General features: G+C 41.8%; 2 protein-coding genes across 9 annotated transcripts in view; one reads left to right on the forward strand and one right to left on the reverse strand.

The window, feature by feature from the left end:
• Positions 1 to 22713: 22713 nt before the first annotated feature.
• Positions 22714 to 103157, reverse strand: rerg (RAS-like, estrogen-regulated, growth inhibitor). 5 transcript variants are annotated; one of them, XM_048554474.2, is made up of 5 exons: positions 103037 to 103157; positions 90679 to 90873; positions 45694 to 45750; positions 31821 to 31894; positions 22714 to 24829 (listed from the first exon to the last, which is right to left on the reverse strand). In XM_048554474.2, exons 2-5 carry the CDS (start codon positions 90737 to 90739, stop codon positions 24422 to 24424), a joined length of 600 nt encoding a protein of 199 aa, XP_048410431.1. In that variant the 5' UTR covers positions 90740 to 90873; positions 103037 to 103157; the 3' UTR covers positions 22714 to 24421. The 5 variants fall into 5 exon arrangements, with proteins under 5 accessions (XP_048410431.1, XP_048410432.1, XP_048410430.1 ...); XM_048554475.2 differs by lacking the exon at positions 103037 to 103157 and adding an exon at positions 101216 to 101273; XM_048554473.2 differs by lacking the exon at positions 103037 to 103157 and adding an exon at positions 101117 to 101217.
• Positions 103158 to 141455: 38298 nt separating this feature from the next.
• The window catches only part of ptpro (protein tyrosine phosphatase receptor type O), a 163716-nt gene continuing 160992 nt past the window's right edge, over positions 141456 to 144179 (forward strand). For all 4 annotated transcript variants that reach the window (XM_048554218.2, XM_059654670.1, XM_048554219.2 and 1 more), the window contains exon 1: positions 141456 to 141858. In XM_048554218.2, the coding sequence (XP_048410175.1) occupies positions 141784 to 141858 (75 nt within the window). In that variant the 5' untranslated portion in view covers positions 141456 to 141783. The remainder of the gene's footprint in view (positions 141859 to 144179) is intronic.

Below are 144179 nucleotides of genomic sequence, written 5' to 3' on the forward strand. Positions count from 1 at the left end.
GGCAGCTAATTTTTACCTGGCTAAAAGGTCTGTGTGAGTCACTTTGCCTTGGAGATGAGCTATGAGAGAGGCAGAGTTTCTAAGACATTCCTGAAACTCATAGACTGAAGTACTCTGCAAGGATTGGGAGAGAGGAAACCACCTGAGAGCAAAATTCTGTATCATTTACCGATGGGAGAGACCAAATGTAAGACTAATTCCATTAGGATTTGAAATGAGCCTGGAAGATTCATGCAGCTTATACTAAAGACAGAATTGACAAGCAAAATCCTCAACATGGAAGTCATTTCTAGCATTAAATATTACTTGGCTTGGAAAGTGAAGGAATGGAAGTAAACTCTTAGGAGCAAAGAATCAATTTGCACTGGGTCTGGGAAAATCAAATGACTAATCAAGGAACATTGTAAACTGTACATGTGAAATTTGTTTCTCAGCTATGTTAAAGGTCAAAGATGAAAGTTCTGTCCCATATTTTAAAGCATAAGTTGCCCACAAAAATAATGTTTAGTCAAGAGTACTTTTAGTCTATTTATTGCTTTAAAAGCCTTAAAACATAACACTTTTTTGTCATAATTTCGGACATTAATCGGAAACTTGAATTTATTTTTACAAAAGGTTCCTATAGAGATCATAACAAGTTATATATCACATGCATTAGATATGAAATAATATTCTGACAATATCTGATTATTTCACCCTTTTTGAAGTTCTGGTTACCACTTGGCTCAATGTTTATATCTTAAGTTTTGGTTGATTTCCCCATTATCCGTACACAAGTGAGAAGGGAGAAACGGGATGGCTAGCCAGATGTTTTATTAATATACCTAGAGCAACATTTAGTATTGAGCCTCAGTGCACCAATCTAGGTTCATCAATTGCAAGTATGGCTTGTCCGGCACCAGTAGAACTAAACAAATCACACCTTACAGGATTGGCATCAGGTTTTGTTTCCCTTGACAACCAAAAGCTCTTTTACTCTGGTCCCTGTGCCAAAACCACACCCATTGTTTCCCAATGCTTCAACAGAACCACAAAAGTGGTCACCTACATTAAAATGGAAGCTGTGTACCATAACTTACAGTCAAAGAAGGTCGCTACAATTGGAAAGGGCCATGTGCCCATTAAAACTATCAACGGTTAAAATTATGTTGACTAAATAATAGAAGGTAGGAAAGAGTTACAAGACAGCTATATGATCAAAGGCTCCTAATGACATTGTAAATATAATCTGAATGCAGACTGTGTAAATATCTGGTAATTCATGGCAGACAGCCATGCAGTGCATGTCCTGGCAAGAATAGGCTTCAGATGGAAGCATGAGTGGCCTTTTCAGATAAACTTCCAAGCACAGAAATATGTCACAACAGGGAGGTGTTAAGCATTAAAACTGTTCATAGTGTTAGCTCTTGACATGGAGGTGTGTGACACCAATTGTTTGGTCGACCTGTAATAGTAATTGTGGGTAATGTTGCAGGTGACAAGTCAGACAGACTGAGAAGTGCAGAGGCAGTGACAGTGAACAGGGCCTCCAGATGAGTCTATAGAGAAAAGAAAAAGTGCCCACGCCGACAGAAATTACAACCTCAGAAACAGAACTGGCAACTTTCCTACTGACAAAGAACACACCTTTACAATGAGAATTGGTCAGGAAAGACAGCAACACCTCTGTCTTTGCTCTGAAGAAGAAGTACAGAAGAAAGTATTGGAAGTGTATAGCCAGCTTCAAAAAAGAAAACAGCAGCCAATTTTAATTAAAAGGCACAGCCTGAAGAAAATCTATGCTGTGAGAGTTTGCATTTCTGTAACACCTTACGTAACCTCAAGATATCTCAAAGCCCTTTACATCCACTCTAGCACTTTTGCTATAGGAAAATGTGGTTGGCAAAAATAAATAGTCAAAAAGAAATAAAATCAGACAACGACAATAAGCATTGTAAATGATAATATGGCCAATAAGCAGAGTTCTCCTTATTAAACATTGGATACTTATATATGTCAACATTGGTATAATTATCTTACAGACTATTCAAGCAATAAACTAATATAATTATATTCACAGAATTATGCCTGTATTAATGGCCTAGGCACCACCATCACATTCCCAGTGTGTGCTGACCCACTAATCAGACAGACAACCAGAGGTGGTGACATGGTGGTATACATTTGGAATGGTGTTGTCTTGGAAGTCCTGAATATGAACTCCAACAAGTCTCACAGTGTCAGATCAAACATACAGAAGAAAACACCACATTGATTACCAGCTAGCAACTCCTCTCCACACCCCCTTGGTTGATGAATTAGTACTCCTCTATGTTGAGCACTACCTAGAGGAATGGCTGCGAGTGACAAGGGCACGGAGTGTAGTCTGAGTGGGTGACCCCAATGTCCATTCACCAAGAGTGGCTCGGTAGCACCAGTACTAACTGAGCTGGCCCAGTCCTGAATGATGTATCTATCAGACCAGGCACACGTCCAGAGCAAGAAACCTACTCGACTGAAAAATTATATTCAATCTATCGGACCCACATGCATCTATCCATAAGAGTAATTGGAAGATTGAACACTCCACAGTCCTCATGAAGACAAAGTCCCATCTTCATGCTAAGCTCACCCTCCATCATTTTGTGTGGTCCTATTACTGTGCCAAATTAATTAATTTCAGAACGTACCTAGAAGTTAAAATTGGGCATCCGTGAGACACTGGGGGCCATCAGCAGCAGCAAAGTTGTACTCAACCACAATCTGTAGCCTCATGGCCCACATATACCTAAATCTACCATTATTATAAAGACAGGGGATCAAGCCTGGCTCATTGACAGTTGCAGGAGCTCATGCCAGGAGAAGCTCCAGGCATATCTAACAAAACAGGATTCAATCTGGTGAAGATCCCACACAGGCCAGTGAAAACAGCAAGTGACAGACAGAATAAAGCAATCTCACAGGCAACAGATCAGATCAAAATTCTGCAGTTGTTGCTCATTCAGTTCTGAATGGTGGATGACTAAACAATTGACAGGAGAAGCATGTAAAATTATCCCCCATATCAACAATGGGAGAATCCAGTACATTTGCGCAAATGACAAAAAAAATTCTGAAGAAGGGTCCAGACCCGAAACGTTAGCTTTCCTGCTTCTCTGATGCTGCTGGCCTGCTGTGTTCATCCGGTTCTACACCTTGTTATCTCTGACAAGGTTGAAGCATTTGCAAACATCTTCTGCCAGAGTTGCTGATCCATCTCTGTCTCCTCCTGAAGTCCCTAAAAACATAGATACCAGTCTTCAGCTAATTCGATTCACTCCATGAGCCCACACAATATCAATAACAGCTCTTAGCACTGGATACTCCAAAAGCTACAGGCATTGATTACATTCTGGCAGTGATATTGAATACTCGTGTACAAAGGTGAGTGATTTAATTTGTGCTTGAAGCCCTAGTCAAGTTGTTTCTGCCCAACTACAACAGTAACATTTACTCATCAATATGGAAACTTGCCTAGAAATGTCCTACCAAAAAAAGCAGAACAAATTCAACCCACAAGATTAGCATCCCAATGATATACTCTTAAACTACAGCAAAATAATGGAAGGGTTTGGTGAAAGTGCAATCAAGTGACACTTATTCAGCAATGACCTAACTAATGCTCAGTTTGGGTAGACCAGGGCCACTCAGCTTTTGACCTCATTACAGCTTTGGTCAAAACATAGACAAAACAGTCAAACTCCATCCTTGACCTTAAGGTAACATTTGACCAAGTGTGGTATTGAAACGTCCTGGCAAAATTAAAGTCAATAAGCACAGAGAAAAGTTCTCCACTGATTGGAGTCATGCCTCACACAAAGCAAGTTGTTTATGGTTGTTGGAGGCCGGTTATCTTAATCCCAAGGCATCCCTGCATGACTTCATCAGGTCTTCAGCTGCCCCATCAATGATCCTTTCTTCATAACGTCAAAAGTAAGAATGTCACTGATAATTGCATAGTGTTCAGTACCACTCAACTTCCCAGACACCTGAGAAGTCTTCGTCCGTAGGTGGCATGGAGCTAAGAGGAGCCATACAGGTATCTGCCAGGGATTTGGTCATTCATTATTAGAGCTGAGCAGCTAATTGACTTAAAGGGGAGGGTTGTGGTCAGTCCTAGGGGTCTGTACACCGAATGTCAAGGAAAGGGGTTATCTGGAGAGTGGAGCAATGTGGCTAGAGGGGAGACAGTGAAACTGAATTCTGAGGAATCTGGAGATAGAATGCTGGGATGTGAAGGAGATGACAATAGTGAAAGGGGGAAGGGAAACTCAATATCTCAGGGGGCAAGATGATTGAGCATGGGAGAGAAAAATTTGATGCCATTGACAGTGAGCAGCCCCCTGGTTTCCAGAGGACACACTACCACACTTGTCTGGGGCTGGAGGAAAGGTGACCTGACGTAAACTTAGACAGCTGGGCTTGATGGAGACTTGGGAAAGTGCAAAATCTATAAAGCTGAAATGGATAGCAGGAAGGAATGTCTATTTCAGGGGGTATTGCACCCAAGTAAATAGGTGGAACCTGGAAATCGCTGTCCAAGGAATACCTCCCATTATCCTGTAAAGTTTTAAGAAAAAGATGGGTAGGAAGTTTTTGATCGTATGACAGAGAGTATGAAAAAATAATTTTCTTACTCATCAGTTGCTTTTAAATGCGTAGAATATGAGAAAAATGTCTTTCATTTTGTCAGTTTTGTACAAGAATAATTTGTTTGTCTTCAAAAGACTTTTTAAAGAGAGAAAGCTGTCAATATTGCTCATTGTTAAGAAAGCGATTGGGTTCATGGGTTAATTAGCGTGTTAGATGTAAACAGGCAAAAGGTGAAAGTGGTTTGAGGAAGAAATTGCATGTTGAAGTGATGATGTGCCCAAAATTGAACACTCTAAGTTGACCCACAGCTGGAAAATTCAGGCCTGGCAGAAAATTGGCCATGCTACCAGCTTTCTGCTACAGAGAGCAGTGGAAACCAAGATCAAAGAGGTTGCAAAGCATCAAGGGGAACCAGTTACAACCTGCCCAAGGTCGATCAGATTTTCCGACCTCGTGACTGCCTGAGTAGGTATGCCTTCCACCTTCCGGCATGGCACAGTGAATGGCAATGGCACGACCCTATTGGATAATTTGAACCCAGCTCATAACCCCATTGGCCAAGGACAACAAAGTATCTCCAGCATCTGCAGTTCCCATTATCTCTGAAAGTATTTTGCAAGGCTAGTGGGCAAAGGGGAATAAGAACACACATCTGGATGCCACCATCTCAGCAAAGACTTTGCAAAACTTGTGGCAGAAGACTGTGCGGCAACCCAAGAAATGCAGGAGAAGGCTCACCCTAACCTGCATGACCCACCTTTGTGAAGAGACCTAGCCTGACACTAATCGAAAGGAGGTTCCAATGGTGCAGCTCAAACATGTGGATCATTGCGAATAATATCCTTTCACAGATGGATAGGGCTAGATAGAAAATAAATATTTCAGAAATTTGGGAAATGCTCACAGTGTTTTAATAGGGAATATTTTATTCATAAAATCAAGTTGAACCTCAAACCAAATTCTGTGCCCCTTTGTCTGCCTTATCAACAAGAGCACTTGCAAAAAGAGTTTTGAATGCATAAACTGGGTGAGGTGTCCAAAGCATGGACAACAACTGTTAACTGAATAGTTAATAGATTCTACTTACAATGAACAGTATCTTGGTTTGTATCGCACCAGAAAGGTGCAGAACATCCAGACTGAAACAAGGTTCCCTTTCATGTTACCTGCCAGTCTCTTTTCATTCTTCCTCTTTGCTTCTGTTATTTGCTTATTTACTTCCTCTCTGAGCCTTTTACTTTCAGCCGAGTTATCAACTGTGTTTTCTGTTTGACAGCTGTCACAGGCCATCTTGTCCTTTTCAATGAAAGCTTTTCCATCTTTTGTCATACAGAGGGTCTAAATTTGTTTGTGCTATCTTTCACCTTTTGTTGAAACATAACTGTGCATCTCATTTTTGAAGGTAACACTTGCTTAGCTACTGTTTTTCCTGCTAATCATTGACTCCAATTTATTCAAAATAAATCCATTCTTACCCTATTAGTCAGTTGTCTCCCAATTGATTATTCTGTTATTTTACAATTAACATTGCTGAAAACAAATACTAATACACCTTAAGTAACAAGGTGTAGAGCTAGATGAACACTGCAGGCCAAGCAGCATCAGAGGAGCAGGAAAGCTGACATTTTAGGCCTAGACTCTTCTTCAGAAAGCTTTCCTGCTCCTCAGATGTTGCTTGGCCTGCTGCATTCATCCAGTTCTACACCTTGTTATCTCAGATTTTCCAGCATCTGCAGTTCCTACTATCATTAATACACCTACTGCAGTTACTCAAGTACTGATGAATATAATTAACTTAACACATTTTATTAGTTTCAATAAACCTTACTTTAAAAAGAATGAAACGCGCCAGCTAATTACTTGTTCTTTACTACCAATGCTTAATAATTTACTGTTTTAGTCAGCCCAACTGCAGAGATTCAGTGCTACACTTCCTATAATGGTGCACCTTTGATTCCATTCCAAGCACAGCTCAGATTCTCCTCAAGTGCTGGCACCAACAGCAACTAGCTCTGAATCCTCTGCCTCTCTCTGACACCATTTTGTTTTTGTGGTGCCACGGTTCTGACCTCTCATTCTCTTTTAAATCATTTGGTTTACTAGCTCCAAAGTGCTCTGACGTCTTGCTCTCCCTCAAACCTTTTTTTGTAGATGCAGAGTTCTTTGACCGCTCTCTCTGGGCGCTTCTTTCTCCTGCTCTTCCAACTGATGCTGACTGCCTCAGGGTCCTCCCTACACTTAAGCATGGCCATCAGGGAATTGAATGCTGGAAATCTGTGTGCCAGGAAGGGACACTAACTCCTATACTATTGAGGTATACCATGGCCTCTACTACCTGGAAAGACAAGGCCTGGAGATGCATGGAAAATCACCACTAGTAACCTCCAGCCATCCTAACTTGGAACTTCATTCCTCTACTGTCACTAGGTGAAAAGCCCTTCCCAAACAGCACGATGACTGCATTTACATTCCATGGGCTACAGCTGTTTAACAAAGTTGGTCACTACCATCTTCCCAAGGTCAAAAATTGTTCGATAATAAATGCTGGTTTAGTCAGCAATGCCCACATCCCATGAACAAATTTAAAAAGTCATATGTTTCTTCTTACGTTTGAATAAATATGATCCTTGTATTATTTCTTAATTTCCTATCTATCTAAAATATGCATATTTTATATATTGTATATATTTACGGTAATTTAGCATTAATGTTGCATCAATTCTGAATACCTAATCCCAACATATTTTCAAAGAAGGAAATGCAAACTACAGGTAAATATATGGATGCAAGCTATACAGATTTTATTTTAAAATCAAATTTTCCCTTGCAGCTTTCACTCCAATGATTCATCAAGTTCAATGATGAGAATTATATGGAAGAATTAATGACAGTCTTTCTCACTTGGTCAGCCTTTAAAACAGACAGTGATTTCACAAGGGAACTTACAGCAGTAAATCACAATACCTTTCTTGCAGGTCTCTAGAGGAAATTATATGACTGCAGGCAATTTTCAGAAATGAGTGAAAGCCCCTGCAACTGTGACCGGGCAGGGGACATACTAAAGAGCATGCTGTCATTCCATTTGAGGGCGTCCTTTCAGCCCTTGGTTCATGCAGCAGGTTTCTTAATGTGGCTTCATGCTGTGGTGCTAAATGCCACGCAGCAGGTCTAATTATCACCCAGTATTCCTTAAACTGCAACTTACAAAGAACCTGCAGGCTCAGTTGCTGCTTCTTAGTCAGTCTGAAAGTATATATCAACTCAGTGATTCGCACAATTTATTAACCTCTTCCTACCTGTTACAAAGACTTCCGTTCCTAAATCACACTTTGTTGTAGGGGAACAGAAATCACACACCTCATGGTCTAGGTAGGTCAATATTTAGTGTCCTTGAGCTGTCCTGCTTAAACTTTGTACACTTAAATGTTTGGAAAGGTTTTGGCGCTGCACTGTCACCCGATTGTCTGTCAATCCGAATAAGAACACCAAGATCAGAAAGTTTCAGTTCTAAAATGCAAGGGGCTAGCATGAGATACTCTCTTTCATGCCACAGTGCCAGTCACTTCAGTAAGTAGCCTGGGTGTTCTAATGAGTGCATCTGCACTGTCTGCAAACCAACCATACTCATTATACTTGAGCTGAATGGTGGATGGTTCAACAATTGACAGGAGAAGGATGCAAAATTATTCCTATCATCGACAATGGGAAAATCCAGCACTTCAATATTATGATACTGAACACTAGTGCACAAGAGCAAGTGATTTAATTTATGCTTGAAGGCCCAGGCAAGCCCTTCCCGTAATATTTACACATCAATGTGGAAATTTGCCTTGGTATGTTTGCTTCTTTGAGGGCTCTAACATTTTAAGTTCAATGCCTTTTGTTTTTAGGTTATTCATGCAGCATATCAGAAAGAAAGTAGGAAAGATAGAGAGTAGGAATAAATCAGTCTTTTTAAGTGTCATTATGGCCAACAGTTCAAAGTTGTCTGCAATGAATAATGCCACGAGAAGATCAATGGTTCAAATCCTGAAGGGATTGAGGAAAAGGATCTGTCTCTGTAGTTGATGGAAGTCTAATGTGAGGCATCCCTCCACACATCCTGACTCTTTCTGCCCCTTTGTGGGCTGCTTTGTATGAAAAGAGGAGAGAGGGAGTGATTGAGTGAGGTGGCAATAAGTGGCATAGCTCTGCCCAGGTGCCCTGGGCAAGTGAGACACAATGCAGAAGCCATGCAGGGTGAGTGGTGGGGGAGATTGGGGTGAGTCGTGAACGAGTGAGGGAAGATGCTGCAAGCAATAGTGAGAGTGGGAGATCATAGGCCTCCGTGAGAGATGGGAGCAGTAGAGAGAAGGAGTGTGACATTGTAGAAAGAAGAGTGCGATACTAACCCTGGTAGAGTGGAGAAAGCCATTGACCTTCTTATAGCATTACTGGCCATTCTGCCAGAACATAGAAAGAGCACTGACCCTGATGACAACTTCAGACCATGCTGCCAGGATCTGGGAGGATGGCCCTCTTTTGAAACACCTTATCCACCAGAAAAGGGAACTTATTGGGACTGGAGGGTTTGAGATATCGGAAAAGGCTGAATAAGTTGGGTTTATTTTCCCAGGAGGGTCACAGGCTTATAGCGATTTATAAAATCATAAGGGGCATGGATAGGGTGAGTAGCCAAGGTCTTTTCCTCGGGGTGGGGGAGTCCAAAACTAGAGGGCATAAGTTTAAGGTGAGAGGGGAAAGATTTGAAGGGGACCTAAGGAGTAATTTTTTCATGCAGATGGTGGTGTGTGCATGAAATAAGCTGGCAGAAGTGGTGGAGGCTGGTACTATTACAACATTTAAAAGGCATCTGGATGGGCAGATGAATAGGAAGGTTTTAGACAGACATAGGCCAAATGCTGGCACATGGGACTAGATTACTTTAGGATTTCTGGTTGACATGGATGACTTGGACTGAAGGATCTTTTTCTGTGCTGCAGCCCATAGATCTAGCTCTTGCATATTTTTACCTTGTGGAATTTCTGACTTCTAATTCTTTGAAATGAAGTTGCAAGTAAAATGGAAACATACTGCTTCCTTAACAGACTTTACTCACATAGTCACCTTTTTAAAATTAGAAATAGCTGAGTTGAAGGTTTGCTAGGGCCAGCTTTGAGAAATTTAACATTGTTCACTGCAACCCATTCCTTACCTGCCCTCAAGGGTCAAAGTTTGCTCCACTGCATATTTATAAATCAGCATGGGAGCCATTCATTGCCAACTGTTCTCTCTAATCTAGTCGACTCAAAAAAGGCACCCAGATGGGTAAAAGAAGAGGAAGGGTTTACAAAGATATGGGCCAAATGCTGGAAAATGGGGCTAGATTAGTTTAGGATATCTGGTCGGCATGGATGAGTTGGACTGAAGGGTCTTCTTCTGTGCTGTGCATCTCTAACTACAACTTATAAATTCTTCTTTGACACCTTCTTATGCTGTTGCTTTAAAGTTCTCAGTCTCTTATATAACATTGTAACATGATAGCATTATTATTTATCTCATTAGACACACGTGCCAAAAACTTCACACTAGCAACAGTAACAATGTTCGGCTTGATACAAATAACATTGATTTCACAAAATGTGTGGTGACCATTATTTCAGTTTTATTAAGTTATTATTTTGAATAGCTAATAAAACATATCCTGCTTACATTGTTAAATTTTGCTGCAAACTTTATTACTGTAGGGCTAGTCAGAACATATTAGTCACAGTATTACAATTCCTTGGGCTTGATTACTTACTTCTCGGAATAAAGAAGTAGGTTAAAATAATATATTTAGAACAAGTTTACTGCAAACTGACTCATCAGTCTGGATTCCCATTTGGTCCACATCAATTAGATCAATACTTGATTGCAATGGAGCTTATTACCACAGATTACGGTACCTTAAAACATTAAAGAAATGAGTCACAGAGGATCTACAAAAAACAAATCAGAAGTACCAAGCCTCAATTGCTGTTGTCAATACAACAATTTCTACTTCTAGTGGGTTTCAGGAATGAGTAGGGAACAGCATGTCCCCAGAAGACATCTCTCATGCAGGAACACTACCATTGGAAGATAACATTTCTACCACAGTTAGATTGTCACCGTTTTTACTTTGTCCCTGTATTCAGTCATAAAAACCAGCTGCATTTTACAATCACGACAAAATGAAATGGTCTTTGCAGATTAATGGGCCATTCCAAGAAAAAATTCCAAAGCAGATAATGGCATTCTGCGCAATAATCTAATCCGCCTGATCTCTACTCTCTTAAGATGTGCCCCGGTGATCAATATCAAGAGTAAATACACAATTTTGCTTTTCACTCAAATCTCAGTCAAAATCAAAATAACAGACTACAAATTGCTCATGTACAAAAAGCAAAGGGCTTGTTCTGAATACAAGGAAGTCACAATTCTACAATGCAGATGATTTCCAAAATGGAGGTCTGTTGTTGAGTCCCACAGTATGATATCATGTTCATTACCCGATCTTTATTTCCTACCCGCCCAACTTACAGCTATTTGCAATCTTCTGAATGCTGACTTTGGGTGGAGTCTATGAGAAGACATGTTGCTTTTGTACTCGTGCTTTTGATTGGCTGAAAAAGAAATTGAAGCTGTTGGTTTTCATCCAATGGCAGACCACTGTTTGACAGCAGCTGGGAGTTACAAAGAGTTTTAGTCTCTGATTTTCTCGGGAAACATGTTGAAAACTTTCATGGAGAAACAAATGAAATTCAACTTTTAAAACAGACCAAAATGGGACTAGGAAAGAGCAGAAAGAGAAAACAGAACAAGAAGAATTAATTCCCCGATACATGTAGGGCTAGAAAAGGAGAAGGAGAAGGCTATGCAGCTCCCCCTGGACCTGCTCTGCTATTCAATATGATCACAGCCGATCCTCAGCTTCAACTACATCATGTCTCTCCCTATCCCTTGATGCCCCAAAAAAAATCATCTGTCTCAGCCTCACGTATGAAGGAGCAGGGAGCAAGCTCAAATCCCTTTGGAACAGAGAATGCCAAAGATTCACAACCCATCGGGTCAAGAAGTTTCTATTCATCTCCGTGCTAAATGATTAGCCCCTTACCTTGAGACTGTTACCTATGTTCTTGATTCCCTATTCAGGTGAATTCTCAGCATCTACTCTGTCAAACTCATTCATAATTTTGTATGTTTTAATGATACCACCTCTTATTCTTCTAAACTCCAAAGAATCCAGGCCCATTTTGCTGGAGCTCCCATAATAGCACAGGATTCTTAATGCAGAGTGCAAACTAGTGAGCAGCCTCCAGTGCAAGTATTGTTCCTTAAAAATGAAAAACTGCACTTGGTATTCCAAGTAGAGATTCACCAAAGCCGTATATAATCATAGCAAGACTTCTTTATTGTAATCCAAGATAACAAAGTGTGAAGCTGGATCAACACAGCAGGCCAAGCAGCATCTCAGGAGCACAAAAGCTGACGTTTCGGGCCTAGAGCTTTCATCAGAGACGGCGATGGGGAGAGGGTTCTGAAATAAATAGGGATAGAGGGGGAGGCGGACTGAAGATGGATAGAGCAGAAGATAGGTGGAGAGGAGAGTATAGGTGGGGAAGTGGGGAGGAGACCGGTCAGTCCGGGGAGGACGGACAGGTCAAGAAGGTGGGATGAGGATGGTAGGTGGGAAATGGAGTTGCGGCTTGAGGTGGGAGGAGGGGATAGGTGAGAGGAAGAACAGGTTAGGGAGGCGGGGGCGAGCTGGACTGGTTTTGTGATGCAGTGGGGGGAGGGGACGAGCTGGGCTGGTTTTGTGATGCAGTGGGGGAGGGGGAGATTTTGAAGCTTGTGAAGTCCACATTGATACCATTGGGCTGCAGGGTTCCCAAGCGGAATATGAGTTGCTGTTCCTGCAACCTTTGGGTGGCATCATTGTGGCACTGCAGGAGGCCCATGATGGACATGTCGTCTAAGGAATGGAAGGGGGAGTTAAAATGGTTTGTGACTGGGAGGTGCAACCAGCCCAGCTCGTCCCCGCCTCCCTACCCTGTTCTTCTCTCACCCATCCCCTCCTCCCACCTCAAGCAGCAACTCCCTTTCCCACCTACCAACCTCATCCTGCCTCTTTGACCTCTCCGTCCTCCCCGGACTGACCTATCCCCTCTCTACCTCCCCACCTATACTCTCCTGTCCACCTATCTTCTCCTCTATCCATCTTCGGTCCGCCTCCCCCTCTCCCCATCCCCCTCTCTGATGAAGGGTCTACGCCCAAAACGTCAGCTTTTGTGCTCCTAAGATGCTGCTTGGCCTGCTGTGTTCATCCAGCTTCACACTTTGTTATCTTGGATTCTCCAGCATCTGCAGTTCCCATTATCTCTGACCACTATTTTATTGTAATCCGATTCCCTTCTCATAAAGGCCAGTATGCCTTCTTAATTGTTTTGTACACCTACCTTAACTTTTTTTTGCTTCTTGTATAAGTATACACAAGTTTGTCTGAACATCAACAGCCACAGGTTTTGTGCCTTTTAAATAATATCCTGCTTTTCAACTCTTACGACCAATATTGTTCCCTACTCACTTAACATGTTAATATCTCCTAATAACTCCTTGCATCCTCAAAACAGCCTGTATTCCTACTCTGACTATGGCTTCTCAGCATTAGGCATGAAATCTTAATGAATAATGAAGACATTTTCTTTTCTGTCCCTTGCCAGATTTCAGTTGCCCTCCATGTGAAATGAACTTGACAATGTTTCTGCTCAAACGTGTAACACAGCACTTACTTAGGTTAAGCAACATTTAGCAGAATTAGCTTCATTTCTCTAGTGCATTAAAGCCTGCATATGGAGATTCTTGTCTGACACTATCCAAAAATGTGCACACGCATTTTGGCAAAGTTGAAAACTGGCCCTTTAGCATCAATCACTAGGTTACTCGTCAAAATACTAAAAAGCTGGTGGTCAGATATCAAAATATTATTGCCTGTCAGTACTTATATTTACCTTCATTCTCCAATAAATATCACAAGAACAGATAATCTGGTCATTCTCACATTGTTATTTCTGGGAGTATACCATGCGAAAATTGGCTGCTGCAATTCTTACATTTTATCAGGGACTGTCCTTCAAAATTGCCTCAGTTGCTGAAAAGTACTTTGATACATCTCGTGGTTGTGAAAAGCCAGGTGTTTGGCCTATTTGACAGTCCATGAGCCTACAATCTTGAAGCTCATCCACAGGCAGCAATGACAAATTTCTGCCCCATGTAGTCAACTCCCCACCAATTCCACAATGTGAAACAACCTACTGGTTGGTACTTTATAAAAGGTTTTTTGGAAATTCCATTGGATAATATGTAAGGCACACGCTGCGCCTGACCTCCTTAGCTAAACTGCAACAATATGAAATGATTCAGATTTATCATTCATAACATGCAAAATTTGCATCTTTTCTATAACAAAGACACACTGGATGTTTCGACAATTTGTGATTAAAGATCTAAAATTTTGCACAAACAACAAGATTCTCTGTCCTAGCCAAAATGGCACTGGAATCTAAAGTCCCACCTCCAAACCTGATCCCTAGAACTTTCAGAAATCAGGTAACAGGCACACATTGTACCTAACAGAATCGTGATACATGAAAGGAACCACATATGTTAGACTGCAGCTATCACATCAAATCTTTCAGTAATAAAAGGTCCAAAACATGAATTGTACACTTTAGACCTGGGGCTCATTCGAGAGGTAGCATTCCACTTTAGATAAGTAATGCCTTTGAATGTCAACGGACAATGGTTAGATTATCAGTTGTTGGAAATGGTCATCGTCTGGCATTTATATGGCATGACTGTCACTTGCCATTTGTCAGTCCAAACCTGGATACTCTCCAGGTCTTGCTCCATTTGCATACGGACTGCTTCAGTATCTGAGGAGTCACAAATGGTGCTAAACATTGTGCAATTATCAGCGAACATCCCCACTTCTGACCTTATGATGGAGGGAAGGTTTTTGATGAAGCAACTGTAGATAGTTGGGACTAGGACACTACTCTGAGGAACTCCTACAGCGATGTCCTGGAGCTAAAATGACTGACCTCCAACAACAACAATCACCTTCCAATGTGCTAACTATGACTCGAACCAGCAAACAGTTTGTCCCAATGCTGATTGACTCTAGTTTAGTTAGAGCTCCTTGAAGCCGCATTTGGTCAAATGCAGCTTTAATGTCACTCTCACCTCACCCCTGCAGTTCAGCTCTTTTTCCCAAAGCTGTAATGATATTAGAAGCTAAGTAGCCCTGGTGGAACCCAAACTGGACGTCACTGAGCAGGTTTTCGCTAAGAAATGCTGTTTGATAGCACTGTTGATGGCACCTTCCATCGTTTTACTGATGTTCAAGAATAAACTGATAAACTAATTGCTAGGGCTGTCATGATTTTTTGTGTATATGGCACACCTGGGCAATTTTCTACATTGGTCGGTAGATGCCAGTTTTGTAACAATTTAGCTAGGGGTGAGACAAGTTCTGGAGCACTGTTGTAACTATATGTTTAATTTCTCTTTATTCATATGTGCTGCATTTTCATTGTGTTTCTAGTTTCTGCGATGATTGCGTGCATTTGGAAGTTTTGCACATTATTGCAGATTAGTTTTGGACGATGTGGGCTTATGAATACTCCACTTATTATGTCATCAGTATCATCAGTAGACGCATCTTTGAGAATACCGACACGTGCATTTGTAAAGTCAGGAGCTTAGAATGCAGCTGACAACCCAGTGGGTGGTGTTCACATGATTACCATCTCTCTAAGGCTGCTGTCTGAGCAGCGCCTGTAACTATGCCAACACAGGTATTGCTGATGTCCATATGACGGGGTAATTTGTAAGGCATTGCCTCGATTTGGAGAACGTGTTGGTGAGATGTCTGTGATTCCCTTCCAAGTTCCTAGTGCGTGTGATTCCAATCTCGTGTGCTTACTATGCCAAAGGCGTGTAGCATTTTCCCTTCCAGGTGCCTGAGGTTGCAGGAATGTACAGTGTTATGATTTTTTTTCATTCTTGGGTGGGGTGTGGGATGTGGGCATCTCTGGCATTAAGTGTTTCCAATCCCTAATTTCCCTTGAGTTAAGTGACTGGCTAGTTCAGAGGCCAGTTAAGTCAACCACATTGTGGTGGCTCTGGTGTCAGGTGGAGCCCAGACAAGGCAAGGATTTCAGTTTCCTTCGCCCAGGGACCTTAGTGGGTTTTTATGGTTACATGGTTGACATTTGGCTAGCTTTCAATTCCAAACTTTATTAAATTCAAATTTCACCATTTGCGACAGTGAGAAATGAATCCATGGCTCCAAAATATTAGCCTGGCATTTCAAGTTACCAGTCTACAGACATTCCCATTCTGCCACTGTCCCCTACCTAGGTAGCATTTGGTCCTCTTCACTCTGTCACTGGGATTTTACTTTTGCAGCACAAAGAACAAAAAACAAGATGATTAGAGCACAGAAACAGGCCCTTCGGTCGTCCAAACCTGCACTGGCATGCTGCCCATCACAACTAAAATCCCCAACCCTTCCAGGGACTGTATCCCTCTATTTCCATCCTATTCATATATTTGTCAAGTTGCCCTTTAAACGTCACTTTAGTATCTGCTTCCGACCCTGGCAGCAAGTTCCAGGCACCCACCACCCTCTCTGTAAAAAACCTGCCTCATACATCACCTGTAAACCTCGCCCCTCACACCTTAAACCTATCCCTAGTAATTGACTCTTCCAGCCTGGGAAAAAGCTTCTGGCTGTCTACTCTGTCCATGCCCTTCATAACCTTGTAGACCTCTATCAGGTTCCCACCAACCTCCATCATTTCAGTGAGAAAACCCAAATCTCCCCAACCCCTCCTCATAGCTAATGCCCTCCAAACCAGGCAACATCCTGATAAATCTCTTCTGTACCCTCTCCAAAGCCACCACATCCTTCTGGTAGCATGGTGACCAGAATGGAACTCAATATACCAAATGCAGCCTAACTAAGGTTCTATAAAGCAGCAACATTACCTGCCAATGTTTAAACTCAATGCCCCGGCCGATGAATTCAAGCATGCTATATGCCTTGTTGACTACCTTCTCCACCTGTGTTGCCACTTTCAGTGACCTGTGTACCTGTACACCCAGATCCCTCTGCCAATCAGTACTCTCAAGGGTTCTGCCATTTACTGCATATTTTCCATCTGGATTAGACCTCCCAAAATGCGTTACCTCACATTTTTCCAGATTAAACTCCACCTGCCTTCTCTCTGCCCTGTTATTAGCTGGATTATCCTTGCCACCCTTCTTAAACAAAGGAACAACATTGGCTATTCTCCAATCCTCTGGGACCTGCCCTGTAGCCAGCTAGGATACAAAGATTTCCCCCAAGGTCCCAGCAATTTCCTCTCTTGCCACTCTCAATATTCTGGGATATATCCCATCAGGCCCTGGGGACTTGTCTATCTTAATGTTTTCTAAAACCCCCAATACCTCCTCCCTTTAGATCACAACATGGCCCAAATTATCTACACACCCTTCCCCAGACTCATCATCCATCAAGTTCTTCTCTATGGTGAATACTGGTGCAAAGTGCTCATTTAATACCTCACCCATTTCCTCTGGCTCCACACATAAATTCCCTTCCCCATCCAACTCCATCAGGATGTGTTAATTCCAGATTGGCACGCACACCAGATCACAATGCCAGTAGTGTCAAGGTTAAAATGTCAACTTTAATGTGGCCATCAAACAAAAGCACAATGAAGCAAAACAAAGATACCTGTGACCCTGAGAAAACCCCAGGAGGCCGGATTGATAACCTGTAGTGGAGCAGAGATATTGTGGTGCTTCACCCAGGTGGCAATGAGGGTGTCTCAGGCCTGGCATTGTATTTTTCTATCGCTCTGCTAACAACTTGAGTCACACCATCCACTATTTTATTAGTGATAGAGTCCTCCCTTTCTCTTTCTCTACAGCCAAGGACGTGAGGGACCTCCTCTCCCCTCTCTGCTGAGCAAGGCTGTGTCAGGTCCCAGCAGACACTATATTCTTGGACAGTCTCTTTTGCAGGTTCTGCACTGGTGTCATGAGCATCCTCGGGATAGCCTGCTATGCCAATAAGCCTATTGATGAAGTGCAGCAAATGCTTGTGGGACTGGCAGGTTGGGGAGGGTGGATGATTCAGGAGAGTTCCCTAGATAGCATGCACATAACTCAAGTTTTTTTTCCAGCCATTATATCCCTCATTGACCCCAGGGGATGTTCACTCTTCTGTCAATTACCCCTCACATCTGACAAAATGCTGCAATGGACAGCTGGCCCTTAGGGTCTACTGTAACTTTAACAAATGCATTCACACTCCTAAACAAGGGATTTTTAGATGTCCCTGATACATTTGCAAGAAGCAGACTGTGATATTTCACACATGGAAGTGCTGCAAAGGCATAGAAATTCAGTGATGTGGTGATTTTCCACACGACTGAAACCGAATTGTTTTTAAGCCCATACAGGCACAGGTCCTCCTGGAAGAGCTGGCATTAGTATGTAACCCCAGGCCATGGTTTCCTCAGCATCCTCCAACAATGCACGTCTGACAATTGCAGGGAGCTGCAGCGTCTGTGAAATACCAATGGTTAATATTGCGCTGGATGTTGGCAACATCTAGCATCCAGCACTTGTTGACCCTCTGTCACTGCTCCCTGGCACTGTTCCGGACACTGGTCCGACTGGTCTTGGGCTATTGTTTGCTAGCTCCTCTCCAGCTACACCACAGTTAACGGAAGTACAGGGTTGATTTGACCTGTTGTCATGTCTGCTTACAGTGATCTGTGAACAAATTGCAGGGAACAAATCGGGTCAGCTAATTCTTAGGCCCTCGCTACAGTCCTGAGCATTTATGCACACTGGGAAGCCTTATACTTAACATTAGTCTCACTTCCACCCACAATCAATACTAACCTGGAGGATCACTGACCAAGATCACACGGTGTTGGTATAGCCACGTGCATGGACACTAAGTAGTAATAGAGGCCATGATGACGCACCTTCCCTCGGTTATTATTTAACCTTCCACCACACCCTCAAGCCTCAGTCAAACTTCCTTGTCTTCCCATCAGGTAATTTCTGTCTATCCCCTTGTCAGACATGACCAGTCCTTGATGACCCTTTAGCTTTCCCAGACCTTCAACGCTCCATCTGTCATCCTTGGTACTTCCTCTATTGTCATAGAGAGAGTCCCACAGTTATCCTCAAGTCTTGGGACTTCTGGACAGTCCATTCTGGTTATCACCTTTGTTCACATCACAACCAGTCTGAACGTATGTTCTTCCCTGCATGATCCAGTATTATCTGACTACCACGAGATGTTGGACCACCATCACCTCCCGCTTCCTTCAATCAGTGAGGGCATTCTCTCAGTAATTCCTTACCTTCTTCCAACCTTGCTTGCATTTCAGTTGAATCAGGATCTCAGTTGAATGGGACCTGTGGTTCAAGCAGCTCACTAGAGTTTAGACAGTGACTGTGGCTCCCATCTATGTAACCCATTTTTTCCTACTTCAAAGCTGCACACAAAGAGTGACTGCATTTCAAGCAAGACATTTTGTAAAATGGTATGCAATATATTTCTACAACCACTCCACCTCTTTGCACCAATATATCCTCCAAGTTGTGTGGGTCTGCACTTCCGATTGGTGAGCTGACACCATGCTGACAGATTCAGCTGCAGTTTTACCAGCTGCTGGAGGAACTAGAGGGAATATAGTCTTCCACCCTCCCCCAGTGATCCACCAATATCCCCATCACTCAGTATAGCCAGAACTCCCCTCGTCATTGTTACTGTCAAACCTCCCCAAATAGCTTTGACTCGATGGTCACTGTGCAGATGCTTTCTCATCCCTCTCGTCTCGAATTGTTACTATCCTCAAGCTTACCCTGACAATGCCTTTATCCAAGCCATTGGTTGTTAGATTCTATAACCAACACTACCCCCTCCATCCCCTTCAATGAGAACATTTAAGACCTGACCATAAGCCTAGAACTGTTACTTTAACACCTCCCTCTCCAACCTCTCACTGTGACTGCTTCATCTGCTGTGCAGTACCCTCAGCTCAAAACACCCAGGTCCCCCACCAGTGATAGCAGCAATACCACCCTTTAGGACCATCTCTCCAACCATTCCTCTGCTAATAGCAGAATCACCAGATTGTTCCTTCCTTCACATGTCCCTGCATCCTTGCCACCTCCCCGCTCCCCCCCCCCCCCCCCCCCGCCCATGTTGGGCAGCCTCCCTCTATTTCTCACCACTTGTGTCAGACAGCCCATCCCCCTGGCCCCCTAGATTGCAGCCACCCTTTTCCAAGGCGCCCCTCTCTACCTGCTTTGGACAGTCCTGCTCCATGCCCCTTAGATAGCAATAGCAGCCTGCCCACCTCGTCTGCACCTTTCACCTGTGCTGGCACACCACGATTGATATCTGCTGTTGATCAGCACGCCCCAAGATAAATGCTCTCCTTACTCCAGCAAAATGATTACCGCAACAGCAGTACAACATTTATATGGACAGGTGAACCTGACAACATAATTCTCATTTGCCAGTTGCTCAGAGATTACGTTTAATGGGTCTGCATGACACACAGGTACCGTGCAATTGTTACTATTGGGCAGTTTGACCCACTTTCAAACTGTAAAGAATTTAATGCCATAGTTTCTTGCTGCCATTTGGAAGCTACTTTGCCCTCTCACACAATTGAGCTTCTCCATGTGCCACTCTCCCACTCCTAGGAGCAACACAAGATTCACCCCACAACAAAAATCGGAACCTTCGGGTCACGTGGGAACTTTCTCCAAGGTCTGGTTTCCACATGGAGAATTGGCCCAGCTCGGAAAATCTCAACCAAGAAGCAAAATGTCAGGCCAAAGTGTCTCATCAAAAACTTTCCATGTTCACAATAGGCCTTTATATGATAAAAATGAAGCAGTCCAATGAAAGATTTAACATAGCGCAAACTTTAATTCTGTTGGCAGCTAAAATCATCTTCATTCTCAGAAAAACTTTGTATCTTGCATTTTGCAATTATCTTTTTAAAATTTTACAACTTTTCCCAATTAATTTGTAAAGGGGGGACAAACCTAGGTAATTAAAAGACAACTTTTTTTGCAATTTATTTAAATGTATTTTGGACTGGCATCTTTTTGAATTTCAGTTCTGCTTGATACCATTTTTCTTGACTATTTATCAACCTGTCTTTTTAAAGTCTGTCATCTTACCACGAGTCTAAAGAGAGGTCATCAGGCCACAAATCCTAAACTATGAGAAGATGGAAACCATTCTGTAGGGAGTCACACATTATAGTTTTACGGACGTGTAAAATAATATGAAATAATCCATTAATTGATATCGACTCAAAGAGCTACTAATACCTAATGACTGCTATAAAAATATATACAGATAGTGCACAGAAATTCAGCAGATTTGGCAGCATCTATGCAGAGAGAAACAGGGTTAAGGTTTTGAGTCTGGTATGACTTCTTCAGAATGTAACTATGCTTGTGGGGTTGTTTTTCCTTCTCATATACTCTGGACATGCTCAATTCTCATGCTTGGTCCTGAACAAAGATTCTGAAGAAGAGTCATACCGGACTCAAAATGTTAACTCTTTCTCTCTCCATTGATGCTGCCAGACCTGCTCAGAATCTCCAGTAATTTCTGTTTGTCTCAGATTTCCAGCATCCAGTGTTTTGTTTTGATTGCTATAAAAACATGTTGTCATGCTTCTACTTTTCTCAGTTTAGTTTAGTTTAGGAGTTGAGGTTTAAGTAACAGCCAAGTAGCATTATCCTACTTATTACCTTTTGAAAGCAAGCAGGAGACCATATGAGCATTCCAGTCCCTGAAATAAGCTGAAGAGGGATCTTTGAGTGTTGCCTGGGAATGCTACAAATTTGTTCAGAGATCAGGACAACTGGAAAAAGTGAGAACTAAAGATTACTTATAAAAAAGTATTCCGAAACATGAAAGCCAAGCATATTTGGAGGACAAGCAAAAAAATACAAACATAAATTACATCCACCAGGGAAAGATTTTCAAATCATTGTCTATGGGCAGATTTTGAGCTAAATTCTAAGGAACAACAGCAGACTACTAGCCTACTATAGCACTCAGTTCATAATATTGTGGTAGCTGGGACCCTTACTGTGGGGAGCTTACATCATGGTGATGCTGTATTAATGGTAATCCATTATCAATTTTGAGAGACTCTCTGATTATAGTAACAGGACATTTGACCAATCCTGCTCTTGATGATTCTTTGAAAGACTGTTCCAATATAGTACCATTGTAGTACATGTTCCCGATAACCCTGCAATGTTATCTCCTTCAGAGGTTTAAGGCAATTCCCTTTTGAAAAGTTTCAGTGAATCCATATTTACCATCTTTCCAGGCAATGCATTCCAGATCGCAATTATTTTCTCCGCAAAATAAAAATTTTCATCTCACCTCCTTCCTCAACCACATATCAATAACCTCAGTCGTAGAAAGTATTGAAACAATATTTTTGTAGACATTAGCAGCAATCTAGGCAGTCCTGCAGAATAAAAGGAAAGCTAAAAAGAATTTCTACAGGACGCTTGACTTTACGCAGAATGGAAAAATCCATTATACAAGTTACACCAAAATCAAAATTGCGAACCACCTTAATGTCTACCACTTCAGTGAAACCTCTATCAATTTTATAAGATGATAAGATTCAAATCAAAGATCTGTATTGTCTGTATTTGATGACATTATCTGGTGTACCATGGACAGAAATTAGCATCACTGGTGGCAGAAAGGAAACTGCAGCCCCTTGTGTACACGGACAGCATGAGGAAAAAAAGCATGGCTGTGACGTGTCACAGATAGGGATGTGAGAGACCATAAATAAATGCCCTCATCTTGCTTGGTATATCACAACCCTGCACAGTGCAGACACCTCCTCTCCTATCAATGCCAGTACATACCTGTCAAGTTAAGACATTTCAGGATGCAGAAATGTGTGCGCAATGATGTATACTGATGCAGTCAAACAATTCAAAGAATAACAAATATTTCAGGATTTATTTTGCATGGAAAAGCAAGTTACAACAGCAAGCAATTATGAGGAGATCTCTTCAGTACATTCACTTAGTTTTTCAACATACTCTGGAAATCATCGATTAATTGTATAGATGAAGGTTTTACTTACAGGAAGATGAATCAGTCCCATTACAAAAACATCTCAAATATTTCAGGGATTAACAAAAGTGTCTCTCAACTTTGAATGCATTCATTTTGCAATTCCTGGCATCTAATGAGTAAATTATTCTTGTATTATATAGAACTATGCTGGTCCTTTTAAAAACAAATTACAGGGTAAATTGAAAGATCATTAATTTAAAAAAGAGCAAGCACATTATTTACTTTTTGGAGGAAAACCTAAAATTGAAAACTTATATAGAACATAGAAACCTCTGTAAATTTCAAAAGGCTGTTTGATTCATTAGATTTATTAATCAGTTACTAAAGTATGTAATTAGTAGCCTGGCAAATCACAACATTAATTAACCATTTACAGTCCCCAAAAATGACAACCTGCTGTAAATTGTACAAAGTGTTGTGTAAACAATCAACAGGAGAAAGCCAACCTTGGGTTTAATATTAAAAAGACAACCTCAATGAAAGGGACCAACGGCTTTTCCAAGCACAGCATCGATTGTATCCTTCAACAATCTCAATGACAAATGGTTAACGGTACAATGGGTTCCAACTGCATAGTTTTCAAATAGATCCAATTTAACTTGGATATTTTAAAAGAGCATATTTATTTAGATATAGTTATTATATATATTTACAATTTAGATATCTATCGTATTTTCAAAACATATAGCGGTAACAACGCACGTTCAATTTTTTTTGTCACATCATACCCTGCTTTGACGATGTTAACTCTTTGCTGGGGGATTGAAGGTACTGATCCATGAGAGGTGGTGCCTCCCCATACTGTTACCCAACTGTTACTACTCATATCTGGAACAATGAGTTGGAGGCAGTTGGTTTGACAACAAACGGGTCTTCATAGGCAAATCCAAGCCTATCTTCTACCTGTGCAAACATGAGCACTTCCAGCATCAACTGCTGGATGGGAGTGGGAGCCAAGGTTTCCTCCACCCTAACCCAGGGGGTGCTGAGGTCAACTACACCGAGTCTACTTTGCGCCAAGCTGAGATCAGCTAACTCAGCCCAAGTGGTTCTGGGTCTGTTTACTACCTTAAGTATTCACTGTGGCAGGGCTCTGAAGATCCTAGCTGACAATTCAGGTTACTAGCTGCAGGCCAATATCCTGTTTGCTATAACCTGCTCAAATGCTGACTTCAAATGGAACTGATTCTTTTCTGAAGCTTAAAAATTAGCATACTGGTCCAAAGAATTAAAACCCCTGAGCCCTTACTCTTTCACACTTTAACTCATTTCAAACTAAAATTAGTTAAGTATTTGTTGGGCATACAAGGATTTAAAAGTTAGTCTTATTGACCTGTGCACAGTGACTTATCAGCCTGGTGCACACTCTTAAGTGTAGTACCTAATGCTATAGGACACCATTAGTATCTGTCAGGTAACTGCTGGAGTTTGTCCATTTGACAGATTGGAAGCTACATGGAGTTGGAAAGCTAACACCCTTAACTGATTATTTCCTATTTTGTGAGACATTATTCTACTTATTTTAAAATTTTTGTTTTCAGTTTCTAATTACTTTCTCCCCACAAATATTTAGCTACTGATCTTAGTCAGCATTTTGTTGATGGCTTGCTTGACGTGGGTGGTGGAACTTCTCCGTCTTGTCTTGCCTTGGATCATTTTACGCCGTCTCACCTCTCTGCACAGTTCGTAGAATGCTTCGTTGATGTTGCCCTCTCCAGTGCAGGCTGAACACTCATAAAAAGCACAGGCCATTTCAGTAGCCATTTTCTCCCCTTCCTCAGTGGTTACCTGCCTGGAGTGGTCCAGGTCAGCTTTGTTACCCACCAGGATCAGTGTCACGTTCTTTGGCTTTTTGATTTCATCCAGGAAGTTCTTCAGTGAAATCACTTCCTCGAAGCTAATTCTGTCAGTGATGTCGTAAACCAAGACAAAACCCTCTGCCCAGCGCATGTGACTTTCCCTCTGAATAGCATCCTCCTGAAAAACATTGCATTACATACTGTTTGAGGACATCTGCAAGGTTACTTATAGATGCACAAACTAATTAATAATCAAATCCAAATCCATAAAATGCCATCTCAGCCTTTTAGGGTGTCTGGTTAATCTGCACAAGTAACTAGATCAAAGCAAGAGTTACCCTTTCTTTTTGTTCCTTTAGTTCTATGCTTATCACCCTACTAGCTTCTTTAAGTTCCCTAAATTGAATGAACCATGCAATTGAGAAGATGGTAGCTATTGCAGTAAGCAGTGACATTTGTTTGTCAGCTATATATGAAATGTAACTTTGTACTACCATTGGAATTTCATCAAGAATTCCCTTTAACACAATAGTTGTGACTGCAATGGGGAGGTGATGGCACAATGGTAATACCACTGGACTAGAAATCCAAGGGTGCAGGCTAATCCTCAAGGGCATGGATTCAAATCCCACCATGGTAGCTGGCAGAATTTAAATTTAATTCTGGAATATAAAAGCTAGTCTGAGTAATGGGGTCATGAAACAGCCAATAATGATGGTAAAAAAAATCCATCTGACTCATGAATGTCCTTCACAGAAGGAAATCTACCAGCTTTACCTCGTCTTGCCTACATGTGATTCCAGATCCAATGATATAACTGACTCTTAATTGCCTGCTAAAATGGCCTAGCAAGGCAGGCCATTTAAAGTGAATTAGGGTTGGGCAACAAATGCTGTTTTACCTACACACCTTGAGAAAAGAAAGGAATGTACAGGTAGCTCTGCTATATTGCGTGTTTTGTTAAAGCAAAATTAGCTGTGATGTGATTGATGAATAGTAGGCACTGTTTGGATAACTCAAACTTTCTGCCATACAGGTATAATGATTTTCTATAGCAATTTCCTTTTTTTGCCAAGAATCTACCTATCACCGCCTCAAAGTCAGTCAATGACCTCTCCTCCAGGTGAGAGAGTATAGGCCAGTAAACACGGGTAACAGGTAAACAGGAGGGGCTTATGTGTGCAAGGATAAAGACAGCAGAGCTTTGGTTGATCTCAGTTTATGAAGGTTAGCATATGCCGGACACCTACCTTGAGTGCATTGGTCAAGTCTGAGATGATGATGATATGAAGAGGGGTATCAGCAAAAGACAAGTGGCAGCAGAGGTGAATTTGGACAATGGTGCAAAAATGGAAATTTGCAGCCTCAGCAAAGATGCAGACTTAAGGTCAGAAATGTATCCAAACACTGAGGTAGGGAACAGTCTAGCCCAGCATTCAATGTGTTTTGAAGCAGTGTGTTTTAAGACTTCCATCTGACATCAATCCCAAATGATCTAGCCCTAATTTTAAGATGTATGCTCCCTTTTTCACAATGCAGGCATTTACTCCAAAGGGAGCCAGACTATAGACCCAGCTCAAAATTGGGAATGAAAGGGGCACCTGTTTCCAATCATAACAAACACTTCTTCTAAATAGACTAAAAATCTATTTTGTGGATCTCACGAGTGCCATAAAGAAAACCACCTACAGGCCCACCTGAGAATGCCGGGTATTTTTATTGCTTTCTGGGCCAGGTTAGCTGAACAAAAGAATGTTACCATTACAGAGATTTGGAGATGAGTAGATTTCGCACTGAAAACAGGCAATCTCAGTCCTAATGTTCTGCAATTATAGCAATAAAAGTACTGTACATCTTCTCAGTTTCCTAACCAATATTAACTTTCAACCACATTAAATGAACAAGGTGTTAGGGCATTTTGAGATAAAAATGAAATGGTGTTGGATATCTTGTAGAGCATGAAAGTTGGTAAGTCCCTAGGGCCTAGTGGGATCTATCCCAGGTTATTGACTGCAGTTTTTAGATAGGCATACAAATAAGCAAGAAATTGAGGAACAAGAACTATGGGCAGGTAGAAGCGATTAATTTAATTTGACGTCATGCTCGGCATAACATCACGGGCCAAACAGCCTGTGCCTATGCTGTACTGGTGCACATTGTCTGGTCATTATCTCATTGCTATGTGAATACCAGCCACTGTTTTTAACTTTGGAAATGTTCACTTGTTAATCAGTCAACTGTTAAACCATTTCAAACATCCTCAAGCACTGACCTCCATTTTCTCCACTGTGATCCCCATCATTGAAGAATACTACAAACCCTCAGCAAGAACAGCAGTGGAGGGGAGGCTGAACTTTGAGCAGGGCAAGGGGAAACTGGAGAAGGGAGGAGCTTAGAAAGAACAGTGTAAAAGGGAGACCTGAGAAAGCTGGCCATTTTAGCTCTACTAGAGAGAGTCGTTTGTGCCAAGGAGCTAAAGACTGGCTGTCATTCCATTTGGGGCCCCTAAGCTGGATTTGGACAGTCCTATCCTAAAGGCTTTCATCAATACAACATAAATGCAAGCCTTTCATTCCTCTTCCAATGGGAAGCAACGCCCCCTTCTCCCCACTGAGCACACATAGCGACCGTGGAAGCTTGGAAAACCTTCTCATTACTTGGGGGAATCTATGAAACAAGTCACATTGGGAGAGGGCCCAAAGGTAGCAGAACAAAATACCAAAGAGGCATTAAAAACTGGATGTGTTCTTGTGGTGAGCGAGGCATTCCTGAAATAGTGAAGAATGTTCCTTATCCTGTCTAGTTCATTGTTTATACTTTTATAACAATCATTAAAATGATATTTATGACACAGTAAAACAGAATTTGTGCATTGTCCAAACTGAAAGTCTCTCAGGGCATCAGGGTTTGAAGGATGTGCAATTATTCTTTTTCAAACAGAAACACAAATTATAAGAGGTTGAGGTATTTTGTTCTATTTGGAAGTTGTGAATTTTCTGCTCCGCAATTTTTTTTGGTTTGGCATGGCAAACTAACTTTTGAAAACTGCAAACAAAATTCAATAACTGATAATATTCATTTTATACTTCTGATGATGCATTTTATTAATACTCAGGGCTACACAGATGACAAGTACATATACTTACGGGTCTGAATGTAAGCACTTTGACCAGTAAAATGTAATCACAGAATCCCTACAGTGTAGGAGCAGGCCATTCAGCCCATCGAGTACACACTGGCTATCTGATGCATCACACCCATTCCCACCCCATTACCCTATCCCTGATATACTACATCTCCCATGGTAAATGCACCTGCACATCCCTGGACAACAAGGGCAATTTAGCATGGCCAATCCACCTAAACTGCACATCTTTGGACAGCGGGAGGAAATCAGAGCACCTGGAAGAAACCTATGCTGGCACAGGGAGAATGTGCAAACTCCACACAGATCGTCTCCGAAGACTGGAATCAGTCCTGCGTCCTCAGTGCTGTGAGGCAGCAGTGCTACCCACTGAGCCACCGTGCTGCCCACAGCCGATTTTGAGATTATTTAAAAACTGCACAATTGTCTTAACGCCCAAAACTAATATTAGATTTTGCAATGCTGAAAATGTTTGAAGCGTATTCTGCACAGCAAGTGAATATGGTTAACAAGATTTCAAAGATCTCAGCACGGCTCAGTTTGGGCTCATTTCCCTCCTTGGTTTAAAAGGCATTCGTGCCAACCGCAGGATTTGAGCATTGACTGATACTACAATGCAGTACTTAGGCTATGCTAAGTTGTCATATGAGGCTCTTGTCTATCCCCTCGCAGTTCAGGTGGACACCAAAAATCCTAAGTCGCTCCTCAAAGAGCAGGGAATTCTTACCCCAGCCAACAATCCTCCCTTAACCAACCACTAAAGACTGGCAGCTTTATATCACTATTTGTCTTTGCTTGCTATGTGTAAACTGACTGCTGCATTTGTATACACACCAACCAATACTGGATAAACCCAGGAACGGGTTTGGTTGTGATGGTCTGACAATCCAATATTGTACTTAGAGGGTGATATTCTCACCGTGCCCCGTGGTAGTGAGGAACATTGTTTAAAATTTCTTGTCTTTGACATTCCTGTCATCAGCAAATAGCGGGAAATTGATTTCAAAAGAACCGCAAGCAACATATTATTATGGTGGAAGACAATATTACACAGCACAAAGTTGCTCAATCTGAGCTGCACTCTGTTGAATTTGGGGGTGAAAACTGATTTCTGGGGCAAAGTAGCAGAGCTAGCTGACGGCCACATTACCTTAGCCCGATGAAAGTTAGGATCTGTAGAAGTGAGGAAAGGTGGAAGATGATAAATCATTTTAACATGTTAATTTAAAAGAATGTTAACATTACATGTATCCAAATCTAAACATGAAAGCCCAAGAATACTTACAAAATTAAGTTCCATTGTAGTTACTATTAGTTGGCAGACCCGCGTACATTTCTCACACGCTAACATAAATAACTTCTTAACCGGTTTAAGATGAGATTCCGGATTTAATTGAAGTCACACGCACAAGAATTTAATACTTATGACATTAATTACTTTTATGTCCAATAAACCACTTGAGAAATGGTAATAACATGCAGTGATTCAACAGCATGAGACAGAGTATGTTCAAGTGAATGTCTACCTCGGGCCTACATTCCTCAGCTTTTGAAAGCACTTGTTTCAATTTTTAGTTGTCCACCCACACAAAGTGACACTCATTTGAGGACATGTTAAAAAGGATAATTTTCAGACTCTTAGCTGCGGGATCCATCGCTGCATGATTTAATATGGCCTTGAAGTTACCGAGTGCGCAAACGTACTCTTGCTCATGTGTGATTACTCTGTGCGTCAGGATTACAGTAAAGTGCGATAAATAAATAAATAATGTGAACTAGATATGGACTGATAAAGTTACCCATTCTTTGTAGGAAACTCATCATTCTTCACACAAGGCAGTAATGAAAATTGGTAATTTACGTGATGAGATAGAAAGATTACATAATTAAACAGAGTTATGCATTTGCTATTAACAAAATGTTGATGTGTTCTCATTAAAACTGAACAAAATACCATCTACAAAAGATTCTGTCAATTTTCCTGAGAGTCTGTGTACTTCTGAAAAGGAATCCTTTCTCTAAAAGGTACATGTGAATTAATCTCTACGCCAGCATGAAGCCACTTAACTTCCGTCTCCATCAGAGGAGCAGGAAAGCTGACATTTCAGGTCGAGATCCTTCTTCACCTTATTATCTCAGATTCTCCAACATTGGCAGTTCCTACTATCTCTGTAACTTCCATCTCCACTAGGTTCCCAATCCCGTCTCCTGCCTTAAGTCCATTATGTGCTGAAATTCACATTCATGTTTCTGTGGCCTCCATACTGAACGGGCTCGTGTGAGTGCCTTTTGAGTCAAGGAGGGGAATAAGCACAAACCGAGTCATGCTAAAATCTTTGAAGTCAAGTTAACCATGGCCACTTACCACACAGGAAACACTTCAGTCATTTTCAGCATGCAGTACTTGCCTGGTGATCCTCCCATCTTCACATTCCACAGACTTGAGCTCATCCAATGCTCTGTTCCCATATTTGTCCAAGTCCTGCTAACCCATTATTCCTGCACTTGTTATCTACTTTGGTTCCTGGTCATCAACGTTCTTCATGTAATATTTATATTTATATTTAATTAATTAATGCTCATACATAATATCTTTATCCTTGTGTTCATATCCCACCACAGCCTCTGCTCTTCTTATTTCTGTTACCTCCTTCTGTCCTACAACCCTCCAGGAATTCTGACTTCCTCCAACAGCACCTTCCAAACCAGAGGCCTCCCCCAGCTAGTGGGATAACAGCAGCAGATGCAAGGGGAATGCTACCATCTTGTCAGCTTCTCTCCAAGACACAAACCACCCTGACTTGGAACCATACCATCATTTCTTCGCTGTTGCTGAATTAAAATCCTAACAGTGCTGAGCATCTGCCAACATGACACAGGTTACAGGCGTTCAAAAAGACAGTTCACAACCACCTAAGGACAACGAAGGTAGAGCAACAAATGCCGGCTGAACCAGTGATTCTCATATCCTGTCAAAGTATAAATAAATGTCCTTCAAATCTGACCTCTTGCCCATTCTTTACTCTCTCTATCCCACCATCGGCGCCTTGAAAATCTTGAGCTCAGAAATTCCTTCCCTGGGCCATTCCCTCTCAAAGCTTTTACACCAAATTTCGAAAATGTCCTTTACTGTTATCAATCAGCGACTCGATAACAAACAAAAACAAGAACTGCGGATGCTGTAAATCAGACAGAAACAGAAATCGCTACAAAAGCTCAGCAGATCAGGCAACAGCTGAGGGGAGAAATCAGAGTTAGCATTTCAGGTTGAGTGGCTCTTCCTCAGATAAATACCAAAAGAACTGCAGATGCTGTAAATCAGGAACAAAAACAAAGTTTCTGGAAAGACTCAGCAGGTCTGGCAGCATCTGTGGAGGAAAAAACACAGAAAATGTTCTGAGGAAGGGTCACTGGACCCAAAATGTTAACTCTGTTTTTCTCTTCACTGACCTGCTGAGCATTTCCAGCAAATTTGTTTTTGACTCTTCCTTAGAACTGATTAATAAAATTCTCGAAGTGCCTTGGAATTTTCTCCTACAGAACAGGCACTGCACGAAAACTTCTTGTTGCAGCAGAATACACATCAGAAATTTGGCCACACACATTAACCTTCCACTTAACTGCGGACAAGCGTGAAATATAAACCTTCACCCTGAAGAAAATGAACCTTGTGATTTAAAACAGTCAGATCTGTGAAGCTGGGTGTGTACTTCAAGTATCTAATCCCCTTTCTAACTACACAGACTTATGTCTTACACAAGGGTGTGCTAACATGTATGCATACACAATCGAATGCTCCAGCGAACACAACCACCAGCTCTGCAAAGGAAAATATCAACTTGTGGGGCTGTTTTAAAAAAGCAATTGTCATATCTCAAAAGTTACACAATTCCCATATCTTTTCCTGGCACATTTTCAAGCACACATGTAAAGTAAATGCGAAAATCAACAAGGAAGTAAGTAAATGGTGTACAATGATAAGTCAAACAATGATCTAGGAGAGTGGTTTGCGCCACTAACTCACCTGGCCAGCTGTATCTAAGATTTCCATAGAAACTGCTTCATCATCAATGGTGGCTTGGTGCCGATAGGTTGACTCTGGCAATTTGTTTTAAAAAGAAAATCTTTCATTAATGTCGGATACTACATTACATCAGCCTGGGTGAGCATTAAGTCGAACAACAGTACTTACAAACTCATCTCAAACCCTCTAATCTCAAATACAGTCATTATTTCTCCTCAAATGTAAGAATAGAAATGTGGAACTCTTCATGATGCACTGTCCCAGTGTTAAGGAGCGCCAAGGTTGACCAAGTTCCCCAAACAATTTGAAATAAAAAATTCTAAGATTGTGTTTGGGACACAGAAAAACATAAATGCAAAAGAAATTAAGATGCAGAAACCATTGTTTAAATTGGCACCCAAAAGTGCTACTTAGGAGAGCAAAATCTTTTTATTATATAAATTAAGTAGCTACAGCAGTTGTAGTGTCTCACAAACAGCAACCTTGTTACTGTGCCTTTTTCAACAGTGCACTAAGCACTCACAGTTAAGATGTTAAGCCACAGATACACTTGATGTAATTATAGCCTGACTTGCCTTGTGGGACACTAGCAGGTGGAGACTTCATTGAGGAGTGAAGCTGGACAGAGCATAAAAACTGGGTTAACTGATTTCAGTTTTCCTGATGAATAATTTAAGTTAAAATTGTCCCCAGTAATAAATCACTGCTGACGCACTCCTTAAAAGCAGAAGTGTGTATGGGTTTGGTATCCTTCCTGAACTGATGCCACTTATTAAACAGAATAATATCAAGGTGTCATTACAAGAGATATTTGCTTCCTAATGTTTTATAAATCCAGTTGTTTCACTGTGTTTTGTCAACTTCAGAATCCTCTGTGTCTCTCGCACCTCACTTGACTTGCACAGCATTCCCAACAGTCTGTGTATAGTGAGCGACTGAAGGAGTCATTAGGCTGAAGGACAATGGCCACAATTTACGTCTCCTCACAACTACTTCTAATGATGGTACAACTCCACTTTTCCAATACACTTTCTCCTTTACACGCCCCGATTGATATTTGTTCTTTCTGCCTGTTGGCACAACTGGTTGCATTTTGTTAGATTGTGTGTCTTGGGATGGTGAATTCAGAAAGACTGTGTCCCAGCCCAAAAGCTCAACAGCATTAGCCATGGAGGTCAGTGTTTTTCTTCAGATTTCAATTACTAGAAAATCTTGAACACCCAAGTGACACTCACCTCTTTGCCCTCTCTTCAATCTGAATTTCTATCAAGTTGAGCTTGACACTGGGGAGAACTGTCTCAATTATCTTAGATAACAAGGTGCAGAGCTGGATGAACACAGCAGGCCAAGCAGCACCAGAGGAGCAGGAAGGCTCCTTCAGACATGGGGGAGGGGAAGGGTTTCTGAAATAAATAGGGAGACAGGGGGAGGTGGATAGTAAATGGATAAAGGAGAAGGTAGGTGGAGAGGAGACAGACAGGTCAAAGAGGCGGGGTTGGAGCCAGGAAAAGGTGAATGTAGGTGGGGAGTTAGGGAGGGGATAGGTCGGTCCAGGGAGGACGGACAAGTCAAGGAGGTGGGATGAGGTTAGTGGGTAGAAGGTGGGGGAGGGTCTTGAGGTGGGAGGACAGGTCAGGGAGGCAGGGACTAGGTTGACTGGTTTTGGGATGTGGTCAGGGGAGGGGAGATTTTGAAGCTTGTGAAGTCCACATTGATACCCTTGGGCTGCAGGGTTTCCAAGCGAAATACGAGATGCTGTTCCTGCAGCTTTCAGGTGGCATCATTGTGGCAATGCAGGTGGCCCAGGATGGGGATGTCATCCAAGGAGCAGGAGTGGGGGGGGGGGTGGGGGTGGGGGGTGGGATTTGAAATGGTTCATGACTGAGAGGTAATCTTATACTTGTGATCTTACAAGTTAGACTATAATACACCAGTGATAAACAGTAACTTTCAAAAGTTCCCAAGCATGCATTACATTGTTTCAGAATCTATTCTATGCACGAATGCAAACATTTAAATTCTCTGAGGCCATTTCCACAAACATTTCATGCTGCTCATGACAGTGGCTTTGTTAGAGATTTGTGTCAAGTCTTATCTAAGCTTTTTCCATTTCCACACACAATTTGTTTAACCATTTCCCAGTAACAAAGTCTTTCTTCCAAGGGCCTCCTCATTGATTATTGTTTTAAGGAATTTGAAGATTTATGTTAGTTCAAATTTTCCTTCACCTCCTTTCTCTGCAAAGTTAATTTCACTAGCAGAAGACTGGTGAATGCTGATAGATACTATAACACAAATGAATGAGATTGTATCTCCATGATCTGTCTATAAACATTTTACAATCCGAAAAGATACGTTTATTATCTTACGATACTTGAAGAAAATTTATGGCACAACTTTAACTAGCTTAAAGTTAGTAAAATGTAAGGTTCAAAGCCAACTCTAGGAAAAAGTCTCAATTATATGCCTCTCATAAACATTGTCTTAGAAATAGTAGTATGGTATTAGCATTTATAGCAATTCTGCTTTTTTTTCCTTTCCACTTTCAGAACTTACAATACTTTTAAAATGCAAATTAAATTCCAATTCACATCAGAAGTAATTTTCTGGACAATGAAAACCGAACCCTGAAGGACCATGAATAAGACGTGGCTGACCAGAAGTGATCAAAGATTTGTATCTCAAGGATATTTTTAAAGGGAAGGGTGGTGGAAAATTTATAGATGGCATTACAGAGACTAGGCTCCAAACGTAATTGTACAACTCCTAAGACTTCTCTGTCAAAATGAATGAATAACCTGTCAAAACTTTAAATGGAAACCACCATCAACTGTTAATTCTGCTAGTTATTGGGTGAGCCCTGTATTTGTCCTTTGATTTTCAAGCAGATTCATAAAACAGCAATAAAGTAATGTGAAAGGCCAGGCTGAGTTCAGTCTGTCTTCATTGCCAAATTGAGACAAGAAGAGGTAGATATAAAGGCAACATTATGACGTGCCAGGAACAGAGTAAAGAGCAGATTTAATAAATTGACAGTCCTGGCATGGAACTCTGTGCTGGGCACACATCAGAAAGTATGGAACAGAAGTCAACTCACTCCACAAGGATTCTTTTCTATTCATTTTAATTGACAGAAGGCATTTCAGAGGTCACTGACCTCGATGCCCAGTGCACAAAGCTTTTGCAAAGACCATAAACATCTATATTTATCTATACATGACAAAAACAGACAGAACAGCAGCTTGGGAGCTCAACAAGAATGTACCATTGACAGGGTTTCATCGCCAGCTATCTGTACGTTCCTTTAAGATAGTATAATGAAGTAAATTAAAAAGAGATAGCTATCTCATTCAGAGTACTTTTTAAATACTCACATTTTAATTCCAGCCATCTGCATTGGACTGCTGGTGAAAGTGGTTAGGAAAGTTAAATTATATAAAGAAAGAACCTTAATTTCAACAACAACTTTCAAGAAAGGAGTTGCAAAGAAATGAAAGAGCGATTTTAATGCAGACACGAAAATTAGTGACATTTAAAACAAAAGCCAGCAATTGTGGTGAGGAAGAAATACACTGCAAGCTGTGATTGGCCAAAGACTACAGGGCGGTTTGTGCTATTCCACTGGTGATAAGCTCCACCTCCCCTGGAGTTCAGAGAAATTGCTGCATTTGTGCTGCATCACAAATTGAACTGACTGCAGAAAGTTGGGGCTGACACTTCAAGGCATGAGGACCCTTGAAGTGTTCCTGCAATGCCACTCGACCTCAAAGGGAAAAACTTAAACATTCCTGCTGGTTGGAAATTCTGCTTTGATGTTTATGAGCTTTAAAGTATTAGATTCTTTTTTAACATTCATACTTTTTCCTTCTGTCTCTTTTCACTTTCACTCTAAACCATATTTCCCCTTTCTTTCTTTTCCCTTACTGCATCTCATTTGACTTCAATTTACCCTATTCCCATCTCTTTCATTTTAGTTCTTCAGCCTTGATGAAGTTGGTCCTGTCATTCAGGAAAAACTCCAGGTATCCACTGCCTCTACTACTGTTCCCAGCAAATTTTGGCAGGATATTTTTCATGCAGAAGTGAAAATTCAGGGCTGATGTCATAAGTGCCCTAATAATCTGCCTTAGCGATGGACAACTATTACTTGGGACATAGAGAGATTTCCCCTGCTCTTGTTGCAGTGCTCTAATGTCCTTTACACTGAGAACATAAGGGACTTGAACCCACAACTTTGAGACTCGGACATAATAACGCTACCACCGAACCAGGAATGGCATCTACAAGTAGCACATGCTCACAGTATTCATTCCTCAGACAATAGGTCCCATTACAAAAGTAGTTATCTTGCATCAAAATGATGGAAAAAAAACAAGGGGTAGGGAAGAAATGAGGTGATTAGACACTAATATTCAACTCCTGGGATCTGGATTCAAATCTAACCAAAGCTGATGGTATAAAAGCCTCTGTTGCTTGTTGCTGTTAGCATCCCGAGAGAAGAGTTTGTAGAACAATTCACTTCCTAATGGACCTCTGCCTATATTTCAGAACTGTCCTCAAATCCTCCACCTTAATTGGCCATTTCAATTGCATGGAATCTATGCGCTATGGAAGTTTAATAGAAGGAAGGATAGTGACACACTGATGAATTAGAGGAAAGATGATTTTCTACAGTCAAGGGATGAAGCACATCCTTAGGACAGAACAGAGAGAGCTGTACTCTTCATCATATTATACTATTCTTGACCTGTGGGACCTTGATGCCGACAGTGGTTGCTAAAAAAAACGGCAGCGTTCCCTTCCCCAACAGTGACATCCCTCCCTACTGGCAGCACTGAAAAAAGGTCGAAGAACGAACAGGAGGAAGTGTACTTCCATACACCATTCCTCTTTTGTCCCTCCAACAATACTCTTAAAATCATTTGTCCTGAAATCTAAAGAAACACTTGTTTAACTTGATTTCACTGACAGAATATAGTACAGAAGATGACACAATGTAAGCCCTGCCATGGTTTTGACCTGGCTTGGGACACTGGAAAGCTGTGGGGTTAACTATGACAAGAGTGTTTCATCTTGTCCTGGTCAATATTTTAAACTAGATTATTGTACTGTGCTTATTTTGTGTGCGAACCTGCTGTGCATGAATTAGTTCCCACATTTCTGGCATTGCTACAGTAATTACATTTCAAAAGTACTTCACAGAAATTTGTATTTTCATGGCCTATCATGCATATACACCATTAGTACTCTACTATTTCCATTAAACCACAGGATCAAGCCAGGCTGAATGAGTAGAGTTGAACAGCACATCAAGAACAGCCATTTGCTAGAATTTGGCACAGATCCTTCTAAACCGTTCCTATTCATATACCCATCCAGATGCCTTTTAAAAGTTGCAATTGTCCAAGCCTTTATTACTTCCTTTGGCAGCTCATTCAAACACACACCACCCTCTGCAAGGAAAAGTTTCCCCTTAGGTCCCTCTTATATCTTTTCCCTCTCAACTTAAACCTATGCCCTATAGCTTTGGACTTCCCCACTTGGGGAAAAAGACCTTGGCTATTCACCCTATCCACGTCCCTCACAATTTTATAAACCTCTGTAGGGTCTTCCCTCAATCTCTGATGCTCCAGAGAAAACAGCCGCAGCCAATCAGCATTTCCCAATAATTCAAACCCTCCAATCCTGGCAACATCCATGCAAATCTTCTTTGCACCCTTTCAAGTTTAACTCCTGTAAGCTGCAAAGCTTTGACTCACACAACTGTAATTTACTTCAGCTCTGAATAATTAATGCAGATTTTAAATCAAATGTCCCTAGTCTGGAAGCTTTCACAAACTGGAATCCTTACACCATAGGTGAATTATTCCCTTAACTGCTTTGAGCAAACTCATTTTGCGAGAAGGTATACTTGCATCAAACTTCGGTTAGGTATCTTTAGAACTCAATTCAAAACTTTTTAAACTTTCTCATCCAAGCTTCTGCTAAACTAATTGCTTAATGCTTTCTTTCTTCCTCTTGTCCTAAACCCCACAACTCAAACAAGTTTCCAACAACAGCCCAGGACCCACTGAGATGATGATTATGCTGTCATGATTCTGATCCCTTAACATTCTGATTCCAATCTGCTCTTCAGGTGCACAGGCTACAGGGCTTTGCATTCCCTCCAAGTTCCTCTCAACCACATTTTCCTTTGTTAAGATATGCCAAAAAACTCAGTCTTCGGAGGAAATTTTTGATCACTTAACCTTTATTTCGTTGCATGACCTGGTGACAACTTTTATAAAAAGCTAATGTGAAGCACTTTAGGATGCTCTGTACGTTAAAAGGGCTATATAACGGCAATAGGTTGCTATATTACCTTTGGGACGGTTACTATGACTGGTAAAACAGAATGCTGTCGTCAGTAACTCCACTTCTAAATAGCACAAACCTTTCCAGCATCCACAAAGCTAGAGTGTGATGAAATACATCCCTATTGTCTGGATGAGTACAGCTCTAACAATACTCAATTAGCTCAACACAATCTGGAACAAGCAGCCTACTTGATAGGCACCCTTTTAACCACTTTAAGCATTAATTTCCTCTCCGATTAAAGCAATGCAGCTTCAGTGTGTACCTTCTAAAGATCCATGGCAGCAAGTTTCATTAGCAACTTCCAAATCCACAAACTGTACCACCTAAAAGAACAAGCAGAGCAGGCATTCGGGAACATTATTACTTGCAAGTCATTCCTGACATGAAACAACACCATATTCCTCCATTGTAGCTTAGCCAAGACACATGCAAGCCTTTCTCAATGCACATAAGAAGTTCAAAAGTCTGTGTTGAGAATGTACATTTAGATCCATAAAATTAACCAAGTAGCTCTTTTAAAATGTATAAATGCATTTTCCCCACATTTTACAGTTCAAAATCTACTATAATTAAGTCCAGAGTCAAACTTCTCCCACTATGTACTTTAATAACACCGCTACATGATACACATCCACATCCATCAGAAACCACTAACGCGTCAGAAAAGTGATTTATGTATCAGCAAGACAAATCTGAGTACAAGCAGGCTTAATAAAGGAAGCTTTTCATGTCTTGCCTCAAATATTACAAGATTTCAATATAAAATTCACTTCAAGAATTCACAATTCACAAAAATGATCCCCACTGACAGACAATGATACTTTGTGTGTGACAAAACCTACACTGTATTTGTATAAATACTGGGTCAACCCTTTTCTATCTACCCCTAATAAGGGGATTTTCATTGACTGAAAGTCTTTTCATTTTTCAACTGACAGGGGAACATGTTAACTTAGAGATCTAGCAAGACAAGCATTCATTGTCCATCCCTATTTGCCTTCGAGAAGGTGGCTGGAGGTATGTGTGACCTGCCTCATAAATCCATGGATTCTACCTGGTGCAGGCAAAACCCAAAGTGCTAGAGATTTTATGCAACTGAGGGACTTGCTCAGACATTCTGGGAGGGCAGTCAAGAGACAACAACATTGCCAAGTGGCTGGAGTCACATGTATGCCAAACCAGGAAAGGTTTGCACATTTCCTTAAATGACATACATTAAAGGAAGAAATTAGTGAATGTCAGAGGAGTTTTTAAGAAACATTGATGAGAGTTTCATTCATTCCTTATTGAGATTAGCATTCAGTTCTTAATTTATTATTTAAGTGAAATTAAACTGCACCAGTTGTCATTATGGAATTTGAATGCAGGGCCTGGAGCTCTGGATTAATTGTGCTGTGACATTATTATCACTCCAACATCACCACCAGCACCAATCCACTAACAACAACACCACTCTGCTGCCATCACAACCACGCTATCACCATTACCCTGTCATCACTACTCCACCATCACCACTACCCTGTCAACACTGCTCCAACGTTACCACAAACCGACAAAAAACATTAACTCTGATCTGGCTCTCTCTGTGGAGACAGAAACACAATCCCTGCAGTGCAGAAAGAAGCAATTCAACCCATCTGGTCCAGCACTGACCCTCCAAAGAGCAGCCCAGCCCCCACCCTATACCCATAATTACCATGGCTAGCCCACCTAGCCTGCACATCCCTGGACACTACGGGCAATTTAGCATGGCCAATCTACCTAAGCTGCACATCTTTGGATTGTAGGATTAAACCTGAGCAGCCAGAGGAAACCCACTAGACACAGGGAGAATGTGCAAACTCCACATAGTCAATCAAGGCTGGAATCGAACCCGGGTCCCTGGTACTGGGCGGCAGCAGTGCTAACCACTGAGCCACTGTGCTGCCCATAATCTACCAATTTGGTAAATTTCTTCGGCACTTTCTGTATTTATTTCCAATTTACAGCCTCCTCAATATTATGCTTTGATTTCAGCACCTTCAGGTTGATACACATGTTGGGGCTGAAGTTGAACGAGTGATTGGAGGCATGGCTTGTGATCTTCTCGGGTAATGCGTATGGCTGGCCTACCTGCTCGGTACCACGAGAGGCGCAGCCACCAGTTGGTGGCAATGCCCCCCTACCTCTATTTGTTTAGGTGCCCAGTGATCTTCTGAAGATGGGGCAGGCACAGGGAGCGCTAGTCTTCCAGGAGGTATCCAGAGTGGTTCCAGGGGCAGCACATGGCAAGATGTGCCTGGAATTAGACTTGAGAGTTGGCATGGTGAGGGGTAGATATTTAGTGAGGCAGGTTGGCAAACAAATCTTACTAGATCTTTGGCGGGGGGGGGGGGGGGGGGGGGGGGAAAGAGAATGTCCTCTGAAAAGCCCAATGCAACTCACACTTAGGCAGGAAAATATAACAAGATTCAACCAACAGGTGAAAATAGTATCACAGATAATGGGAACTGCAGATACTGGAGAATCCAAGATGACAAAGTGTGGAGCTGGATGAACACAGCAGGCCAAGCAGCATCTCAGGGATGAAGGGTCTAGGACCGAAACATCAGCTTTTATGCTCCTGAGATGCTGCTTGGCCTGCTGTGTTCATCCAGCTACACACTGTTATCTAGGTGAAAATAGTATTCCCTATCTTAGAATGTAGAGCACCTCCAGTGGCACTCAATGTAGTACCAAAGAGTTACATAGGTACTGTCTTTTAGGTGAAGCAAGAAAACTTGTTCTGACATTCTATTTCAGGTTTAGATTGAATATGCAAGATATTAGGCAAGGGAAAGCCAAGAATTCTCCCTTTGACCCAGTCAAAACTCCCTCTCAAACAACCACAGGGCAAACTGGCTTTAGATTAATCTTTTTTACAACTACAAATACACAGTAATCTGACAGATCTGACAATGCACTATAATACACAGAATCGTAAAGAAATAGGGCACAGTTTAACCAGTCCATACCATTCATTCTTCTTTATCTAATTCTATCAGTGTAACCTTCTGAAGGAATGGGAATTCCTTCACATGTTTGTTTGTTATTACTGTCTCTATATCTTTTCATAATATGGCAAACAGACTGTGCACAGTTTTCCAAGTGCAGACTAAAAAAGGTGCAATATCAGATCAACATAACTTTTTCACTTTTCAAACCTATTTCTCCCAGAAATAAGTTCTGCAATATTGGTTAGCTTTTTGTTTGGCCTCATTTACATCCATCGCTACTTGCAGTGATTTGTGTATTTGTACTCTATGATTCCTCTACTCCATTTAGATTCATATCTTCCAAGTAATATATGACCTCCTTATTTTTCTTACCAAAATGCAATACCTTAAACTTAACTGTGTTGACATGGATCTTCTAATTACACACCAACTCTACAAGTTTATTTTGGCTGCCTTATTATCTGATACAGGCATCCTTTGTTTTGAGACCGCCCCTCTCCCAAACCCCACTATGCCCAAAAGTGGGTGGTACTTGTGATTTCTGATTGGAAACTTTGATTGTGATTTTGAAGTCAAAGTCATTAACAAACTGCAAGTCTTTGCTCCACCATCTGTTCTCTCCTTTATGTTCTGTCATCAACCACTTGCTCCCAAAGCTTTCCACAAGCTATCACTTAATCAGTGCAGCACCTTGCAGAAGGCTGTTTGGGAAAAGGGAAAATGGACTTAGCAGCAGAAGTAGGCCATTCAGCCCTTCAAGTCTTTGTGTCATTTAAAAAGATCTAGTTGTGGCCTCAAATAGACTTTTTGTTCAATTCCCAATAACACTTGACTCTCTTCCGTATGAAAAATCTGAATGAGTCTAGAACCAATTAAATAACCCCAGCTTTTATCAGAAGAATTCTACAGGCCAATCATCCTCATCTCTTATGTTTGCTCTAACTCCTAGCTCTAGTCTTTCCCACAAACAGAAAGAGTCATGCAGAATGCTCCAAAATGTATGATCAGGATTTTATATGCTTCAATAAGATCATCTCTCATTCTTCTCAACTCCAATGATTAAAGTACCAAACTGTTCAACTTTCTTCATCAGGTCAGACCTTCATCCCAGGAATGAGTCAAATGAACCTTCTCTGAACTGCTTCAAATCTAGATAAATACTATCTCATGCATTAAGCTTTGTCTATACTCTCTGCAACCGCTTCAAATAATTCAATTATTGGTAGTCATGTAAGAATTCCCTCTGGATACCAGGCTGACTACTTTTTTTCTTTATCAAGTTCCAAGCTTTTTTTTTAAAAAAACCTTCTCCTTTAGCAGGGATCCAATTACTTTTCATCCCAATGATCTTACTGGTCAAGTTCTGTCACCCTTATTTAGATAAAATGGTGGCTACACACCAGTCATCTAGCATTACACCTTTTCCTAACAAATTATTAAACATGTGTAGCAATTCCTTTGCCCTGCCCTTTCTGAATTCCTTGAAAATGTAGTGTTTATACACTACATTGGACAAACTGGCAGAAAGCTAGTCACCAGGATACATGAACACCAACTAGCCACAAAACAACATGACCCACTATCACTCGTATCCTTACATACAGATGAAGAAGTACACCACTTTGATTGGGACAACACATCCATCCTAGGACAAGCCAAACAGAGACACGCATGAGAATTCCTAGAAGCATGGCATTCCAACCAGAACTCCATCAACAAACGCATTGATTTGGAGCCAATCTACCATTCCCTGAGAAAAAGAACAGGAAATGACATCACCAACACAGGAAATGACATCACCAACCCAAGGAAACCTAACCAGATGAACAGAAAGCGGGACATAACACCAGCGCTTCGTCGGAGGCTCACTGATGATGTTACCTAGAATGGTGACAAAACGTCTGAAAAAAAAAACTAACCTTCCAGCTCAGCGAGCAAACTCACATCCATTTCCTTTCCTTTAATGTGTTATGTCTTTATGTAGATCCTGTGGTGTCTGTTAGTATTTAATTTGATTTCTTTAGTGCAAACTATTTTCCTAAATGGAATATATTTGATAACGTCTTTCATTGTTGTTTTATATCATTGTTTGCTAAAATCCTAATCTATTTTATTATTACAAGTTCCAATCCCAAATCCTCAAAATCATATTTTCACTAATCTATCACCTTTCATCTTCTCACATCCTTTTCAACTGATATTTTAAAGTGTATTATATTGTGGTTACTGTTGCCTAAATATTTCCCATTTTTACTTCCCTCATCCATCCGAATTCATTCTGCATTCTTAATCCTCTTTTGAAGGCTCCTTAAATGCTGGGTTAGAAGTAATCTTTTTACAGATTGTTAGAACTCTATTTCTTCAGCCTCCTATGTATTTTGGCTGACCAATTAACTCCAGGGTAACCGAAAATCCCCATGATTAATCTTCTGTTATTTTATATTAACTTCCTAAATTTATTTGGATATTTCTTCCTTCACCATTCAGTAAACCATCCCTGCCTGTGTGATTGATCCTTTATCTTTTATACACAAACTGTTCGCATTGCCATTGTCATCTTTAGTAAGTGCTGAGCAGTATTCAGCTACTGCACCTCCACTTTCTCTCTTCCTATTCTTTCTAAAACATGTTGTAGCCTGCAAAGTTTAATTCCTGATCCTATTTGTTTTCCTCTGGCAGCCATATGTCTGTAGTCCCTATTACAGCTATCTAATTTCTCACAATAAATGATTGCCTCCAGTTTCCCTGTTTTCACAGACAGTGTGTTCATTATTGTACAGACAAAGGCCAATTCATTTTTAACAACAGCTCCTCTCACTTCACTCGTGTTCTTTATTTCCTGGCCATTTATTTCTTCCCTCAGGTTATTCCATTCTGTGCTTACTTATCCTGCAAAAATGAATACCCTTTAATTCCTGGAAATGGATGTATGTGTATACCAAACATCTTATACACAGCAGAAAGACAACAACCTGCTCACCCTAGAAATTCTGGACAGCACAGTCCTCTACAATGGTGTGTTATTTATCTTAACAAAGAAATGACTCCTGCAAGCCTTGAAATGAACAAAAAAATGTTGAAAGCCTGTGACAAAAGATAACTTATTCTGTCTTGAACCATTTTAGGACTGGATTAATATGGCTCAAATCAATGTGCGTAGTTCTTTAAAACTCACGGAGAGAGGTCCAACCACAGTCTATCCATGTTATAGAGCTAGGCATCCAAATTCCGAAAACAAAAGGAGGATGCATCAGGTTGAATATTCGCAACAGTGTCAGTAGAATCCACCAAAGAATGACACTAGGATGATTTCATGTCAAGCAGAACCAAAACCTGCCAAAATTAAGAGGCCATCAGATGGTTAACTGGGCTTTCCCTGCAGATAGGATTGCAGAGCCAAAAATCCTTACCCAAGAGAGCTGCTGCCACTTGAGGCTGGCATCAATCCAATGTCCTTCAGTGCCACGGGGAATGGTGGCTTCTCCTAGTAAAGTATCCACTAAAGGCCTAAGATCAGCAATCAGCAGGTCACAGATGTGTGACGACAGGATTGAAGGGCAGGGTGCAAGTGGCTGGCTTGGACAAGACGGGCAAGTGTTGGTGGGCTCCCTTCCATGTTAGTTTCTTGACCAGGCACTGGGTTTGAAACATCTCCTGAAAGCAAACTCACACAGGGCTTGATTATTGCCCTCGTGCATAATGACATCCCCATTGCTGCTAGTAGTCAATCCACGGTGATGGATACATGTGTAAAAAGGCAAGCTCCCAACTGATTAAATGACTCCTCGACAAACTTGTTGTCAAGGTGACATTAAAGTCTGTCTGTTGAGAGAGTGAGGGGATTCACAAGATGTAGGAAAGTATTGTTTAAAAAGTTTGAAACGCAACCCGAAATCACATCCCAGAGCTATCCCTAGGTCTTAACAGAGGTTGGGTGACCAACCTGCATTCCTGAGGCAAATCTGCAATTCAGATTCACTAATAACATACCTACCTTAGAAATATGAACAGCCGTTCCTACTGAACAACCGAAGACCAGAATTCCCAATGTTCAAAACAGCTAGCTACTGAGGAGTGATGGTAAATGCCAATCGAGCCTCTCCAGCACTATTCGAGGGTCAGGAAGAACAAGAGTGCATCCCCACGGCTCTCCTTGGGGAACTCTGCCCTGACCTATGCTTCTAACTGTGCACATGCTTCCAAAGCAGTAGCCCCACCCCCCAACCAATCTCCAATCACTGCCTCCTCTCTTCTGACCTCAGGATCTTCCACTCCTGGCATTACCTAGCAAGCTGTCCGATGGCTGACTAGGAAACAGGGAATGAGCATTTCAAAAATGGTCCAGCTATTTATTATTTGGGGGAGGAGCTCTCTGACATTTTTTTTTCCTCTCAGATGTTTCAATGCCCTAGCCATCCACACATCAGGTACATCCTGTTCTGCACAGGACACTATGTCTACGCAAAATACCTCAGGAGCTCTTTTGCCATTATCTGTCTGTGAGAATAAATAGTGTTAATATTAATATCAACATCACTCACCCAGTGTGGGGTCATATTCCCAGATGAACCTCTTGGTCAGAAACCTGACCACGATAGCTGTAAATTATAAGAAAAGAATTAGTTCCTATTAAACATGATGATGTTGCAAATCAGAAACAGTGCGACCTTCCACACATTCACCAAATATGTATGCATGGTAAGGACCCAGGGCCTACAGTATTCATGAAACAGAATCCAACAGCCTTTTAAACAAATTGGTAGGGTTTGTGCTCCATTACATGAAATTAAAATCCACGTATTGCTTACTCTTTTCTATGAATAGTTCTCTAATATTTAGGGTAAGGCGCTTCTCAAATGCACTAGAGCGAGGCCATTTCAGATTTGATCTAGCACCTAAATTTGGCATGGCCCCTCAATAGGCAAGGAAATTGAAACACGCTACTTCAGCAGAAAACACCAACCCGCTGGGTCTTATTTCAGTTTCCAGGTTCTTGATGAGAGAATGTCAATGCACCTACTATGGGTCACTGAAAATAGAAGTCATCCTTTCAATGAATAATGAACAAGTGTCAACTTAAATGTTAACGAATAATTCTCTCAAAGTTTTGCAATGAAGTGCAGAATTAAAACAGGTGAATCCTGTGTTGTTGTTGCATTAGCAAATCGTTCTTTATTGAGAAATCTAGCCATTTTCCAGTCCACCGTTACCTATGGTCCAGCATAGCTCCCATGACCATGTCCAGGATATTTGTCAAAACAATGAATTCAATGGTTTATTTCCTAACGGCATCTTGCTATGAATTCTGGCTCATGAGTTTTAACAATTTTGTGGGAAGTTACTATTCTGCTTATGGCTAAATGGAACAAATTTGTTTGTAAAACAAAATAAAAATTACCAGCACCACATTCACAAAGAAGAATATGCTCTTGATTTAGATGTATTGCAATTACAGTTCATCATTGCTTTGACAGAAACATAGTAAGACATGAACAGGATAAAGGCTATTCATCTATCCTGTCCTTCCAAATCTCAAACGGTTGTTTGTTTTCAAAACCAATGGCAAAACCATTTGTCCTCCAATTCCTATTTATTGATAAGGTTTTACTGAATGCTTTACAGAAAACCAGTAGGACATTGAGCTTCCCAAAGCTCTTACATGTTTCCTTTATATCATGGGTGATTTGTGCCTTAGCTCCATTTACACATTTTTGCTGTGTATCCAGCGATACTCTTACCCAAGAAAAACCTGTTGACTGAAGTTGTGAAAATTTAAATTAGCTTAAAATCTCCCGAAATTTCTTTCTGGGGAATGAGTTCCAAAATTTTGTTACACTGTGTCTGAAACAGTGATACCTGATTTAAATATCTTCGATCTAATGTTAATATTATCCCTTTTCGTTCAGGGTTCCCCTCGCAGACGGAAAAACTGTGGATCAAATTTACCCGAATTCCTCCATTGTCCAAAATACCTCAGTTGCATCAGCTTTTGACATTTCTTCATAAATTTCAAACCAAGTCCTCAAAATGTAAGCCTTTAAACGCTGGTATTGTTTAGGAGTCTGTGGCTCATTCTTCCTATGTATACATTTCCTGAGGTTATGTCCATACTTGTAAATGTTACGTCTGTTATTCTCGACCAAGCCCTTGTACAACTAAAAGCACCTTTTCTTTTTTGAACTGTAATCCCTTCGCGATTAAATCTGATACATTGTTCTCCTTGTTCTTCAGTTCTCTATTTGAAGCCAGTTCTGAGCCAATGTATTTTCTTGACCGGCAAATCCTAGAGAGGGACTTGAACCTACAGCTTCAGACTCCGAGGCAGGGACGCTACCCACTCTGCCACAAGATCTCCAACATACCATTTGTTTTCTTAGGAACATTTTGTACATTTTCTACTTGGTGAAATTCTTGGTCCCAAAGAGCAGTGCAGGCTAGATAACAAAGTGTGGGGCTGGATGAACACAGCAGGCCAAGCAGCACCTTAGGAGCACAAAAGCTGACGTTATCGGCCTAGACCCTTCATCAGAAATAAAAGCAGTGCAGGCTGATTGTTGAATGTGCTGGAGGCTGAGTTAGGCAGATATTTGATCAACAAGGCAGTCAAAAGTTTACAAAAATCACCACTGACAGTGCCACCTTAGGAATAAATTAGAAAAAGAAAGAAATAAAAAGTTCAGCATTACTGTCCTTTACACCGTCTTTAGTACAAAGGTACCCAGGTACAGAATCTTAGGAACAAACTAGAAAAATAAAGAGACCAGAAGTTCAGCATTACGGTCCTTCAGAGAGACAGTGGCAGGCCTCACCTCCCAACCACACCAGGCCTCACTGCCAGACTGCAAGAGTTGGCTGTACTTGAAGACTGGAAGTAGCTAGCATACCTTTCATCATGCTCCACTCAGAGCTACAGAGAATAGGAGCCAAAGAACGTGAAGAAATTGCTGGATAGATGGTAAGATAAATGAATAAAGTGAATCCATTCAGCCCTACTGTCACTGCTGCACTGTTACATGGGAATGTATTTGCAGAGGTAAAAGTATTCGTAGTCACAGCTGCCCTTGATCCAAGTTACTAAATGCTGTCACCTCAGCAAAGATCCTTAAAAAACATCTACAAGTCATGTCCTGCCATTGCAGAAATTACCATAAGCTTGCTTCCAATTTAGCATGGCTCTTATTCATGCTGTTACAGTAATCTCTTGCGTAGGGCCTTCTCAAATGTCTTCAGGAAGTTCATAAAGACAATATAATTAACATTCCATTATACACCACAGGGTACGTTGAGATTACTTCAAAAATTTCAGTTAGATTAGTCAGATATTTACCCTTCATAAATCTATTTTAACTCATTTTGTTCAGCCTGTACCATCAGTCACTTTGGGTCTTGGACAATAGATACCAGTAATCTCCATACAACTCATGTTAAATTGATAGGTCTGTGAAAACTTAATTTCTTTTTCACTTCCTTCTTGAAAAACACAAGTAACACTTGCAATTTTCCAAGCCAAAGGCACAATTCCTAGATTTAGGGAGCTTTGAAAAATTCTGATTAATGCACCAGCTATTTCACCAAGTTTTAAAAAAAAACATCCTGATGTAGAAAAAAAATTAGTTCTGCTCAAAGCTTTGATATGCTTTTCTGATCTACCTTTTCTGCTACTAATCCATTCTACAATTCTTCTCACTTACTTAAAAAATTACCTTTGTTTCTTTTGAATACTTAATTTATCGCCGACTCCTTGAATCCCTTGCACGAAAGAAGAAATTTCCCTGGGCTAATATTTCCACATTTTTCTTTTCATGATAACAAAGTCCCAGGATAAACAATATATTTTTAATTAACCTTTGCTGCAATGAGGCCAAACTGAACACAGTGTTCCAGAGGCAGTTTGACAGTACAGCAGTTAGAGGCACCAGGTTATTAACCAAAGCTTTTAAGATTAAAATTTTCTTTGCCACTGACATTTTCTAAGCGATGTCATCTGTCTTCCATTTTTGGTGTTTTAACAACTCCTTCACAGAACCAATGTGATTTTCTGGAGTGACTTAACCATTATGTTGTCAATAAGGTCAGAATTTGCCAACAGATTTAGAAAAGGTTTGAAATATTTTTGACATAAATTACTGCATCAATCTACTTGGAATCAACGAGTTATGGAAATCAGCAAGTTACTGCACTAACGTTCCTTAAAGCAGACATTTGTTGATAAATTTTGTGTGTTTTAGTATAAACCAGATGTAAGCAAGTTTCATGAAACAAAGCCTACATGTAAACAAACAGTCTCAACTGAGTTTCAATCTTAATTTGGAATTAGATTTAACGTATCATTAAAGAAACAACTATTACTTGCTTTGAATAAAACATGAGCCATTGAGAAGGTGAATGAATTTTTAAAGTTTGTTGATTGTTCAATTCTTTAATTGTTTAAACTTCGGTAGCCTCCCTTCGAGAGCACAATAGGTCCATGTGACTTCCACTGGGCACTGTCGAGTAGATGATGTAGAGGCTCATATTTAACATTTCATAAACATTTTCCAGTAGTTGGTTCCTGCTGTTCCTACCAATTGGACATAAAACTCCATTGACCTTTGAGTAGTTTATGTCACCTTTGAGGAGTTATGAATTACTAAGATGGAGCACATCAGTAAAAAGGTATTGATGAACTAATATTTAACATCAGTGAGAGCACCTTCAGAAAAATGATGCATAGTTTTGCTTAAGCCTTAAAGAAAGGATACTAAAGCCATAAGGAATGCACAACATAGATTCACTAAGATACTTGTAAAGACTTGAGATGGTACAACTAAATCTGTTGGAGTAATGAAGGCCAATAGCAGATTTAATAGTGAAATATAAAGTTATTCTGTTTGGAGTGTCAGCATTAATAAATTATAACTTTAAAATGATGCCAAATGATTGACGATACAAGGTACCTTAGCAACCTAGGAACTTAATGAAGAAATTTATTTCAACACAGGACTATTGAAGCAGGGAAAGCTTTGTAACCAAAGGATGTTGATGCAGGGCAAATTTTATTTTAATTGAAAATTTGGTAAGTGCTTAAAGCACAGGAAGATACAAGACTACTACAAAAGAGTAACACAGTGGACTTAATGTCTATGACTCCAGCAAAGAGACAGTTTGGACATCATTGACAGCCAGATCTCTTTCAGTCTTCTAATCAGCAAAGGTGCAAGAATATTTGCTAAGAAAATTAAAAGTTTCCGGATTCTTGAATCAGTTTCAAGGTAAAGAGTATTATTTAGATTTGACCTGCATCCTAGGAGAAATAAATCAGGATTTAAAATTAGCAGTATTATGAAATTATGTCAAATGTTTATTGAAAATCACACCTTTGGAATTGCACTTATCTGCAATATCATAAAAGAACTGTTTAAAAGCACAGAGTCCTGCTAAATTGTACATTGTCCATTTTTTAAAAAAAAACTTCTCTCATGGGATATGGGCATTGCTGGTTGGGCCAGCGTTTATTGTCAATCCCCAGTTTCTGTTGAGAAGATGGTGCCTAAATCACTACAGTGGGTTGACCCACAAAATGTGTGTGTCTGGGTGGGTGGTGTGGGCGTGGGAGCGAGTGCGAGAAAAGAAAGCGAGGATTGTGACCTAGCAACAGTGAAGGAATGGTGAACTATCTCCAAATCATGATGGTGAGTGGCTTTGAGGGGAACTTGTAGGTGGTGATGTTCCCATGTTTGGCTGCCCTTGTCTTCCTAGATGGAAGTGGTCGTGGGTTTGGAAGGATCTTGGGTAAATATCTGCAGTGCATAGTACATGCTGCTGCTACTGAATGTCAGTGGTAGAGTACTGAATACATGTTGGTGTGCTGCCAGACTAGCAGGCTGTTTTGTCCTGGACGGTGTCAAACTTCTCAAGTGTTGTTTCAGGAGCACTCATCCAGGCAAATGGAGGGTCCATCACACTCCTGAGCTGTGCTTTGTAGATGACTGGCCTACTACAACTGACCATCTTCCTATGTGCCAGGTATGATTCCAAATAGCAGAAGTTTTGCCCCCAATACCCATTGATTTCAGTTTTGCCAGGGCTCCTTGATGCTACACCCAGTCGAATAGTGTCTTGATGTCAAGGGCTGTCACTCTCACCTCATCTCTGGAATTCCACTCTTTTGTCCATGTTTGAAGCAAGGCTGTAGCGAGGTCAGGTGAGTGACCCTGGCGGAACCCAAACTGGGCATCACTGAGCAAGTGTTACTCAATAGTAATGATGACGACACCTTCTATCACTTTACTGATGATCGAGAGTAGACTGATTGGGGCGGTTACTGGCCATGTTGGATTGGTACTGCTTTGTGTGTGCAGGACACACTTGGGTAACTTCCGCATTGTCAGGTAGGTGCCTGAGTTGTAACTGTACTGGAAGAGCTTGGCTAGGGGAGCAGTAAGTTTGGAGCACAAGTCTTCAGTACAATTGCAGGAATGTTGTCAAGGCCCATAGCCTTTGTAGTATCCGGTGCCTCTAACCATTTCTTGATATCACATGGAGTGAATTGAATTGACTGAAGACTGCTATCTATAATGCAGGAGACAACTGGAGGAGGTTCAGAGGGTCATCCACTCAGCACTTCTGGCTGAAGTTTGCTGCAAATGCTTCACCCTTATCCTTTGTACTAGGTGTGCTGGGCCCTTCCATCTTTGAGGATGGAGATGTTTGTAGGACCTACCCTTCCAGAGAGCAGTTTAATTGTTCACCACCATTCACAACTGTGTGTGGCAGGACTACGGAGATTAGATCCGATCCATTGTTTGTGAAATCGTTTAGCGCTGTATGTCTATCACTTGCTGCTTATCCTGTTTGGCATGCAAATAGTCCAATTTGGTAGCTTCACCAGGTTGACATTTCATTTTCAGGCATGTCTGGTGCTGCTCCTGGCATGACCTCCCGCACCCTCCATTGAACCAGGATTGATCCCCTGGCTTGATGGTAATGGTTGAGAGGTGGAGGATGTGACAGGCCATGAAGTTACAGATTATGGAGTACAATTTTGCTGCTGTTGATGACCCACAGAGCCTCATGGTCTTGAATTGCTAGATCTGTTCAAAGTCTATCCCATTTAGCATGGCAATTGTGCCACACAACATGGAGGATATTCTCAACATGAAGCAGCACTTTGAATCTACAAGGACTGTGCAGTGGTCACTCTTACTGATACTGTCATGACCAGATGCATCTGCAGCTGATAGATTGAGAAGAATGAGACAAAGTATGTTTTTCCTTCAGGTGATCAAGGAACCAAGACGATGAGCCAATCTAGCAGCTATGTCATTCAGAACCCGACCAACTCGATTATCTGAAGCTGTTATTTGGCTGAAAGTAAATTTGTGCACTTTACAATCCCTTTTCTATCACATAACCCGAACAGCTCTGTTATTACTAATGGCAAATTGCATGCACTTTGTAATGTGCCTGGGAGGTACTGAGAGGCTGATTCCATTACCTGAAGAGTTTGGAGCTAGAGGTGCTAATCTCAGGATGAGGAGTGGCCAACCGGAACTGAGCGGAGGTAAAATTCCTTCATTTCCAAATTCACTTTAAAAATCTCAACCCTACAGATCTAAGGCCCCTCAGTCAGAGTGTAGTCATGACAAAAATCAGTGCATTTTAAAGTAACGGAATCAAGAAATGAGAGAATAAGATGGGAAAACAGTATTGAGGCACACCAGCTATGACTTTCTTGACCAGTCAAACAGGCTCTAGGGGTTATAAAGACAACACATGCTCCCATTTTATTATTCTTTTACTTCCTACAAAATCTGATGGTATGCTATAAACACACAGACAATAAAGTTTGCTTTCTTGACTATGTTACAGCCAGCAATAATAACCAACATTCTCCTATAAAACAAGTTCTATCTCATATTATTTTACACTGTACACAAAATAACACCATTACAATAGCACAAAAGGAGTTTCATACCAACAGGTTAACTTGTCCGTTACATATAGTGTATGGGGACTTCAAAAGAATAAAGTAAAATAGATGAAGAAAATCTGATTACGAGTTCTAAGAAATACTAGAGAATTATTGGTATCAAGATGACAAACTGTAGGAAAATAGTATTTGAAGAACCAAAGGAAAATATGACAGTTTTGTTACATTCATCATCTTCCAGTAACTACTCTCTCATCCAAATGCAGCTAAACCAAAGTTTGAATTAGACTTTTCTGTTTTGTTGTATAGCTGTCCGAACTATTGCCAGAAAAGGAAAATATTTGGCTTATATCTTTCAGTACTCCTACATTAGGAGAGATTTGGCACAAAAATGTATTTTTATGCTGTAGTAATTAGCGATGTTCTAAATATTTTCTAGGTCTGCAGGGATTCTTACTGGATATGTATATTTAATAAAACAAAAAGGACAATGACAAAGTATTTATGATCACATCACATCACTGCTCAAAATTAGACTGACTCCAATGTATTTGGCCTCACTCTAGCAAAGTCCTGTGAGGTGCCCCTCACTTACTGGTTCTTGACTGGAACGTGGGCAACAAACGATCTGTCTTTAATGTGGACTTAATGTCCCACAAGGAAAAAGTCAAACTGTCTCTGCCAATTGTGAAAATCCTTGCAACACAAAGATGGAAAGAAAACGTAGCATAGATTTGAGACAAGCAACAGGAAGAAAGAAAACATAATGAAACATTATGAACCGCGAGACTGGAACAGAACGTAACAATGCTAATTATTTAACGGGGCTGTCAATACTGCCCTTCATCATGAGTGGATGTTCCTACTGTCTATTTTGTTATAAATATAGAAAAGTACACCATAAATTTAAAGTTGAAAAAGGCCATTGAAACTCAAATTGTACTTTCTCAAGCAATCCTAATTCTATAGTCACTCTTGCAGATTATTCCAAACACAGATAACCAATTTAAATTTCCATCTCTTATTGCTATGAGCCTCGGATTTTTTTTAAAGAAGTGATATTTTGGGTATACTTATCTATCACGTTGAATACTTTATCCACCTGGGAGCAATGTTTACTGCCACTCCTTCAATTCTTCTTTCAAAAGCTTAATCTAAACCAGTCATCCCTTACATCCTATCTGTTTTATGATTGGGATCATTCTTGTTGCATTATCCATGTCCCCTCTAATCCATGAAGATTCCTTTTGAAGCATTCAAACTGATCGCACAGCAGTTATAGAATAGCAAGTGTTAAGTCTTATGACAGCTTTTTTAGATGCTGGTGAAGTAATGCATAACTTTCCAAATGCTTTGTTGACACCGTCTAATAAAGCAAGGCCTTAAATCTTTGCCAGCTAGATGGAAATAGGCAGAGAAACAAATGGAATACTGCCCAAAATCAAACATTCCCAAATTAGTTTTGCAGGTGTGCTTGATGTTCTTGATCACAACAGGAAAAATCTGAAGTCTTGCTCAGAAGTCTGACAGCAACTCCACACATTTGCGACATTCTTTCTTCACAGAAAGGGTGAAAATTTCCATGGCATTGGCAACATGGAGTGAGTGAATCTCCGAAACGTACAGATGTTCAAAACATAGTTAATGGGGGGAAAGATAAGAAAATCACAGCTTGTACTTTTTATAATTCATTTAGGTGATGTGGGTGTGATTGTCTGGGCCAGCATTTATTGAGAGATGCTTAATTGTTCATCACTATGCACTGGATGTGTCAGGACTGCGGAGCTCAGATCTGATCCATTGTTTGCGAAACCGCTTAGCTTTGTACATCAATTGCTACTTGTGCGACTTGGCATGCAGCTAGTTCAATATTGTAGCTTCACCAGTTGTCACCTCATTTTTAGGTACACATGGTGCTGCTCCCAACATGCCCTCCTTCCCTCTTCATTGAGCCAGGGTTGATCCCTAGTTTGATGGCAATAGAGTGAAGGATATGCCAGGGAATGAGAATACGGATTATGTTGATGTTCAATTCTGCTGTTGCTGATGGTCCACTCTACCTCATGGATGCCCTATCTTGAATTGCAACGTGTTCAAGATCGATCCAAAATACGACAGTGATAGTGCCACACAATATTATGAAAGATATCTTCAATGTGAAAACAGGACTTGGCCTCCATAAGGATTGTGCAGTGGTCACTCCTGCTGATAATTCATGGACAGACGTATCTGCATTCGGAAAATCGGTAAGGACAAAGTCAGGTATGTTTTTCCTTCTGGTCAGCTCCTTCACCACCTGCTGTAAACCAGTCTAACAGCAGTGTCCATTAGGACTTGACCAATGCAGTCATTGTGTTGCTGAGCCAAACCTCTTGATGGATATTGAAACCCTCCATCCAGAGTACATTTACACTCTTGCCACCCTGAATCTTTTCTCCAACTAGTGTTTAACTTGTATGATTCATCAGGCATAGCCATATATGGAAATCAGCAGGAAGTTTCCTTGTTCACGTTTGGTCTGATGAGATGAGACTCCGTGGGATCTGGAATCAATGTTGTGGAATCCCAGGGCACCTCCCTCCCAAATGCTGCCATCCCTGTTGGATCTGTCCTGTTGGTGGGACAATATATGATCAAGAATAGTGCAGTCTGGAATGTTGCCTTTAAGTTACAATTCTTTAAATCAACATGTTGAGTAGCCTACGGGACACCATGCCCAACTTTTAGAGCTAACCCCCAGATGATAGCATGGTGGACTTTACAATGCCAACAAGGCTGAGTTTTCCACTGTCATTTCTGGTATCTACTTCAATGCCAGGTCATCAGTCTGGCTTCATTCCTTTCCAAGACTTTCCAGTGATCGATATCATTGTGTAGCTAGCTACGTTATTTCAGAGAGCAGTTAAGAATCCATAACATTGCTACAGGTCTGGAGTCTCACTGACCAAACTAGGTAAAGAAGGCAGGAAGTACTTACTTCACTAAAGGACATGTGTGAACAAGGCAGGTTTTAACAATAATTAGCTCATCATTAGCCTTTTAATTCCAGATTTTGTGGGATCCAAGCCCAGGTGCCCAGTGTACTGCCTGGGTCGCCAGATTAGTCGTCCACTGACAATACTGCCATGCCATCACCTCCCCACAGCATCCATAGATGGAAGACTATTGCCCACTAGAACTGGCAACTGACCAAACATCCCTGACAAGGCAAGACTCCAGTTATCTGCTTCAAAATATCAAGAGAGGAACAATATAGTTATCTGCTCCTGTGTGAAATTCTCGTGATTAACTCCTGACAGTTAGCCAAGAATTTGATATTCTATATAGTTTTGCCAATTATTTACTACCTCTGAACTGGAGGTTCTTCCAAATTTTGTCATCCTGTGGAGTATCCAAGCCACAAAGACCACTGCTGACCCCAATCACCAGACTATGTTGACTTTTGCAAAGAAAATGGAGAAAGGAGGGGCAGGACAGTTGCAACCTACATCAAATGCACTGATTAAAAACTAGGCACAAGTCTCTGCAGGCACGAACGTGCAGTGCTAAATAACAGGTTAGGCTCTATCAAGGCCATATAGTCAACACTCAACCTGAAGACTAAATAAGAATGTTACCACTTGGGTAAATACCAGTAATAACTAACTCTGCGAAGATTATGCTTTGTGAAGCAAACGTAGGGAGAAAACAAGCAAGTAAGGAATTTGTGATCATATCAAGAAGATAGCCAGCCTTGAATGAACCATTAGAATCAGTACAAAAATATATCTCTGTGATGGAGTAAGGTTAAACAGGAACAGGTCATTTCAAACAGAACAATGCTCTACTGGGATTATGGTTCTGTTACACTTGGTGAAGCCGTGGATGAGTTCCAAAGACTTTGTTCGAATATGTTCAAAGTAAAGTCCTGAAAACAGGGCTGGATATAAAGCAGCAAGATGAGATAAAACATTTAAAATGCACTGCTGTTATCTTTCAAAGAACCGTGAGATGCAACTTCATGCTACCTAATTAATGTTCAATAGAATAAGAAGATAAACAATTTCAATTTATCAGTATTATCATGAACGTATCAAAAGGTGGGAGCAAGACATGAACATGAATGTACAAAACTCTCAAAAGCTACTGCACTGACAGCATTTTGTTCAATTATTGCTTTCACCCAAATATACAAAAGAAAAGCTTCCAAAAAGATTCTTGAAGCAGGCTTAAGCATAGCCCAGTGTAAACTCATGACATGATGGAGAGGACTAATACTGGGATCCAGATACCAGAATCATTTTCAAAAGAATAGAAGTTTTAATCAAGAACTGTACCATGTGGAGCCTGTATGCATCAATGCTATGCACATAGAGATGCCCAAGGGATGCAATAAAATAGATAACAATAATATTGATTATGAATCATGAACACCAGGGAAGCAGTTTGTCTGGACTCTGCATCACTTCTTTAAATACAATTAATCACCCATTTTCTCCACTGACTTTGTCTTCCTTTATAATTAGTTTTATTACTGTAATTGTGGATTCTGATTTCTTGTAGAGCCACAAGCAATTACTGAAGAAGCGTGTAGATTTGGAACAAGCTACAGATAATGATAGCTCAGATGCTGATTTCCCAAATTATTGACTTTTGGTCACTCATTCATCCATTTACCACATCACATTGATTACTGTTTGTTTTAACTCACAAAGAAGCTGCTTAATTAAACACAACAGGAACAGTACCATGCACAGCAGGATATTAATCCAAAATGCAAAGGAAAAATGTGGTTTTGATAGATTAATGCGCATCAAGGAAACTGGGAGCACTGGTCTCAGGTATGGAAACACGTTCATCCCCATAGTTTTTAAAACACCTCATTGTGCGAAACACTGCCATCATAAATAAACATGAGTCACAAAATCTATATTTATCTGGCAGCTTCATTCAGAAAAAGGTATCTTGCAGCTGCTAAAAGAGAGCCCTGGCAAAGGACTGGTGCCTTCAGTCAAATTAACATTCTTCATTTAACCACAATGCAACAGTACATGTGCTCAACAGAGGAAAAATTTCTCTCAGCATTGCAAAACATGCTATCCTGCTGAATTTCTTCTAAAACAGCTTTCCCATTGCTAAGATAATAAAATGTGGAGCTGGATGAACACAGCAGGCCAAGCAGCATCTCAGGAGCACAAAAGCTGACGTTTCGGGCCTAGACCCTTCATCAGAGAGGGGGATGGGGGGAGGGGACTGGAATAAATAGGGAGAGAGGGGGAGGCGGACCGAAGATGGAGAGTAAAGAAGATAGGTGGAGAGGGTGTAGGTGGGGAGGTAGGGAGGGGATAGGTCAGTCCAGGGAAGACGGACAGGTCAAGGAGGTGGGATGAGGTTAGTAGGTAGCTGGGGGTGCGGCTTGGGGTGGGAGGAAGGGATGGGTGAGAGGAAGAACCGGTTAGGGAGGCAGAGACAGGTTGGACTGGTTTTGGGATGCAGTGGGTGGGGGGGAAGAGCTGGGCTGGTTGTGTGGTGCAGTGGGGGGAGGGGATGAACTGGGCTGGTTGAGGGATGCAGTGGGGGAAGGGGAGATTTTGAAACTGGTGAAGTCCACATTGATACCATATGGCTGCAGGGTTCCCAGGCGGAATATGAGTTGCTGTTCCTGCAACCTTCGGGTGGCATCATTGTGGCAGTGCAGGAGGCCCATGATGGACATGTCATCAAGAGAATGGGAGGGGGAGTGGAAATGGTTTGCGACTGGGAGGTGCAGTTGTTTGTTGCGAACTGAGCGGAGGTGTTCTGCAAAGCGGTCCCCAAGCCTCCGCTTGGTTTCCCCAATGTAGAGAAAGCCGCACCGGGTACAGTGGATGCAGTATACCACATTGGCAGATGTGCAGGTGAACCTCTGCTTAATGTGGAATGTCATCTTGGGGCCTGGGATGGGGGTGAGGGAGGAGGTGTGGGGACAAGTGTAGCATTTCCTGCGGTTGCAGGGGAAGGTGCCGGGTGTGGTGGGGTTGGAGGGCAGTGTGGAGCGAACAAGGGAGTCACGGAGAGAGTGGTCTCTCCGGAAAGCAGACAGGGGTGGGGATGGAAAAATGTCTTGGGTGGTGGGGTCGGATTGTAAATGGCGGAAGTGTCGGAGGATAATGCGTTGTATCCGGAGGTTGGTAGGGTGGTGTGTGAGAACGAGGGGGATCCTCTTGGGGCGGTTGTGGCGGGGGCAGGGTGTGAGGGATGTGTCGCGGGAAATGCGGGAGACGCGGTCAAGGGCGTTCTCAATCACCGTGGGGGGGAAGTTGCGGTCCTTAAAGAACTTGGACATCTGGGATGTGCGGGAGTGGAATGTCTTATCGTGGGAGCAGATGCGGCGGAGGCGGAGGAATTGGGAATAGGGGATGGAATTTTTGCAGGAGGGTGGGTGGGAGGAGGTGTATTCTAGGTAGCTGTGGGAGTCGGTGGGCTTGTAATGGACATCAGTTACAAGCTGGTTGCCTGAGATGGAGACTGAGAGGTCCAGGAAGGTGAGGGATGTGCTGGAGATGGCCCAGGTGAACTGAAGGTTGGGGTGGAAGGTGTTGGTGAAGTGGATGAACTGTTCGAGCTCCTCTGGGGAGCAAGAGGCGGCGCCGATACAGTCATCAATGTACCGGAGGAAGAGGTGGGGTTTGGGGCCTGTGTAGGTGCGGAAGATGGACTGTTCCACGTAACCTACAAAGAGGCAGGCATAGCTGGGGCCCATGCGGGTGCCCATGGCCACCCCCTTAGTCTGTAGGAAGTGGGAGGAGTCAAAAGAGAAGTTGTTGAGTGTGAGGACGAGTTCCGCTAGGCGGATGAGAGTGTCGGTGGAGGGGGCCTGGTCGGGCCTGCGGGACAGGAAGAAGCGGAGGGCCTTGAGGCCATCTCCATGCGGAATGCAGGTGTACAGGGACTGGACGTCCATGGTGAATATGAGGTGTTGGGGGCCAGGGAATTGGAAGTCCTGGAGGAGGTGGAGGGCGTGGGTGGTGTCACGGACATAGGTGGGGAGTTCCTGGACCAAAGGGGAGAAAATGGAGTCCAGATAGGTGGAGATGAGTTCGGTGGGGCAGGAGCAGGCTGAGACGATGGGTCGACCAGGGCAGGCAGGTTTGTGGATTTTGGGAAGGAGATAGAAACGGGCCGTGCGGGGTTGGGGAACAATGAGGTTGGAGGCTGTGGGTGGGAGGTCCCCTGAGGTGATGAGGTCATGAATGGTGTTGGAGATGATGGTTTGGTGCTCGGGTGTGGGGTCATGATCGAGGAGGCGGTAGGAGGTGGTGTCGGAGAGTTGGCGTCTGGCCTCGGCGATGTAGAGGTCAGTACGCCATACTACCACTGCGCCACCCTTGTCTGCGGGTTTGATGGTGAGGTTGGGGTTGGAGCGGAGGGAGCGGAGGGCTGCCCGTTCTGCGGGGGAGAGGTTGGAGTGGGTGAGAGGGGTGGAGAGGTTGAGGCGGTTAATGTCTCGACGGCAGTTGGAGATGAAGAGGTCGAGGGAGGGTAGGAGGCCTGGGGGTGGTGTCCAGGAGGAGGACTTGTGTTGGAAGCGGGTGAAGGGGTCAGTGGAAGGAGGGTTGGGTTCCCGGTTGAAGAAGTAGGCATGCAGGCGAAGACGGCGGAAAAAACATGCTACCTACTAACCTCATCCCACCTCCTTGACCTGTCCGTCTTCCCTGGACTGACCTATCCCCTCCCTACCTCCCCACCTACACCCTCTCCACCTATCTTCTTTACTCTCCATCTTCGGTCCGCCTCCCCCTCTCTCCCTATTTATTCCAGTCCCCTCCCCCCATCCCCCTCTCTGATGAAGGGTCTAGGCCCGAAACGTCAGCTTTTGTGCTCCTGAGATGCTGCTTGGCCTGCTGTGTTCATCCAGCTCCACATTTTATTATCTTGGAATCTCCAGCATCTGCAATTCCCATTATCTCTGATTCCCATTGCTAACATGGCTCAGCAAAGGGAAGATGTTTTATACAGGTACTATACATTCAGACCTTATTAGAGATGTCATTAGCATTTGGCCCACGATATGGGTGATCTGTAAATATCTCCTTGTTTAATTGCTTTTTTTTGTGTGTTTTTTTTTGCTATTCAAGAGGAAGACAATCTGGGAAGGAATATCTACTGTTGATTCAGTGTTAAAAATAAGCATGGTAAGATGAGTCACTATCGAGTCAGGCACACAGGAAAGGTCCATCAGCTTTGCCAATAAAATTGAATCTTTGAGGCTTATTTTCTGAATAACATACCGATGGGAGGAAATTGTTTGCACTACCAGCTGATTGGAAACCTTGTGGCCAACATGCACTGGCACTAGGTGCGACGTGCCATCTCTCGCATCTTCAAATCAATTTCCAAACCAGCACTATTATTCTCCAAAAGCAAAACAAGGTAGACAGTGGCAATCTGAAATAAAAGACAATTGGAGCAGTATCATCCATGGCAGAAACTTAGGGCTACATTTTACTGGGGGTAGCTGGAATAGACAGCCCAAACTCTAGAACCCAACCCAACCCAACAGGAAAGTTGACCTGCTTTAAGCTCACCTGCCCCTCAGCTGTTGCTGAACTGATTAACAGTGGGATTGCTGCCCCTCAGTGAGAGGAATCTGATTAAGTCACAGCAGCACCAGAGCTAGAAGCAGCTACTGCAGGAAGGAACATCGAAGAGAACATGGCTGCCGTGGAAAGGTATGTCCACAGGTATGGGAGTACAGCCACGTTTGGTACTGCAAGCAGCATGAAAGGACGGACAGGCTGATCTCTTGTAGAGGGGGATTTCACATTACATAATGAAGCATCCCATCCTCTCTCATGTAGGCCACAAAAATGCCTGCCAACTCCAGAGTGATTGCCTATATCAGTTGCATATTAGCCGTTGACAGCATTTATCGAAGTCAATAGGTTTGTTAACAAATCTTGATTTATTTACAAATGGCAGACAGGCTGTCAGCTTCATTGTTTGCACACTTAATGTATTACAGGGGTCAGCCCAGGGTGGGGCAGGCAGGTTGTGCGACAGCCATGTTATCTATATTATTATGTGCCTCAAGCACCCATGGTCTAGCTGAAAACATTCACCAGGAAGAATCCAGCCCAGAATGAATTTTGGGACGGGCATCATATTTCTGCTCAGAAGATAAAAGTGAATTTCTCCAGGAAATTGGGATTGTGGTCTCAAGCACGGAGATGTGTGTCTTGAAACAGGACCAGCACCTGACAAGTTAACTTTGCTCTTCTCTCTACAAATGTTGACTGCCCTGCTGAATTTCACAGCACCTTTGGTTAGAGTTTTGTGTTCTATTCTAGAGATATCACCAGAATGCCTGAACCCAAACACAAGCACAAGCTTAACACTGCAACAGAATACTTGGGAGAACAGTGGAATTTCAATTTGTCTTGAATCTTGACACCTTTGAGCTGCTTCACCCCACTGCCTTAAGATATGATTTCTTTTTTTATTCATTTGTGGGATGTGGCTTTCACTGGCAGGGCTAGCATTTGGTGCCCACCCTAGTTGTTCTTGAGAAGGTGGTGGTGAGCTGCCTTCTTGAACCGCTACAGTCCACCTGCTGTGGGTTGACCCACAATGCTATTAGAGAGGGAATTTCAGGATTTTGACCAGGTGACAGTGAAGAAACAGCGATATATATCCAAGTCAGGATGGTGTGTGACTAGAGGGGGAACTTGGAGGTGATAGTGTTCCTATATACCTGCTGCCCTTGGCATTCTAGATGGGAACTGGTCATGGGTTTGGAAGGTTCTGTCTGAGGATCTTTGGTGAATTTCTGTACGCCTTGTAGGTAGTACACACTGCTGCCACAGTGACGGAAAGAGTGGATGCTTATGGACGTTGTGTCATTCAAGCAGGCTGCTTTGTCCTGGATGGTATCAAGATTCTTGAGTGTTGTTGGGGCTGCACTCATCCAGGCAAGTGGGGAGCATCCCATCACACTCCTGACTTGTGCCTTGTAGATGGTGGACAGGCTTTGAGGTGAGTTACTCGCTGCAGTATTCCTAGCTTCTGTCCTGCTCTTGCAGTCACTGTGTTTATGTGGTGAGACCAGTTGAGTTTCTGGTCAATGATAACCCCCAGGATGTTGCAGTAGGGGATTCAGTGATATGACACCATTTAATGTCAAGGAGCAGTGCTTAGATTGTCTCTTATTTGTGACAGTTGTAACCTTCCATTTGTGTGGCATGAATGTTACTTACCATTTGTCTGTGCAAGCCTGGATATTGTCTACATCTTACTGCATTTGAACATGGACTGCTTCAGTATTTGGGGAGTTGCAAATAGTGCTGAACATCACAAATCATTGGCAAACATCCCCATGTCTAACCTTATGATGGAGGGAAGGTCATTCATGAAGCAACTGAAGATGATTGGGCCGAGGACACTACCTTGAGGATCTCCTGCAAAGATGTCCTGAAGCTGAAATAACTGACTTCCCAAAACCATGACCATCATCCTACACGTCAGGTATGACTCCAACCAAAGTTTGCCCCCGATACCCACTGATTCCAGTTTTGCTAGGGCTCCTTGGTGCCACACTCGGTCCCAGATGCAGCCTTTATATCACGGGCTGTCATTCTCACCTCACCTCTGAAATTCAGTTCTTTTGTCCATGTTTGAACCAAGGCTGAAATGAGGTCAGGAGCCGAGTGCTCCTGGCAGAACCCAAACTGGGTATCACTGTGCAGGTGCTGCTAGATAACACTGTTGGTGACACCTTCCATCACTTAATGGAGAGAAGACTAATGGGGTGGGAATTGGCCGGGTTGGATTTGTCCTGATTTTTATGTACAGAACATACCTGGGCAATTTTCCGTATTGTCGGGTTAATACCAGTGACATAACTTTACTGGCACAGCTTGGCTAAGGGAGCGGCAAGTTCTGGAGCACAAGTCTTCAGTACTATTGCTAAAATATAATGAGGGCTCGTAGCCTTTACCGTATCCAGTGACTCCAACTGTTTCTTGATATCACGTGGAGTGAATCAAATTGGCTGAAGACTGGTATCTGTAATGCTGCAGACCACTGGAGGAGGCCGAGATAGATCATCCACTTGGCACTTCTGGCTGCAAAAGATTCTGCCTTATCTTTTACACTGATATTCTGGACTCTTTCATCATTGAGGATGGGGCTATTGTGGTGCCTCCATTCATGTCCGGATTCAACTGTCCACCACCATTCACAACTGGATGTGGTAGAACTATTCAGCTTAGATCTGATCCGTTGGTTGTGGAGTCACTTAGGTCTGTCTATCGCTTCCTGCTTTTGCTGTTTGAATGCAAGTAGTCCTAATCAGTGGCTTCACCAGGCTGATACTTCATCTTCAGATATGTCTGGTGCTGCTCCTAGCGTGCCCTCCTGTACTCTGCGTTGAACCAAGGCTTATCTCCTGGCTTAATGGTAATGGTTCAGTGGGTGATACACCAGGCCATGAGGTTACAGATTGTGCTGGAGTACTGTTCTGCTGCTGTTGTTGGCCCACAGCATCTCATGGATGCCCAGCCTTGAGTTGTTAGATCTGTGCTTGGTCTGTCCCATTTAGCACGGTGTCACACAACACAATGGAGGGTATTTTCAAGAAGACAGGGCTTCTTCTCCATAAGGACTATGCGATGGTCACTCTTACCAATACTGTCATGAACAGATGCAACTGCAGCTGTTAGATTGGTAAGGCTATAGTATGTTTCTCCCTCTTGTTGGTTTCCTCACCATCTGCCACAGACCCATTTTAGCGGCTGTGTCCTTTAGGACCCGACCAGCTCGATCAGTAGTACAGCTGTCGAGCAACTCTTGGTGTTGAACATTGAAATTCCCCACTCAGAGCACATTTGTGCCCTTGCCATCCTCAGCGCTTCCTCCAAGGTGTTATTCAACATGGAGAAGTGCAGATTCATCAGCTGAGGGAGGACGGTATGTGGTGATCAGTAGAGGGTTTCCATGCCCATGTTTAACCTGAAGCCATGAGACTTCATGGGGTCAGGAGTCAATGTTGAAGACTCCCAGAGCAACTCCCTCCCAACTGTATACCATTGTGTCGATGACACAGGACATGTCCAGGGATGGGGAGGGTTGTGTGGGACATTGCCTTGTAAGGTATGATTCCATGAGTATGACAATGTGAGGCCATTGCTTAACTAGTCTGTGAGACAGCTCTCCCAATCTTGGCACTAGCCCCAGGTGTTAGTGAGAAGGACTCTGCAGGTTCCATAGGGCTGTTTCTGCCATTGTCTTTTCTGGTGCCTAGGTCGATGCCAGGTAATCCATCTGGTTTCATTTCTTTGAGACTTTGTAGTGACTGGTACAACTGAGTGATTAGCTAGGCCATTTCAGAGGGAAATTGACAGTCAACCACATTGCTGTGAGTCAGGAGTCTCATGTAGGCCAGGCCAGGTGAGGATGGTAGATTTCCTTCCCTGAAGGACATTAGTGAACCAGAAGGGTTTTCCAACAATCGGCAACGATTTCATGGTGATGAGTGGATTTTTACTTACACATTTTTTAAAAAATTTAATTCAAATTCCACCAACTGCCATGGCGGGATCTGAACCCAGGTCCCCAGAACATTATCTGGGTCTCTGGGTTAATAATCTAGCGATAATACCACAGGCAGAAGACTAAAATAAATTGATCAAAAAGTTTAACTGTTTATGACACAAAACAGAATTAGTATTGTTATTATTCACATTCCCATCAACTACATCTGTTTCAGGGCTAAAACCATATTCTGTGTCTCTTGGCCTCTCCAACTCCAATCATACTTCAATATCTTCCTTGAAACTCACCGCTTTCCACATTTGGCTGGTTTGAAAACAATGCTAAAAACACACAATATGTGCACGATGCAGTATAGAAGATTTTCTTGGGTTTTGAGGAGGTGACTAATGAAAGAAAATCGAGGAAGGTTTGGTTGAAAGAATTCCTTTCCTCCTATTGTCTACCTAAATAGCATTGCAGCTGAATTTCCTGTGTGGTTTTCAGGCGGACTGGCCTGGAGAAGGTGAAATAATGTAAACTGCTTGAAAATCCATTTCAGGATCAGTTTTACCCCACTGGCAGAACTGGGTGCAGTTCAGGGGCTAACTGCTCCATGAAAACTGCTGTTGGCTTATAATCCAGGAGGAGAAACACCAAGGAGATTAAGACCATAAGTAGTAAGAGAAGAGTCAGGCCATACAGCCCATCAAGTCTGTTCTGCCATACAATGAAATAATCCTGAATTCCATTTTCCTGCCTTATCCTCAATCCCCAATTTCCTGGCTGATTAAACATCTGGCTATCTCAGCCTTAAATATACTTAATGACCAGTCTCAACAGCTCTCTGTGGTAAAGAATTCAACAGATTCACTCCCTTTGAGAGAAGAAATGCCTTCTCATCTTTGTCTTAAATGTATGACTCCTTATTCTGATACTAATGTCCTCTGGTCCTCGGCTCTCCTGGTAGAGGAATCAGCCTTTCTGCATTTACTCTGTCAAGTTTCCTAAATATCTTGTATGTTTCAACATGGTCCCCTCTCTCTCTTCTATACGCCAATGAGCACAGACCCAACCAACATAACATCTCCTCATATGACAGTCCCTCCATACCTCCAATCAGCCTGGTGAATCTTCCCTTGTCTGCCTCAAATGTCAAAAGATCTTTCTTAGAAGAAGGGCCCAAAACTGTTCATAGTACTCCAGCTGTAGCCTGACAAGTATCTTGTACAGTTTTAGCAAAACCTCCCCATTGTTATACTCCATTCCCTTTGAAATAAAGACCAAGATTCCACTTGTCTTCCCTATTATCCGAACTTGGATGCTAATTTTTTGCAATTTGTGAACATTGAGTCTCTGTATAATGTAAACACGTGTTTGCCTGCCATATCCTTGAGAGACGGCCCCTTACTTTACAGCACAAGAGCACACTTGCTCATAATTACAGTGACTGCCTGAAACAGCCTTTGTTCCAGGGAGAATGAGATTCAAAACCTCGGTGGCAAAAAGGATGCTTGAAGCCCAACCAATCTCCTCTTTAAAAGCATCCCAAATACTTCCATTATTAATCTTCTGTATTTCAGTGCCAAGGCCACAATACAACTCTCGAATACAATGGCCATCCAACAGTCTGATTCAATAGGTCTCAAATGTTTTACCAGCCACTATGTTTATACTATATATGTTTATACCCCATGACAGCTCCTACACCTTCCAGCAGCAAATTCCTTTTTAGCCGTCAGTAGAGACTCAGGTCCAGCCAAAGTCAAACACAAACTCCAACTAGGATCAGGTATCAAGGGCCAACCTAATTTCTGGCCCTTCTATCAGTTTTGATGCCAGCAAGCCAGAAGGATGAAGCAATTTTGGCCTCAATCTGTATTACAAGGCACAAGCTGCTCTCAACAAGAAATCTCCTTCGTTTCCTCAAAAGCCAAGAATAATGTTTTCTGCCTCTGAAACACTGAAACAGTTCTTTTCTACTCAGCAATGGATGTTGTTTTGTACAATTGTTTTGTTTTTAAAAAAAAACTCCTTTGCCAAATGCATTATTTGGAAGCAAGGTTTAATTGCAACAACCATTTTTGACAGCCGCTGAAGATATCTGCCTGCACCTCTCAAGGGTCACTATCGACCATTTCATGGGCAAAGCGCAGGAATTTTCCTTCCATTTCCAGATGCAACAGCCTAAAAGCACAGCCAGGACAAAGGGAATCCTCCCTATCAATCTTCTGCCCTTTCCCAAATCATCACTGTGCATATCTCAAATTGCGTTCCCCATGTAGCTACTAAACAGTAACCAAGTTCCAATAAAAATTCATGAAAACATCTACACATTCTCAGAGTGTGGAACTGGAGGAACACAGCAGGCCAGGCAGCAGAGGAGCAGGAAAAAGTTGATATTTCTTCAGTAGAAGGGTTCCAACACGAAACGTCAGCCTTCCTGCTCCGTTCCTCCAGCTCCATAGTGTGTTATCGCTAGCTCCAGCATCGGCAGTTCTTACTATATCTGCACATTCTCGCTACTTTCTTTCATCATACTCCCGTTTTTCATTGTTCTGTTGCAGCTGTATCCAATGCACCTTCTAAGTGGAACGCCACTGACAGGATGTTGGGGGATAGGACTAATCTGTGACAAGGAACTAGGAGAAAAGGTGGTTCCCGATTTTACCAAGGAAGAACCCCAGTTAGTCCTGAGGGAAGCTGTGAAATTCTGAATGAGTCCAGCTCATGAATAATCCAGGGTGACGTGCAGCTTTCTACACCCATGAAGATGTTAGATTACCTAGGCATTGCTTCCAATGATACCTCCAATTCCATCATGGAAAACCATCTCAATCACACTGCTTAATTACATCACCAGTAAGTCAGCTGCTGTTGTATCCTCTCTGGCAAGGGAGCAGAGATATAGGTGGCCCTGTAACTGTAGCTCTATCCAGGGATGTCCACACATTCTTAAAGCTGAACTTTAGCAGCTCATTCAGATAAGCTCTGCATTCTTCGATATGTGTTAGCAACTTCTGACCAGATTCTCCATTCAGGAAGTATCCTTGACGTACAGTGGTTCAGCTAATCCCTGGACCTTAACAGCAGAGATGGGAGGTGAGCCTCCAGTCCCACGAAGGACACCCTGCTGAGGAAAGGTATAGCACAGTCCTTCGCCTCTCCACAAACTGCTCATCTCAAATCAAACAACCCTGCACCTTCCTCCTCGTGCTGCTGCCATTCTGGAGAAACTAAAGAAAATCAAAGATTAGAACATCAAAAACTTTAAAAAAAAATGCACTTCAGGGTAGCACTCACCCATTAATAAATTAGAAACATCTTATTGCAAACCTCTAATCAGAACCAGCCAAAATAATCAACTATTTTCACTCATCCTAAGGATAGAAGTCTTTGGAAGCAACTTCCTCTTATCTGAGCAACCTGTCACCTCTTGCGGTCTGCTCCAACTACAACCCTTCATGCACAAAGCTCAAACCATTAATGTGAACAAGACATGGATGAACCTAGGCATCTCAGACTCTCTGGACAAAAGGGCATTCTGCTTGCTGTTCTCATTATAAACCCACAAACTGCACCCAGTCAGAGAATTAGCCGTTTGAAACAATTACTTGGCTCAGTAGTATCTCTTGCCCCAGAGCTTAAAGCTTCCAGGTTTGAGTCCCATTCTAGGATTGAAGCATATTATCCAGGCTGGCACGTCAGTACAGAAATGGACATTCCTATAGATGGCATTTCTGACAATACAGTAAGATTTTGAACCATGACCTGGTCTTTGTTTACTGAAATTAAAAAAAAACCTGCCCATACTCAAAGAGCATCAGACAAGTAATTCCTTGGCCAACATTTACGCTGAACCTGTAGAACCAAAAAGGCAGGACAACTGGCCATTTACGTCATCATTGTTTGTTGGACCTTGCTGTGTGCAAATTATCTACCCAAGAACAAAAACGTGCCACCTAACTACAGGCAATTTTCTAGGAAAACATAACATACTTTACGGTGTAGCAAATACAATAAACTCAATGCAAAGGCAGTTGTTATAATGTCACTCGACTTCTCCAAAACAAAAAGGAAACTAGATGATTAAGCGATTTAAGCAAAAACAAAATGACTACAGGTAAGTCCAGATATCAATAAATATCATCGCATAGCTCACTCATCCAGGAAGATCCTGCCATTCTCTCAAAGTCAACAAGCCTTTCTATAAATGGATCTCTAGTAACCTACAGAGACGCAGTTCATGTACTGATCACTGTGCGTGATGAAATAACTTCGAACAATGATGCTAAATATTCTCTTTAACTAGATTCAACTTGTACCATGGTTTGTCTGATGCTCCACTTCATCTTATTTTTAAAATCTGAAATCTCATCAACTTCCTGAAGGCTACCATTCAATTAACTCCCTTTCAAATTTGGAACGTTCCAGCTTTTCTCTATACCCCAGTCCTTGGACCTTTTCCTATAGTCTGAATGATCTCTTTTGGTCTCCCTAACCTCCATAACACTCAAAGTATAGACTGGCCAAAGCACTGTACAATTTGATCATGATTTTCTCTACTTAAACACAATTAATTTTTCTTTGTAACTCTGCACACTCTACATTTTGGTCTTCATCCGTCCAGACTAACAGCAAGTGTAAATGAACATGTAGATTTCTTTTGATTTAAATCCATTAATGGAGCATATAAATGTAGGGTCTTCTTTCTTCTTAAGATGCTGTACTTTACACACATTGTATTACCTTGAACCTGTTACTATCCTATCTTGCAGAAAACATGCCAACTCACTGTATATTGGTTAAACTTCCTACTCAAATTCAATCACTTGAGCAATTGTTTTGAGTGTTTCAGAATCCAGGTCATCCAGCAAGTAAGCAGCAGAGGAACTGCCTCAATTCAAACATTAAAATTGTCCATGGAATCACAAGGCTGCCCAGCTTGCACAAAACAAAGGTAATGGGATCTGTTATCAGCGAAGTGTGGCAGGCGGAGATTGGATGGTGGCAAAGCCGGGACAGATTTTTTTTTAAAAGACTTTGATTAACTTGGACATCTTTGATTTTTACTTTGATTAACTTATACGGGGCTATTCCTCAGGGAATTAAATAAGCAAGGTAACTTTATGAACCAGTGCACACTCTATGAACTGATGAGATTGTGGTCACAATTACAATCTCACTAACTTGAGTATAAGATTGCATTTACACAACGGCTACTAGTCTCAGTATCCCAGTCTTGGCTAAATTCTAACCACTCAGAACCATAAATCTTTGATCTACTGTTCTAACTAGGTTGGAGCAATGTAGGAGAAAAGTCTATCGAGCCCTGGAAGGATCATTGCTATTTCCAACAGTTAAAAACTTATATTTAAAGATTGGGAAGCTCAGAATGTTTCTTCAAAAACATTTAAATTGAAGTTGAGAGCGTAAAACATAGAACAGTACAGCAGAGTACAGGATCTTTTGGCCCATGATGTTGTGCCGACCTACCATCCTACTTTAAGATCAAACTACCCTGCATACCCTCCATTTTATTATTATCCACGTGCCTGTCCAAGAGTTGCTTGAATGACCCTAATGTATCTGACTCCACTACCGCCACCTCATTCCACGCACTCACCACTCTGTGTAAAGAACCTACCTCTGACATCTCCCCTACACCTTCCTCCAATCACCTTAAAATTATGCCCCCTCGTGATACGCATTTCCACCCTGTGAAAAAAAGTGTCTCTGGGTATCCACGCTTCTCATCATCTTGTGCACTTGCTAGAGTTTATAAATGCCCCAAAAGGTCTAACAGCCTGCGCTTGAATGAAATTAAAGAACGCAAATGGGCTTAGGCTCCAGGTGTGGGATGAAAAGTGAAGTTGTGCTACTGCCTTCAGCAAGCATTTCACACAGCAGTGGTGTCTGAGATAGCCATGGATCTTGAGGGTCCTTTCATTAAATTGTAACCTTCCTAACTGAGCTACAGGTGGATGCAATAGAGTATCCAAGGATTTGGCTTAGCTTGGAAGGTGCGTTTAGAGACTTCAGTGAAGCTGGACAGGACAGCAAACACTAATTGGAAAATAAACCCAGGAAACCCAAGTGCAAGCTTTAGCTCCAGGCTCAACATGCAGTTGGTTCATCAGGAACAATACAACAATCAGCAAATAAGGCAAGGCAGAGGCATGACTCAATAATCACACCTTCTTTCTCTCAGCAGTTGGACCTGTTTGCTAAGCACATGACTGACGATATCACGTGGCAGGGACTAAGCATTGCATTCCTACAGAGAATTAATTTTCTATTGGTGTCTGACTAGCAGCCAAAAAGAACAGTCTCAACATATTCTAGTTTATCCAGGAATCCTGCACTGCCAATGGAGAGTAGGTTAGAGGACAGGCAATCCACTGTTGCAGCCCATTCTCTGCAGTACGCCCTTGTTGAATACAGCTCCTTAGTGAGAACATGGACTACTAAATTTGGCCTAGTGTGTAAAATTTACTTAATTTTCAGCGTAACAGATTGCAATGTAAAACTGTAATTTTGCATTGTAGCAATTCACCCCATGTTCCTCACATGATCACAGTCACATCCCTCCCCAAACCCCCACGCCCACAATAGCTGATTTTTAATCAGCTGAATGTTGTTATTCTAACAGCAGATACTGGACAACAGGCAGAATGGGCTTAGGAAAATCCATCCATTATTGCTTCAACCAGCTTCAAGTAAGTAGAATAATTTTATTAATTTCTAAAAATACTTGATTCCTTAAATCACACCTGGCAAAACACTGCAAAAAAGAGAGGATTAAATGAATTTCAATCAGTCCCAGTATCATCCTTGTGTTACATTAATGATTTGGCAGCAAGTATTGGAATGGAAATGCCATTCCCACAGAAGGCCAATATTTAATTTTAAAGACTATTGTTTCTCTTTAAAAAAATGCCGTTAGCATGCTGCATTAGAATAATTGCAAATTGTAGCACGTCATTATAATTTTATAAGTATTCCACACCCATTGAACAAACATGCAACGTCTCAGTTATGTTTAAATGGGCTGCACGGGTTTTCTATTTTGGTTTTTAAACTGTGGGGGAACAGCAGGAAAACCTGGGATTAAGAGATTGGTGGTTTGCTTTAATTGAATGTTTTTTTCCTCTCAAGAACTGTTATGATCACAATTTGTGTCCCACTGGCCCTTGTTTAGAAACTCATCATTTAAACACTGCGTCACGATGAAGGAAAGAGTTCTCAGTCTAGTTTCCAAAAAGTCATTTTCTTTTCAAAACAACATAGGGTGGCAGAATGGAATCCGTGACCTTCCATAATGAAGCAATGAGGGAATGTCTTAACCTCAATCTTGAAACACAAGGAACGTATAATCAGTGAGGAGGCTGGTCAGCATTAGGTTCAGAGTCTCTCCTCGTCTCTGGGTGAAGGTGGATGAGATGAGCTGATTAAGATCAAAAAGTGATCAAACATTGCAGTGAAGCTAAAATGCAGTCAGTGCCCATGTGGCAGGGATGACAATTTGGGAATGCACGGCAGATCAGAATCGTCATTTTTAATCACAACTGTTCCTTTTAAGACTTACATTATTTGTCTGGAGCAAATACAATGAAAATAGCTGAACTTTAGACTACCTCTGGATCATTTTTCATTTCTTCATATGACAAGCAGTGTCAAGAGAAAACACACAAGCGCTTCACTTCACTAAAACCAGCTTGACACCTGGCAACATGCCAGCCCAGGGGGAAAAAAAATGATTTGAACACATTGGCTCCAGGTTCACATGTGGATTGTAAAGTGCCACTGTGCTCTCCCACACTGTGGACATGGATTCACTTTAACACTTCACCTGCTGAATGGGGAGAATTTAATGCACAGCCAGCAAGATAAAAGGAAACAAGGAGAGTTATCCAGTGTGGATTTCAAATAAAGCTCATCAACAGCAACTTACATGGATATAGCACTGGTAAAGTAGTAAATCCTCACAAGGTGTTTCACAGGAAAACGATGTGCCACTTACTGACGCCACACTTGAAGATTACAACAAGAGACTGAATGCTTGGCCAGAGGGAGAGGTTTGTAAATTTTTGTCGATTCCTCACTTTTTTTTGGAGTATGGCCCATCCAAAGAACTGGCAGCTCGTGCTGCTGTTGTTAGTGCTTCAGGGGTCTCCTACCATTGTGCCACCGCTGGTACATTAAAGTGCAGGTTCACATTGGACAAAATCTTACTGAAGCTGACCATGTGGAGGGCAGCACTGTTTTCCCAAGGAGAGGTGATCGACAATGAAGTTTGTAAGGCTATTTCTTTTAAAAATGTCCTTTCTTTAGTTCATACCAACACATCTTGTTTTGTTTATCTTGAGACAATTGGCCACTGAAGATCAGCTGGAGGATTCTGGAATTTTCCATGTGCAAAACATAGCCTCCCCATCTAAACTGAATTTTCTCTGTTATACAGCTCAACATCATGAAGGATTTCACATTTTATGATTTTTTTTCCTGCCACTGATTCTCATGGTGGACCTCTGGTGTCATGAGTGAATGTGTTCCAAGAACTTTGACATTGTGCTTGTAGCAGACCCAGGATTTTATACCATACAACAGGGTGATAAGGACAATGGCCTGGCAGAGTCTTCAAGCAGTCCTCAAAATAAACAAAGAGAGATGTAAAGAGTTTCAAAGGGAGAGAACTGCTCGGCTTAGGTCCCAGATTGCTGGAGGTACAGCTTCTGATTATGGGACAGGAAGTGGGGCAGACAATGAGGGCAGTGGTTTTAGTAGGGCTGCAGGAGTTTCCAGAGATAGAGGGGCAATGCAGGGATCTGAACAGGAGGAGCTACGTGGAGAGAGATTGCTGCTTTCCTAACTAATGCTTCCAGATTGATTTTACAGGTCTCTATGCTCTCATGAACTGGCCTTATGTGAGTATGGAATTAATCATGCAGAAATATTCACCACATGTGTTGCCAACAAGCTGTGGAGTTGTTGAGATGTATGGCTGTGTTTTTATAGAACTGAATTCATTATTTTTGCATTGCTGAATAAATAAACTCTAACATATTGCTTTGCACACAAATGTACAAAGTTAGATTTATTTCCCTTTTGCTTTGTGGTGGATTTTAAGATCTTAATGACAGTCAAAGGAAGGTTTAGCAATTGATCAATAGCAATTCTGTTGAAGGTGATTAATTAAAAATTCTACACCAAGCTTTTTTTACTATGGCATATGTTTTATAGGTTAGCAATGCAGACACTAAGGCCACGAAATGAGATAAAGTTTGAAAAAGGTCATGGGGATTGGTGTGCCAATAATTTGCACCCTCTATTTTCCAACCCTGACAACACAAGTTTTGCCCCGTCGTTCAATGACATGATAGCAGCATGCAGCCAGCACTAAGTCCACTGCAGAGTGGCTGCACACATAAGCATGGAGGAAAATTATGAAACTGGGATTACTTAAAGCCTGCTTACATCTCTGTCTGCAGGAGATACTGAAACAGAGTCTGAAGGGACAGCAAACTAGAATGAAATGGATTGATAGCAGGGAGGGAAATCAAAGATTTTCCCACAATATACAGGAAGTCTTGGCCAAGCTGCTGCAGTGGTGAAGGGGTACGAGCTATTGCATAAGGCTTGAAGACCCTCCGACCAAAACTCAGAAGGTAGTAGGAACTGCAGATGCTGGAGAATCTGAGAGAACAAGGTGTGGAGCTGGATGAACACAGCAGGCCGGGCAGGAAGGCTGACGTTTCGGACCTAGACCCTTCTTCAGAAATGGGGGAGGGGAAGGGGGTTCTGAAATAAAGAGAGAGAGAGGGGGAGGCGGATAGAAGTTGAATATCTTCTCCTCTATCCATCTTCTATCCGCCTCCCCCCCCTCACTCCCTATTTATTTCAGAGCCTTCTCCCCCTCCCCCATTTCTGAAGAAGGGTCTTGACCCGAAACGTCAGCCTTCCTGCCCGGCCTGCTGTGTTCATCCAGCTCTACACCTTGTTCTCTCAGAAGGTGGCTGCAGCACGACGATGTGGTGAAGCGATAGATACAGTGATAGAAAAAGTTCAATGGTCTCACACGAATATTTAAGGTTAGTAGCCGTATCTTCAAATGCCACGCCCCACCAAGCTGTGGACTCGTTGTATGTACTGTACCCTATCTCTCACTTAGTAACAGTCTCAATCATTCTGACCTGACAGCTCATCCCCTCACCCTGCACTGCTGAAATATCGCACCACCGTATCTCACAGTTTGGATACACACTGCCAGTTGTTCAAACACGATCAACACATTGATCCAGCACATGCCTTCACAGTCACACTTCCCTCTTGTCTGCAGAGTAAAATGGCACCTAACTGGTGACAGCAGTTCCAAACTGGGGATGAGGTGCACTCACGTACTCCCAACACCAGGGTGGCAACAGTGCCCAACACCCTCTTCAGCAAAAATGACCGAGGTCGTGGTTACTGTGGGGCAGGCTTTGGAAGTGGGTGGTACCAAATCCTCCTTCACCTAGTTTACCTTCTCTTCATACCACAAACTTCTCGAATTTACAAATTCCCAAAGCCATTTGCTTTCTCTTTTCCACGACCACAGGCGTAGCCTTTCACCTTTCTTTTTGTCAGGCAGTGGTGAGAAAGCAGGAAGACAGTGGTAAAGAATAAACACTTTCACCCTCTCAGTCACCTGGAGGCAGGTTCTAAGTGAGGGGAGATCCTGGGCACAAATGACCTGGCAGTGACAGAATGGGTGAAAGGTTTATACACAACTCAATACACAATGCTGACCTCAATGAAGTGCCCTTTAGTCCCATGGATAATCAATACTTAATTATTGGAAATAATTATGATAAAACATAATACCGTGGTACATTCCATATCAATACTTACAAAGTTACACGTTTCCAGAATTCCCTGAATAAGAGGATCTAAGAACAGAAGTCAAATATACACTGTATAATAATGAGGATGCCATACTAGCTGATTAATGTTGTAATTTCATTGGCAAACTAGCACAATTTCATAGAGCATCGTATGAATCTCAGTGATAAACAGTATCTAAGGGTCTGCTACAGCTATTGCAAATAATAATTTCTAAAGATATTTGATTCACTGCATTTGATTTACCAGAACGCTGATGTGATTTATTCATAATATTATGAAAGTTATGAAAATCACTAATACTCATAATTTTAGCTCTGTGCAAACAAGCACAGAATTTCTCAGAGGCCACAAGCATCCGGATGCATGGTGTGACTGTGTGCAAGGTTAGAAAGTATCATTTTTATTTTGGATTTTTGTCAAAAATTTTGATAAATCTCATACTTAAAATGTCTATCAACAATTAATTTTATTGGTGTTCATAGTAAGGCTTACAATTCGTTGGTAAAATTAAAGCAGCATATTCCATAAACAGCACTGCGATAATGTTCAGATATCTTGTTTTACCAACGTTGGTCCAATCCTAAATATTTGCGCAAACACCACGGAAAGATCACCTACTCTTCTTCATAATAATCTCAGATCCACTATGCTCACCTAATACGTCCAAACAGCGCCTTGGATTGTAAGGTTAAAACTTCCAGCTATGCAGTGCACCCTGTATAATATACGCCTTCACTCAACTTTGATTCATCACTAATATTCGGAAGTCCAGATTCAGGATAAAATCAAAGCACATCATTTTTGTGTAACCATTGCGTATCCTGAATGTTTAATTGCACAACCACCAAGCCCATAAGAAGTCACGTTGGCTTCCAAAACAGAATAATCAGGAGCATTATATTTCCATTATGAATGATTATTTCAGAGGAATAAAACTGGACAGGTGAGTGACAGTGAAACCAAGTCAACCGTTCTTGTAGACTTACAAGTGACAGGGAACCCTCCGAGATAATGGTTACATAATTCTGGCTTCATTCATATTTGGTCATATATGCTGCGACCAATATCTGAAATTCAGTTGCAATAAAACCCATCAGCCAATTTCTAAATTGCAATGTCCATAACACTGTAGTATTACAATCACCAGATGATTTTCTTTCATAAAACTTACAGAAGAGAGCAGTATTCTCTTGGTACTACATGATATGTTCATCTAGATTCTCTAGAGTAGGCTTGAACCCATAATACCTTACAGCTGCGAGCACTCCACCCGAGTCAAGACTCACAAAAGGTGATTCCTGACAAGCTCTCATCTCTCCAAGGGCTCCTACTTTGAGAGAAAGTCAAAACTATTTTTGTTAAAACATTCCCCAAAGCATTTCCTTAGCATGTGAAACAGAGAAATAAGATAACACCATTTTTTTCCCCCTCACAGTTGTAGCTTTCTAGCAACTGTTTCTCACAACAGTATGGTGCTGAACGTCATTAAAATGAGGAAATATGAGCCCTTCCATGCCCTGTGGTGCTGCAATAGTTCAGCAAGGGCACTTTTCCCCCAACAGTTTCTTTTTGATATTCGCAAATTGTGAGCTTTGTAATCCCCTAAACAGTATTAAGTCTCTTGATATCCTGTTTCAGTGATATAAATCTTTGTGCCATTAGCACTGTTAACACTCACATCAGAGCTAGTTTTTGACTGCACAGATTTGGCAAAACTCTCAGCTTTATCAAACACGATGTTACAGTCATTTCCAAGTTGTACTTTTATGAAAGAAATGCAAAGTTATCCATTAGCTATCTACATAGGTAGATGTATTTCTGAAATTTCTCTTATAAAAAATAAATATCTTTATTAGCAACAAGGAATGAATCAAGTACTGCAAACAGGACACAACGCTGGGAAATCCCAAAGAGAAATAGGTTAGTGTGGAAGGAGAACAAGAGAAGCTGGTCGACTGGTGTAGCCAGGAATGTGGTTACTATCCAAATAGCAAATTTCTTATGATGCAATGTGAAGGAAACAAATACAAATATTAAAGATTGTACTAAGCACATTTGCGCTCAAACTGCCATACCAGGGTAAATTAGAATAAAATACACACTTTCACCATAATGGCCACATTTTATCCCCTATGATTCCCGTGTAATGTGGATTAAAACTTATTGGATGTAAGAACATTTTAAAATCTCATCTATGTACACTTCCGATGGGTAAATATCAGCATCAGCACTGGGGAATCGTAGCAACTTTCTTGACAGAGCGAAATAGCACAACTATTGTAAAATTCATGAGATTCTTATAAATCTCACTAGTTACCAACGTTGTTGAGGCAAACTGAAATAGTCATTGAAAACTTATTTAGAAATAATTTTAAGAATTGAATATTTATGTTGGGAATTAAATAGCAACCCAAAACAAGTTTTACTTATTCTACGTCAGCTTGACTTGTACTCGAGTTGCTTGGAATGTGCACTCACTGGATTCTTATTCCTGATGCTATAAAGTTTCACCTCCTCTCCATTCCAGCTCCTAATTTCCACAATGCATTCCTCAGGATAGTGCTTAGAACAAACGGAACGTCTGCATTCAAACTCCAGGAAGTCCCCACAGCCCACGCTCAAGTCACTGACTTTCAAAAACACTGCTCAAAATAAACAAGATACTGACTGCTGACAAAATCTAGCACGAATGCTGCACCCCCTGGTTTTGATACATAGACCAGTGGATGGGATCACCCCTGCAGTTTTGAAACATGTGAAAGATCATAAACAGGCAACATTGCGGATCTGTGCAATATTGTTCGATTTAGATTTTCTATATATGTTGCTCTCCAATAGAAATAATGCTATCTTGAATGAAAACTATTTAGGTAACGAACCAATGTTCAGGAATATGGACAATGTCATGTTGCTTATTTGGAGAGCTTGTGCAGATAGAATGAGATAAAAAATCTCCTTCTGCACCAAACACAATTGCGATTCCCATTACTTCTCACATTTCTCTGATGCTGTTGCCAGTACAGTTTCTTGGAAAAATATGATTTTGCCTCTGTAGCCTGTAATCTGATCTTCCCTCACACCCAGTGTGGAAACTACACACTCTCTTCTGTATTCTCCTTCATGGCTTGCTCAACAATTCAGAACTCACTGTACAGAAAGCAGTAGGAACCCACATCTAACTGGTGGACTATAATGTGATTCCCGCACAGAGAATAGGGTAAATAAATGGGGCCAGTCTAAGGTTGTAGGTTTCTCACCACCTGTGTCAATATCATTCTCATACACATCAATCAATAGTCAATTATTTTATTGTTATCATGACATTTTCTTGCACCGTCTTTATTGAATGAGCAGTTACTGTAATTACTAACCACTAATAAATCAACTCTGTTCAAGAGCAGTTGCAGCTGACACCAGAAAACAGCACAGATTAAACGTTCAAAGTGACCTCAACATACTTCGGCCCAGTATAAGCAATGAAAGAACAAAGAGACAAAACGATAAGACTGCTAGACTGGAAAAATGAAAAGTTCAGAGAGATAAGGAAAGGCTTGGCTGAACAAATTGGACAACAGCATTAGCAAACCATTAGGTATGAAATGCACGGACTAGCAAATAAAAATGTTTAATTGGGCACAAAAACACCATGTGTCAAAGAATAGAATTTCATGGAGAAACAGAGAAGCTAAACTCAAACTAAAAGTGATGCATACAGGAGGGTGATCTCCTCCGATGAACTTCCCTTCCCATATACAGAATCCTATTGGGCAACTTGGCCCTACTTCATACTCTCACCCAGAATTGGAAAAACTCATTAGTTTTGCTTCCAATTTCCATCCTTCTCTCACTTCCACCTGTTCCATCTCCGACTTTTCCCTTCCTTTCTGTGATTTCATTACTTCTAGGGATAGGCCACTCAGCACTAACCACTACAAACATACTGACCTCCACAGTTACCTTGACGATGCTTTATTGCACCCTGCCTCCTGCAAGGATTTCATTCCAATTTCCTGGTTTCTCCATCACTGATGATGCCACCTTTCACAGAAGTTCCAATATTAATTCTACTTTTCACAATTGAGGAATTTCATCTCTAAAATGATTGACATGTCCAACCTATTTCTGACACTTCCACTATCAGCCCTATCCCTTTCTCCCAGTAGAATACAGGCACTCCTTTTTGGCCTCACTCTCCACCTGCCTCTGCATTCAAAGGATAATCCTTAGCCAATTCAACAGGATGCCACCATCCTCCCTTGTTGGTATTCCAGAGCTCACTTCCTCCACAATAGCCTGATCTACCACTCCAGGCCTCCCAGCATCAACCCCTCCCCTATAGCCATACAAGATGTAAAACCTACCCCTTTACTTCCTCTCTCCTTCTTGTCCAGGCCCAAAACACATCTTCCAGGTGAATCAGAATTTTGCTTATACTTCCTTCAATCTTGTCTCATGTATTTGTTGGTCACAATGTACCTACATCAAGACCAAAACGCAGGCTGGGTGATAATTTTGCAGTACGACTTTGCCTTTTCCATGACAGGGACGCTGAACCTCCAGTTACTTGCCACTTCAATTGACCATCTCATCCTAACATTTCTGTCCATAGCCTGCTGCAGAATTCTGATAAGGCCTGACAGAAGCTGGAACAACAGCACTTTCTGCCTAGGCACTTAAAAATCTTCAGGCGTCAATACTGAGTTTAACCGTGTTAGGCCGCAAATACTTTCTTACATTTTATGTTCCCTTCCGCAACCCCATCTCCTTGCTATGTATGCATGAGTTTGCTGTCACCAAGACTGACCTACTTATGATTATTCACAGCCAGAGACACCCATTCTGCGTCTAAATCACTCCTCTCCTACCGTTAGCACTAAATGCCCTCGCCATCTGTTCCACTTCCTCCCCCTCTGTCAACAGGATAAAAACATCCATTTCTAGCTCCTTTCAGTTCCAAAGAAGGGTCATATTGAACTTGAAACATTAATTCGGTTTCTTTCCCCACAGATTTTCCAGAGGTTCTCCGACACTTTCTGTTGTCATTTGAGATCTCCAGCAGCCACATTGTTTTGCCTTTTGTTCTCCTACCCTTGCCATTCAACTCCCCAACCATCCCCTAAATGGGACCTGCTAAGTTGATGCCACACTGGCAGAGGCTATTATCCCATACTGGGCAAGGGTGGGGGACCAGCATGTACTAGGCAGTTGCTATTCTTAGTTGGCCAGTACGCCTCTGAACTGGGCCTTCCTGTTTCTAAGGTACAGAGACCCTGCTTCATTGTCCTATTCAGTGACTATGCCTGAACTTTTAGCCAGAGGATAGAAAAAAGGGGGCTGTGTAAAATCCAGGCAAGTTTAAAGAAAAATAATGACTGTTTGAAATTTCAAGCATATGGTGGAAGAAATGTTAACAACATTGGAGAAGAATTGGTTGAAAAACTGGCAATGAGAAGTTAGTGGGAATGATCTCACCTAGATGGCAGTAAGTTTGGGTGGTGTTCTGGTCTATTTTTGTTCTATATATTTTGAAGATTTTAACTGGGGTGGAGAGAACAGGATCTCTAAAATGGACTGACAATGGAAAGCTAGCAGGGTTGGCAAACTCAGAAAAGAATTGTAAAATGACTTCAGGAAGGCACAGGGAGGTTAACGGAATGGACAAACAGAAAGCAGGACCAATTTAACTTGCGCAAATGCAATGTAATGGAAAAACAGACTGGCATTATACATTTAATAGAAAGGTTTACTGGAAGAGAGTAGAGGAACAGACAAAACTCAAGGATTTGCCACATAGTTCTTGGAAATGTGGATGAAGTCATACATAAGGGAAAAATAATATCGAACTTTGTACGGAGAGTGCAACAGAGTATAAGGGTAAGAAAGAATAGGACAAGAAAGCCATGGACAACTCACAGCAGAGATTCCAGAAAAGAGAAACTATAGTCAGGAGAAAGAGACTTGAGATAATAGGCTGTTTCTATTGGAGTCTCAAAAACAATGAGAAGATTTAAAGAAAGTGATCGCATTTGAAAGACCACTTTGCCTGATGACAAAACGTGGCAAGGCACTTTATAGGTAGCTAAATATTTTGTAGTAGTTACCATTGCAATGTAACAATATCTCGCTTTTATATAGTGTCCTAAAATGTTTTCAAGAAGAATAATTAAACCAAATTTGACATCTTGTCATGCCAGGTGTCATTACAGCAGCTGACCAAGAACTTGCTCAAGGAGCAAAATGAGACGGAGAGAGACAGAAGAGAGTCAGGTTGGGAATTTCAGAGCTTAGGGACTTGACAGCTGAATGGTACCAATAGAGATGCTCAGGAGTGCAGAACTGATACCCTAGAGTGTTATAGAGCTGGAGGAGATTATTGAGCAAGGAAGGCAGTGAATTTGCAAACAAATTGTGCCTGCAAACAGCAATATGAAAAATGAGACGATCTGCTTGAGTGATGCTAACTGCAGAGCAAACATCAACAGAGGCAATGAGAGACAACTGCCCTAAGCAGTCATTTCTGGCATCAGGGGCAACGTTTAATAGATTATTTAAAAAGGTCAAATCTTAAGCGGAGCACTGATATGACAGTTTAAATTATTTACTCAGGCCTCTCCTTAAATCCATTGCAGTCTTCTGACTGAGACACAAGTGTGGCACCCTTGTGCCAAAGCAGACATAAATTAATGGACATTTTTATAATTATGATTCATTTTGATGGACCAAACAGGGGAAAGGTTATTTCCTCTAGTTTGGAAGTCAATGATGAACAGTCATCAATTTAAAATTACAAGGGGAAAGGTTAGCAGTGTTTTCCTCACACAGTGTTGTTGGAAAATGAAATATATGACCACGGGGGAATGGCTCAGACAGAAGAGGTTACACATTTTAAGGGAAAACTGTTTAAGTGCTTGACAAAAACGAAGGTATGGGGCAACAGGGAGAAGAGGGCAGTAGGGTTAGTTTTGGATTGCTCACTCAAAGAGCACCAGGAGTACCTGATTCAGATCTTCATAGCTCTTTAATTCACAACTAGAATTATATACAGGCTAGATAAAACAAGTTAATATGGGTTTGGGGAGAGGAAAAACTTTATGAAATGTCTGTTGCAGCAATTAAACTAATATGAACATTGACACCTCCTGTTCCCTGCCACTAATGCATTGTCACAACTCCCAAAATTTAGCAGATTTTAATTTGTGAGTAGTTGACAGAATAATCTTTGGATTCATGATGAATTTTTAGTTGGGAAAATTACTGTACCATCCAAGAAACTACAATATTAACTCTCCAAAATCATACAAGGGTATCACATGTTTAATTTTTTTAACAAAACAAATGCTAATTTCGGGGTCAGGGAAAGATCTATAAAAATATTTTGTATTGGTCACAATTTTAACCTCACTGCAAAGCCTCTTCCAGGATGCCTAACATGAAGAAGTTACCTCCCTCCCTCCGAAGCTTTTCTGATGAAGGGTCCAGGCCCGAAATGTCGGCTTTTGTGCTCCTGAGATGCTGCTTGGCCTGCTGTGTTCATCCAGCTAAACACTTTGTTATTTTGTATTGGTTACCATGGTTGCATTGTTTTAAAGAGACAAGTTATTCTCAGCTTGAAGTCTAATGCTTGCTAACTATCTATAGGTAACACAAATTGAGTTACTTTGTATAAATTACTGAAAATATCACACCCTTGCAGAACTCCCATGTTATAAATCAAACAAAGATAGCACACTGCAAAACTACATTCTAAAGTATTGAATAGCCGAATTGCTTTTCAATTATTATCACAGTTGCAATTCAGGAAAATTGGCAGCCAAGATGTACACAGTAAGATTCCACTAACTATAATGTGATCAGTAATGGTGATATTGGTTGGGAAACAGCTATTGCCCAAAAGTCCTTTGCTCTTCTCTGAACAAGATTAATTTCAATCAAGTCAGAGAACAGATGACAATTTAGTTTAATATCTCATCCAAAAGTCAAAACTTCCATCAATGCTGCTCTGAAGTGTCAGCGTGTAATGTACTCTGCCTCAAGTGGGATTTAAAGCCCTGACCTTTGGACTCAGAGACAAACATGCAATCTCTGAACCAAGGAGGCCATCAACTAGCACGAGTGGACAATAATACACCTCATTAACAGGAGCATACTTTAGATACAAGATACACTAGGCTCATGGCCACTTGCAATGCTGTGACAGTGTCACTATCTCTGGCCCAGAAGGCCTGGATTCAAGTCCCATCTCTCCAGAGGTGGGTCATAACCTGTTAGAAGGCTCAGTAAAAAAAAAAGTGCAAGATTAAGCTATCACTGTTCAACTAGTCATTACATTTTGACATTTGTCAAATGTACTGATATTTTTATACATCCCAACTACTTTCATAAATGTCTTATAATCTAATTTTCATCCTTTTCACCAAATAATCTTTGGGTCAGTATTGCACTTCCTTACCTAAGACAACTTGTCACCTTTCTCTTGTTCAATGGGTTTGGATTTTAAGCTCATTTTATGCTGCAAGTCAGGGTTGAGTTGGACTGGAGATGAAAATCCAGAGAGTATTACAGTATGTCTATTAGTTACTTTTTAAACACGGCAACTCTAAGTATTCAGAACTTAACATAAGAATGTGAGAAATAAGTGTAGAGGAAGGGCATACGAACCCTGGAGACTAATCCACCACCACTAAATTACAGCCTCTGATCTTGACATTAACTGCACATTCCTGCCCGCTTCCCATAATCCTCAATGCACTCAGTCAGATTCTCAAACTATCTCAGCCTCCAGTGCTGTAGAAGTACAAAATTCCAAAGATTTATGACTCCTGAAAGAAGAAATTTCTCCTCGGCTCAGCTTTAAAGCCCTTAATTCAAATCTGTGCCTTCTAGATACCCCACACAATGAGGAAAACACCTTCCCAGCATCTACCCTGTCAAAGCTACCCTTGCTCACAATCTTATATGTTCCCACACGGTTACATCACATTCTTCAAAATTCCAATGAGTATAGGTTGAACCCGTTTAACATTTCATATCCATTGGCAGAAGTGTTCTGTTATTGGATTATGACATGACAAAAGACACTAATCAGATTAGAGCTGGAAGTTTGTGATTTATTGTTTTCCCTTCATTTCATTTCAACTGATTTAGTTTAATTTAACAGTTTCTGTGCACTTCATAAATAATAGTTGACCAAATTATACTCGAATGATATCATCGACCCACAATAAGGTCAACATGTCCAATCTCAACATTTTGAAATAATGGTACCAAAGCGGGTTTATGAATAAAGTGGGAACATGATATGAGGTCATGATGGATACCAACACCCCCCTCCCATACTGAGCTTCAAATATGGTAAAGGTGGGAAATAAAGGCTGCATCCCTGCCAAATGTTTAAAGGCAAATGCCTTGAGAAAATGGTCTTGTCCTTTGTTCCTTCAGTGATGTGCACACAAAACGAAAATGCAATCAGAATATGACACAGGAACTGAAGGGAATTAAATCTTTCACATATTTCACATCCAAAAGGTGGTCATGGTTGACCAGTTGCTTGTTGAATTCGGTGACACTTATTTCATGTTAACAAAGGGCTCTGTCCTCTTATCTAATTTGTTCCTCATGTCATTTACTCCATCATCCAACACTAATTTCACATGCTGATAATTTTGTTCTACATTCTCAAGATTTCAACATGTAGAGCCAGCACTCAACTCACAGTCTAATATTTAAATCGATACACCGTAATGTCATCCCTACTGTTTAATGTGGCAATAATTATCTTCCATCCTTCCTTCTTTTAAAGCCCCTTACTATCTTGCAAGGTTAACAAAAACCTTTATTTTTGATGGTTCTACCATTGATCCTACTTCATTTATTCAGATTCTTGGCCAAGTTCCAGTAATCTCAAGCGGAACTCCCATATCACCTCCATATTTAAAGCTGGCTCCACAATTCAATCCTTTTATGGCAAACTGTTCACATTTTCGCCTGACAACCGCTTTTTCCATGAACATTATTTCTGCCCAAGACTTGAATATCATTTGCAGGCTGGAAGTGAATTGTATGTCACCTCATTGTGCACAGAACACCAGTAAAAACTATCTGACAATGATGTTAACAAGGTGTAGAGCTGGATGAACACAGCAGGCCAAGCAGCATCAGAGGAGCAGGAAGGCTGACGTTTCAGGCCCAGACCCTGTGTCAGCCTTCCTGCTCTTCTGATGCTGCTTGGCTTGCTGTGTTCATCCAGCTCTACACCTTGTTATCTCAGATTCTCCAGCATCTGCAGTTCCTACTGTCTCTGGCAATGATGTTGTTTACTCTCACCATCCTCATCCTTCAGTTATTTCTATTTTGATCTATAACACTGATAACAGTGCTCTTGCGTGTTCCATCTTGTCCTTTGTAAATCCCAGATTTTCTCCTCTCCCTCAATCTATGCTCCACTCTTCATCTAACCACCCAAATATATTCTACATTAACAGTACTTTAATTTCTCCAACTTTCTGATTTGATTTGATTTATTATCGTCACAGAGTCTTAGAGACGTACAGCACAGAAACAGACCCACCGGTCCAACTCGTCCATGCCGACCAGGCATCCTAAAGTAATGTACCCCTATTTGCCAGCATTTGGACAACTTCCCTCGAAACCCTTCTTTTCATATACCCATCTAGGTACCTTTAAAATGTTATAATTGCACAAGCCTCCACCACTTCCTCTGGCAGCTCATTCCATACACGCACCACCCTCTGCGTGAAAAAGTTGCCAGTTAGTTCCCTTTTAAATCTTTTCAACCTCACCTTAAACCTGCGTCCTCTAGTTTTGGACTCCCCTACCCGGGAGAAAAGGCCCAGGTACAAGTATTTCTGCTATAAATGTGTGTTTCGTTAACATGAATTGGCTATAACGTAACTGATGAATAGTGGACGCTGTTTGGATAACACAATCTTTCTACTGTACAGTATAGTGATTTCCCTACAACATAATTGTCTTTGGCAATTTTCTATAGTGCAAGGTCACACAAGAACACAACTATTGTGTTAGACAAGAACTACCTGTACAGTTAAGTTTTGTTTTGCATACATTACAGGCAGAACATACCATACAAATTTCATTACAGTACTAGAATAAAGGGAAGAATACAATTTAATGGATGCAGAGAACATGCACAAAGAGCGAGAAGCTTCTAATGTAAAAGCCAAGAAAAAATGGTAAAAGGGACTTATCCATCCTTCATGTCACCAATGACAAAAAGCTTCTAACACCACAGCTTCAACAGGTTCTTCTTGTTTTTGCTGGGCTAAATAGTCTCTTTCTTCAGTAGTTTCTCTTTTAATTCACTGGATGTAGGCTGGGCCAGCATTTACTGCCCTTGAACTGAATGTCCTGTTAGTAGCCATTTCAGAGGGCGGTTAAGAGTCAACCATATTTGGAGTCACACGTAAGCCATATCTTTATGGTAAAGTTGAAATATTTCCTCCCCCAAAGGACATTAGGTAGGTTTTTACAACAATCCAAGGCTAGCCTTCAATTCCAGATTTTTATTAAATTCAAACCTGCAGTATTGGAATTTGAAACTATCTTCCCTAAACAATAATGTGGGATGCTGAAATACTAATATAGCAACATTACCACTTTCTCCCCTTGTTTTCACCCACTGGCTAAGGATAGAAAAGGGGTGACAACACTGAACTTGTGATGTTAGTAACAGAGTTATCATGGAAGCCCACAAGCAGATACACACAATGCTCAGCATGAGGTGGAGAATATGGGAGAATTGCCAAGTCACCCTGGCAATTGTTGAGGTTACATGATACAGCAGGAGTTGGTGATAAAAGGGTTGCCTGTTGTGCAGTATGGGGGATTTGATAGGGCTTGAGGAAGGAGAACTGGAAGCTTTATGAATGCGCATCACAGCAGTCAGATACAATAGATGCCTGGAAAAAGGTCCAGCACCAAACGTCTACATGGTGGAAGAGGGAGACGAATAATTTTAGAAACAGAAATGAGAAAGAGAACGAGTCTATTAAATATATGCCATTTGAAAACTTACTCCTGTTAACTAACTCTCGGGACCTGCTCCCAAGCATTTATGTGAAACATGACAGCAGACTTCTTATTCACCTCCCATTATTTCAATGGAGCCTTTCGCTTACTGTCAGTAGGCTACAGAGACTTCTGCTCTAGTCACTTTACAGTGTGATATTGCTTACAAGGATCAATGGCAGATGTTATTCTGCTTGTAGCCCAGATCCTCCAACAGTTTGGTTTACATTGTTAAATAAGAGCATTGAAGCTAAAGTAAAAATATTCAACCTGATGAGTCAAGTGACAATCATTGATCATACCATTCAATCTGTGCAATCATCTTCTCACTTTTACCATGGCAACATTTTTTCCCCCGGAAGGTTTATAAAGGTTTCAAAGATTGGACTGTGTTTAAACAGTGATTTCACTAACAAAACATTGAACTAGGATACCCCTGAAATCTAACAGCACACACCACTGGATTTCCAAGCTCAACAGTGGAACAAAATCAGAATTAGAGTAGGCTTTATTGTCACAGACTCATATACAGGGATATGGAGTACAGAGAAAAGTGTACAAGGTCGCCATTGTCCGGCGCCATCTTGGATATAAACATACCTAGATACAAAATCTTAAGTACAAAGTAAAGAAATAAAGTTAAGAGTTTAGCATTACAGTCCTTAAGTGCTTAGCCATGGGCCTGGATCCACAGTCTTCCTCCCAACACTGAGACCTTCGCCAGTACGAATCCCCACACCCTGCTGCCATCGCAGAACTGTGTTGCCATTCTTCAGCACCATCTTGCTTCTACCAATGGCGCCATTGCCATGAGACCACACTGGGCCAATCTTGGCAACGGAGCCACCTCTGAAAGCTGCCAGGTGCTCTCCACAGAAGATAAATAAAGTTAGAGTAAACAAAATCAGAGAAAGAGAAAGAAGTAAAAGCAGACAAGTCCACGATGTGTTTCGATTCAAGTCAACCTGATCCGATTTTTGAGCTACTGGTCTCTGCTTGTAACCCAGGGGTGAAAGCTGATTGACTGTGAGACTAGTTGTAAAAAAAGGGTCTATCATCCACCCTCCTTTGGCTGGTCCAGGAGAACATGAAACTAGGATGGATGGGAATGTTAGTTAAGAGGGCAACTCCCATCTTTCTACGATTTTCTGAAGAAGGGTCCCGACCTGAAACGTCAGTTTTTCTGCTCCTCTGATGCTGCTTGGCCTGCTGTGTTCATCCAGCTCTACACCTCGTTATCCCCATCCTACTACCATGTGTTAAATCACTTGACTGGGGATAAGGGGGACCCCTGTGTAAGGAAATTGATCAAAAGGGATGCAGACTAAAGTATTTAAAGAACTGACAGAAACATGATTTGATAGATCATAACAGTAGCTTGATACCAAGCAATGGGGGATCCTGTCCTTTAATGAAGTTAATTAAAGGGTTAATTAAACCTTAATTCAGACTTGTCTCACAGAAGTGCAGTGACTGAAACATATTTTGCCAATTAGGTTTTGAGAACTTGGCTATCTCTACGTAACCTCACTAGAAAATACCAGGTGACTGATAACTTCCACTGATTTGCATATTCAGTTTGTAGGAGAGCCCTGCATGAATCCAACCAAACTGCTCACGTTTTGCATACTCCATTCCCAAAAATTGATTACTGTAGATAATGCACGTAATTCAACAAATCCTCCACATTTCGGGGAGGGGGGAGTGGGATAACCACTTGTGCCAACTCGCAAGGGTGTGGCAACATCAGCCCACAGATAGCACTGTGAGCCGGCACTCGTGTGGACCGTGCTCTGTTACTACTCTAGTGCTGCCCGGAAAATGAAAGCAAGCGCGGGCGCCTTAAGGGCAGGGGAATGGTTTTATGAAAGGCAGCCTAAGTGAATGGGCAACAGCAAATCCGCCTCCAATAACAACCAACATCTGTAACTGACTTCCACACTGATGCTTCTCGTGAATTGGGATTTAAAAATAGACAGAAATTGTGAGTTCAACATTTCAATCGCAACCCCCGGCCCCGTTGGTTTGAATGGGCACATTTTTGCATTGTAACTCAGTCAGGTATGTTAGCGATTCAGATCATAGCTTGTATCAGAGGGGCTGAGAAATGAACGCGAGGGTAGATTTATTTTGTTTTAACAAAGAAACCACTTGGCTGTCTCCCGAAATTTGGATTAAATTTTATCCTTTTTTGTTTTACCTGACTTGCCCACGCCAGCTCTCCCGAAGACAGCGAGTTTCACTTCGGCAGTTTTCGCCATGGTCCAGGGAACAGGAGGGGAACCTGTTCAATCCTCAATCCAGCAGCAGATATAAACACCGAGCAAGGGGCTATCAGCGATCCGAGCCAGAGTCAAACTTCATTCCCTTCTTGCTGAAGATCGACCCCCTCTGCCTGGGGGGAGAAGAGGAGGGGGGGGGAGGTGATTTAAAAAGTGGAAGGTAATACGGGTCAGTTACTTTCACAGATGAGCAAAACCAACAGAGCAAATAACAGCTTGACAAGCCTGTGAAACAACTGCTATCATTCCACCGGCTGCAGACTTTCACAGTTCTTGTATCTGTGACCAATGTGATACTATTCAAAGCAATGGGACTGCTTCACATTACTACATCTCCCCCCGCCCCTTTTCTCTCTGCGGATGGTGGCTAACGGTATCACTATCATTGTGGCAGGCTGCAAGATTTTCCATCTGTACCTGGTTTATACCAAACAAGGTTCAAACATGCAAACCTCTTTATCCCGCTGTCCAAATGGTAACAAGGGTAGGGCTTATCCTAAGGGCTGAGGGTTCCACATTCACCAATTCAGCAATGGGGGGAGAATTTGATGGATTAATTTTGGAGTGGGGAGGGGGAAGAAAGGGACAATTTAATTTAATCCCATTGCCCTGAGTGAACCAACAGCGTTCAACTCCGTTTCCGCAGTGCCAGCGCTGTTAACTTTCCACCTCTCCCTTTAAATCATCATCCTCAATAAAAGAAAAACACTGCATGAGGTACTAAAAAACACACACACCAGCTGCTGCCGTTGTTGCTCCCATTTGTTCAGATTCCTTTTGCCTCTCTTGTTCCGCTGCAATACTCCAGCTCGGGACGAGACTGAAGCTGCAACACGGCAAATGGGTTGTCCTGGTTGGGTTGCAAGCGGAGGAGGTTTTGAGAAAGAGGTGGGGGCTGGTATCGCTTGCCAGGGACTCCACCAGTCAGGAGAGAAACGTCTGCCTGCCTGGATGTGCCATTGACAGAGAGCACCGCCTCCCACACTATGTCGGCCACAACACGCGGACTGGATCACAACAAAACCAGCACGGGATTGACATTTACTTGGTCCACATCAGGGCAGCTCTAATGATGAGTCATCTGGACTCGAAACCCTGGCTTCTTCTCGCTCGTACGACAGGAAAACAGCTCCTTCGGTTCAACCAGTCCATGCTGAACATAATCGCAAACTCAACTACTCCCACCTGTCTGCTCCTGGCCCATATCCGTGCAAACCCTATATCCCTCCATCCATTCCCAAATCCCTACAAACCTGTTCTGAGGAAGGGTCACCGCACGGAAACATTAACTGATTTTTTTTCTTCAAAGGATCTTGGTAGACCTGCTGAGATTTTCCAGCAACTTCTGTTTTTGTCCCTCCACACCTTTGCTATTCGTGTACTTATCCAAATATCTTTAAGCGTTGTAACTGAGCCCACACCCACTGTTTCCTCAGGAAATTCATTTCACTCAGCGTTAAAATGTCCCACTTTTTAAAAAAAACTCCCTCTTCTCACGGTAAAAACATGCTCTCCAGTCTTGAAATACTCCATTCTAGGGAAAAGACACATCATTAACCCTATCTATACCCCCTCATGATTCTGTAAAGCCCTAGAAGATCACTTCTCAACCTTTGATGCTCCAGTGATCATAACAGCGGTGATTAAAGAAAGTCAGGGACCCTATGTGACCCTTTTCACAAAATCAGATACATTTACTGCATATGTAAAGTGAATTGTTAATTTCCACAGGCTTTATTTTCTAATCACTATTTGCTCCCCTCTCAATCCCTGGCAGTAACAGTTGTTTTGCATTGCAATGTTGGCCAAGAATGCATTCCTGCCTTCTGCATCAAAAAGTTGTGAAGTCCCTCTCCAGACACCTGATGTCTAGGCATACTTCACAACACCACCGAAGAAATACTATATTGTTGGAGGTGCCCCCTTTCCAGTGAGATGTCCAACTGACGCCCTCTTAGATAAGTGTACAGGATGCTATAGTGCCGCATCTTTAAGAAGCATAGAAAAGTGCTCCCCAGTGTCTAGGCCAACTTGAATATCTGAACTAGCATTACTTATGTTTAGACATTGTTACTCCTAAGAGCTTGCTGTGAACAAAATGGTTGCAAGGGACCAGGAGTAATTTGCTATTAGTCTTGTTGCAAAACGTGAGATCTTTGTTCCTTTCTAAAAGAAGCGATCTTCCCAAATGCATGTACAAGTTAAACAAAAGTAAATTAATGGTTCATCATAAATAAAGTGGAGTATTTACTGATATTTCTGCATGATATTGTCTGGACTCTGGTGCTGCTAAACAATCTGTGCATAGAATCCCTACGGTGTGGAAGCAGGCCATTCAGCCTATCACTGTCCTTCCAAAGAGCATCCCAACCAGACACACAATCCTATCCTATCCCTGCATTTCCTATAGCTAATCCATCTAACCGACAAATCCCTGGACCGTATGGGGCAATTTAGCATGGTCCATTCAGCTACTGGAAGATCTTTGGACAGTGGGAGAAAACCAGAACACCCAGAGGAAACACACACAGCCATGGGGAGAACATGCAAACTCCACACAGACAATCACCCAGGGCTGGAATTGAACCTGGGTCACTGGTGTTATGAAGCAGCAGTACTGAACACTGAGCCATTGTGCCACCTTTGCATATTCAACAAGAAGCCACGCTCAGAGACAGTGCAGGGCAGAGTGTATCTTGTGCATTTGCAAATGTAGCTCCATAGTGAAAATGTTCCAGTTCTGAGGAAGGGTCGCTCGACTCAAAACGTTAACTGATTCCTCTTCAAAGATGCAAACAGACCTGTTTTCTAGCAACTTCTGTTTTTGTTTCTGATTTACAGCATCTGCAGTTCTTTTGGTTTTTGAGAAAATGTTCATATTGCCCTTAGTAATAACCCTTGGCTTAGTGTTTAAGTCAGGACTAGCACTTTTGCCACGAAGTTAACGAATTAATAACCCAATAGACTAGTGAGTACACAATGGCTGGTACCTGGTACTGAGGGTGATCCACATCAGGGAAGTTGCAGCTTTCAGGTGAAATGTTAAACCAAGGCACTGAATACATGATTGGAGGAGCAAGGGAATTCTGTCCCTGCATCAATCCCTTCAAAACAGAATTACTACTGGTTTAATAATTGCTGTTGTTAGAACGTTTTTATTCACAAACTGACTGCTATGTTTCCCTGAATAACTACAGCAATGTTACTTGAAAAACTATCTCATTAATCATGCAGTACATAGGAACGTTCTGAGAATTCAAAAGGCTCCGATAAACGTAAATTCGTCTTTTCCCTCTTTTTTTCTGAGCATTCTTTAATATCACCACAGGTTACCTTAGATTTGCTATTTTACTGGAAGTGCGCACAGTCAGCAGGACTTCAGTTTATATGCTGGATGTTCAGTTCTAGTCACCACACTTTGGTGAAGACAGTAACTTCCTTGAGTGGGTGCAGAGGAGTTTGCCAGAATGGTTCCAGGATGGGGGTTTTGGGTGGAGGAGGATCATGCTCACTTACAAGATTAGGTTGGAAAAGCTGAGATTAGTTTGCTTGGATAAAAGAACATTGAGAGGAGGTTTAATAGAGTTCTCCAAGATTATGACCACCTTAGATAAAGTAAAAAAAGGAAATATCTTCCCATAAGTTGATGGTACAAGGAATTAGAGGACAGGATTTAAGATTTTGCAAGGAGAATGTCTATTGATTGTGGATGATCAGCCATGATCATAACGAATGGCGGTGCTGGCTCAAAGGGCTGAATGGCCACTCTTGCACCTATTGTCTATTGTCTATCTTTTTTACTCACAAAGGACTCACTGGCCATGAGGGTAGAAGCAAAGATGATCAATGATTTCAAAAGGAAATTGGATGGATTCTTGAAGGAAATAAATTTGCAAAGCTGCATGGATCAAATAAGCAAGTGGGAATGACTGGATGCTTCTGCAGGGACCCAGCAGAGACTGAATGGCCTTATCCTGTGCTATAAATGAGCCTATGATAATGACTAATGCTTGGCTTAACAACGAAAGACTGTTTAAAGCCTGAGGTCTTGAAATTTAAAAAATCATTTATCAGGAAAACGAAATGTATAAGTTTGCCTAAGGCCGTTTCAGTCTATCTGTTCAATCCTAGAGGAGCACAGCCTGCTTATAATTTTTTTTTCTAACTGCCTGGCATGCAAAGGAACAACTTAGTGTTTCAGTTCCATTTGTATTCTGAAACTTACTCTCCTGTTTAGTGGTAATTGCAGCAGCAGCAGCAGCAGCAGCGTACGTATAAACTAGTTGTAAAGTGAAAAATAGCTGAACTTGCTCAGTGTTTTACAATTTCTACTTTCACTCCCTTTTATCTATCTGATCACACAAATAGGGTGAGGGAAATTCTTAAATTACATTTTCAAAAGGGAATCTACTGTTGTCAGTCAGGACCCATTAATACTTAATTGATGAGCTTTTAGGGGAAAGATGAAGCAGTTTTCCACTGGTGGACATTAAAACTACCATGCAGCAATTAGCTCACCCACTCAGCTATAGTTAATTCAATGACAGAGCAAACCACAATGGCAATGTGTATGTTTAGCACAGACTTCCACTGGTACTGCATTGCAGTTGGTGAGGTGCAATTGTTCGCAGATTCAGATCTACACAGCAAATATCATTAGCAAATAAACATCAAGGACAATTAGAGAGTATACACTGGATCCAGATGAAATACTGGTCATACAGCCATGGAGTCATACAGCATGGTAACTGACCCTTCAGTCTAATCAGTCCACGCCAGCCAGAATCCCAAACTAAACTAGTCCCACCCGCCTACACTTGGCCCATATCCTTCCTATTCATGTACTTATCCAAATGCCTTTTAAACATTGTAACTGTACCCACATCCACCACTTTCCGTGGCAATTCATTTTACACACAAACCACTCTGTGTAAAAAAGTTGTATCAGAGATAATGGGAACTGCAGATGCTGGAGAATTCCAAGATAATAAAATGTGAGGCTGGATGAACACAGCAGGCCAAGCAGCTGACGTTTCGGGCCTGGACCCTTCATCAGAGAGGGGGATGGGGAGAGGGAACTGGAATAAATAGGGAGAGAGGGGGAGGCGGACCAAAGATGGAGAGTAAAGAAGATAGGTGGAGAGAGTATAGGTGGGGAGGTAGGGAGGGGATAGGTCAGTCCAGGGAAGACGGACAGGTCAAGGAGGTGCGATGAGGTTAGTAGGTAGATGGGGGTGTGGCTTGGGGTGGGAGGAAGGAATGGGTGAGAGGAAGAACCGGTTAGGGAGGCAGAGACAGGTTGGACTGGTGTTGGGATGCAGTGGGTGGGGGGGGAAAAGCTGGGCTGGTTGTGTGGTGCAGTGGGGGGAGGGGATGAACTGGGCTGGTTTAGGGATGCAGTAGGGGAAGGGGAGATTTTGAAACTGGGGAAGTCCACATTCTTACCCTCGCACATCCCAGATGTCCAAGTTCTTCAAGGACCGCAACTTTCCCCCCACAGTGATCGAGAACGCCCTGGACCGCGTCTCCCATATTTCCCGCAACACATCCCTCACACCCCGCCCCCGCCACAACCGCCCTAAGAGGATCCCCCTCGTTCTCACACACCACCCTACCAACCTCCGGATACAACGCATCATCCTCCGACACTTCCGCCATTTACAATCCGACCCCACCACCCAAGACATTTTTCCAACCCCACCCCTGTCTGCTTTCCGGAGAGACCACTCTCTCCGTGACTCCCTTGTTCGCTCCACACTGCCCTCCAACCCCACCACTCCCGGCACCTTCCCCTGCAACCGCAGGAAATGCTACACTTGCCCCCACACCTCCTCCCTCACCCCTATCGCAGGCCCCAAGATGACATTCCACATTAAGCAGAGGTTCACCTGCACATCTGCCAATGTGGTATACTGCATCCACTGTACCCGGTGTGGCTTCCTCTACATTGGGGAAACCAAGCGGAAGCTTGGAGACCGCTTTGCAGAACACCTCCGCTCAGTTCGCAACAAACTACTGCACCTCCCAGTCGCAAACCATTTCCACTCCCCCTCCTATTCTCTATATGACATGTCCATCATGGGCCTCCTGCACTGCCACAATGATGCCACCCGAAGGTTGCAGGAACAGCAACTCATATTCCGCTTGGGAACCCTGCAGCCATATGGTATCAATGTGGACTTCACCAGTTTCAAAATCTCCCCTTCCCCCACCACATCCCAAAACCAGCCCAGTTCGTCCCCTCCCCCCACTGCATCCTAAAACCAGTCCAACCTGTCTCTGCCTCCCTAACCTGTTCTTCCTCTCACCCATCCCTTCCTCCCACCCCAAGCCGCACCTCCATTTCCTACCTACTAACCTCATCCCACCTCCTTGACCTGTCCGTCTTCCCTGGACTGACCTATCTCCTCCCTACCTCCCCAACTATACTCTCCTCTCCACCTATTTTCTCCTCTATCCATCTTCGGTCCGTCTCTCCCTCTCTCCCTATTTATTCCAGTTCCCTCACCCCATCCCTCTGTCTGATGAAGGGTCTAGGCCTAAAACGTCAGCTTTTGTGCTCCTGAGATGCTGCTTGGCCTGCTGTGTTCATCCAGCTCCACACTTTGTTATACTGTGTAAAAACGTTGCCTGTCTTTTACCTCAGCTTTCTGCATTTGTGTATCTGAGGAGCATCATGAGCATGGCGTACAAGAGCACTGGTCATTTTGGGCATCTGTAATGTGCACATAACGGTTAGGATGGAAGTAACAAGTGTCACAGGGAGCAAACTGTAATTTGGATAAAGAGATGAAACCTCAGCTAGTTTTACTTCTCACTGCTGTCCTATATAATTTTAAGTTACATACATAGCAGAGTGAATTCCACTTCCAATGCTCTTGTGGGTAACAATTTTATAATTCAAATCATGGATCAATAACAAAATGACCATATTAGTTAATCAGACGGCACAAAATTACGGCTGTACGGTTGTTAACTCTCCAGAGATAGAGCAACAACCTTTAATCTTATTTGATGAGTTTCAATGAAATTAAAACATGCACGATCAGTAACAGGAGCTTCCACAATAATTGCACACATCCTGGCTATGACCTCTATAAACTGGTTTCTTCAGGTCCAGCAGCAGATGCACAAAAGAAATGCCCAATGGGGCTGGGAAATTAAAAGCTTGAGGTGAAAACTCCCTTCCAAGCAGTTTCAATTGTTCTGTAGCAGCAAAAACGTGACCCGAAGTTGTAATTTTTTCAATAGTATTATTATCAGTAACCCACAATATTATTCAGTTTACTACTCTGGATCTTTGGCATTTGTAGTTCGAATCTGATATTTTAAAAAATTCCAGTGGTGTATAAAAACTGGTTAGTTTTTAGTAGAGATAGTAGGAACTATCGATCCTGGAGAATCTGAGACAACAAGGTGTAGAGCTGGATGAACACAGTAGGCCAAACAGCATCAGATTAGCTCCTCTAATGCAGCTTGGCCTGCTGTGTTCATCCAGTTCTACACCTTGTTGTCTTAGTGTTTAATATCCAGCATTTCAGAGTAAGCTTGGTCATGTAGCAGAAGATTATTGTCTAATCCAGAAAGCAGATTGTGATAAGTAAAGTATCTGGGTAATCCTCGATATATGTAACTCTTGCAACGGCAAATTACAGAAAAGTATCTGGGTAATCCTCGATATATGTAACTCTTGCAATGGCAAATTACAGAAAAGTATCTGGGTAATCCTCGATATATGTAACTCTTGCAATGGCAAATTACAGAAAAGTATCTGGGTAATCCTCGATGTATGTAACTCTTGCAATGGCAAATTACAGAAAAGTATCTGGGTAATCCTCGATATATGTAACTCTTGCAATGGCAAATTACAGAAAAGTATCTGGGTAATCCTCGATATATGTAACTCTTGCAATGGCAAATTACAGAAAAGCTAGAGTTTCAAGCTCACAAGAGACAAGGTTTCTTTTGGAAGCAAGACAATTCTACCAATTTCTAGCAGCATCAAACAGCCAATGTTGCAGTGGGAAAATAGTTAAATCATTACAGAAGTGGGGAATGATACATAGCCAAGCGCACAGCCCATATAAATCTCTTATTTATATCTAGAACTAAAACTTATTGTCACCATAAATTTACTGTATTTTAAAGTCTTCAGGACACATTTCATTGTCATCACTTTGGAAACCATGTCATTTCAGAAATACATTTTACAGTATACTGTACGAAAGCGAGTATAAATTGGATTGAAATATTAATCATTTTCAATCTGAAATTGGAATTGATAACAATTATCCTCCACTTTTGAAAGGTCTACTAAATACTAATAAGGCTTTCTGAATGTGTTGTTATCTGTTCTACCAACTTAATTATTCCCTTTTGACTCCTAAATCACAGAAAATAAATCTCACTAACTGATGCCATCCACATGATAAGCAAGCATTCTGCACCTCAAATGAGGGTGAATATCTTCCTATGCAGTCAATGTGCACTGAGGAACTGTGGAAGATAGCTCCATTCTACAATGATACCTAATCACTTAGATTAAACCTGGAGTGACTTTTTTTTAAATTTAGCCTCCATCCAGTTGCCGGTCTTTCCTCCTTCTTCATGTAATCCCGTCCACGTGTCAGCGCAGAGGTGCATTAGATTACTGCTCCTGGGCCAGATCCCAGGATCAAACACAAACCAAGGCCCACACATCACTTATAATGTTACATTGCTGATAGACTGCAGTATACTCAATGAGTGTAACTAGTTGATTAATTCAGATTTTATTGTCACTTGTAGCCAAGTACCAAGAGTACAGAGTCTGCGCCCTCTCAGAATTTAATACTTAGAATTAAAAAGAAGAGCAAAAATTAAAGAAACAGAAGTAAAAGGAACAGAAAATGTCCCATTGCCACCACAGCCGTGAAGCTTGAGCTGAGCTCACCAACATCACCTGCGCTGAACCCACCAATGCCACGGTGTCACTACCACTGCCAGTGCCACTTTACCATGACCGATGTCTCTGCCTCGAGCCCTGCGCCTCACCCCTGCCTGCGCCAGACCTACCAACAACATAGTCGCCACTCCCCAGCGCCACCACTCGCCGCTGAGCCCACATCGCCAACTCTGCCGCCTTCTTGGAATCAGTTGAAGATTCAGAGTCCACAACCTTCCTGAACAAATGCGAGAATGTAACCCTTAGAAGCAGCGCTGGCACCAGAGCTGCCATCAATGCTGCTGCTGTCACAGCCACCACCTCAAGTCCTCCGTTCTGAGGCAGGGTCACCGGACCCGAAACGTTAACTCTGTTTTATTCCTTCACGGATGCTGCCAGACCTGCTGAGGCTTTTCCAGCAACTTTGTTTCGGTACCTCAAGTCCTGCGTTGGACCCACCAACACCAAAGTTGTTAAAGTCCAGCACCATCTCTCGCTGCAGCCGAGCTCCCCTAGGGCAAAATGTAAGGGAGAGCTGTGCAGGAAAGAAAAAGAAAAAGAGAAATCGCTGGAGCAATGAGGCATAAAAGCCCAAACACTGCTACACCCCTGCTGCCATCTTGCTCTACAATTAATTTTGGAAAATGTAACTGAACAATGACTAATACAAAAGAAACAAAAAGGGTTGCGCACATTAAAATTGTTATAACGATTCAATACAGGTGATTCAAAAATAAGTTCATCAATTGTCACACCATCATCTGAAATCTTCACAAATTATATGTGGCCAAGTTGTATATTTCACAAATTAACTTCTGTTAACAAAAGTTGGAATAATTTAAATGAAAGAGCATCAACGTCTAATTAAATTCTAATGAATTATCTGAAAACATTTTTACCTGTATGTACAGATTGGTTATCAACCGAAAAGTCTGGAATATGTATTTTACTGTCCAGCGCAAAGCACTCATTAAAGATCTCAATGAAATAAAAACAGTGGGCCTGGTAATGTAACACTGCTTTAGGAAATAAAACTGGTTTAGAAACTAACAGGCAAAAGTGTCTAGTTTTGTGTTGTTTTCTGTTTCTTTCTAGTTATTTTCATGCTGCTACTGCTGTTTTATTTTCAAACAAATCCTTCCCCAGTTCTGAAACTCATTCTCTATTCATTTAAGTTTCTCAATTTTATTCAATGTTTATTTTATCTTCTGTTCTGTAGTGAAAACAAATGTCCCTCAACGGCCGTTTAACTCAGATCTAATTTCAAATAAACAAAGGCCAAGTAATTAATTTAACCTTCACGGAATTTTCAATACAGCAAGAAATATAAAAGCATGCCCAACAATAATTAAATAGCTATCGGCAAAATAAAAGCTCTCCGTAAGGCAACATCTCCCTCCTCTAGCAGCAGAAATCTCTTCATAAGCACCAACCTCAATGGGGCAATAAGTTCTCAGAGTCCCTGCAGTATGTGTCTGCGCTGGAGATACACCTCCCAACATGATCAAAATTAAACCATCACAAGCTCTTACGGTAAAATGTTGATTCACAAATTATTCTCACACCGAGGGATGTCTCCCTGCAACTCCACAACAATTATCACATTCCCAACCAAAACATTGATTTTATATGAGGTGGTTGAGCAATTTAATTCACTTTGAGTATAACATGATAGATTCATGCTTTTACCATTGATTATATTTTGATCCACTCACAGGACAGGGGGATTTAAAACACTGATCCATTTCTAGCGCTTAAGCTTCAAAATCTCAGAATAAATCTGATGTAAATCTATATTTGACACTTTACATGCAACCAAATCCTCCTCACTACGGGTTGGCAATTTTCTATATTAAACTGACTCTAATTTGTGTCAAAAATATTGATCCATCGCAATTTAACACAGTCCATAAAGCTGTTTCCATGTTCAGTATGCACTATTTTGTGTTTTCCTTTCTGCTTTTGCTCTAGCTCCTGGTGTCAGGTAAAGCAACCAGTAACCACTTTGGTCAGCCATTGGCTGGTTGTATTAGTGATTTTTCTGCTGCAGTTGGTTTCTAACATCATCTGATAAAATCTACATTGGTAAACTTGTATTGGTTAAACTCAATTAAAGCAAAATTAGAATGTGTGCAATGACTTGAAACTATTCTTCAAATAGTTATTATTCAGATCAATTTACAATCTGTTTTTTACTAAGAACTAACTCACGAATAAAGCAACTTCCTCTGGTATGGCTGAGCTGCTGGCTTCCTGTAAAAAGTGATTTTGAAAACTTTGTTTAAAACAATTTTTACATAGCCAAAGTCCCCATGCTGTGCTCTTGTACTTCCTCAGCAAACACTAACTTGGTTCAATTTCATGTGGAGAACATATTTTAGCACATGCACAAATGAACCAAGCATGCAAGCCATGAGCATTCATGTAAATGTAAGGTTAATTACAACTATAATATGCAAGTTCACTAAATGCAACAAAAAAAATTATTGGGTGCAAGGATAAAATTTTCTCTTAAAAATGGCTCAGTTGATTAAACTAGAAAATTATGTGATAGATCACTCAATATATGCCTTTTACACTGATGTTGTATATTAGATTTAACATTGTACTGTATCCAATAAGTGAAACATACTTATGGCTGGGAGTCAGATGAAATTTAACATCTGAATTTGTGGATATATTCACCAAGGGAAATTAAAGTTCATAGTTCATTTCAATAGAAGATTCTTTGCAAAGTCTAATGATTTTTGTTCAATTGATTTTTCCAAATCATGAAAAGATATACGATGTGAGATTTTAATTCATTGTTGGGGGTCTTCTTTCAGGAAGAATATACAAACCATATACTGATACTGATTTTAAACAGGCCTGGATTTTCATAGATTCCACAGTCGCTGTCACAGTGAAGACACAGCACAGGCATTTACCTGACAATGTGGGATGTTGCCCAGGTATGTCCTGTCCATGAAAAGCAAGACAACTCCAACATGGCCAATTATTGTCCCATCAATCCATTCCTCATCATCAGCAACGTGATGGGAGTTGTCACTGACAGTGCTATCAAGCAGCACTTACTCAACAACAATGGATTCACTGATCCTCAATTTGGGTTCTGCCAGAACCAGTCAATTCTTGACCTAATTACAGTCTTGGTTCAAATATGGACAAAGCAGCTGAAATTCAGTAGTGAACTAACAGCGGCTGTCATTGACATCAGGCCCAGTGAGAGAGATGGATAATACCTGGGAGAGCAATGTGAGAGCCCATGAGCCTGAGGTGGTTGGGGATTGTGGGAATGGGTGGGGAAGTTTAGACTGTTTGGACTGCAGGATTTTTAACTGAATAACACTTACCTTTCCACTGGGTTTTCCAGGGCAGAAATCAAGCCTCAGATATCAGTGCGTTAGGCCATGTTCTCTGCTACAGAAAAATGCAAGACTTAAAATAGTTATGGAGCTGTTAACAGTCAATGGGAGCTCCATGGCAACCGTTGCTGCCTCTTTGTTAATGACTCTACGTTTTCCACTCGTAACAGTACGAGGGGTTGAAGTTCACAGTTTGGGAACTCCTGATTAACAGATTAACAGGCAATACTTTACAGAGTGTCCTTTTTGGCCTCTATCTCGTATGACATAGAGTCAAAAATTTACAGCACAGAAACAGACCCTTTGGTCCAACTCATCCGTGCCGACAGGATATCCTAAATAAATCTAGTCCCATTCGTCAGCATTTGGCCCACAACCCCCTAAATCCTTCCTATTCACGTAACCATTCAGATTCCTTTTAAAAGTTGTAATTGTACTGGCCTCCACCACTTCCTCTGACAGTTCATTCCATACACCCACCATCTTCTGTGTGAAAAAATTGCCGTTTAGGTCTCTTTTAAATCTTTCCCTTCTCGCCTTAAACCTATGCCCTCTAGTTTTGGACTCCCCTGCCCTGGGAAAGGACCTTGTCCATTTACCCTATCCATGCCCCTCATGATTTTATAAACCTCTATAAGGCCTCCCTTCAGCCTTCAACACTCCAGGGAAAATAGCCCCAGCCTATTCAGCCTCTCCCTGTAGCTCAAACCCTCCAACCCTGGCAACATCCTTGTGAATCTTTTCTGAACCCTTTCAAGTTTCACAACATCCTTCCTGTAGCAGGGAGACCAGAACTGAATGCAGTATTTTAAAAGTGGTCTAACCAATGTCCTGACCAGCCACAACATGACCTCCTAACTACTATACTCAATGCACCAATCAATAAAAGCAAGCATACCAAACACATTCTTAACTATCCTATCTATCTTCCTTTTCACTTTCAAGGAACTACGAACCTGTACTCTGAGGTCTCTTTGTTCAGCAACACTCCCCAGGACCTCACTATTCAGTGAATAAGTCCTGTCCTGATTTTCCTTTCCAAAATGCGGCACTCACACTGATCTAAATTAAACTCTAATTAAATTGGCCAATCTGATCAGGATCCCATTGTACTCTGAGGTGATCTTGTTCACTGCCCAGTACACCACCAATTTTGGTGTCACCTGAAAACTTACTAAACATACCTCTTACATTAACATCCAAATCATTTATATAAGTGACAAGAAGCAGTGGACCCAGCACCAACCCTTGTGGCACATCACTGGTCACAGGCCTCCAGTCTGAAAAGCAACCCTCCACCACCACCCTCTGTCTTCTACCTTCGACACAGTTCAATATCCAAATGGTATCAGAGATAATGGGAACTGCAGATGCTGGAGAATTCCAAGATAATAAAATGTGAGGCTGGATGAACACAGCAGGCCAAGCAGCATCTCAGGAGCACAAAAGCTGACGTTTCGGGCCTAGACCCTTCATCAGAGAGGGGGATGGGGAGAGGGAACTGGAATAAATAGGGAGAGAGGGGGAGGCGGACCGAAGATGGAGAGTAAAGAAGATAGGTGGAGAGAGTGTAGGTGGGGAGGTAGTGAGGGGATAGGTCAGTCCAGGGAAGACGGACAGGTCAAGGAGGTGGGATGAGGTTAGTAGGTAGCTGGGGCTGCGGCTTGGGGTGGGAGGAAGGGATGGGTGAGAGGAAGAACCGGTTGGGGAGGCAGATACAGGTTGGACTGATTTTGGGATGCAGTGGGTGGGGGGGAAGAGCTGGGCTGGTTGTGTGGTGCAGTGGGGGGAGGGGACGAACTGGGCTGGTTTAGGGATGCAGTAGGGGAAGGGGAGATTTTGAAACTGGTGAAGTCCACATTGATACCATATGGCTGCAGGGTTCCCAAGCGGAATATGAGTTGCTGTTCCTGCAACCTTCGGGTGGCATCATTGTGGCAGTGCAGGAGGCCCATGATGGACATGTCATCTAGAGAATGGGAGGGGGAGTGGAAATGGTTTGCGACTGGGAGGTGCAGTTGTTTGTTGCGGACTGAGCGGAGGTGTTCTGCAAAGCGGTCCCCAAGCCTCCGCTTGGTTTCCCCAATGCAGAGGAAGCCGCACCGGGTACAGTGGATGCAGTATACCACATTGGCAGATGTGCAGGTGAACCTCTGCTTAATGTGGAATGTCATCTTGGGGCCTGGGATGGGGGTGAGGGAGGAGGTGTGGGGACAAGTGTAGCATTTCCTGCGGTTGCAGGGGAAGGTGCCGGGTGTGGTGGGGTTGGAGGGCAGTGTGGAGCGAACAAGGGAGTCACGGAGAGAGTGGTCTCTCCGGAAAGCTGACAGGGGAGGGGATGGAAAAATGTCTTGGGTGGTGGGGTCGGATTGTAAATGGCGGAAGTGTCGGAGGATAATGCGTTGTATCCGGAGGTTGGTAGGGTGGTGTGTGAGAACGAGGGGGATCCTCTTGGGGCGGTTGTGGCGGGGGCGGGGTGTGAGGGATGTGTTGCGGGAAATACAGGAGACGCGGTCAAGGGCGTTCTCGATCACTGTGGGGGGAAAGTTGCGGTCCTTGAAGAACTTGGACATCTGGGATGTGCGGGAGTGGAATGTCTTATCGTGGGAGCAGATGCGGCGGAGGCGGAGGAATTGGGAATAGGGGATGGAATTTTTGCAGGAGGGTGGGTGGGAGGAGGTGTATTCCAGGTAGCTGTGGGAGTCGGTGGGCTTGAAATTGACATCAGTTACAAGCTGGTTGCCTGAGATGGAGATGCCACCCCCCGAAGGTTGCAGGAACAGCAACTCATATTCCGCCTGGGAACCCTGCAGCCATATGGTATCAATGTGGACTTCACCAGTTTCAATATCTCCCCTTCCCCTACTGCATCCCTAAACCAGCCCAGTTCGTCCCCTCCCCCCACTGCACCACACAACCAGCCCAGCTCTTCCCCCCCCACCCACTGCATCCCAAAACCAGTCCAACCTGTCTCTGCCTCCCTAACCGGTTCTTCCTCTCACCCATCCCTTCCTCCCACCCCAAGCCGCACCCCCAGCTACCTACTAACCTCATCCCACCTCCTTGACCTGTCCGTCTTCCCTGGACTGACCTATCCCCTCCCTACCTCCCCACCTACACTCTCGCCACCTATCTTCTTTACTCTCCATCTTTGGTCCGCCTCCCCCTCTCTCCCTATTTATTCCAGTTCCCTCTCCCCATCCCCCTCTCTGATGAAGGGTCTAGGCCCGAAACGTCAGCTTTTGTGCTCCTGAGATGCTGCTTGGCCTGCTGTGTTCATCCAGCCTCACATTTTATTATCTATCAATATCCAAATGGCTAGTTCTCCCTGTATTTCACATGATCTAACCTTGCTAATCAGTCTTTCATGAGGAACCTTGTCAAATGCCTTACTGAAGTCCATATAGATCATGTCCGCCACTCCGCTCTCATCAACCCTCTTCATTACTTCTTCAAAAAACTCAGTTAAGTTAGTGAGACACAAGGAGGCGATGGCCTAGTAATATTATCACTGGATTGTTAATCCAGTGACCCAGATAATTTTCCGGGGATCTGGGTTCAAATCCCACCACGGCAGATGGTGGAATTTGAATTCAATAAAATATCTGGAATTAAGAATCTAATGACAACTGTGAATCTATTGCCGATTGTCAGAAAAGCCAATCTGGTTCACTAATGTCCTTTAGGGAAGGAAATTGCCTGGTCTGGCCTACGTGTGATTCCAGACCCACAGCAATGCGATTGGCTCTTAACTGCCCTCTGGGCAATTGGGAATGGACATAAATGCTGCCCAGCCACTGACACCCTCATCCGTTATCAAGTAAAAAAAATTGCCACACACAAAGCCATGCTGACTATTCCTAATCAGTCCTGCATTACCACAGTGCCTTCCTAAAGATCTAACATTCTACTTAATTTTATCCCATTGGCTAATAAAATTGAGATTCCTGAAGTCATAAACTGCCATATAATGCATCTACTTATTTCCATTACTTTTTTTCTGATTCTGAGACCTATAAAACACGTGCTCACTAACCTCTATCAGGAATGCCGAACCGTGATTGCTCTGACCTCAATATGATTATTATGTAAGTCTCAGCTCAAGCACATTATGATTAAATATAACCAGGTTTCGCGTCACCATACTGAAGTGTTGAGATTGGGGAGCCACCAACCACTGCTTAATGGGCCTGGCTAAAGGTTTCCCATTTCCAGTACTCCTTATGTATGTCATTCTCATTGCCCTTCCTCGTGATGCTCTTGTTTCTGGACAGAAACCACTTCCATTTACAGACCTTGTTCCATTTAATTAGTACGAGTGCCAAGTGGAAATTGCAATGTGTTGATGCTAAATGTGCAGCTTAAACACATCAGAGAGGCAGCTGTCTGTGTTCAGAATAAACTGGATTTGAAGTCAGATATTTGAGAAGCATTCTAAGCCATTGTGTCACTTAATCCCCAAGCGTGTATTTGATTTCAGCTCAAACCATCTTTTGGTCATTGCTAGACGGGTTTCACAAAGTGTCTTTGAAAAAAGTAAGCCATGTTCTAAAGTAGGAGAAGTGAAAAAGTAATAGGAAACATGTACAAAGTTGCACAAAGCCACTTTACTTTCTGCTGACAAAGTTGACCAGAAATAGTATCCTGAGCTGTAATCTCAGACCTTTCAGCAGTCAAAAACTGTACAAATAACATTTGTTGGTTCTATGTGTCAATGAACTCAATAAGCTGGCTATATGTTCTCACAAGCTGCACATTGAAATGAGTGACAAAGAAAAAATGTTATCCAAACTAAAGGAGAAACAGTCTCAATCAAAAACAAAGAACAGGATACCTGCATCAACTCTCAAAGACTTTGTAAAGGCGTAAAAGAAACTCATTGAATACTAAAGTCAAACAGTATGCGAAAAAAATTGAAATGTCAGAAATAACTTTACATTACTCCAAACAAATGTTTCTCTTTCATTGCTCCCCTTCATCTCATTTTCATATCCTCTCACTCACTTTTTAAAACTCCTCCTACTCTTCTGGTCCATCTAAATTGACTTGTTTAATGAAACAAAACCAAAATACCATGGAAACCTAAAATAAAATGATAAAATGCAGACAGTACACTGCAGAAACTGTGGAGAGAGAAACAAACAGACTTAACTGTTCAGGTTGGAAACCTTTTATCAGAACTGGATAAAGAATGAAACATAAGCAGTTTTACCTGTGTCAAATGGGGGTGAATGGAAATAAGGAAAAACCTTTGTTCGCACACAAAATACACAAAGCTAATGACAAAAGAGGTGTGGACTAGTGTCAAAAGGCAAAGTAGTGGGACAAAAAAAGAACCAAAAGGTTTGTCCAGATTAGTAGAAACCACCGATGCTAGACAATCTGAGATAACAAGGTATAGAGCTGGATGAACAGAAAGGAGAAAGGTCCTGACCCGAAACATCAGCTTTCCTGCACCTCTGATGATACCTGGCCTGCTGTGTTCATCCAGCTCACACTGTGTGATCTCATATGTCCAGAGGAGCTGTGAATGGCAGAATAATGAACAGTTGTCCAAAAAGCAAGCCCAAGATTGAAACGTGCAAATCAAAGGGAACAAGATGGGTGAAGAGAGCAGGAGTTACCTCCAGTCCCGAAGAAGGGCAGTACCTGAAACACTGACTGCTCCTTTCCTCCAGATCCTGCCTGGCTTGCTGTGATCTTCCAGCCTCCTGTTTGTCTATCTAGATTTCAGCATCTGCAATTTCTTGTCTCTAAAGCAGTAACCCTAACCCAATCACATTCAGTCTCTCAAACACATTCCACCATTCAATGAGATTGCAGATAATCTGTATCATTATTCCTTTGAAATACCTTGTTACCACATGCTTTAATACCTTCTTCAAATAAGGTTGTCTCAATTCCAGTTTTGAAACTACTCCGTATGTATAGGAGCCTGAATGGCCTCATTCTAATCAAGCTCAATGGTATAAATATTCATAGCAAAATGCAAACTGGCGCAAAGGTTGGAAAAATTGTCTTGAGTTGAGTGTTAAGTCTAGGGATAGGATACAGTTACTGCTGTATTCACACAGACGCAGGGAGCATGGTAAACATGGGAAGAACAAACATCGATCACCCCCTTGTGGACTATACATAGGATTGCATGACATCAATTTTGATACCTAATTTGTAAAATCACTGGATAGCAATAGCTACTGTTGAAACTGGGTTTTTTTATTTGTTACAATTGATTTATTCAGCATTGCTAGAAATAATTAATTCTCTAGTTATCTTTTCAAATGGTGTTTACGGCTCTAGGTTTTCTGACTTCAGTCATTCTTTTTTTGCTGGAGATCAAAGGCAAGTTAGTACCTTTTGCACAACCAGTAAATCAAATGATCCTTCATTACTGGAGTAAGCTCCTGCATGCATAAAAACTATAAAACATTACAGAAGCTTTTTTCTTTCAAGTGAAGCTAATTACATTGCAACAAACTTAGAGCTGTGAAAGTTAAAATATGTTTGTGAAATTGTAAGTAATCATAAAGGGCTTTGATGTGCAATTGTGGAGTTTCACATGCAGTAACACCTAACTACAGTTTGACCTCCTACTGTATCATTCCTTCTAACCCTTTCAGTGCCTGGTTTCCTTCACATCCTTGCAGAGTTTCTCCCTGGGATCTCCAAACTTTCTCAAATGAAAGTGCACTGACACTGCTGATAAAGTAATTCATGACTGTGTGCTATAGTATTATACCACAATAGCAGTGCAAGTACATTGCAAGGCATTGTGTTGGTGTAGCTTGGAGACAAGCAGGACTGGAGAGGTCTGCGTTTTACAAGTATGACTCTTCTTTTTTGATAGGACGATGGTGGCATCAATTCTCTGATTGGCTGAGTCTAAGGCCATATTTGGTTAAAACATTAATGCAGCAACAACCAACATGTCTTCACAAGAGAGGAACTTGCCTTATTAAGATATACAGGTCGTTCTCCTATAATGCAATAGCTGTGTTCTTGCGTGACCTCACGCTATAGAAAATTGTGTTGTAGGGAAATTGCTATAGAAAATTGCTATACCGTACAGCAGAAAGTTCACATTATCCAAACAGTGTTCACTATTCATTAATCGCATTACAGCCAATTCGCATTAAAGAAACACACGTTATAACAGAACTACCTGTAGTTAATTTCACAATAGCACTTAGATAGAAGTTACATTATTTGGTTATGCATTGTTACTAAGACTTTGGGAGTCTCAAAGGGAGACTCCTAACCACTTAAAATACAGAACTGTTTTCCCTGTTTCCCCAACTTGTGTGCCATCATTAGATTAGGTGGTGCTTAATGCAGTCTTCAACATCAACCCTTCAGATCCATTTCCTTAAACAACAGCACCCTCCCACAATGTTTTTGATGATACATTTTGTACATTCGTGTATAAAATTAATTTATCATGACCCCATGACTCCCCAAGTCTTTGATTTTGCAAATTAAGGGAGTCTGAAGGTTTCACTATTCTTCAAGAAAGGATCTTTTTTCTCTTAGATGTGCTTCATAAGGAACATTGTTCCAGCAGAGAAACTCTTACCTGCTGAATCATAGCGATATCTTGAGGATGTTTAATCTCATGAGTTTCCATCATGAACGATGGCTGCCTGGCAGATACGAGTACCTTCTTTGGTGAGGTATCCTGCATTTTATTTTGGGAGTGGGGCGGGGGTGAGTTTCTTCTTCTTTGACAGTGTCCTGAATCTCTGGATGATGGTTTGGCTTCCATGGAGTGGTATGCGGCTAATCTTCATTTTTTCCGAGAAATCCTCCCTCAATCAGCTGATGGATTTGTGCAAGACAGAGGCTGATGGTGGAGGGTTGCTTTTCAGACTGGAATGCCACAAAGGATCGGTGCTGGGCCCACTGTTTTTCGTCATTTATATAAATGCTTTGGATGTTAATGTAGGAGGAATGGTTAGTAAATTTGCAGATGACACCAAAATTGAAGGTGTAGAGCACAGTGAATAAGGTTATCTCAGAGTACAATAGGTCCTTGATCATATGGGCAAATGGGCCGAGGAGTGGTAGATGGACATTAATTTAGATGATTGCAAAGTTTTGCATTTTGGGAGGACAAATCAGGACAAGACCCTGGGGTATGTTACCAAATAAGGAGACCTTGGAGTGCAGATTCATCATTCCTTGAAGGTGGAATCACAGGTGGACAGAATAGTAAAATAGGTGTTTGGTACACATGCCTTTATTGTTTGGTACGTTGAGTAATACGAGTTGGGAGGTCATGTTGTGGCTGTACAGGACATTGGTTTGGTCACTTTTAGAATACTGCATTCAATTCTGGTCTCCCTGCTATAGAAAATAGTGTTGTTAAACTTGGAAGGATACAGAAAAGATTTACAAGGGTGTTGCCAGTGTTGGAGGGCTTGAACTATAGGGACAGGTTGAATCGGCTGGGGTTATTTTCCCTGGAGCATTGGAGGCTGAGGTGTGACCTCATTGAGGTTTATAAAATCATGAGGAGCATGGATAGGGTAAATAGTCAAGTTCATTTTTTTTGGGTAGGCAAATCCCAAACTAGAGGGCATAGATTTAAGGTGAGAGGGAAAGTTTTAAAGGGGACCTAAGGGGCAACATTTTCACACACAGGGTGGTGCGTGCATGGAATAAGCTGCCAGAGGAAGTAGTGGAGGCTGGTACAATGACAATATTTAAAAGGCATCCGGATGGGTATATGAATAGGAAGGGTTTAGAGGGAGATGGGTCAAGTGCAGGCAAATGGGACTAAATTAATTCAGGATATTTGGTCAGCATGGACAAGTTGGACCGAAGGGTCTGTTTCTGTACTATACATCTCTATGACTCTGGCCTGGAGCTAGAGGACTGCTGCTTACCTAGCATCACATTTGTCCTTGGTACTGCAAATTCTGTTTTAGAACATGAAGAACTGAAATGTCCCCATTAACTTGAGACATTTCATCATCTGACATCAAACACAAGCCTTCTATAATAATTTGTTCTGTGGTTGGCTTTACTATCTGAATTTCAGTTAAGAATTCCTGAATGAGCTTGAGTGGTTCATACTGCTCATTTCTGTTCTCAGAATTTGCTTCTGTTTACAAACATGGCTAATTCCTATCCTCTGAAACTTCTTCATTGAATATAGACATGGAAATCATTTCCAACATTAATGTACAGTCACAGAGTTCCTTCCTATTGATGTTTCTCTTCTGCCAACATCAGTATTCTCTACAGATTTTCTCATGTTGGGTTCTGCCATGAGTCTAGAATGCAAAACTTTTTTTACTGGTCAGCACTTGACCAATTGGATGACAACTTGAATGATTGTTCTCTGATTGCCTTCCCTTTGAATAAACTTGGTACAACTTGATTTCTCTTGACTGATTGGATGTCACTTGGAACTAGCTGAACATCTTCAGCTACCTTAAGGCTGTTGACATTCAGACATGTGTGCAGGGTCAAAAGTGAGAAATGTTGATTGTAAGTCCCATATACATTCCCAACTTCCCTACACATCTTGGGTTGCAAAGTTGCTTAGCATTCCTTTAATCTTGACAGATATAGTCATCTGGTCCATGCAGCTTCACTTCTTGGACTGTTACTTCTGCCACGACATTCAATCAGATAGAACAGTGACACTCATCTCTGTAGCAATCTTAAAATAGGATATCCTTTGACATAAACAGGTTCTGAAACCTGAGTCAGCTGAATCACCAATATCCCCTAGAAATGCTGTGGGTATCTTTTACTATGATGATTGTTCTACCATATAAACAACTTTTTACAAGCAGGCATTTAATTTTATGCTGCTATGAATGATATTTTATTTCTGCACACCATCTGGGAGTGACACATAGTTTTACAGATGCAATGTTTTTATTTTGTCACAGCTGGGCTTATGTCTGTGAGGTTTTTTAGTTCCACAGCTTGGACATTAATTCATCATGTTGACTATCACCAAAAATCAGCTACCTCTCAATTTCAGGGAGTTTCATGCAGAAGTTCTCTCCAAGATCTTGAGCAAGCTTTCACATGCAATGTTATGCTGCTCACTTCGTTGTCTACACACCAGTCTCCACCGGCACCCCACTCGCTCTAACATGCTCTCACCAGTGGCAGACATCTTTGCTATAGCCAGGACCTTCCCAGAAAGCTGCCATCAATGCCCAGCAATGCACCAGACCAATCACTGTTCACCAGGAGCTGTCCTTTACAGTTGAATTGTGGGAAGAATTGCCCCAGTGATAGCCAATAGAGTGAAGTGCTGACCGGGACTTTTTGGAGAGAAGGGCTGTCCTCTCCCCTCAGTGCTGCTGAAGAAGATTACACCTCCTACCAGCCTGCTCTGAAGTTTCAACCCAAGTCAGTACAGTGTCCACAGGTCCGAAGGAATGTGTGACAGTGCAGGAAGCAGTTTAATGACCTTCTGTGCTTTGCCAAGTTAAGTACCACCACATTCTTTCTCCTACCTCACATTCACGTCAGCTTCGCTCCTCCATGCACTTCCCATCGCCTCATGGTAGACACTCTCACTGTTGTAAACTGTGTCTTCCCTCGATTGCTGTCACACACCATAAACCCCCAGACCACTAACCCTACCTGCCCTCTGCTCTGTCTCGTTCAGGCCACCCCATTATCCTCCACCACCAGGTGTGGCAGCCTCACTCAATCCTTCCCTTTGCCTTATTCCAGGAGGTAGTATCCCACAATAAGGTAGAGAGAGCCAACAGCTGTGGTGGAGTGCCTGATATGCTGTCTTACCCCCTACAAGGAGAGGACGCTCTCCCAAGCAGAGGAGGACCATGCTCACCAACATGGTGATATTGAGGCCGAATGTCCAGGCATCCAGATAAGCTCCTTTCTCAAGTTCTTTGTTGCTCTCCCACTACCACCACTGTAAACATAGTATTAACAGGCTCAAACTTCTATCACTATTTCACAACCTCATTCTCTCCCTTGGCATCTGCTGGTACCATAGCAGCATCTGTACAGCAGCTCCTCACGACATCATCTCCTCCTCCACCATTGAGGAAGCAGCAGCATCAACGCTCCCTCCTCTAGCTTAGGCACTGGGTACCTGACCCAGGGTATAGCCAGGCCTGCATTCTGGGAGCACAAAACTGCCACGTCTCCACAGGTTGCTGGCAGTTAGAGCACTGCACCTGCTCACCCTCAGACAGGAGATCAACCAGTGGTGGCGGCCATTAATACTTTCATCAAAATGCACAGGCCAACACAGGAGCAGCAGATAGCTTTGTCAGAGGAATAGGGAGAATTAACTCAAAGGTGCAAAGAATCCAGCAATGCTATCTTCTCAGCACCATCGGTAAAGGTGGCAATGGAATGAGAGAGTTCAGTGTCACTTCTAGTGGTTCGTCCAGCCAGTCGGCGCTCGGAGGATCAACACGATTTTTTCTTGTTGAAAGCTCACACCATCCTTTCATGTAGTATATCCGAGAATGTAACAAGTTGCTCCCATCTTTTCCCCTGACTCTGTAACTTGTTCACTTGTTATTTCAAATCTTTGCTCTACAGCTAATACCTGCTCACTCCAGCTTCCCCATACATATACGACTCGAACCCGTCATAAATTTTGCCAAAGGAAAACAACATTCTAGAACAACTTATCGCACTTTTTAAAAAAGGAAATTCATGTCCATTCCTCTCTGTAAACAATCAAATTATTGTCAAATGGTGTATGTTAATGCTCCTGTAAAATATCTTGGGATAGTTTAAAGGGAAAAGTGCTGTAGAATTATAGGTTGGTGTTTAAATTGTTGTTACTGTGTGAAGCCTAAAGCTCATACACTAACCAGGAGAAAGGGCAGGATAGAGATTTTTACTGCTTAAATCAGACAAAAACAGTAAACAATTTATAATGAAGAAATTTGTTAGCTTATTGCTTTATTTTGGTGTTCCATTACAATCTGTGAAACACGTTGGAATATTCTTGTACTGTTAAAGAGGCCTAATAAATACAAATCTTGGCTGCAACATTGAGAGGTTTCTGACGTGGAAACCTTCTGTAGGCTTTATCCCTGCTATAACATTGCACTGGACACTGCTATCTTACCAACATCTAATTCAATCAGTGGTGACAGTAATGCTATTTTAGCATGCCTAATACATTTATTTAAGAGGAAGCATTCAGGTTGTTGTCTCATCAGAACCTAAATAGCTCCCTTGGTTATTAATTGCTCAGCAAATACTAGTCTCGTATATTTAGTGTCACAGAATACACATTAAAATACTGTAACAAGGCTATGAATGTAATGGGCTCATGTTGATTTCACATTAGTACTTTCAACATCATTGAGTTTGAAAATATAAATGTATTTGACAATAGTGATTCAGGAAGGAGATGAGCTTGCCAATGCATTCTATTTGTGCTGGCTATTGCTAATACAGTGTATTACCACCTATCTGTGTAATTAAAAATATTCCTGATAGCAGGCTCATGTTGTGTCAACCTTTTTAATGGAGACTCACTGCACAAGTGCCTGCCTGTAGCACATCATATCTCCAGCAACACAGATCAAAAATGAGTAATATGTTAAAATAGCTATTATCTATTCAATTGAACGAATGCCCAAATTAGTAGATATGACAGAACTAAAGAGCAGCAAAAAGTATCAGCCAGGAACTAATGACTAGCAAAATACGGAGTACTAAATTTATCAATTTAATTTCCAAGATGCAATCATGAATTTGCAATAAAATCACTCAAGTTATTTTTTCACATCTGTTCAGATTCCACTTTGCTCAGATCCATCATTAGACTAAAAACAAGGAAAACAATAGATCATTTTGAAACAAAAAATGTTATTGTTAATTGTTGCTCATAAAATTGTTTTTTGAATGTTGGAAATGCTGCAAACTAGTCATCCCCATAGAGGCCTCAACTTCTATCCAGGGTGCCAGGCCAGAGCCAGAATATTTACCTGGGTCTGCGTGTTGCTCTTTCCAGCTTCTGTGAAGACATTTACCCATGTGCAATAAACTACAGCAAAGCAGGAAGACACACTGAGAAGGCAACGAGTTGTTAGCTCAAACCATGAAGAGGAGATTATCAAAGATTGGCTGATATGAATATTAAATTCTGGACAGACCAGGGGAGGAAGAAGGGAGGTTGCAATGGGCAACATGCCGTCATAGTCTCTTTCATGAGGAGGAAGAAGGAGAGAATCTGGGGAATGGCAGAGAATTCCAGTTACTTTTCAGGCTGCTTCTCCAATATCACACTCAAAGCTCTGTTAATATCTGCCAATGCTCCACAACTGAGAATCCATCAGAAAATCCATCATTTGCAATCATGCCTTGCAATCCCTGCTTCATCAAGAACACACCACAACAAATTATCAGATTCCTCAATTACCATAATGAATTCGACTGCACAGTAAAAACAAACACTAAAATCAGCATGATGAATCCGAAATAATACTGTCCCATACCAACTGTCCAATAAGCATTCTTGCCTGTTCTGGTGTTTCTCTAAAGGGTATTAAGGGATGTGAGACAAACACCTATACAGAGTTAGGTCACAGGCCACTCATGATCTCATTGAATGCTGGGTGCAGCCAAAGTGACTATATGGTCTACATTTTGTCACGATGTACCTCAGGGTAAACTAAACGGGAGCAGCAAGTAAGGCGAATAGTGAGTGAGATTTTGAAGATGGTACTTCAGGCATCCTCCTGTGATACTGTCAAGATGTTGCGAACTAAAATGGCCCTGTCTCACCCTGTACTGTCTCAACACGGTCTGGAGCAGCCTGGTCCACATGCCTTCCTACAGACAACTGCAGGGGTCATGATGGGGTGGCAGGTAAAGGAGCAGGGCTGTTGTCACATGGAAGGATGCCAATAGGTTCCTTTTCCATTAACTTAGTGCCTTTGTTCAGACAGCCTAGAGAACCACTGAAGGATAGAAATGAGGAAAATTCAGATATCTGTAAACCCGTTGAAACCAAGGAGACTAGAGCTCCCACCATATTGTCTGCCAAGCTCCCACTGTAGCCCTTTGTTTCTCCATGGAAGCTACAAGTAGTATTATGGAAGCTGGAAGCCATAGAGGAGCAACGTCAGGTTCTACAGGCCACAGAATGGAATTAGACAGGACTGCTTTTAGGCTGTGCTTTCAACTATTGATGAAGCTGAGAGATGGATTTCAGAGGGGGAAGTGCATAACAAAATGAACTGTATCCCCTAGGAGTTATCTCCAACAATGAACGTGACAGGAGACAAGACTGCAGTCTAAACAAGATCCATATTTTGTATCTTCTCCTTTCGAGAATATTTTAAACAGGGATTAAATATCAGTTTAGCCCAGATCTATATTAGATCAGAGGTCATAGAGTTATCGAGTCATAAAGCTCAGAAGCAGACCCTTCAGTCCAACAAGTTCATACCGTACATAATCCCAAACTAGTCCCACCTGCCAGCTCCTGGCCCATATCCCTCCAAACCTTCACATATCCATCAAAATGTCTTTTAAAAACATTGTACTTGCCAATCACCACTTCCTCAGGAAGTTCATTCCACACACAAACCAACCTCTGTACCTAAAATTTGCCTCCTATGTCTTATCTCAAATCTCTCTCTACTCACCTTAAAAATGTGTCCACTACTCTAGAAATTCCACATGTTAGGGAAAAAGACAACTACTATCAACTCTATCTATATCTCTCATTATTTTATAAACTTCCAGCAGGTATCTATCTACCTGTCGCAATCTACTACGCTCCAGTGTAAAACATCCCAGCCTATTCAGCAATTCCTTATAACTCAAACCTTCCATACCCAGCAACATCCTGGTAAATCTCTTTTGAACCTTCTCCAGCTTGATAATATCCTTCCCATAACTGGTCAACCAGAACTGGACACAGTATTCCAGAAGGGGCTTCTCCAATGTTCTATACAACCTCAACATGACAACCCAACTCCTATGCTCAAAGGACTGAGCAATGAAGGCAAGCGTGCCAAACACTTTTTTAACCAGCCTGTCTATGTGACGCAAACTTTAAAGAATTATGTACTTGTATCCCTAGGTCCCTCTGTTCGACAATGCTACCCAAGGTCCGACTATTAATTGCACAAGCCCCATGCTTGGTTGTTGTACAAAAGTACAAGTGGAGGAAAGTGTATTAGTGAACTTATGTGCTCGTGCCAGTGGACTGAGGTATTTCTGTGCATTAGCCTGGGTTTATTGTGTAGATCACAGTTATAAAACCATCTCATGTCCACCTATGTATTGCAGGTAAATGACACTCTAACTGTTAGTGGTAGAAGTCAGGCAGGCAACAACCAGTCAGAAGGAAACAGAAGAAAAGAACACGGCCTTGCTTTGAGCACTATCAGCCAGGCAACTTTGAAGGGAAACAGGATAAAGGAAATAAAACTGACCTGCAAAGCCAAGAATCCCAAAATTGACTGTTCAATCGCTATCAACACTCCACAGTCTACTCTTCATAAACTACCCACAGGAACAGATCCATTTGTCCCTTAGCCTTTATCCTGTTTTGGAAGTGTTTCTCCTTTTTTTTCTGTGGGCATGTGTGCGGACTTAGCATCCCTCCTTGCATTAAGTGACTAATAAACATGCTCTTTTATTAACTCAAGAAACCCCAGTCAAATTGCCTCCTCTTAAGACACAAATTTATTTGTCCTGGGAGAAACGCATCCATAGGGGTGGGGTCCTTCTTCAAAGCACATTATAGCCACAAAGTAAGTTCCCCCAGTTATAGGGCAGCACACATGAGGCTGTGTAGGCCACACTGGCAGTAGAGCTATATGTTGATTGTTTGTAGATGTTCACCTACAGCTAGAACCTATTCATTGGTAATAAATAGTAGTTCTTGTTAACTACAGGAATCTGGTCAGTGCCTTATGTTAATCTAACAAATAAATTGGGAAATTCCAAACTATGTAATATATTTCATAACAACTCCCGTTACTCCACCTATCACCTCCATTTATGCACTTCTTTAGGGATTCAAAGATTCCTGTTAAATTCAAGAATTTTTGCTCCTGGATGATTGCTATAATCCCAGGTGATGGTAATATTGGACAAGTCAGATCCCAAAGTGAAACCTGGATCAATAGATCATACATAGATAACATGGTGTGGAGCTGGAGGAACACAGCAAGCCAGGCAGCATCAGAAGAGCAGGAAAGTTGATGCTTCGGGCCAAGACTCTTCTTCAGCTCTGACTCCAGCATCTGCAGTTCTTGCTATCTCTCTTGATAGATCATACAATGTTTTGATTTTTTTACTGTTGGAAGTGAGTTACCAAACATATTCACAATGGACCGCCTGGCTACTTTTAACACAAAGGACAAAATTCTAAATAATTTATGAATAACTACAAATTAAGAATAAATTTATTAAACAAGGAAAATGGCCATGAGCTATATTACACAATAGGAAAACTTTGGAAGGAATTCATTACAGACACAAGAAAAGGACTGAAGCTCACCTTATTCCTTTTAAACAAGCACTAAAATTCCGGCAAATGTTTTACCACTATCTCCACACCAAAGCTTTTGCTTAATTTTGTACAACTGTAGCCAGATTCCTTCCAGTTAATTCATTTGCAGTTGCTGAATGTTTTTTCCTGCAGTAGCTTTCTCTCCCTGAGACACCTAAAATAAACCACAAACTAAATTTACTATTACTTTAACTTCAGAGTTAACACCTGAGTTTCCAAAACCCTGTTTCCACTAGTCTTGCATGACTTTGTTGTATCAGGTAAATAATTGTGCCTTCATTGCCTGGCTTACACTGACCAATTTCCTTGTGGATTGTCTCTTTGTCCCAGGACCCCCCATCGCGCAACAGCACAATATTTTCTATTTTCACTAAGCTGCTCACTGTATGTCTTCACAACAAAGATTATAAAACCTCATTAAAATGCATGTAAGCAAAAGGGTCTCCAAACTACTCAGCACAAAGCCCACCACAACATCTCTTTTAACAAAAAAGACAAAGTAAAGTCATGTCTCTCCCTACTTAACACAAGGTACTGAATATAACCTGAACCTCAAGTAACGCATTGGGCTGAATTTTCTCAAAATAGGCTGTGTCAATTTCAAAGAATTTCATGGAGGGTTTCTACTGTATAAGTTTTGATAAAATATCATGTAGACCTTTACAATGCTCATTTCATTAAGCATGGACTGCATTTTCATTGTGACACTCTTGTCCTATCTTTCACTCAACAGTATTGGAATGCTGACTCGTGCCAGCGACTTCTATCATTCATGCCACAGGCACCATATTTAAAAGCCAAATGCAAATCATTTCGAACCCTGACAGGTAGGAATAGTCCTTCATGGTTCCATTGTAAAAGGACCTCCAAGGGATGTGGGCAAAAGAGGCTAACTGACCCCGAGTGCACAGACAGTGATCTAGGGGTCCTGGTGGATGGTGTGGCGGAGAAAGGGTTGTCCTCTTTTCTCAGGGCTGCCAGTAGAGATCACAGTACCAGATCCTGTTGGCCTGGTGCAAGGACACCATCTAGATCTGTGCCATTTCCACAGATCAAAGGGATACTCAGCAATGCAGGAAGGAGGTCATTGACCTGCAGTCAGCAAGGGTGAGAGCCACCATTGTCTCTCCGCTGCCCTTCATTCACCCAAGAACTGTCATACCACACTTGAAACATTGACTCTGTTCTTCCCTCCATTGAGAGCTTGGAAGTCTGTGCAGGTACCCTGATACTTATATCCTTGGTGTCATGTTCCTGGCTCATGAAGGTGGGTCATAGGAAACAAGGATTACCCTTGATGAGTCCATTATGCAGCCCCCTGATTGAGCCAGAGCGTAGATACAATACAGTCTATTCGCCGACCAGGGCCATGGTAGAACAGGTACTAGGCCTCCTAAGGGCGACACTTCAATGCTTGGATCAGTCTGGGAATGGTGGGGTGGCGGTGGGGGAACGGGGGTGTGAATCCTTGCAATATAATGTAGACAGAGCGTGCTGCATAATCCTATCACACTCCACACAACTGGGGCAGGCAAAACGGAAACGTGATGGGAGCTGAAGAGCTGGGCGTTCAGAAAAGAGGAGCACTCGTTACATAGTATAGCACTGAGGACGGGTAGTTCTGTCTACTTTGGTTCTTTAAGCTGTAGTCACAATGACTGTTGATCAGGCTAATGATATATTTAAGAATGTGAGTTTGTATTTACAGTGACGTGTTGTCTATGACTCCACCGTGCCCCAGAAACTGACCTTTTGCGTTTCCCTTTAGTAGCACTGTGAAGAGCGGCTCCTGGATGAAATCACTCGACCTGATGCACAGGTGGGCATTAGAAATGGCACTGGGACTAGCGACGTTGGAAAGATCCGAACACAGCGGGTATTCTACCACTGATGGGCTTAGAATTGTGCGAGCCAGGTGCCAAAAGAGGTCTGGTGCTAACCAGGTAAGGTGATCAGTGTAAAATTGTGTGTCGCAACTCACTGAGAGGAACCTTTCATGCAACTCCCTGAAATTGAGTCAGCCGATATTTGACAGAATTCAGCCCTCAGTGTCCAGGAGAGTCTTGTAATAGATGGTGGATGATTGAATAGTTTTACCACTGTACAAACAGGAAGTGAAGACATTTTGCAAACAATGTAACAAGGTGTCATGTGAACGAAGCTGCATCAAGTGGGATCGCAGAGTTGTAACACCTCAGGCGTGGTATCACTTTAAGAGAAAGTATGCTAATGAACAAATGACCAGGATGTTGAACCTGTGACCAGTCGCTCTTGTGGAATCAAGTTTGTAGCTGATAGAGTGAGGAAATTGTTGCTGTGCTTCCTTTCAGTAATAATTACTGAATTTTTATTGTCCATTTGTCTGTTGAGCAATCCTGTGATGTAGCTTCTAATAAACGCAAGCTATGTTTGGGTTTTTCCGGAGCATGATTGGTAAGTTCATGTTTCACAAACACAGATACATAACAATATCTAATTCTTTCAGGGATAGGATTTTGACTGAAACTTTATATTGAGCGCACACAAAGAATTGACAGGAAATTTGTAGCAATGAAATTGTTTATTTGCCTGGCTTGGACATTGATATAGGATGAATGGAAAGAAATGTACTATTTGCCAGAATGCTCAATATTTTAGAATTTGACAGAGCATGTGGGACCACATTACACTTTGGTGCAAAGGAAGATGGAACACAATTGGTAGCCTAAACAAGAGCAAAAAATGTATCGGACAGTACAATAACAGAAATACAAAACAAATTAAGATTGCTCCAATTAATTATACTGATAAACCTAGAATGCCTAAAAGCTAAATTAGATAAATCAATTAGTATCAAAGAATTTTCAGCATGTATCATGGACTTGATATGAAGTTGGGTAGACTACTTATGGATTGGAAGGCGGGAAGTGTGAATTTGGTGTGTGTAAAATGCTGAAGGGAAAGCAGAGCATGGTACCATTAAAAGACAATGTGTTTTTTCTATCCTTAGAGATTTAAACAAAATGTCGGTGGGCAGCAGCTTGAAGTTTTACAGGTGCACAGACAGCCCTCAAATTTAAAAAAAGCAGACCTAACAGCAATTTTGTTTTGTTATCAAGACAACAAGTTTTGAAGTTTAGCTAATCAATTTGAATCAGGCATTTAGAGACTAAAACCCAATTAAATTTAAATCTCCTCTACATTGGGGAAACCAAACGGAGGCTTGGGGACCGCTTTGCGGAACACCTACACTCTGTTTGCAACAAACAACTGCACCTCCCAGTCGCAAACCATTTCAATACCGCTCCCACCCCAACTCCCACTCCTTGGATGACATGTCCATCCTGGGCCTCCTGCATTGCTACAATGATGCCACCTGAAAGATGCAGGAACAGCATCTCACATTTCGCTTGGGAACTTTGCAGCCCAAGGGTATCAATGTGGATTTCACAAGCTTCAAAATCTCCCTTTCCTCGACCACATGCCAAAACCAGCCTATCCTGTCCCTGCCTCCCTAACCATTCCTCGCCCCTAAAGCCCCAGCTCCAGCCCCTACCCACTAACCTCATCCTGCTTTCCCCCCCCCCACCCCCCACCCCCCACCGCCGACCTGTCCATCCTCCTTGGACTGACCTATCCCTCCCTAACTCACCAACAACATTCACCTTCACTGGCCCTAACCCCGCCTGTTTGACTTGTCAGTCTCCTCTCACCCTATCTTCTCCTTTATCCATCTTCTATCCACTTCCCCCATCTCCCTATTTATTTCAGAATCCCCTTCCCCTCCCCCATTTCTGAAGCAGGGTTCCGACCCGAAATGTCAAGCTTTCCTGTTCCTCTGATGCTGCTTGGCCCACTGTGTTCATCCAGCTTCACACCGTGTTATCTTAAATTTAAATCTGATGGCATTGATAACATAGAACCGATCGAATTGTAAGAATTTGATGCGCCATCAAGGGTATAAAAGGAGAGGGCAGTTGGAAAATCAAGAGAGTGAATTGCCATATAACAGCTCTCTGCTCTCTAGCTCTTACAGCCTTGTCTAAGATTCAGAGAAAACACAATCTAAATCAAAGGTACATATAGCATAACTGTTCCTGACAGAAGAATTCAATGGAGAAGGTTTGCCTGACAGCACATTTGATGATGAAGGCACAGAACATTCCAGAAGACATGTAACCTGGCTATAATTTTGAGAGCCTAATTTTTTTTGTACTCTATTTTATGTTGATTCAGTTTGTTAATAATTCAGTGAGTTTGTTGACTGTTAAAATTAGATAAATAAATTGTTACTATTTTATTGTAAAGTGAGTGCCAGGGATTTATTTTATTTAACAACTAGTAGTTGAAGAAATGCAAATTACATCACTTTTCACACTCCTTTTATCAGATGATAGGGTGAGGTGCTCCTTCCTGGATGTTATGTTGTTTTTAAGTTATCAGAGGCCATCAACCTCCGCTTTAAAATAGACTGCAGGCAATGATAATATGCTCAAAAAGATGAAAATAAATTGTTTTGTTGAAGACGTGACACCACACATGCTACAAAAATTGGAGCCACAGAACTTGTCTTGTATTTCTGTTATTGTACTGTAGATTGACAGGCTTTAGGGAGTCAGGAGATGAGTTACTTGCTCTTATAGCTTCGTATTTAAATGACCAGTCCTGTTTAGTTTCTGGTCAGTGGTACCTCCCAGAATGTTGGCAGTGAGGGTTGAAACCAATATGTCACTAAGGTTAGGTTGAGACTTATAGCAGTGTGAATTTTGTTTTATATTTTGTCTGAAGAATTAAATTGAAAATTTAATGCAAAGTACTGTAAATGGAAAATATAATTTTTCAATGATGCATCAAAATTAATATTTGGTGCTATTGTAGAGTAGTCATATGTAAACTAATTCACAAAGAAACTATTACAATTGTTGTTTAATTAGAAGAAAATGGCATTCTACACTAATTTGTTCTTGACCCTTTGCATACTTGGAACATCTTACGAACCTGGTAGAAGACCTAGATTTATTCAACTGTATTCAAGTAATAAAATCACAACATCCAAAAATTAAATAAGAATGAAATGAATGAACACTGTAGAAATAATTGATAGTACTTTTGAAAAGATTGACATCATAAAATATCACAGTAACTGGCTTTAACAGAGGCAAAACTAACCTTCAGTTTTGAAGGTTGCAACATGAAGCTGACAGAGTTCAAAAATGGTATTTTCATGTTGTATTTTTAACTGTATAAATATTAAAAATGCAATTACCTACATTGACAATAGAGACTGAATGTCAAATGCACAATACCTCAGAACATCCTGGGGATGTTACAAAGTGCTGCATAAATCCAAATCCTTGCTTCATAACTGGTTCTGAGATGGTGTGATTTTTGTGTCTGTATTTCATCTTGAACAGAAGAATTCCTCAATTGATTGCTTTGGACTTCCTTTCCTGCAGTCTCTGCAATTCATTTTATTTATGATGTCCAGTTATCTTGATGTATTGTGCTATTCCTGAAAGCCCTTGTGATGTTGGGCCAGTACTGTAGATCTGTATCCTCTGTCACGTGTGGGTATCAGACATGGCTTTGATAACATAGGACCAGGTCAGGACTGTGAGGGAATATTCCCCACTTGTGTGCATGAGTTCAGCTGCAGTAACACTCGAGAACCTTGACACCATCCTGGACAATGCAAACCATTTGCTTGGCAGTACATCCACAGACATCTACTCCCTCCACTGCAGATGGTCAGTAGCAGCAGTGTAATAACTACACAAAGCACTACAAACGTTTTCAAAATCTCTTTAGACATCATCTTCCAAACACGTGACCACTTCCACTTAGAAGGACAAGAGAAACACCTGGGAACACCACCTGTAAATTCTCCTCCAAACCAGTCACCTGTCATAAATTGGAAATACATCACTTTTTTCCACTGTTGCTTGGTCAAAATTGTGGAAAGCACCTTCGCTAATGGCATTATAAGTTTACCAACAGCACGTGGACTGCAGTAGTTCAAGAAAGCAACTTACCACCACCTTCTCAAGGGCAACTAGGAGCAGGCAATAAACACTGACCCAGTCCACATCTCATGACTGAATTGCTATAATGCATCTATAATGTGTCTGCAGTAGAAAAGAACATACAATTAGATTGAGCTTTTGGAATATTTGACGTAGAATGAGCCGTTCAGGCTATCTGATCTGTGCTCCACGTGAGTTTCCTATCCTGCAGAACCTACTTCCACTTCATTTAGCTCTCCTTTGCACCAGCTTTTACTATTCTCCCCCCTAATGAGTTTAACCGCCTTCTCCTTAAGTGCAACTATACTGTTCACCTCATCTACTTCGGAAGTGAATTCCATATTCTACCCACCTACTGAATAAAACCAAAAACTACCAAGCGCTCTGAATCAGTCACTGGATCTCATATAATTAATGGCAGCTATAAATTTGAAGTAATACTGTGATAGAATAGTTGCCAACCCAGTGTACAGTAGGAGGTACTGGCATTATGGTCAAACCTATCTAATGGTGCAAACCAGAAAAACCTCGTATTCATATGCTTTCTCTTTTTTAATTCCACTGGCAGTAGCTAATACACACAGACTATATTTTTCATTTATACTCTGTACATTTTAAAAATAAAACAATTTTATTTAACTTTGCTGCCTCATCATGTTATGGAAGACCTTTTTTATGCATCATCACTGATCTTTGAAAACAAAATGTTTCTCAAAGATGAAGCCTTTCCTTCAATGGCACACCAAATTAATTTTTAATATAGTTGAAGGATGGCCACAAATAAGAAAACTACCACTGCACTGCTGTCTTGTAAAGACAGAAATATTAATAGACAGTATTTCGGCCACCATTTTTCTTCACTGGGGTTATGCACAAAGCTATGAATTTGAAAAAGTATATTCTCATGTGTGTAATACAATGACAAAAAAAAATGGTAAAAAGGTTTTCTGAATTTCTCCACGAATGCAAGCAGTATGTTTTTTTTTAGCCACATGCATGGAGCTGTCAGGTACATTAAAGCAGAGCTCAGTGGCATCTTGCAGAACTGCACTGATGGAAAGTAAAAGCCTACATTGCATGCGAAGCAGTGAAAACATTGCACACGGGAGATTCAAGGGAATTGTGAATGGAGGCAGCAACATCTTAGAGTGGTCTGTAAGGATTTGCTAAGAGCCTATCCTTTCTATCAGAATGTGCACTGCATGGATGATAGAAATTAGCAGCAAGTCTTACATCTGTCTATTGCAAACAGGTTAAATTTAATCCTGTTTGACCTGTTTTCGAATAGATAGCTTATTTTATGGCTGTTCTTTTTCTGAATGATAAACATTCAACTGTTCAGTTATGATGTGCTTTTCCTTGTGCTTTAAAACAATACTGCTACCAAGGCATAGAGCTATCATACTGGAGTATTTCTGGACTTGGGGTTTCTGCACATGCAGTATCCCTGAGGCCGTTTGCTCTTTCTCATAACGGTTCTTCACCTCTTTATGCACGATAACACTTATATATACATCAGTAGATTATCAAACACAGTTCCTCGTTCTAACTTTAATTCTGTCTTCACATAGACTGGTGTTTTATTTACTGATATCAGAATCATGCGATCAATTGCATTACCACAATTTACATCAATCTCATTACACGAAACAAAGCCATTCTTTATATAGAGCTACACTATTGGAAGTAAAAATTCTATTTCAACAAAATGATGGAAACAGAAGTGACAAAGTGCTGTCAGAAAGCAGGGAATTTTCCTGGCTAACAAAAACATTAAGTTCAATGCATTTTCACTTCTGCTTAAATCAAAGCAATGCAACTAGTGGATAAGAAACTTTTTTGCTTTCATTTATGGGGTGTCTAGTGAACTAGGATGTGAATCTTTTGTTGCTGTTGTCTGGCTCAAGGAAGTCCTTAACAAAGGATAAAACCCATGATACTGTGGTCTAACTAGGAGCTGCATCTTAAAGATAGTGGAATCAAGGATTATGGGGATAAGGCAGGAACAGGATACTGATTGTGGATGATCAGCCATGATCATAATGAATGGTGTTGCTGGCTCGAAGGGCCGAATGGCCGCGTCCACCTATTGTCTACTGTCTATTCTCCAAATTTGAACGCATGTGAGGGTGGGAGAGCAGGGCACAACATTTTGAGCACTTCCTCTGATTGGAAGTAAATGACTGCTGAATATCCTCTTGTATAATTACTAGTAATGAGATATCTCATCTAAGTCTTTGACCACAATTATCATTGTCTCATTAAATCATGAGGCAGTCAGTCAAAAGAATTCAAAGTGGAACTAAGATGGCAACATCAGTTTACTTGTTCCATTTACTTAGCTTAGAATGGTATGTTATAATGATTCAGCTTAGAAATGTTGAATAGCCTGCTTTAATTAAGTTAACTAGCTGGTATCACTCATAAACTGAGAGGCCATCTGTTGATCACAAAGGCAGTAGTGTCCCAATATGAGGTTCTATCTTCAACAGAGTCATTGTATAGAACATTTTGAAACTGTACTTAAAGTGGGATTTATTCAAGAAGTCTCAGCATCATTCCCCCTTCAATTGTTAATCATTAATCCTCACCATTCCATATATTTAATAAATTAAATGGCACTGGACTGATAAAACACTACAGAGTGTTTGAAGTCAAATTTACCACCTTGAGAAGTTACTGTATCTAACCAATTCCCTATTTTGAACAAACTACCTGGATTGAACAGACTGCAGACAAAATAGCAAGCAATAAAGGAGGACTAAACTAGCAACCTACCACACAGAGTAATGGAGGGCTGGGGCAGTACTTAGATATTTAGTCAAGATCTTTATGTTACTCATTTTGCATCTAGAATACAAACATATTTGTACATTTATTGTATTTTTATTTTTTGCTCTGGCTTTACTTATCAGATCAAAAGCCATGGCTTTTTGTTCCCTGGTGGATGGAATCAATTTGTTATAAACTTCTAAAAAAAACTTCTTTGGTCAGAGAATAGTAGAAATTGCAGGGGAAAGCTGCCTGGCCCATTGTGTCTGTCTCAATGTTAATTGTTTCTTTGAAACAGCTCTAATATTATTCCTCTGGAATTCCATCACAGGATATCCCTTTCCAAATAATTATCAAATTAAGTATTGTGTTTAATACTAAAGTCAAAAGGAAATATTAAAGCCATCGATCTTCCATCAGTGCTGTTGATAAGCTGTTAATAAACCAGGGGTTGTACACACTTTAGGTGAATGAAGTAGCTTACCATGCTACAAGCAGGATCTCATATGAACATCTCAAAGACTGCATTGACCTGTAAAAATGTTTCGGAGAAGGGGAGGTTATTACTCAAGAAGTCTATGCAGCAGAAAGAAGGATGACGTTTAAAATATTTGCCAATTTAATCTTTGAACTGCTAGCAAGTGAAATTTGGAGTTCTAAAGCCAGATTGGAATACCTGTCAGGAAAAGTTGGATATATTAACTCTGGAAATTTTTATAACACTGGTTTGAAGATACTCGAGGCATTTGTTTATCAATGGCTAGCGCATCAATAGGCTGAAAATAGACAATCTGCTGGATAAATTTCTGACATTAATTCTGTTCCCTACAGCTTCTCGGATAATGGAAACAGAACAGGACTGCAGCAAGAAAACCTTCCAGAAAAGAAATGTCAAGATATATTCAAGAAAGCATACTTTGAAAACCTACCAACAAGGGAGCCATAATGGCATGAACTGTGGGAAATACTATGGGATTCTGATATGCTCTGAATTATGCACAGCATTAGGTTTAAACTTTGTCCCAACAATGGTACTAGAAATGCAACTAAAGACCAGGGTCAGTGTAAGATTGTAGGTGTACAAGGAAACATTTCAGCTTTGCAAACCCTCTCTCCCACGCATAATTAACTCTGAAAATGAATATTCTGTATTAGTAGGAATGAAATTTCTGCATTTGTAATTCTAGATTGATTTTACATCAAACAGAAAAATGTTATGATACTGATTATACATTCTCACAGTTCTGTTTTTTTTCCCCCCACAGGATTGCAGCGGTAAAGCCATGCTCATTGTAACCTGTACTATGGCTCACATGATGCAATACAATGAACAGAATCTGAGAGGGGCCTGAACAATATGGGCTGCAGTGAGTAATGTATTGGAATTGTGTGAGAAGCTTGACGAGGTCTATCTTGACATCGGGTGTAACTCGCTGCATTTTTTTTTAAACAACGTTCCAGACATCAACGTGAGATTTTCCCCATGGAGTGGCATGTTGCCTATCAATGGTGATTAGGGTCTGTTAATGATCTTATTAACTGTATATCCTGCCTAGAAATATGTAGCTTCCTATTTTATTACCTGCCGCTGTGAGCAAAGTAGACACCAGGAATGCTTCCACATTGAAGTCAATGCAGGTACATAGTGACTTCGGCTAGTTGCTTGCTCTGAAGAAACTCCCATTGTTGGCCACTGGAAACCAACATCTCAGGACATAGTCCATGGGCTCTGGCCTCACACACACACACACTGATATCCAAGGACATTAGCATTCAACTTGTACCAGACTCTAACAACACACGTTGCATGTCTCCGATCAACTTACATTACACTTCTGTATTACAGTGCTTCACCACAGGGTGAAGTGGCAACTCTCTCATTCTGATGCTGCACTTGACTGTGCACTCAGAGACATAGCACCTAACTCATGGGCTGGATCAGGTGACATTTCTGACTGTTCACTTGCTGTCGTAGTGCTTACTCACTCAGCACGTACCTGTCGGTCTTCCGTTGCCTTTTTACACATTGCCTTTTCAGCCAGAGAGACCAGCCTCACAGTGTGGTTGCACTGCCTTGCTGCAAAGCCACAAAGCCAGGACATTGCCAGGGCTGTCAGCAGTCCCCTGGAGATCCAGTATAGCATAGGAAATATATAAATGGGCGGCACGGTGGCTCAGTGGTTGGCACTGCTGCCTCACAGCGCCAGGGATCCAGCTTCAATTTCACCCTTGGGCGACTGAGTTTGCACGTTCTCCCCATGTCTGCATAGGTTTCCTCCGGATGCTCCAGTTTCCTTCCACAGTCCAAAGATGCGCAGGTTAGGCGGATTGGCTAAGCTAAATTGCCCGTAGTGTTCGGGGGTATGTAGATTAGGTGGGTATTGGGGGATGGGTCGGCGTGGGATGCTCCAAGGGTCAGCGTAGACCAATTGGGTTGAAGGGCCTGTTTCCACACTGTAGGGATTCTTTGATTCTATGAAGTCCAGTCCAGGGCTTGGACACAGTCATCAGCCACTGGGGCTGTTAATGTCATAATCTTCTCTTTGTAAGGGGTGAGGAGCTGAATACGAGGCAGTCCACCACCTGTCTGAACTGTTTTGGGCCCTACTGTGGGTTGTTTTCCTCCTGCAATGAGAGGTGGTTATTAATGGGGGTAAGAGTGGGTGGCACAGCTATTACTTACAGCACAGTTGGGGAGGTGGCCTGAGCAACTGATTGGCAATGTGAGGGTATGCAGGATTAGCGATGTTGGGTGGTAGGCTAGGCGATGGCAGGTAAGGGAATGTGTGACAGGCAGTACTGAGAATGTTAGAACATGAGTCCTGGTTGGCTGTGGGTAGCAGAGATAGAGTGAGTGCATTTTTTATTTTAAACAACATTCCAGGCGTCAACATGAGATTTTCCCCATGGAGTAGCATGTTGCTTAGGTGATTAGGGTCTGTTAATGATCATATTAACTATATATCTTGCCTAGAAATATGTAGCTTCCTATTTTATTACCTGCCGCTGTGAGCAAAGTAGACACCAGGAACCCTTGGAAGTAAGATGTTGGCACTTAACCTTTGCCAAGTGGAGAAGGTCATTCTTCCTGAAGAGACTGCACAGACTCAGGTGGCTACCTCAGACCAAGCTGGCATGGACTGGTGTCATTGCCTCCACTGCCAGGCTTGGAGGAAGAGGACCTCCCACCTCTACAACACCCTGTCCAGTCAGAGCTCCAAATACCTGCCCATCAGTTGGGGTCTTAATTTTTCCTCATCTACCATGCCGGGCACAAATGCCAGGAACTGTGAAGGGCACCTCCTGACTAACGGTGCCTGTCTAGGTGCGCAGCCTTTTAAAGATAGTGCCAGCGTCAAGGAGCCGGTCCATTCTAAAATGTCCTGACAGTGACCTGTTCTTCCAGGAATAGTGTGGCGTAAGCTGGGCTAAAATCAGGAGAGAGTGAAGCTATTGGGGAGGAGTAAATAGTGAATGAAGAAAGTTTAATAAGATGTAGAGTGGGATCTCACTTCACCTCATGGCAAGCAACCATCCAAAAAGCTTGAAGAAACTGACACTTGCCCCAAAAATATAAGATTCAGCCCAATGTGTTCCTGAAATTGTTATTAGATGTTCTTATGTTCAATGTATGTAATCAATAATCACTACAATAGAGTGGGCCAGATTAATCTATGTTCTTTGATATTATTTATTGGCTTGCGGTTTTGCAATTAGCCATGTTAATGTATAAATTTGGAAAACTATCACAGAAACAACGCTGAGCACAACATGGCAATTTCAGTTGGACTGCTTTGGAAGTCAATATGTATGTCACAATCTGTGGCTGTGTATAATTAGATCTAGACTTTTTAAGTGTGTGACACATGGTAGCATCTCAACCAGAAGCTCCAGTTTATAGTCCCAGTGAGAAGGCTCGGGAAAATGTGTATTTAATGTGGTCAAGTAGGTTGTATCCCCACAATAGTACAATTGTACAAAATGCGGAGGAATGGAATTGTGGGAGATATAGCAGTTTGGATCGGAAATTGGCTTGCTGAAAGAAGACAGAGGGTGGTAGTTGATGGGAAATGTTCATCCTGGAGACCAGTTACTAGTGGTGTACCGCAAGGGTCGGTTTTGGGTCCAGTGCTGTTCGTCATTTTAATAAATGACCTGGATGAGGGCATAGAAGGATGGGTTAGTAAATTTGCAGACGACACTAAGGTCGGTGGAGTTGTGGATAGTGACGAAGGATGCTGTAGGTTGCAGAGAGACATAGATAAGCTGCAGAGCTGGGCTGAGAGGTGGCAAATGGAGTTTAATGCAGACAAGTGTGAGGTGATGCCCTTTGGTAGGAGTAACCAGAAGGCAAAGTACTGGGCTAATGGTATGATTCTTGGTAGTGTAGATGAGCAGAGAGATCTCGGTGTCCATGTACACAGATCCTTGAAAGTTGCCACCCAGGTTGACAGGGCTGTTAAGAAGGCATACAGTGTTTTAGCTTTTATTAATAGAGGGATCGAGTTCCAGAACCAAGAGGTTATGGTGAAGCTGTACAAAACTCTGGTGTGGCCACACTTGGAGTATTGTGTACAGTTCTGGTCACCGCATTATAAGAAGGATGTGGAAGCTTTGGAAAGGGTGCAGAGGAGATTTACTAGGATGTTGCCTGGTACGGAGGGAAGGTCTTACGAGGAAAGGCCGAGGGACTTGAGGCTGTTTTCATTAGAGAGAAGAAGATTGAGAGGTGACTTAATTGAAACATATAAAATAATCAGAGGGTTAGATAGGGTGGATAGGGAGAGCCTTTTTCCTAGGATGGTGACGGCGAGCACGAGGGGGGACAGCTTTAAATTGAGGGGTGAAAGATATAGGACAGATGTCAGAGGTAGTTTCTTCACTCAGAGAGTAGTAAGGGAATGGAACGCTTTGCCTGCAATGGTAGTAGATTCGCCAACTTTAGGTACATTTAAGTCGTCATTGGACAAGCATATGGATATACATGGAATAGTATAGGTTAGATGGGCTTGAGATCGGTATGACAGGTCGGCACAACATTGAGGGCCGAAGGGCCTGTACTGTGCTGTAATGTTCTATGTTCTATGTTCTAATAGTCCTATGCAGGCATTAACAGTAGAAGAGATCAACTATACGGTGCCACTCAGGCTATACGTACCCAGTCCAGGTAAACCCAGCTATAGAAATAGGCGTAAGCTTGTGCTACATCTATGTTGTGGGTCTCAAGGTACAGAAAGAGAATCAAGATTGTGATCTTTCTTTGCCACTGCTGAAACTTGCTTGTTTACTTATGTTTGTTTCTTAAATAGCTCATTCAGCTGGGCTCTCCCTCCTAAATTTTGCCGTACTAGGCAACTGCCGAGATTGCACCAGCCCCTGCTAAAAAGCTTACACTTGCACCCGCTTATCAGTAGCAGTAAAATGGAGACGGCACTCCAACTGACTTGCTTTGGGCTCCTTCTCAGTAATTGCAGGAGTTTGAGCAAATTTGAACTCAGTGCCAACTTATCTTAATACGCTAATTAATGCATTCAAGTCAACCCGAGTGTAGTGGTCTGAGAGGTTTGTCAAAAAGATGTGCCAGTCTGGTGCATAACCAATTGGCCATTCAAACAGCCTTGAGGATCACTGAGGAGACTATCACTAAAACATCTAACATTTGATGTTAATATGACAAACCTGTAATGTTGGAGCAAATTCCATTTGAGCAGAGAACATTAAGATGCAATTGAATGCACTTTTATAAAAATGTGAGTGATATCATTAGAGTACATACAGAAAGATTGCTTCTTTTGATTGTAGGGCAGTGATGAGAAGTCATAAATTTAGTCATTACTATAAGGGCAAGCAGTGTGAAGAATGTAGTTTTAGATGGAGTTGAAATTTGGAATTCTTTGCCACAAGTAATATTAGAGGCAGAAATTAATTTATATTTTAAAAGACAAATGCGTAGGAATTCAAAGAAGTGAAAGATAACAGCTGTGGAGAGAAGGAGGGAAGTTAGAATTGATTTGGATTACTGTAGTAAGATTCTGATGCAGATGTGTTGAGACTGAATGTCTTCTAAAGCTGTAAATTAATATTCTGAGAAGCAAATTCCTGCAATATGAACCTATTCACTGCCAGTCCCAAGAGAGTTAAATGATGAAGCAACTTCGCAGTGCCCAATTAATGATATCCCTAGGCAGACAGCTCTCCTCCTCTGACAGTATTTGTCAGTTGTCCGGAAGTGGCTCATTCTCTGTTTATGTTAAGACATCACAACACTGCAGTGCATAAATCTTTGCAAGATACCTCAATACCGAGTGCTGAGATGAGATTTGTTGCTACAAAATCTGACTCAACCCAAAATTGTAAAAGGAAGGAAAGTGCAAATGATAAGCCAGCCTGCATAGTGAGGGAATTTGGTGTCTTGCAGGCAGCACATGGCACATTTCACAATAGAACCGTCAGTGTTTTACACAGAGAATATTTTTGTACATACAAGCGTACAATAATTTGGGATGTCTGCTCTTCTCTCCAGTCTCCAGCTTGTGCTGTTTTTATGGTGTGCCCACCCAATGCACTTCAAGATGGTGACACAATCATCTTGAGACATCAGACATCTTGAGCCCCACTGGAGTATCAGAATCAAGGCGGACCATGACATAGGTTTGAGGTGGGAACGGGAAGGGGTTTTGAGTTGGATGTCACAGACTGAAAGCCGCGCCAGGTCTGAAGCTGCAGCTGTGATGTCACTCCCAACAGAGAAATCCCCAGCCCAATGTTTTATACCAACCTCGGACCGAGCGGTTCCGCACACCATCCAATCCTCCTGCCCACCACCCCTCCTTCCTGACAGCCAGTGGAAGCAATGACCTATCAGTAATGTCACCAGATTAGCAATCCTGAACATCGGGCAAATGTTCTGGGGAGCATGGGGTTTGGATTCCATGGTGAAATTTCATTTTGGACAAAAGTCTGGAATAGACCACTGGTCTGATAGTGACGATGTAACCACAGTTGTAAAAAGCCAACAGGTTCACTAATGTCCTTTCACCTAAGGAAATCTACCATTCTTGCCTAGTTTGGACTACATGTGACTCCACACCCACAGCAACCTGGATGACTCTTCACTGTCATCTGGGCAATTAGAGATGGGCAATAAATGTTGACCGAGCCAGTGACATCCACATCTTGTGAACGCAGAAAAGATGTTTAACTCTGATGGGAAACAAGGAGGCAGTGGGATTTGATTATACCCCCCATCTAGCTACTGAATGCCCCTCTCCCCTCCACGTTCAGAGGTAGGCAATTCCACTCAGTACTGCCACAGATAATACAGTTTTCATTTGTTAAGCCTCTGCAGCTGCCTTGACATTTTTTTCTTCCTTTTTGGGAAGAAATCATTCTCAGTAAGTGAAGGTGGTGTAATACTTAGTGAACATTTCACACTATGAATGTCAAGCAGCAGCAGCTTACTGCCCTTAAGCATTCAATACCAGAATATAAATTACTTTGTTAACAGGAAGTTTTTGAAATTGTTTGAGAGCTGAATGATTACCTAGCAATTGTTAATATGTGAGAATAATTATCATCACCCTCCAGTCTTTTGACATAAACCGTATCACTGCAGATTCCAATATGCTAGGCTGCTTCATGAGCATTATCTTCCCTAACCTTTTCATGTTACAGTAAGTGATTGTGCCAATTTGAATTTAAGTTTCCCCTGACTCCAGGACACTTCATCTTTCATCTCACCAACAGTGGCAGAGAATTCAGCCAGCTGGATCCCACTGCCTGGAATTTCCACCTGAAAATACCTCTGCCCCTCTTTTCATCTCTGACTTTTAAAAACCTCATAAAACCCTTCACCATCGTTGAGTTCTAGGCCACTCCTCTTAGTCTCCACCAAGCCAGTATCTACTTCCTTTTCCGTTTGAGAAGCACTTTGGGATTTTTATGATAAAAGTATTGTGCAAATGTAGATGCTGTTAGTTTTGTTAGGTAGTGATTGTATCAAGTAATCATGTTTGACAGCAATAATGATTTAAATATAATCAAAAGCTGTGAGCGAAATTGGCAAGCTAAGTATCTTTACATTAATTCACTATTTTTTAATCTTGGTAGTTTCCTTGAAGCCTGTCACTGGTATCCTCCATTGTCTCCTGCGACATGTTCCCAGATCAGTGTCCTCCGCGATTACCTGTTAAACCCCCAGAACTTGATTTTATACCTCTCCGCTCCATAAGATAGCACTTCATTGTACTCTCTCGTTCCTCAGTGTGGTTGGTAAATCTGGCCTCGTCCTTTCTGCTGTTGTCTTCCATTCTGTTGGAAATTCTGGATGACCTCCTGACTCTCAAGGTGTTTATTTATATTTGTTACTAGTACCATTTAACTATTTGGTTTTCATTCGGCACAATTTTCCTTTTTATTGCTCTCGCTTGGAAAGCTAAAAGATACTTACAATGCAACCGAAACAGTGCATTGAGCATAAGAGTGGGGTGACATTTTTTGGCTGTCCATTACATTGGTTAGGCCACTTTTCGAACACTGTTTTAAATTCTGGTCTCCCTCCTCTTGGAAAGATATTGTTAAACTTGAAAGGGTACGGAAAAGATTTTCAAGGATGTTGCTGGTATTGGAGGGTTTGAGTCATAGGGAGAGGCTGAATAGGCTTGGGCTATTTTCCCTGTAGTGTCGGAGGCTGAGGGGTGACCTTATAGAGGTTTATAAAAATCATGAGGGGCATAGATAGAGTGAGTTGACAAAGTCTTTTTCCCAAGCTAGTGGAATCCAAAACTGAAGCGCTTAGGTTTAAGAATGAGAAGCGAAAGATGTTAAAGGGACCTAAAGGCTAACTTTTTCACACAGAGGCTGGTGTGTATGGAATGAGCTGTCAGAGGAGGTGGTGGAGACTGATGTGATTACAACATTTAAAAGACATCTGGATCAGTACATGAATAGAAGGGGTTCAGATGGATACAGGCCAAATGCTGGCACATGGGACTAGATTAATTTAAGATATCTGGTCAGTATGGATGAGTTGGACTGAAGGGGTCCTGTGTTGTACGACTCTAATAAATGAGCTTTGGAAAGACAGTGAGTGAATTTGTGCGTTCCCGACTCAGTATGCTATGAGAATGTAAGTTTGTAAGTAAGTCACTTCATTCAACAAAATGCAACTGAGAAAATGAAGAAGGGGTAGGATGGATAAATAAGAAGTGAATATTTGGATTTTTAACATAAGAAAATGATACGTCTGGAAAAATGATTAACAAACTGTAGCCATCTCCTATGTGCTGTATGCTGTTCTAGATTTTGTAGTCACTGGTGAAACAAGGTGCTTGCTACTGTCCTCAAAGAAAGTTTGGCTGAGATAGGTAGCTGTCTCTGTGATAGTGACTCCAGTTTTTTTAAACAGTTTCCCCAGGACCTGCTGCAGATCAAATAGTCTGTCACATTCAAGAATTCTGACAGACAAATAGCTAGGAAAGTAAAAACATTAAGTAAAATGCTTTTGTTTTAGAAAAATGTACAAAAAGATTGGTATGAATTTGGAAGTGGAAAAATCATGAAAAATCATTCTTCAATAATTGTTTAATAATTATTTAAAATTTGTGGTTTAATAGTTCTAGGATTTTTATTTTAAATCCAGTTTCAAGAGTTTACACCCAGATTATTTCTGGGCTCTGTTGTGGCTGTAACACTGATGAGATGCTAATCTCATACGCTCATGCCCTCATTGTGCCAGCACTTAATGTGACTCTGATCTGCGAGGAGATGGCAGCTGACTGCTGAACACCGTCCTCAAAGGCTGATGGTAGCCATGATGGGGGATACCAGTGCTTTGCAGAATAGATGAGGTTAGAAATCTGAAGGCCAGCAACTTCACAGCCGAGAGTCGTGGCCAAAGAGCCAGGTAAAATATACTGCATTTGATCTGTTACAGAAACCCTTTGTGGAAAATTATTTATTCAAAAAAGCATTGCTTGATGCATCCCCCAAAATTTCTACCCAAAAATTAGTACAGCCAGATTGGGATTGATGATCTGCAGTTTGAAAGTTCTGGCTGTTCCCCGCCAGTAAATGAGGGCTTCATTGGACAGCATCATGGGAGGTAAGTGAGGTTCCTGCTTTTCTTTCAACCCTTGCTTAGAAAATCTCAGTATCTCCTGTAATCACTGGGACTCTGAGATACCATCCTGAAGATACCATGCTATTATCAAAGCATCTATTCTCATCTCCCACAGGCAGCTGAGAATCCTAGCTCTTACTAGACAACCATGATGGAGATATTTCATAATGTTGCTCATATATTATAGGTCAAGTTACTTGATCAGTGTTTTATTTTTGGTTACTTCAAAAATGCAGTTACAGGCTTTTGAAAAAGGTTTACCTTTAACTGGGTTTTGTGACAATGAAATGAGGGTGAAAGGGGATTTTGCTCTTTGTCAACTTAGAGTGGGTGGTTAGGTGGTGGAGGAAATGTGTGTATGAGATGTGGGGCTCTCTTGGATTAGTGGAGGGATGGAGATTGATTGGATAAGTTGAGGGGATGATGGGGCATAGGAGAAATGCTGGTGGAGTCCCATTGTACAATCTGTGGGAGAACAGTGAATGATAGACCTCGACCTGTTACTCACCATTTGTGCTTAACCTTGAATTTATGGTCAGATTCAGAGAGGTAATGACAGCAAATGCTGACAGTTCACCAACAAATATCCTGCACATGCCAGGTCAATAAGCGACATAGTCTTTGCAGCTGCAATTGACATTTCAATAGGACTGAAAGCAACGATTAACTGATGGCAACAAGAAATGAGCATTTGATGTTTGAACACATCTCAGCTCAAAATTAATTAAAGTAGAGGCAGCCTTCACTCGCTCTGCAGGTACAGGGAGTGAGCAGCTGAAATCATGATTTTGTTATATTGAGTATTCAAATCAGAGTCAGTGTTTCAAAATGCATGGAGTGTGAGAGACAACTGTCCTATTTCCATCATTTTGAGTGGGGTGTTCCTTCCTTGCAATCTCCTGATCTTTGGCTACTCTGTGTAAACAGAAGTGGGAAAGTTGGAGGGCCTTCTCATGGATGTGGCTGAGGAGGCAGCTCCCAGACTGAGCTTAGGCATAGCCGGTGAAATTGTTCACCCTGGCAGCCAGCATCTTTACTATGACACTGATGTGTGCCCAAGTCACCCCAAAAGAGTAGAGTACAGCGCCTGCCAGTATGTGACTGCTGCGCATTGGTAGAATGGGAGTGCATTGTTGGCATAAAGAACGATGTTATAATTTGTTAGGTTTCCTGTTTTATATGGAATTTGCTGCTTATTTTGTGTGCCCATTTGTTAAAAAGTACAAGCTTGTTGCATTAGCTAATTTGGTGACACCGTGAGGAACCCAGTTGTATTCTAATTGATCAGTTAAGACTTAGGGACCCGAATCTAATAAATCTGAACCACATCTGGGCCGGTATTTCGCACTCAACATCCTGGCAGTTACCTTTGACAAAAAAAACTAAACTCAACCGGACAAATAAATAGAATGGCTACAAGAACTGGTGAGAGGCGAGGAATAACGCAATGAGTAACTCACCTCCTGACTCCTCAAAGCCTGGCCTCCATTTACAGGCACAATTCACGAGAGCGATGCAGTACTCCCCACTTGCCCAGATGAATCCTCATAAAATCCCTACAGTGTGGAAACAGGCCCTTTGGCCCAATAAGTTCGCACTTGAACCACAAGCCACAGAGCTTCCCACCCAGACCCATGCCCACCTAATCCACACACCCATGAACATTGTGGGGCAATTTAGCATGGCCAGTCCACCTTGCCTTTGGACAGTGGGAGAAGACCCACACAGACAGTCGCCCGAGGGTGGAATCAAACCTGGGTCCCTGGTGTTGCAAGGCAGCAGTGCTAACCACTGAGCCACTATGGCAGTAGCTCCAACAACACTCAAGAAGCTTGACACCATCCAGGATGATGCAAACAAATGGCATCCACAAGTATCCACTCCCTTCACCACACGATGTACCACAGAAATTTACCAAGGTTCCTTGAACAACACATGACCACTTCCATCTCAAAGGTTAGAGGCAGCAGATACATGGGAACACCACCACCACAAGTTCCCCTCCAAGCCACCCGCCATCACAGACAATGGGTCAAAATCCTGGAATTCCCTCTCTAAGGATTTGTGGGTCGATTTACAGCTGTAGTGGTTCAAGAAGGCAACTCAGTGCCACCTTCTCAGGGGCAACTAGGAACGGCCCAGCTAGTAACACTCACACCCCCAAAACAACTTTTTAAAAAAACCCATGGACATAGTTGCTATTTAACAATGAGATTGCATATTTTATAAAATATTTGAGCTGAACATATAATTTAAATTAGAATTTCATTAAGTACTATTTAATTATATGCTTATTAGTAAATGAACCAGAGTTGAGTAACCATATGAATGTGATAGGTTTGATCAATTATAACAAATGTATGAATGTTTGAACAAATATTTCGCACAGACAGATAGCAGACTGGAACTGTGTTTACTAATTTGGTTAAAATAAGGAACTTTTATTAACCAAGTGAGGAAATAACAGGCAATATTTCTAACCCTACCTAATACTGGCTTGTCACCCAGCCCCTCTTAAGTTCATAAAAAGACCTAATTATTTGAGTGTTAATTGCTTTATTAGCTATTTAGAAACAGTCATGAAGGAAAAATACCTAGATGTGCTGACTCTAGAGACAAGGATTTAACATCGTGAATATTTTTTTGGACGTACTTACAAACCGCCTGCTCCTGTAAGCTTTGTTCAGTTTGGTGTTGGAAAAGTCTGTCTTATCAATTGAATCAATCTGATTTGAATGATTCAAAAATTTAAAATTAAATGAGAGGCTTCTTTAAAAATGGTCACGAACGTTCTGACACTCAGTGAAGCAGGGGAAATATTCTCTCACCAGACTCCCTTGTGGATTGCAATTTTATTTTACTTTCAGTAATTTCTTGTTCTAGATAAAATGATGGAAGGATCCGTTAATGGGGAGGAACTGAAAGCTCTTGGGGTTTTGAGGGAGGTGGTTACGGGCTGGAGCCAAAGGTTCCCTGAAGGCTACAGAAAAGAGAGAGAGAGAGAGAGGGCGGGGTTAGAGAAAGAGAATGAGCTGTTTGTGCGGCCGATATTCCGTGCCTATTGATTAAATGCAACACAGCCCACTGATGGAGGAGCGCAGGACGGAGGCAATCAGTCTGTCGAATGAATGCGTGCTTTAGGCAGGCTCGAGGACACATCTTTGCAGTGGTGTACCCACAAGCCATAGTCGTGACAGTAAACGTGAGGGAGGAACACCATCGGGACCCAGTCTGCGGGATGCAGAGTGAGCGGGAGACAGTGCGAATGATCTGATGCTGCAGGAAATCGCCATTGTCTGTGTCAGCAACCTAACCTCCTGCTAGGTCTCGCCATCTCTATTAAATGCATTGGGATCTGCAAAGAGGAGCTATCTGCTCAATGGTGCTTGTTATTGTTTTTTTCCTTTTCGCCGTAAAGGTGAGTGGAGTGTAGCCTCAAACTGAGAGGGTTTAACCTGAGGGTAGTTATTTTACGCAGACAAACCGGCCTGAAATCGGTGATTACCTCGACCCTGTGTGCCTTGTGTAGCTCGTGTGCGCTTTCACCATCAATAAGCGCAACGGCCTGGGGAAAGAGAAAGGGTCGCCCAGGCGTAATATGCTTTCCCAGCAAAATGAAATCGGGATATTTTCCCCCAAGACGACTGTGTTCCAGGTTTCTTCGCCCCATTTACACCAGTCCACTCACCTCTCGCTTAAATGTCTGTTTGGATCAACCACTTTACCGAAATGCTATAAAATAACGGAACAATTTTGGTTTCTTTTGGGAAGAGAAGCTGCTCATTACGAGCTTGCCTCTCATTGTTAATTTGCGGGGAGAAAAATAACAGTTCGGGTCGATTTATAATCGAGTGTGCTTCCGTTCTGGGGAATTTTGCAAAATGAATGCTTCCTTGAATAAATGGGATGAGCCGATCGCAGAGCCTGACCTTTCTCCTTTGCGTGAGTTTAAATAGCCCTACTCCCCAAGGCTATACTGTGCCTTTGAAAAGTCCTATCGCAGTCACTTCTGTAGATATTACTTTCGTGGTTGTAAGAGCTGATCGGAAATTGTTAGCGACTTGTGGCCAATGTACAAATGGATAGATTTGACAGCAGCCAACCAGCCAAGAACAGGCAAAAAAGAAATCAATGACGTCCCAACAGAAAGAAATTGCTTAATGTGGAAAAGAGAAGTCGTTGCTAGATATAAACTTTTTAAAGATGGGCGCAGTTGTGAATATATATCTGTACGAGCACACATCTCACACGCAGACACTATATGTTACCATGCGCACATATTTTGTATCTCAGGGCACACGTGTCCCTATGTAGCGTGTGGATAAATCGATTCCAGCAACTGATTATGATAGACAGTAGGAAGAATCTGTACAAGTCCAGGTCTTGGTATTTGTGGATCATTGGCAACATGCAGATAATATCGCTCAAAACTTCAATGGGCTACATTCTGACTGAGTACAACAAAGCCACAAAGTCTCCAAACATAATACGCTGCTCTTTCTTCCGGGTGCACGAGTAGGAGCTGACATAGTCTCTCAAAGCTTGATTAGTCAGTTTTCAGGAACGTACATGGCTTGTTCTTGCTTCTGATCGAGTAATAATAATGTTCCTTCGGATATTGCCTGTTGTAGGTGGAGAATTGCTCGTCTTTTCAGGATAGATTTATTTTACATCTCCACACACTTTTTAGCCTAGGGGAAATACCCGGGAAGTATCAGAAGGGTAAGCAGGCTGACTGTCGACCTGTTCAACTACATCGGAAAGCTCCTTCCCTAGGAGTGGGACTGTGTGTTTTTCAGTATGAAATGGTGCATGTTGAATATTGAAGAAATACATCTGAAATGAATTTTGCTTTGAATTATGAATCATTGATGGAGATGCACAAGAGCCACCTTTTTTGAGGTACTGTCACATAATGGTCTGATCAGTCTCTTACACACCCACGATCTATTCCAGTTTATCATTTAAGTGCATCCACCTTACCTATTCAGAAAATCTGTACATTTGACAAATTTAAACTGGCAGCTCCAAAAATTTCTGATAGCAGGAGAGTAAAATGATCAAAATTGTACTTCGGAAAGATACAACCTCATTGAATAGAGTCTGTTTATTCCATGCCTTACTAAATATCCTCACCATGATAGAATTGGCCATCTCTAGCCTTGCTTGAATGAGTATATTTGAATCCATATATACAAAGATCTGTTGTCTTTTGTTCCAGTGAAGACCCCATTAGTTTAATATGATGTTGACTGGAATCTTGTACCATCCAATCTAACAATTACATTTGTGTGCATCTTTTTAATGTTAGAAAAATGGCCTAGTGCTTCACAAAGGAAAATGAATGTGACGCAATGGTTTCAGAGATAATGGGAACTGCAGATGCTGGAGAATTCCAAGATAATAAAATGTGAGGCTGGATGAACACAGCAGGCCAAGCAGCATCTCAGGAGCACAAAAGCTGACGTTTCGGGCCTAGACCCTTCATCAGAGAGGGGGATGGGGAGAGGGAGCTGGAATAAATAGAGAGAGAGGGGGAGGCGGACCGAAGATGGAGAGTAAAGAAGATAGGTGGGGAGGTAGGGAGGGGATAGGTCAGTCCAGGGAAGACGGACAGGTCAAGGAGGTGGGATGAGGTTAGTAGGTAGCTGGGGCTGCGGCTTGGTGTGGGAGGAAGGGATGGGTGAAAGGAAGAACCGATTAGGGAGGCAGAGACAGGTTGGACTGGTTTTGGGATGC

The sequence above is a fragment of the Stegostoma tigrinum genome, chromosome 25, assembly GCF_030684315.1.
Source record: "Stegostoma tigrinum isolate sSteTig4 chromosome 25, sSteTig4.hap1, whole genome shotgun sequence".
NCBI lineage: Eukaryota > Metazoa > Chordata > Chondrichthyes > Orectolobiformes > Stegostomatidae > Stegostoma > Stegostoma tigrinum.

Coding starts and splice junctions, on each gene's coding strand:
- rerg (XM_048554474.2), bottom strand. CDS start 90,739: ATGGCGAAAACTGCCGAAGTGAAACTCGCTGTCTTCGGGAGAGCTGGC. Junction 45,751..90,678: donor AGCTGGCGTGGGCAAGTCAG/GTAAAACAAAAA, acceptor TATAATTTACAG/CTATCGTGGTCAGGTTTCTG. Junction 31,895..45,693: donor GGAATATGACCCCACACTGG/GTGAGTGATGTT, acceptor ACAAATTGCCAG/AGTCAACCTATCGGCACCAA.